The 144,179-nt window shown below is 46.5% G+C and overlaps 1 protein-coding gene across 1 annotated transcript; it reads left to right on the forward strand.

Moving 5' to 3' along the window:
* The first annotated feature begins 23,372 nt into the window (after positions 1–23,372).
* On the forward strand, positions 23,373–104,938 carry LOC138249671 (TRPM8 channel-associated factor homolog). The gene is made up of 8 exons (XM_069203632.1): positions 23,373–23,556; positions 42,456–43,091; positions 67,352–68,289; positions 88,651–88,745; positions 90,021–90,234; positions 91,648–91,887; positions 98,615–98,952; positions 103,200–104,938. Exons 2-8 carry the CDS (start codon positions 42,475–42,477, stop codon positions 103,440–103,442), a joined length of 2,685 nt encoding a protein of 894 aa, XP_069059733.1. The 5' UTR covers positions 23,373–23,556; positions 42,456–42,474; the 3' UTR covers positions 103,443–104,938.
* Positions 104,939–144,179: the final 39,241 nt, after the last annotated feature.

Here is a 144,179-nt window from a genome sequence, read left to right on the forward strand (position 1 = left end):
TGGTCCTCTCAGTGTATTCACTTCTCTCCTTAACCCTTTCACGCACACCTTGGACTCTCAGTGTGTTCCGAGCCCTTCTTAACCCTTTCACGCACACCTGAGCCTCTCAGTGTATTTGGTCATCCTTAACCCTTTCACGCACACCTGGGCCTCTCAGTGTGTTCCTCCCCCTCCTTCACACTTTCAGCCACGCCTGGGCCTCTCAGAATATTCACTCACCTCCTCAATCCTATCACGCATGCCTGGGCCTCTCAGTGTGTTCACTTCTCCCTTAACCCTTTCACGCACACCTGGGACTCTGAGTGTATTCACTCCCGTCCTTAAACCTTTCATGCTCACCCAGGTCTCTCAGTGTGTTCCACCCCATTCTTAACCCTTTCATGCATGCCTGAGCCTTTAAGTGTGTTCACTCCCCTCCTTAACCCTTTCACGTCCACCTGGGCCTCTCAGTGAGTTCCGCTCCTCCTTAACCCTTTCATGCATGCCTGGTCCTCTCAGTGTATTCACTCCCCTCCTTAACCCTTTCACGCACACCTGGCCTCTCAGTGCATTCACTCCCCTCCTTAACCCTTTCACACACACCTGGGCTTCTCAGGGTGTTCCACCCCTCCTTACAACTTTCACCCACGCCTGGGCCTCTCAGTGTATTCACTCCCCTTCTTAACCCTTTCACACACACCTGGGCCTATCAGTGTATTCAATCCCCTCCTTAACCGTTTTACACACTTCCTTAAACATTTCATGCACTCCTGGGCTTCTCAGTGTATTCACTCCCCTCCTTAAGCCTTTCATTCACACCTGTGCCTGTCAGTGTATTCACTCCACTCCTTAATGCTTTCACCCACATCTTGGCCTCTCAGTGTATTCACTCCCCTCCTTAACCTTATCACGCAAGCCTATGCCTCTCAGTGTGTTCATTCACGCCTGCCTGGGCTTCTTAATGTATTCACTCTCCTCCTTAACTTTTTCACCCACACATGTGACTATCAGTGTATTCACTCCCCTCCTTAATGCTTTCACGCACACCTGGGCCTCTCAGTGTATTCACTCCCCCCCTTAACCCTTTTGCGCACACCTGGACCTCTCAGTGTATTCACTCCCCTCCTTAACCCTTAGATGCACACCTGGGCCTCTCAGTGTGTGCCGCTCCCTCCTTAACCCTTTCACACACACCTGAGCCTCTCACTATATTTGGTCTCCTTAACCGTTTAACACACACCTAGGCCTCTGTAGGAGGCTGGCCTGGCTTGTAGTGGGTACCAGAGGTACTTACACCTTGTGCCAGGTCCAGTTAAGCCCTTATTAGTGTAGAAGAGGTGTTTCTAGCAGCTTAGGCTGATAGAAGGTAGCTATGGCAAAGCAGCTTAGGCTGAACTAGGAGACATGTAAAGCTCCTACTATACCACTGGTGTCATAGGCACAATATCATAAGAAAACAGTACTTTATTTTTAGGATAATATGCCAAAAGTATCTCAGTGAGTACCCTCAGTATGAGGATAAGTTATATACACAAGATATATGTACCCAAACCAAAATTGTGCAGGTAATAGCAAGAAAAGTAATGCAAGCAGTGTAAAATTACAGTAGATTGCAATAGGAGCACATAGGTATAGGGGCAACACAAACCTTATACTCCAAAAGTGGAATGCGAACCACAAATGGACCCCAAACCTATGTGAGCTTGTAGAGGGTCACTGGGACTGTAAGAAAACAGTGAGGGTTAGAAAAATAGCCCACCCCAAGACCCTGAAAGGTAGGTGTAAAGTGCACCTACTACCCCCAGAGAGCACAGAAGTCGTGATAGGGGGATTCTGCAGGAAGAACAAACACCAGCAATGCAACAACAGTGGATTTCCCGACCTGAGTACCTGTAAGACAAGGGGACCAAGTCCAATAGTCGCGACAGTGTCAGGAGTGGGCAGGAGCCCAGGAAATGCCAGCTGAGGGTGCAAGGAAGCTGCCACCTATTGGAAGAAGCTTGGAGTTCTGCAAGAAAGAAGAGGACTAGGAACTTTTCCTTTGGAGGATGGATGTCCCACGTTGCGATGACGCTTGCAGAGGTGTTCCCATGCAGAAAGACCGCAAACAAGCCTTGCTAGCTGCAAGGGTCACGGTAGATGTTTTTGGGTGCTGCTGTGACCCAGTAGGGACCAGGATGTCGGTACTTGGAAGAGGGGACAGAGGGAGTGCCCAGCAAGCCAGGGAGCCCTCACAGAAGCAAGCAGCACCCGCAGAAGTACCTGAACAGGCACTTGGAAGAAGAGTGAACCGGAGTCCATGCAAAGTCACAAAAGGGAGTCCCACTACGCGGGAGGACAACTCAGAAGGTTGTGCACTGCAGGCTAGAGATTCAGGGACCCAGGCTTGGCTGTGCACAAAGCAAATCCTGGAAGAGTGCACAGGAGCCGGAGCAGCTGCATATCACGCGTTACCCAGCAATGCAGTCTAGTGTGTGGAGGCAAGGACTTACCTCCACCAATCTTGGACTGAAGAGTCACTGGACTGTGGGAGTCACTTGGACAGAGTTGCTGAGTTCCAGGGACCACGCTCGTCATGCTGAGAGGGGACCCAGAGGACCAGTGGTGCAGTCTTTTGGTACCTGCAGTTGCAGGGGGAAGATTCCGTCGACCCACAGGAGATTTCTTCAGAGCTCCTGGTGCAGAGAGGTGGCAGGCTACCCCTAGAGCATGCACCACCTGGAAACAGTCAAGAAAGACGGCAGGATGAGGCGATACAAGGTTTCTAGTAGTCGTCTTGCTACTTTGTTGCGGTTTTGCAGGCGTCCTGAGCAGTCAGCGGTCGATCCTTGGGTAGAAGGTGAAGAGGGAGATGCAGAGGAACTCTGATGAGCTCTTGCATTCGTTATCTAAAGAATTCCCCAAAGCAGAGACCCTAAATAGCCTGAAAAGGAGGTTTGGCTACCAAGGAAGGAGGATTGGCTACAAAGAGAGGTAAGAGCCTATCAGAAGGAACCTCTGACGTCACCTGCTGGCACTGGCCACTTAGAGCAGTCCAGTGTGCCACAGACACCTCTGTTTCCAAGATGGCAGAGGTCTTGGACACACTGGAGGAGCTCTGGGCACCTCCCCTGGGAGGTGCAAGGGAGTGGTCACTCCCCTTTCCTTTGTCCAGTTTCACGCCAGAGCAGGGCTGGGGGATCCCTGAACCGGTGTAGACTGGCTTATGCAGAGATGAGCACCATCTGTGCCCATGAAAGCATTTCCAGAGGCTGGGGGAGGCTACTCCTCCCCTGCCTTCACACCTATTTCCAAAGGGAGAGGGTGGTACACCCTCTCTCAGAGGAAGTCCTTTATTCTGCCTTCCTGGGCCAGGGCTGCCTTGACCCCAGGGGGGCAGAAACCTGTCTGAGGGGTTTGCAGCAGCTGCAGTGGAGACCCCGGAAAGGCAGTTTGGCAGTACCTGGGTTCTGTGCTAGAGACCCGGGGGATCATGGAATTGTCCCCCTAATGCCAGAATGGCATTGGGGTTACAATTTCATGATCTTAGACATGTTACATGACCATGTTCGGAGTTACCATTGTGATGCTGTACATAAGTAGTGACCTATGGACAGTGCACGCGTGTAATGGTGTCCCTGCACTCACAAAGTCGGGGGAATTTGCCCTGAACGATGTGGGGGCACCTTGGCTAGTGCAAGGGTGCCCACACACTAAGGGCCAGATGTAGCAAGATATGCTTTTGCGATTCTGAAATTGCGAGTCGGTGCGACTCGCAATTTCAGAATCGCAAAAGCATATGCAGAATGGTGTCTCAGACTCCTTCTGGGACTCGCTATGGGGTCGCAAAGACCCACCTCATCAATATTAATGAGGTGGGTCCCATTTTGCGACCCCATAGCGAGTCCCTGCACTCACACGGATGGTGGCCTGCTGAAGTCAGCAGACCTCCATGTCTGTAACTGCTTTTTAAATAAAGCCGTTTTTTTTTTTCATTTTGCAGCGTTAAAGGAAAACGCGTTGCAAAATGAAAAAAATACCGAAACCATTTGGTTTCGTTTTTTCAGAGTAGGCAGTGCTCCATTTGTCGACATTCATAAAGGGGAAGGGGTCCCATGGGGACCCCTTCCCTTTTGCGAATGAGTTACCACCAGTGTGACACTGGTGGTGACTGCGAGTTGCTTTGCGACCGCATTCGCGGTCACAAAGCAATTCTGAATTGCGATGCGAGTCACAAATAGGAAGGGAACACCCCTTCCTATTTGCGAGTTGCATTCCCAAATTGCGAGTCGGTACCGACTCGCAATTTGGGAATGAGCATCGTGTTAGGCTGTTTGCATGGCGCAAACTGCGATTTTCGCAGTTTGCACCATGCAAACGGCTACCTACATCTGGCCCTAAGTAACTTTGCACCCAACCTTCACCAGGTGAAGGTTAGACATATAGATGACTTATAAGTTACTTAAGTGCAGTGGTAAATGGCTTTGAAATAACGTGGACGTTATTTCATTCAGGCTGCACTGGCAGGCCTGTGTAAGAATTGTCAGAGCTCCCTATGGGTGGTAAAAGAAATGCTGCAGCCCATAGGGATCTCCTGGAACCCCAATACCCTGGGTACCTCAGTACCATATACTAGGGAATTATATGGGTGTACCAGTATGCCAATGTGAATTGGTAAATGTAGTCACTAGCCTGTTAGTGACAAATTTTGGAAAGCAGAGAGAGCATAACCACTGAGGTTCTGGTTAGCAGAGCCTCAGTGAGCCAGTTAGGCATCACACAGGGAACACATATAGGCCACAAACTTATGAGCACTGGGGTCCTGGCTAGCAAGGTCCCAGTGACACATACCAAACATACTGACAACATAGGGTTTTCACTATGAGCACTGGGCCCTGGCTATCAGAATCCCAGTGAGGCAGTGAAAACATCCTGACATATACTCACAAACAGGCCAAAAGTGGGGGTAACAAGGCTAGAAAGAGGCCACTTTCTCACATCCTCTCAGTGTGTTCCGCTACCTCCTTAACACTTTCACCCACGCCTGGGTCTCTCAGTGTATTCACTCCCCTCCTTAACCCTTTCACGCATGCCTGGGCCTCTCAGTGTGTTCACTCCCCCTTGACCCTTTCACACACGCCTGGGCTTCTCAGTGTATTCACTCCCCTCCTTACAGCTTTCATGCACACCTGGTCCTCTCAGTGTGTTCCACGCCCTACTTAACCCTTTCACGCACGCCTGAGTCTCTCAGTGTATTCACTCCCCTACTTAACCCTTTCACCTACACCTGGGTCTCTCAGTGTGTTCCGCCCCTCCTTAACCCTTTCATGCATGCCTGGGCCTTTCAGTGTATTCACTCCCCTACTTAACCCTTTCACGCACACCTGGGCCTCTCAGTGTATTCACTCCCATCCTTAACCCTTTCCCGCACACCTGGGTGCCTCAGTGTGTTCACTCCCATCCTTACAGTAGCCCTCTCACGAACAATCAGGACTATCAGTGTATTCACTCCCCTTCTTAACCTTTTCAGGCACACGTGGGCTTCGCACTGTGTTCCACCCCTTCCAAGCCCCTTTCACACATACCTGGGCCTCTCAGTGTGTTCACTCCCCTCCTTAACCCTTTCAAGCACACCTAGGCCTCTGAGTGTGTTCCGCCCCCTCCTTAGCCCTTTCACGCACACCTTAGCATTTCTGTGTATTTGATCTCCAGAACCTTTTCACGCACACCTGGGCCTCTCAATGTATTCCACCCCCTCCTTAACTCTTTCATGCACATCTGGACATATCAGTGTATTCACTCCCCTCCTTTAAACCTTTCACGCGCTCCTGTGCCTCTTAGTGTGTTCTGCCCCTCCTTAACCCTTTGATGCATGTCTGGGCCTCTCAGTGTATTCACTCCCCTCCTTAACCCTTTCATTCACACCTGGGCCTCTCAGTGTATTCACTCCCCTCCTTAACTCTTTCACACACACCTGGGCCTCTCAGTGTGTTCCACCCCTCCTTAACACGTTCACCCACGCCTGGGCCTCTCAGTGTATTCACTCCCCTTCTTAACCCTTTCATGCACACCTGGGCCTCTCAGTGTATTCACTCCCCTCCTTAACCCTTTCATGCGCACCTGGGCCTCTCAGTGTATTCACTCCAGTCCTTAACCCTTTCACACAAACCTGGACCTCTCAGTGTGTTCCGCCCCTCCTTAACACTTTCAGCCAAACCTGGGCCTCTCAGTGTATTCACTCCCCTCTTTAACCCTTTCACGCAGAGCTGGGTGCCTCAGTGTGTTCACTCCCCTCCTTTACCCTCTCACGCACAATCAGGACTATCAGTGTATTCACTCCCCTTCTTAACCCTTTCACGCACACCTAGGCTTCGCACTGTGTTCCAACCCCTCCTAGCCCCTTTCACACATACCTGGGCCTCTCAGTGTGTTCACTCCCCTCCTTAACCCTTTCAAGCACACCTGGGCCTCTGAGTGTGTTCCGACCCCTCTTTAACCCTTTCACGCACACCTTAGCCTCTCTGTGTATTTGATCTCCATAACCCTTTCACGCACACCTGGGACTCTCAATGCATTCCGCCCTCTCCTTAACCCTTTCATGCACACCTGGGCATATCAGTGTATTCACTCCCCTCCTTAACCCTTTCACGTACACCTGGGCCTCTTAGTGTGTTCCGCCCCTCCTTAACCCTTTCATGCATGTCTGGGCCGCTCAGTGTATTCACTCCCCTCCTTAACCCTTTCATGCACACCTGCGCCTCTCAGTGTATTCACTCCCCTCCTTAACCCTTTCACGTACACCTGGACCTCTTAGTGTGTTCCGCCCCTCCTTAACCCTTTCATGCATGTCTGGGCCTCTCAGTGTATTCACTCCCCTCCTTAACCCTTTCATGCACACCCGGGCCTCTCAGTGTATTCACTCCCCTCCTTAACCCTTTCACACACACCTGGGCCTCTCAGTTTGTTTCACCGCTCCTTAACACTTTCACCCACGCCTGGGCCTCTCAGTGTATTTACTTCCCTTCTTAACCCTTTCACGCAGACTTGGGCCTCTCAGTGTATTCACTCCCCTCCTTAACCCTTTCACGCACTTACTTAAACCTTTGATGCACGACTGGGCCTCTCAGTGCATTTACTCCCCTCCTTAACCGTTTCACGCACACATGACCCTATCGCTATGTTCACTCCCCACCTCAACCCTTTCACGCACACCTGGGCCTCTCAGTGTGTTCCGCCCCCTCCTTAACTCTATCACGCACACCTGGGACTATCAGTGTATTCACTCCCCTCCTTAATGCTTTCACACACACCTGGGCCTCTCAGTTTATTCACTTCCCCCCTTAACCCTTTCACGCACACCTGGGCCTCTCATTGTATTCACTCCCCTCCTTAACCGTTAGATTTACACCTGGGCCTCTCAGTGTGTGCTGTCCCCTCCTTAACCCTTTCACGTGCACCTGAGCATCTCACTGTATTTGGTTTCCTTAACCCTTTCACACACACCTGGGCCTCTCAGTGTGATCTGCTACTTCCTTAACACTTTCACCCACGCCTGGGCCTCTCAGTGTATTAATTCCCCTCCTTAACCCTTTCACGCACGCCTGGGCCTCTCAGTGTGTTCACTCCCCCTTAACCCTTTCACGTGCACTTGAGCATCTCACTGTATTTGGTTTCCTTAACCCTTTCACACACACCTGGGCCTCTCAGTGTGATCTGCTACTTCCTTAACACTTTCACCCACGCCTGGGCCTCTCAGTGTTTTAATTCCCCTCCTTAACCCTTTCACGCACGCCTGGGCCTCTCAGTGTGTTCACTCCCCCTTAACCCTTTCACGTGCACCTGAGCATCTCACTGTATTTGGTTTCCTTAACCCTTTCACACACACCTGGGCCTCTCAGTGTGATCTGCTACTTCCTTAACACTTTCACCCACGCCTGGGCCTCTCAGTGTATTAATTCCCCTCCTTAACCCTTTCACGCACGCCTGGGCCTCTCAGTGTGTTCACTCCCCCTTAACCCTTTCACGCACACCTTAGCCTCTCTGTGTATTTGATCTCCATAACCCTTTCACGCACACCTGGGACTCTCAATGCATTCCGCCCTCTCCTTAACCCTTTCATGCACACCTGGGCATATCAGTGTATTCACTCCCCTCCTTAACCCTTTCACGTACACCTGGGCCTCTTAGTGTGTTCCGCCCCTCCTTAACCCTTTCATGCATGTCTGGGCCGCTCAGTGTATTCACTCCCCTCCTTAACCCTTTCATGCACACCTGCGCCTCTCAGTGTATTCACTCCCCTCCTTAACCCTTTCACACACACCTGGGCCTCTCAGTGTGTTCTACCCCTCCTTAACACTTTCACCCACGTCTGGGCCTCTCAGTGTATTCACTCCCCTTCTTAACCCTTTCACGCACACCTGGGCCTCTAAGTGTATTCACTTCCCGCCTTAACCCTTTCACGCACACCTGGGCCTCTCAGTGTATTCACTCCAGTCCTTAACCCTTTCACACAAACCTTGACCTCTCAGTGTGTTCCGTCCCTCCTTAACACTTTCAGCCAAACCTGGGCCTCTCAGTGTATTCACTCCCCTCTTTAATCCTTTCACGCACACCTGGGTGCCTCAGTGTGTTCACTCCCCTCCTTAACCCTCTCATGCACAATCAGGACTATCAGTCTATTCACTCCCCTTCTTAACCCTTTCACGCACACCTGGGCTTCGCACTGTGTTACAACCCCTCCTAACCCCTTTCACACATACCTGGGTCTCTCAGTGTGTTCACTCCCCTCCTTAACCCTTTCAAGCACACCTGGGCCTCTGAGTGTGTTCCGCCCCCTCCTTAACCTGTTCACGCACACCTTAGCCTCTCTGTGTATTTGATCTCCATATCCCTTTCACGCACACCTGGGCCTCTCAATGTATTCCACCCTCTCCTTAACCCTTTCATGCACACCTGGGCATATCAGTGTATTCACTCCCCTCCTTAACCCTTTCACGCACACCTGGGCCTCTTAGTGTGTTCCGCCCCTCCTTAACCCTTTCATGCATGTCTGGGCCTCTCAGTGTATTCACTCCCCTCCTTAACCCTTTCATGCACACCCGGGCCTCTCAGTGTATTCACTCCCCTCCTTAACCCTTTCACACACACCTGGGCCTCTCAGTTTGTTTCACCGCTACTTAACACTTTCACCCACGCCTGGGCCTCTCAGTGTATTTACTTCCCTTCTTAACCCTTTCACGCAGACTTGGGCCTCTCAGTGTATTCACTCCCCTCCTTAACCCTTTCACGCACTTACTTAAACCTTTGATGCACGACTGGGCCTCTCAGTGCATTTACTCCCCTCCTTAACCGTTTCACGCACACATGACCCTATCGCTATGTTCACTCCCCACCTCAACCCTTTCACGCACACCTGGGCCTCTCAGTGTGTTCCACCCCCTCCTTAACTCTATCACGCACACCTGGGACTATCAGTGTATTCACTCCCCTCCTTAATGCTTTCACACACACCTGGGCCTCTCAGTTTATTCACTTCCCCCCTTAACCCTTTCACGCACACCTGGGCCTCTCAGTGTATTCACTCCCCTCCTTAACCGTTATATTTACACCTGGGCCTCTCAGTGTGTGCTGCCCCCTCCTTAACCCTTTCACGTGCACCTGAGCATCTCACTGTATTTGGTTTCCTTAACTCTTTCACACACACCTGGGCCTCTCAGTGTGATCTGCTACTTCCTTAACACTTTCACCCACGCCTGGGCCTCTCAGTGTATTAATTCCCCTCCTTAACCCTTTCACGCACGCCTGGGCCTCTCAGTGTGTTCACTCCCCCTTAACCCTTTCATGCACACCTGGGCCTGTCAGTGTATTCACTCCCCTCCTTAACCCTTTAATGCACACCTGGGCCTCTCAGTGTATTCACTCCAGTCCATAACCCTTTCACACAAACCTGGGCCTCTCAGTGTGTTCTGCCCCTCCTTAACACTTTCAGCCAAACCTGGGCCTCTCAGTGTATTCACTCCCCTCCTTAACCCTTTCATGCACACCCTGGTGCCTCAGTGTGTTCACTCACCTCCTTAACCTTCTCACGCACACCCAGGCCTATCAGTGTATTCACTCCCTTTCTTAACCCTTTTACACACACCTGGGCCTCACACTGTGTTCCACACCCTCCTTAACCCTTTCACATATACGTGGGCATCGCAGTGTGTTCACTCCCCCTTTAACCCTTTGAAGCACACCTGGGCCTCTGAGTGTGTTCCGCCCCCTCCTTAAGCCTTTCACGCACACCTAAGCCTCTCTGTGTATTTCATCTCCAGAACCCTTTCACGCACTCCTGGGCCTCTCAATGTATTCCGCTCCCTCCTTAAACCTTTCACGCACACCTGGGCCTCTCAATGAATTCACTCCCCTCCTTAACGCTTTCACACACCTCCTGAACCCTTTCATGCATGCCTGGGCCTCTCAGTGTATCCACTCCGCTCCTTAACCCTTTCACGCACACCTGCGCTATCAGTGTATTCAGTCCCCTCCTTAACCGTTTCACGCACACGTGGTCAGCTCAGTGTGTCCACTCCCCTCCTTAACCATTTCATGCACACCTGGGCCTCTCATTGTGTTCCGTCCCCTCCTTAACTCTTTCAAGCACACCTGGGACTATCAGTGTATTCACTCCCCTCCTTAACCCTTTGACGCACACCTGGGACTATCAGTGTATTCACTTCCCTACTTAATGCTTTCACGTACACCTGTACCTCTCAGTGTATTCCCTCCCCTCCTTAACCCTTTCACGCACGCATGGGCCTCTCAGTGTTTTCACTCCCCCTTAAACCTTTCATGCATGCCTGGGCCTCTCAGTGTGTTCCACCCCTTCCTTAACCTTTTCATGCACACCTGAGCCTCTCAGTGTGTTTACTCCCCTCCTTAACCCTTTCACGTACACCTGGGCCTTTCAGGTGTTTCCACCCATTCTTAACCCTTTCACCCATGCCTGGGCCTCTCAGTGTATTCACTTCCTTCCTTAACCTTTTCACACACACTTGGGCCTCTCAGTGTATTCACTCCCCTCCTTAACCTTTTCACGCACACCTGGGTCACTCAGTGGGTTCTCCCCCCTCCTTAACCCTTTCACGCACACCTGAGCCTCTCAGTGTATTTGGTCTCCTTAACCCTTTCATACAGACCTGGGCCACTCATTGTTTTCCGCCCGTCCTTAACACTTTCACCCATGCCTGGGCCTCTCAGTGTATTCACTCCCCTCCTCAACGCTTTCACGCATGCCTGGGCCTCTCAGTGTGTTCAATCCCCTCCTTAAACGTTTCATGCACACCCGGGTCTATCAGTGTGTTCTACCCCCTCCTTAACCCTTTCATGCACGCCTGAGCCTCTCAGTGTGTTCACTCCCCTCCTTAACCCTTTCACGTACACTTGGGCCTCTCAGTGTGTTCCACCCCTCCTTAACACTTTCACCCACGCCTGGGCCTCTCAGTGTATTCACTCCCCTTCTTAACACTTTCACGCACACCTGGGCCTCTCAGTGTATTCACTCCCCTGCTTAACCCTTTCACGCACACCTGGCCCTATCAGTTTATTCACTCCCCTCCTTTAGCCTTTCACACACTTCCTTAAACCTTTCATGAACGCCTGGGCCTCTCAGAGCATTCACTCCCCTCCCTAAACCTTTCATGCACACCTGTGCCTATCAGTGTATTCACTCCCCTCCTTAACCGTTTCACCCATACGTGGGCCTCTCAGTATGTTCACTCCTCTCCTCAACCCTTTCACGCACACCTGGGCCTCTCAGTGTGTTCACTCCCCCTCCTTAACCCTTAGATGCACACCTGGGCCTCTCAGTGTGTGCTGCCCCCTCCTTAACCCTTTCACGCACACCTGAGGCTCTCACTGTATTTGGTCTCCTTAACCCTTTCACGCACACCTGGATCTCTCAGTGTGTTCTGCTCTCTCCTTAACACTTTCACCCACGACTGGACCTCTCGGTGTATTTACTCCCCTCCTTAACCCTTTCACACACGCCTGGGTCTCTCAGTGTGTACACTCCCCCTTAACCCTTTCATATCCGCCTCTAAGTGTATTCACTCCCCTCCTGAACCCTTTAACACACACCTGGCCCTATCAGTGAATTCACTCCCCTCCTTAAGCCTTTCACGCACACCTGGCCCTATCAGTGTATTCACTCCCCTCCTTAAACCTTTCATGCACACCTGGGCCTCTCAGTGTGTTCCACTCACTCCTTAACCCTTTCACGCACGCCTGAAACTCTCAGTGTGTTCACTCCCCTCCTTAACTCTTTCACCTACACCTGGGACTATCAGTGTGTTCCGCCCCTCCTTAACCCTTTCATGCCTGCCTGGGCCTGTCAGTGTATTCACTCCCCTCCTTAACCCTTTAACACACACCTGGGCCTCTCAGTGTATTCACTCCAGTCCTTAACCCTTTCACACAAACCTGGGCCTCTCAGGGTGTTCTCCCCCTCCTTAACACTTTCAGCCAAACCTGGGCCTCTCAGTGTATTCACTCCCCTTCTTAACACTGTCACGCACACCTGGGCCTCTCAGTGTATTCACTCCCCTCCTTAACCCTTTCACACACTTCCTTAAACCTTTCATGAACGCCTGGCCCTTTCAGAGCATTCACTCCCCTCCTTGAACCTTTCATGCACACCTGTGCCTATCAGTGTATTCACTCCCCTCCTTAACCGTTTCACGCACACGTTGGCCTCTCAGTATGTTCACTCCCCTCCTCAACCCTTTCACTCACACCTGGGCCTCTCAGTGTGTTCACTCCCCTCCTTAACCCTTAGATGCACACCTGGGCCTCTCAGTGTGTGCTGCCCCCTCCTTCACCCTTTCACGCACACCTGAGGCTCTCACTGTATTTGGTCTCCTTAACCCTTTCACGCACACCTCGATCTCTCAGTGTGTTCTGCTCTCTCCTTAACACTTTCACCCACGACTGGACCTCTCAGTGTATTCACTCCTCTCCTTAACCCTTTCACGCACGCCTCGGCCTCTCAGTGTGTACACTCCCCCTTAACCCTTTCCTGTCCACCTCTAAGTGTATTCACTCCCCTCCTTAGCCCTTTAACACACACCTGGCCCTATCAGTGTATTCACTCCCCTACTTAAGCCTTTCACGCACACCTGGCCCTATCAGTGTATTCACTCCCCTCCTTAAACCTTTCATGCACACCTGGGCCTCTCAGTGTGTTCCACCCCCTCCTTAACCCTTTCACGCACTCCTGAAACTCTCAGTGTGTTCACTCCCCTCCTTAACCCTTTCACCTACACCTGGGACTATCAGTGTGTTCCGCCCCTCCTTAACCCTTTCATGCCTGCCTGGGCCTGTCAGTGTATTCACTCCCCTCCTTAACCCTTTAACGCACACCTGGGCCTCTCAGTGTATTCACTCCAGTCCTTAACCCTTTCACACAAACCTGGGCCTCTCAGGGTGTTCTACCTCTCCTTAACACTTTCAGCCAAACCTGGGCCTCTCAGTGTATTCACTCCCCTCCTTAACCATTTCATGCACACCCGGTGCCTCAGTGTGTTCACTCCCCTCCTTAACCCTCTCACGCGCACCCAGGCCTATCAGTGTATTCACTCCCTTTCTTAACCCTTTTACGCACACCTGGGCCTCGCACTGTGTTCCACCTCCTCCTTAATTAACCCTTTCACACACACCTGGGCCTCTCAGTGTGTTCACCCTTTCAAGCACACCTCCAAACTGGATTCCGCTCAGGAAGAAGCACTGAATCGGCACTCATAGCAATCTGGGATGATCTTAAAAACACAGTCGACCGAAATGGAGTTGCTGCACTACTTCTCTTGGACCTCTCGGCAGCCTTTGATACGGTTGACCATGACACCCTAACTCAAAGACTCCAGAAAGCCGGCATACAAGGGATTGCTCTCGACTGGATTACTTCTTATCTTCAAAAAAGATCCAATATCATCCACTCGCCCCCCCCTTCTCGTCCGAACCCTACCTCACAAAAGCAGGGGTCCCCCAAGGGTCAATCATCTCACCTTTGCTTTTCAACTTCTACATGATATCTTTACCAGAACTGATCAATGATTTCCATTTCACATGCTTCAACTATGCAGATGACACTCAAATACTACTTAAATTAGAATGCCCCAAAAACATTGAAAACTCAGAAATCTTCAGTTGCCTCAGAGCCGTTGATCAGTGGATGACCTGGAGCCATTTCAAACTAAATACCTCCAAAACAGAAATACTCATATGTGGTGACTGGAAAAATTATGACCCTCTGTGCGTCTGGCCTGACGATCTCGGACCACCTCCTCAATTATCCAAGGAAGTTAAAAACCTAGGAATCACCATGGATTCCAAGTTAACTATGAATGCCCAAGTGGACAAATTAGCAAAAACAAGCTTCATCACCTTGAAGACTTTACGACGCATCTTCCCCCACCTCGGATTTCCACACAAGGTGCAAGCTACTATCTCGCTTGTACTATCCAAACTGGATTATGCCAATGGCCTCTACCATGGATCATCTCTATCTGTTATGAAAAAACTACAACGTATCCAGAATTCCGCAGCCAGGCTACTATTACATGTAAAGCTGCAAGCCCACATCTCTCCGGCCTTAAGAGCACTACACTGGTTACCCGTTGTCAGAAGATGCACTTTCAAGCTGCTTTGTATCACCCACAAAGCTATACATGGAACAGGACCGCTTTTTATCAGAAACAAAATTACCAAATACATCCAACAAAGAAACCTCCGCTCAAGATTGGCACCCCGCCTTAGAACACCACCATACAAGAAAAAGACTATAGGTGGTACATCCTTCTCCGTTCAAGCAGCCAAACTATGGAATTCATTACCCCCAACTATAAGAGCCACAGATAAATTTCTTGTCTTCAGAAAACTACTCAAGAGTTGGCTCTTTCCTTCATAACCACCATATTCAAACAACTATGAACTGCATATGCTTATGTTGATAAATCTTTATTTCAGATTATGTGTATATTTCTAGGTATTTATAGTTTCTTTAGAAAATATGTATCGCTACTATGTCATAACAATAAAATACACACACACTCTTTAAACCTGTTTGACTAAGTATATTTTACCCATGGTTCTAATTATGTATTGTATGTGCATATGTGTGTGTATTCATGTGTGTGTGTATGTATATATATATATATATATATGTATGTATATATGTGTATATGTTGTTTATGTGCTCAGCATGTTCGTGGGTCATTGCATGGTTCCTGGGTGGGTTGTTTATACTAGATATCTATGAATTTCTGCTCTCATCTTATCACACTTATCTACCCATCATCATATGTCATGTCTCTATCAAACTATCCTCCATTCTCACTCTGACTCATCCCAAATCCTTTCTACTACTTTCATCTCCTAAATAACTCTGCCTAAGCTATTCCCTCCGCTTCCACATCTAACTTACCAAACCTCACTCTACTACCGTGACCTCCCACACAACCCTACTAAATTCTCCCGCATTTATCTCACCCTGCTACTATGCTCTCCCTAACCCTTCCACATACTCTTCCCTCCTCCACCCCTCTTTACTCATCCCAAACCTTTGGGTTGAGTAAATTAAGGATATACTCCCAATTAACACTTCTGGATCTCTTTCCTCCTCCACCCCTCCATTACTCCAGTCAATCTAACAAACTCTCATATCTGCGGCTCAAATTAACTCATAATAATACTAAAACTGTACTCATTACTTCCCAATACTAATCCATCCCTAATTCTTGTTGGGTTCCAGAGTAGCGTGCTACTCACCGAAAAGCGCTTCGACGCCTCGTCAGGGGTAGTAAGCGCTATATAAATACGATTACAATACAATACAATACAATACACACCTAGGCCTCTCAGTGTGTTCCACCCGCTCCTTAAGCCTTTAACGCACACCTAAGCCTCTCTGTGTATTTCATCTCCATAACCCTTTCACGCACTCCTGGGCCTCTCAATGTATTCTGCTCCCTCCTTAACCCTTTCACGCACACCTGGGCATATCAGTATATTCACTCCCCTTCTTAACCCTTTCATGCACGCCTGGGCCTCTCTGTGTATTCACTCCCCTCCTTAACCCTTTCACTCACACCGGGTGCCTAAGTGTGTTCACTCCACTCCTTAACCCTCTCACGCACACCCGGGACTATCAGTGTATTCACTCCCCTCCTTTGCCCTTTCACGCACTCCTGAGCCTCTCACTGTATTTACTCCCCTCTTTATCCCTATCACGCACTCCTGGGCCTCTCAGTATATTCACTCTCCTCCTTAACCCTTTCACACACACTGTGGCCTCTCTGTGTGTTCACTCCCCTCCTTAACCCTTTCATGCATGCCTGGGCCTCTCGGTGTAGTCACTTCCCTCCTTAACCCTTTCACGCACACCCGGGTGCCTCAGTGTGTTCTCTCCCCTCCTTAACCATTTCACGCACACCTGGCCCTACCAATCTATTCACTCCCCTCCTTAACCCTTTCACACACTCCCTTAACTCTTTCACGCACGCCTGGGCCTCTCAGTGTATTCACTCCCCTCCCTAACCCTTTCATGCACATCTGCGTCTATCAGTGTATTCACTTCCCTCCTTAATGCTTTCAAGTGCACCTGGGCCTCTCAGTGTATTCACTCCCCTCCTTAACCCTTGTATGCATTCTTGCACCTCTCAGTGTGTTCACTCCCCTCCTTAACCCTTTCACGCATGCCTGGGCTTGTCAGTGTATTCATTCCCCTCCTTAACTCTTTCATGCATCACCTGGGGCTATCTGTGTATTTATTCCCCTCCTTAATGCTTTTACACGCACCTGGGCCTCTCAGTGTATTCACTCCCCTCCTCAACCTTTCACGCACATCTGGGCCTCTGAGAGTATTCACTACCCTCCTTAACCCTTTGATGCACACCTGGGTCTCTTAGTGTGTTCCGCCCCTTCCTTAGCCGCTTCACGCACACCTGAGCCTCTCAGTGTATTTGGTCTCCTTAACCCTTTCACGCACACCTGGCCCTCTGAGAGCATTCACTCCCCTCCTTGAACCTTTCATGCACACCTGTGCCCATCAGTGTATTCACTCCCCTCCTTAACCGTTTCACGCACACGTTGGCCTCTCAGTATGTTCACTCCCCTCCTCAACCCTTTCACTCACACCTGGGCCTCTCAGTGTGTTCACTCCCCTCCTTAACCCTTAGATGCACACCTGGGCCTCTCAGTGTGTGCTGCTCCCTCCTTAACCCTTTCACGCACACCTGAGGCTCTCACTGTATTTGGTCTCCTTAACCCTTTCACGCACACCTCGATCTCTCAGTGTGTTCTGCTCTCTCCTTAACATTTTCACCCACGACTGGACCTCTCAGTGTATTCACTCCCCTCCTTAACCCTTTCACGCACGCCTCGGCCTCTCAGTGTGTACACTCCCCCTTAACCCTCTCCTGTCCGCCTCTAAGTGTATTCACTCCCCTCCTTAGCCCTTTAACACACACACGGCCCTATCAGTGTATTCACTCCCCTACTTAAGCCTTTCACGCACACCTGGCCCTATCAGTGTATTCACTCCCCTCCTTAAACCTTTCATGCACACCTGGGCCTCTCAGTGTGTTCCACCCCCTCCTTAACCCTTTCACGCACTCCTGAAACTCTCAGTGTATTCACTCCCCTCCTTAACCCTTTCACCTACACCTGGGACTATCAGTGTGTTCCGCCCCTCCTTAACCCTTTCATGCCTGCCTGGGCCTGTCAGTGTATTCACTCCCCTCCTTAACCCTTTAACGCACACCTGGGCCTCTCAGTGTATTCACTCCAGTCCTTAACCCTTTCACACAAACTTGGGCCTCTCAGGGTGTTCTCCCTCTCCTTAACACTTTCAGCCAAACCTGGGCCTCTCAGTGTATTCACTCCCCTCCTTAACCCTTTCATGCACACCTGGTGCCTCAGTGTGTTCACTCCCCTCCTTAACCCTCTCCCGCACACCCAGGCCTATCAGTGTATTCACTCCCTTTCTTAACCCTTTTACGCACACCTGGGCCTCGCACTGTGTTCCACCTCCTCCTTAATTAACCCTTTCACACACACCTGGGCCTCTCAGTGTGTTCACCCTTTCAAGCACACCTGGGCCTCTCAGTGTGTTCCACCCCCTCCTTAAGCCTTTCACGCACACCTAAGCCTCTCTGTGTATTTCATCTCCATAACCCTTTGACGCACTCCTGGGCCTCTCAATGTATTCTGCTCCCTCCTTAACCCTTTCACGCACACCTGGGCATATCAGTATATTCACTACCCTCCTTAACCCTTTCATGCACGCCTGGGCCTCTCTGTGTATTCACTCCCCTCCTTAACCTTTTCACGCACACCGGGTGCCTAAGTGTGTTCACTCCACTCCTTAACCCTCTCGCGCACACCCGGGCCTATCAGTGTATTCACTCCCCTCCTTTGCCCTTTCACGCACTCCTGAGCCTCTCACTGTATTTACTCCCCTCTTTATCCCTATCACGCACTCCTGGGCCTCTCAGTATATTCACTCCCCTCCTTAACCCTTTCACACACACTGTGGCCTCTCTGTGTGTTCACTCCCCTCCTTAACCCTTTCATGCATGCCTGGGCCTCTCGGTGTAGTCACTTCCCTCCTTAACCCTTTCACGCACACCCGGGTGCCTCAGTGTGTTCTCTCCCCTCCTTAACCCTTTCACGCACACCTGGCCCTACCAATCTATTCACTCCCCTCCTTAACCCTTTCACACACTCCCTTAACTCTTTCACGGACGCCTGGGCCTCTCAGTGTATTCACTCCCCTCCCTAACCCTTTCATGCACACCTGCGTCTATCAGTGTATTCACTCCCCTCCTTAACCGTTTCACGCACATCTCTGCCTCTCAGTGTGTTCACTCCCCTCCTTAACCCTTTCACCCACACGTGGGCCTCTCCGTGTGGTCCACTCCCTCCTTATCTCTTTAAAGCACACCTGTGACTATCAGTATATTCACTTCCCTCCTTAATACTTTCAAGTGCACCTGGGCCTCTCAGTGTACTCACTCCCCTCCTTAACCCTTGTATGCATTCCTGCACCTCTCAGTGTGTTCACTCCCTTCCTTAACCCTTTCACGCATGCCTGGCCTTGTCAGTGTATTCATTCCCCTCCTTAACTCTTTCATGCATCACCTGGGGCTATCTGTGTATTTATTCCCCTCCTTAATGCTTTTACACGCACCTGTGCCTCTCAGTTTATTCACTCCCCTCCTCAACCTTTCACGCACATCTGGGCCTCTGAGAGTATTCACTCCCCTCCTTAACCCTTTGATGCACACCTGGGTCTCTCAGTGTGTTCCGCCCCTTCCTTAACCGTTTCACGCACACCTGAGCCTCTCAGTGTATTTGGTCTCCTTATCCCTTTCACGCACACCTGGGCCTCTCAGCGTGTTCCGCTCCCTCCTTAACACTTTCACCCACGCCTGGGTCTCTCAGTGTATTTACTCCCCTCCTTAACCCTTTCACGCATGCCTGGGCCTCTCAGTGTGTTCACTCTCCCTTAACCCTTTCACGCATGCCTGGGCCTCTCAGTGTATTCACTCCCCTCCTTAACCCTTTCATGCACACCTGGGCTTTGGAGCAGACTGCGGTTGATCCGAGGTGAGAAGAGTCTGAAGTTGTTGCAGAGGATTCCTGAAGGAAACTTGGAAGCAGAATCTGAAGTGAACCCACAGGAGAGACCCTAAATAGCCCTGATATGGGGATTGGCTACCTTATCAGGTATGGACCTATCAGGAGGGGTCTCTGACGTCACCTGCTGGCACTGGCCACGCACAGCCCTCAAGAGTGACCCCACACCTTGTAAAGCAAGATGGCTGAAGTCTGGGACACACTGGAGGAGCTCTGGACACCATCCCTTGGGTGGCGATGTACAAGGGAGTGGTCACTCCCTTTTCCTTTGTCTAGTTTCCCAACAGAGCAGGGGAGAAGGGGTCCCTGAACTGGTGTAGACCGGTTTATGCAAGGAGGGCACCATACGTGCCCTTCAAAGCATTTCCAGAGGCTGGGGAGGCTACCCCTCCCCAGCCTGTAACACCTATTTCCAAAGGGAGAGGGTGTAACACCCTACTCTCAGAGGAAATGCTTTGTTTTGCCTTCCTGGGACTGGGCTGCCCAGACCCCAGGAGGGCAGAACCCTGTCTGTGAGGTGGCAGCAGCTGTAGCTGCAGTGCAAGCCTCAGAGAGCTGGTTTGACAGTACTGGGGGTACATGGTGGAGCCCTCAGGATGCATGGAATTGGCTCCCCGATACCAGATTTCGATTGGGGGGACAATTCCATGATCTTAGACATGTTAAATGGCCATATTCGGAGTTACCATTGTGAAGCTACATATAGGTATTGACCTACATGTAGTGCACGCGTGTAATGGTGTCCCGGCACTCACAAAGTCCGGGGAAATGGCCCTGAACTATGTGGGGGCACCTTTGCTAGTAACTTTGCACCTAACCTTCAGCAAGTGAAGGTTAGACATATAGGTGACTTATAAGTTACTTAAGTGCAGTGAAAATGGCTGTGAAATAGTGTGTGCACTATTTCACGCAGACTGCAATGGCAGTCCTGTGTAATGGTTTGTCTGAGCTCCCTATGGGTGGCTAAAGAAATGCTGCAGCCCATATAGATCTCCTGGGACCCCAATGCTGTGGGTACCTAGGTACCATATACTAGGGACTTATAAGGGGGGGTCCAGTGTGCCAATTAAAATTGGTCAATGGAGTCACTGGCCTACAGTGACAAATTTAAAAGCAGAGAGAGCATAAGCACTGAGGATCTGATTAGCAGAGCCTCAGTGACACAGTTAGTCACTTCACAGGCATACACATTAGGCCATAACTATGATCACAGGAGTCCTGGCTAGCAGGATCCCAGTGAGACTGGCAAAACACACTGACATATAGGTTTTTATCTACGACCACTGGGGTCCTGGCTAGCAGGATCCCAGTGACACAATAAAAACACACTGACACACACTCACAAACAGGTCAAAAGTGGGGGTAACCATGCTACAAAGAGGCTACTTTCTCACATGTATTCACTCCACTCCTTAACCCTTTGACGCACACCTGGGCCTCTCAGTGTGTTCCACCCCTCCTTAACACTTTCAAGCACGCCTGAGCCTCTCAGTGTATTCACTCCCCTCCTTAACCCTTTCACGCACACTCAGGTGCCTCAGTGTGTTCACTTAGCTCCTTAACACTCTCATGCACACCCGGGCCTATCAGTGTATTCACTCCCCTCCTTAACCCTTTCAGGCACTCATGGGCCCCTCAGTATATTCACTCCCCTCCTTAACCTTTTCACGCACACCGGGGCCTCTCAGTGTGTTCACTCCCATCCTTAACCCTTTCATGCACACCCGGGCCCAGCATTGTATTCACTCCCCTTCTTAAACCTTTCATGCACACTTGGGCATCTCAGTGTATTCACTCCCCTCCTTAACCCTTTCACGCACACCTGGCCCTATCAGTGTATTCACTCCCCTCTTTAACCCTTTCACACACTTCCTTAACTCTTTCACGCACACCTAGGCCTCTCAGTGTATTCACTCCCCTCCTCAACCCTATCATGCACACCTGTACCTATCAGTGTATTCACTCCCTTTCTTGACCGTTTCATGCACACATGGGCCTCTGAGTATGTTCACTCCCCTCCATAACCCTTTCACGCACACCTGGGCCTCTCAGTGTGTTCTGCCCCCTCCTTAACTCTTTCACACACACCTGGGCCTATCAGTGTGTTCACTCCACTCCTTAACCCTTTCAAGCACGCCTTGAGCTCTCAGTGTGTTCACTCCCTCCATAACTCTTTCATGAACGCCTTTAGCTCTCAGTGTATTCACTCCCCTCCTTAACCCTTTGACACATGCCTGGGCCTCTCAGTGTATTCACTCCCCTCCTTAACCCTTTCACGCATGCCTGGGCCTCTCAGTGTATTCACTCCCCTCCTTAACCCTTTGACGCACGCCTGGGGATCTCAGTGGGTTCACTCCCTCCTTAACCCTTTCACTCACACTTGGGCCTATCAGTGTGTTCTGTGTTCCGCCCCTCTTTATCCCTTTCACGCACGCCCGGGGCTCTGAGTGTGTTCACTTCCTTCCTTAACCGTTTCACGCACGCTTTGGGCTCTCAGTGTGTTCACTCCCTCCTTAACTCTTTCATGTACGCCTTGGGCTCTCAGTGTATTCACTCCCCTCCTTAACCCTTTCACGCATGCCTGGGCCTCTCAGTGTATTCACTCCCCTCCTTAACCCTTTCACGCACGCCTGGGGATCTCAGTGTGTTCACTCGCTCCTTAACCCTTTCATGCACACCTGGGCTTCAAGGGGCCCTCAGGGTCTGCATCTTAGACCTGATGCAGTCCCTGCGAAACATGGCAGTGTCTGTGTGCTCCAAGGGGACTGGTGCTTACCTGCCATAAATACAAGACCCCCAGAAGTCAGAGGTTACCCTGGTGTGTTTATCAGGGTCAGCTATTGCCTGTAGCAAACACAAATACATGTTGTGTCGCAAAGCTTGCAAAATACCCATAAAGCGTGTGTTTAGTAGCTCGTAACTGGTCTGATTAGCAAAGCTGGAGCACTTTTTATTAGTTTCCGGCTCTAATGGGGGCCTTTTACTGAGGTGTTCTGGGGTTATTCTTGTCCCAGGCTGACCCTGCTGTTTATCACCCCAGGTTCAAACTCTAGTACAGTCGCCCTTAGGAGAGAGAGCGCCTTCCACTGAGCGCCAACACCTCCTGCCTCCTCTGAATTAACTTTTGATCAGTTTGAGGTAGGAGCCTTTTCTGCGGAATTCGCAGAATACGCAGCAGATGATGGATCGTGGGGTCGCTGCAGGGCCTGTGCGAGGCCGGGTTTCCTCTTTTCTTGTTTCTGGGAGCAGCGGTGCTCTGTGGAGGGCCCGTGTGGTGATGCCGCCAGGCTCCGAGTGTCACTTGTTGTCTCTCCCTCATGTTCAAGAACAGACGGAGTTTAGCAGTCACACCCATCCAGGTGCACATTTCTGGGGCGGGGGGTGGTAAGAAGAGGCTGCGCCGGGGCTTGGGGGTCAGGACAGGGGCTGTGGGGCGAGAAAAAACAAGTTCTCCACTCGCCCAGTTTCGGAGGAACAGCCTCCAGCCAAATAAGGTGCAATCCGCCCCCACCCACCAGATACCACCTCAGCCCCTTAAAGCTGCCCAGCTCCACCCCCCACTGTCCAGCATTGCACTCCGGGCAGCGCCACCCCCCACTGTCCAGAACTACCCTCCCAGCAGCTCCACCCCCACTGTCCAGCATTGCACTCCGGGCAGCGCCACCCCCACTGTCCAGCACTGCCCTACCAGCAGCTCCACCCCCACTGTCCAGAACTACCCTCCCAGCAGCTCCACCCCCACTGTCCAGCATTGCTCTCCGGGCAGCGCCACCCCACTGTCCAGCACTGCACTCCGCGCAGCTGACACTCTCTCCCTGCTGGCTCCGTAGCGCCTCTGCACGCTTCACAGCGCTATCCGCTGCACTCCTTCCTCAGCCTGCCCAGCACTGCACACCTGGCAGTTCACGCTCCAAAGCCCAAGAGGTGAGTCTGAGGAGACGCAGACCGAGGGGGGGCCAGGAGTGGCCTGAAGCCCTGCCTGCTGGCACCAGGTGCTACTTCTGCACACCTAAGTGGACTTAACCAGAAGAGGCTCCAGCCCTAGTTTGTGCACTGTCCGGCCTGCAGACACAAGGGGGAGAGACGCAAGGCCGACCGACCTTACCGGTCATCCCAACGAGGCTGGAAGGCTGGGTGCTTAGCGCTGCTTTTATATCTGGGGGCGCGGTTTTGTATCAGCCAGCAATTATATAACCACTGCAGAGTTCATTGTATATTCAACAGTTTTCAGGCATCAATAAAAGTGCCAACGTAACTCTGGTGATTAATGGATCTGCTACAGAGAGAGATTAGGCTTTCTTTTGTGGAGGTTTTGACTTATCTAAGGTAGCGCAGAGGGTTAATATAACTGCTGCAAAGAACCTACTGTGCAGATCACAGAACAGTTTTTACGTGCAATGCTCAGTGGCATGCTGCTGGTGTCACAGAGATCATTTTGTTACTGTGCAGTTCGTAAGTTACAATCACAATCTAGCACAGTGAGCTATGAACTGCCATCAAGGAGCTGCATGAAAACTGCAAGGCACAGGTTAGGAAGTTAAGTTTTCTCCCCAGTCTGATTCTCCTAATTTTGCTAAAAAGGTTTTCTTTGGGTAGAAACCAATTAATAGTAAACTCAACCCTAACCACTGTGCTATGTTATGAATCCCGAGTTTATGCTTCCCCAGACCAAGCACTCTTAAAAATGCCACCAGTATGGAAAACACGTGAATTCTGCAAATTATAGTCCCTTTTGCCTGTAATAGTTTCTATACACTGATTTACACATGTATGATTCATTGTCTCCGCATGTGCGTGTGCCGTAAAGTGCTCCGACACCCTACTCTGGTAAGAGAGGTGCTATAAAACAAATGAAATACATGTGGGGGTGAGCCCTATTGTACAGGTCAGGCTGGCTCGCTATGTACCCTACGGGGGCTGGTCTGACAAGAATTGCCAGGGCTGCTTCACGTTCCCAGTCCGGCCCGAGGAGGTGTGTGTGATTGTGTGCATGTGTGTGTACCACACCTCCGTGTGTGCAGACACTGGGAGGGGATTTCTGTGCCAGATATGTGACTCCCAGTATGTGTTGACACAGGAAGTGGATTTGCCCCCTACCGCAGTGTGTGCAGACACAGGGAAGGTGTGTGTGTGCCAGGTGGGATGGGTGGTGCTACCCAAGTGCAAGCAGACTTATGGATAGGGTTTTGGTGCCAGGCTTGCAACCCCCACTGTGTGCAGATGCAGGGGTGGGGTTTCAGTGCCAGAAATCTGACCCCTGTGTGTGCAGCAGGCCATGAAGAAGAATGGGTGGGCCCTAAAGATCAGCAGTTTTGTCCAGAGTCCGCCAGGTGTCTAAGAGCTGGGCCTCAGCATGTTGGACACTCTTGTAAGGATGTGAGCTACATTCCATTGCTGGTTCAGCCTTCTAGTTTTAACTGTGGATGTCTAGAGGTTCAAACCTATGGGCTTGATCTCTTCTGCTGTCTCCACTTCACACTCCTTTCTCTCTGTCTCTCCATCCTCTTTCTTGACTTTACACTCCTTTGTGTCCACCTCACCCTGTTATCTGTCTTACCTCACCCCCTACTCCCAATTCACTCTATTTACTTATCCAGCTCTCTTTCTAACTTGTGCACATGTTTCCTGGCTGAGCCCTTCTCTTTCCTCTCTTCACCCATATATTTCTCTCACCTCACCCTTCTCTATTTCTGCCTTATCACTCTTCCACTCTCCACTGACCTCACCCAGCTCTCACTGGGGTTCAACGTACTGTCGCTTCACTACACCCTGCCATTTCCACCGTACCCTTCTCTCGCCACCTCCCCTTCTCTCCCTCTTTCTCAATCATCTCTCTCCCTTGCCCTCTTCTGACTCTCGCTCACCCTCCCCTGACGCTCCAACTCGCCCTCCTTCTCCCCCACTCACCATCCTCCTTTTTTCTCACTATCCTCCCTCCTGCCACAGAGTCTTGCTATTACCTTTCAGTCTCTCTGCTTCACCTCCCCTCTTCACCTCCCCCCTCTTCACCACACCCTCTCTTCACCTCCCCCTCTTCACTCCCCCTCTCTTCACCTCACCCCTCTTCACCACACCCTCTCTTCTCCCCCCTCTCTTCACGCCCCTCTCTTCACCTCCCCCCTCTTCACCTTCCCTCTCTGTGCCTCCCCCTTTCTTCGCCTCCCCCTCTCTTCACCTCTCCCTCTCTTCACCTCCCCCTCTCTTCACCACACCCTCTCTTCGCCTCTCCTCTCTCTTCGCCTCCCCCCTCTCTTCACCTCCCCCCTCTCTTCACCTCCCCTCTCTTCACCTCCCCTCTCTTCACCACACCCTCTCTTCACCTCCCCCTCTTCGCCTTTCATCTTTTCGCCACACCCTCTCTTCGCCTCCCACCTCTTCACCACACCCTCTCTTCACCTCTCCCCTCTTCACCACACCCTCTCTTCGCCTCCCCCCTCTCTTCACCTCACCCTCTCTTCACCTCACCCTCTCTTCACCACACCCTCTCTTCACCTCCCCTCTCTTCACCTCCCCCTCTTCGCTCCCCCTCTTCACCACACCCTCTCTTCACCTCCCCCCTCTTCACCACACCCTCTCTTCACCTCCCCCTCTTCGCCCCCCTCTCTTCACCTCCCACCTCTTCATCACACCCTCTCTTCGCCTCCCACCTCTCTTCGCCTCCCCCCTCTCTTCACCTCCCCCTCTCTTCACCTCCCCCCTCTCTTCACCTCACCCTCTCTTCACCTCACCCTCTCTTCACCTCCCCTCTCTTCACCACACCCTCTCTTCACCTCCCCCTCTTCGCTCCCCCTCTTCACCCCCCTCTCTTCACCTCCCCCCTCTTCACCACACCCTCTCTTCACCTCCCCCTCTTCGCCCCCCCTCTCTTCACCTCCCACCTCTTCATCACACCCTCTCTTCGCCTCCCACCTCTCTTCGCCTCCCCCCTCTCTTCACCTCCCCCTCTCTTCACCTCCCCCTCTCTTTACCTCACCCTCTCTTCACCTCCCCCTCTCTTCACCTCACCCTCCCTTCACCTCCCCCTCTCTTCGCCTCCCCCTCTCTTCGCCTCCCCCTCTCTTCACCTCCCCTCTCTTCACCTCTCCTCTCTTCACCTCCCCCTCTCTTCACCTCCCCCTCTCTTCGCCTCCCCCTCTCTTCACCTCCCCCTCTCTTCGCCTCCCCCCTCTCTTCACCTCCCCTTCTCTTCGCCTCCCCCTCTCTTTACCTCCCCCTCTCTTTACCTCCACCTCTCTTCGCCTCCCCCTCTCTTCACCTCCCCCTCTCTTCACCTCCCGCTCTCTTCACCTCACCCTCTCTTCACCTCCCCTCTCTTCACCTCCACCCTCTTTCCCCCCTCTCTTCACCTCACCCTCTCTTCACCTCCCCCTCTCTTCACCTCCCCTCTCTTCACCCCCCCTTCACCTCCCCCTCTCTTCACCTCCCCCCTCTTCACCTCCCCTCTCTTCACCCCCCCTTCACCTCCCCCTCTCTTCACCTCCCCCTCTCTTCACCTCTCCTCTCTTCACCTCCCCCTCTCTTCACCTCCCCCTCTCTTCGCCTCCCCCTCTCTTCACCTCCCCCTCTCTTCGCCTCCCCCTCTCTTCACCTCCCCTTCTCTTTGCCTCCCCCTCTCTTTACCTCCCCCTCTCTTCACCTCCCCCCTCTCTTCACCTCCCCCTCTCTTCACCTCACCCTCTCTTCACCTCCCCCTCTCTTCACCTCCACCCTCTTTCCCCCTCTCTTCACCTCACCCTCTCTTCGCCTCCCCCTCTCTTCACCTCCCCCTCTCTTCACCTCCCCCTCTCTTCACCTCCCCCTCTCTTCACCCCCTCTCTTCGCCTCCCCCTCTCTTCACCTCCCCTCTCTTCACCTCTCCTCTCTTCACCTCCCCCTCTCTTCACCTCCCCCTCTCTTCGCCTCCCCCTCTCTTCACCTCCCCCTCTCTTCGCCTCCCCCCTCTCTTCACCTCCCCTTCTCTTCGCCTCCCCCTCTCTTTACCTCCCCCTCTCTTTACCTCCACCTCTCTTCGCCTCCCCCTCTCTTCACCTCCCCCTCTCTTCACCTCCCGCTCTCTTCACCTCACCCTCTCTTCACCTCCCCTCTCTTCACCTCCACCCTCTTTCCCCCCTCTCTTCACTCACCCTCTCTTCACCTCCCCCTCTCTTCACCTCCCCTCTCTTCACCCCCCCTTCACCTCCCCCTCTCTTCACCTCCCCCCTCTTCACCTCCCCTCTCTTCACCCCCCTTCACCTCCCTCTCTCTTCACCTCCCCCTCTCTTCACCTCTCCTCTCTTCACCTCCCCCTCTCTTCACCTCCCCCTCTCTTCGCCTCCCCCTCTCTTCACCTCCCCCTCTCTTCGCCTCCCCCTCTCTTCACCTCCCCTTCTCTTTGCCTCCCCCTCTCTTTACCTCCCCCTCTCTTCACCTCACCCCTCTCTTCACCTCCCCCTCTCTTCACCTCACCCTCTCTTCACCTCCCCCTCTCTTCACCTCCACCCTCTTTCCCCCTCTCTTCACCTCACCCTCTCTTCGCCTCCCCCTCTCTTCACCTCCCCCTCTCTTCACCTCCCCCTCTCTTCACCTCCCCCTCTCTTCACCCCCTCTCTTCACCTCCCCCTCTCTTCGCCTCCCCCTCTCTTCACCTCCCCCTCTCTTCGCCTCCCCCCTCTGTTCACCTCCCCCTCTCTTCACCTCACCCTCTCTTCACCACACCCTCTCTTCACCTCCCCCTCTTCGCCCCCCTCTTCACCCCCCTCTCTTCACCTCACCCTCTCTTCACCACACCCTCTCTTCACCTCCCACTCTTCGCCCCCCCTCTACACCCCCTCTCTTCACCTTCCCCGTCTTCACCTCCCCCTCTCTTCACCTCCCCCTCTCTTCATCCCCCCCTCTCTTCACCTCACCCTCTCTTCACCTCCCCCTCTCTTCACCTCACCCTCTCTTCACCTCCTCCTCTCTTCAGCTCCACCCTCTTTCCCCCTCTCTTCACCTCACTCTCTCTTCACCTCCCCCTCTCTTCACCTCCCCTCTCTTCACCCCCCCTTATCCTCCCCCTCTCTTCACCTCCCCCCTCTTCAACTCCCCTCTCTTCACCCCCCTTCACCTCCCCCTCTCTTCACCTCTCCTCTCTTCACCTCCCCCTCTCTTCACCTCCCCCTCTCTTCGCCTCCCCCTCTCTTCACCTCCCCCTCTCTTCGCCTCCCCCATCTCTTCACCTCACCCTCTCTTCACCACACCCTCTCTTCACCTCCCCCTCTTCGCCCCTCCCTTCACCCCTCTCTTCACCTCCCCCCTCTTCACCACACCCTCTCTTCACCTCCCCCCTTCGACCCCCTCTCTTCACCTCCCACCTCTTCATCACACCCTCTCTTCGCCTCCCCCTCTCTTTGCCTCTCCCTCTCTTCACCTCCCCCATTTCGCCTCCCCCTCTCTTCACCTCCCCCTCCTCACCTCCCCCTCTCTTCGCCTCCCCCTCTCTTCACCTCCCCCTCTCTTCACCTCCCCTCTCTTTGCCTCCCCCTCTCTTCACCTCCCCCTCTCTTCACCTCCCCCCTCTCTTCGCCTCCCCCTTTCTTCGCCTCCCCCTCTCTATTCACCTCCCCCTCTCTTCACCTCCCCCTCTCTTCACCTCCCCCTCTCTTTACCTCCCCCTCTCTTCGCCTCCCCCCTCTCTTCACCTCTGCCCTTTCTTCACCTCCCCCTCTCTTTGCCTCCCCCCTCTCTTTACCTCCCCCCTCCTCACCTTCCCCTCTCTTTGCCTCCCCCTCTCTTTGCCTCCCCCTATCTTCACCTCCCCCCTTTACCTCACCCTCTCTTCACCTCTCCCTCTCTTCTCCTCCACCGTCTCTTCACCTTCCCCCTCTTCACCTCCCCCTCTCTTCACCTCACCCCTCTGCACCTCCACCCCTTCACCTCCCCCTCTCTTCACCTCCCCCTCTCTTCACCTCCCCCCTCTCTTCACCTCCCCCCTATCTTCGCCTCTCCCCTCTTCACCTCACCCTTCTCTCTCTCAACCATACCCTGGACTCTCCACCTCACCTCTCAGTCATTTGTGCAGATTGTATCTTAAAGGGAACAAAGAGGGCACGTGCAGCTCACGTAAGTGCTTCAGAATTGAACTTGCTCACCTAAACACTCACCCTCTCTTCACCTCCCCCTCTCTTCACCTCCCCCTCTCTTCACCTCCACCCTCTTTCCCCCCTCTCTACACCTCACCCTCTCTTCACCTCCCCCTCTCTTCACCTCCCCTCTCTTCACCCCCCTTCACCTCCCCCTCTCTTCACCTCCCACCTCTTCACCTCCCCTCTCTTCACCCCCCCTTCACCTCCCCCTCTCTTCACCTCCCCCTCTCTTCACCTCCCCCTCTCTTCACCTCTCCTCTCTTCACCTCTCCTCTCTTCACCTCACCCTCTCTTCGCCTCCCCCTCTCTTCACCTCCCCCTCTCTTCACCTCCCCCCTCTCTTCGCCTCCCCCTTTCTTTGCCTCCTCCTCTCTATTCACCTCCCCCTCTCTTCACCTCCCCCTCTCTTCACCTCCCCCTCTCTTTACCTCCCCCTCTCTTTGCCTCCCCCATCTCTTCACCTCTGCCCTTTCTTCACCTCCCCCTCTCTTTGCCTCCCCCTCTCTTTACCTCCCCCCTCTTCACCTCCCCCTCTCTTTGCCTCCCCCTCTCTTTGCCTCCCCCCTATCTTCACCTCCCCCCTTTACCTCACCCTCTCTTCACCTCTCCCTCTCTTCTCCTCCACCGTCTCTTCACCTTCCCCCTCTTCACCTCCCCCTCTCTTCACCTCACCCCTCTGCACCTCCACCCCTTCACCTCCCCCTCTCTTCACCTCCCCCTCTCTTCACCTCCCCCCTCTCTTCACCTCCCCCTATCTTCGCCTCTCCCCTCTTCACCTCACCCTTCTCTCTCTCAACCATACCCTGGACTCTCCACCTCACCTCTCAGTCATTTGTGCAGATTGTATCTTAAAGGGAACAAAGAGGGCACGTGCAGCTCGCGTAAGTGCCTCAGAATTGAACTTGCTCACCTAAACACTGACTGTCATACTTCCATTCCCATCACTCCCTCTTCACCCATCACCCTCCTGGTCCATCAATCTCCCCTCCCTCTTGCTGTGCCACAATTCTCCAGTCTCTTCACTCTGCTCCTCTGCCCCCACCACTTACCACTTGATCTGTGACCACCTTCCTTTCTCATCATCCTCATCCTTCACAAGCGTCACCTCCACCTTCACCCTTCTCTACTCCTCTTCCTTTCCTCATCTCTTACCGCTGCGACTCAGTGCATGCTTACCCATGCCCCTATTTGCATCATTCATTTTGCTCATCTCTACTATGCCCTGTCGATCCTACTTCCTTAGGCTCCTTTCTCACCCCTTCAGCCACCTCCTCTTTACCTTCTGGACTTTTTGATGCTCCTCAGTCCCTACTCCTCACCAATCAATCCTCCACCATTTTAATTTCTTCCCTTTTCATTGCTTCTTCTCTCTTGTATCATCCACCTGTTTCCTTATCATTCTTTTGGCTTATCCTTCCTTTTTTAGCCTGCTCGACTTTTCTATCCTCTAATCAACATCCATCTCTCATCTCAGTACCCATCGCCTTTTCCTCTCCTGATTCTAGCATCTTTAGTCATGTTTGTCACCAATCGGAGCAATTGGCGGATGAGGTGGCCATCATCGTTGTGATAGAGTAACCCCGCCGCCAAAATCTATATCAGTCCCTTAGCCTTTAGCTAATATTATTAGTGTTATAAGAGAGCTATGCACCCCACCTTTCAAATCCCCCGAAACTTCACATTTATTTGAAGCTTAAATAAATGTGTTGTTTATCCAGATCAGAGACTCTCAGTAGTTCAGAGTTTTTATAATGATGGTAGGACACCAAAGTTTTTTTTTCCTATAGTGCTTGCTGTCTGTAGGAAAGCTGATTATCATTTGTGATAGGTGACTGCCAACCCCAATGAATAATAAAACTTCTTCTTAGAGTGGACCCTCAAAGTCATTACATTACCATGATCAACCCCCTGGTAACAATGTCAGAGAGCAGCCAGGTTTAACTTAGGGAAATGTGTAAAGTATTTATGCAGTATTAAAACAGTAATACAGTCAAAACAGCAAGTAAAAAAAATCCCACCTTGAATTAGAAAATTAGAGTAAAATGCATTAAACAAAATGGCACCAAAAATTGACAAAAAATTTACGAAAAGAACTAGAAATTTGTGTTTTTACAGTCTTAGGTGAAAATAGCACCAAAAATCACAAAGCCAATGGTCTCTAGACTGGGACCTAGGCACAATTTTAGGCAAACTGCTACTGTATGGAGGTCAGGTCAGACACATCAAGTAGATCGGTCCTGGTGAAAGTCTGGAAGTCGAAAAGTTAAATAAATGTTTGCAAACCTCATTTCAGAAAGAGGCTTTGTCACTTTTTGGGAAGTAAAATCCTCTTTGTGCATGCTGAAATGGTAGATGCTGGCATGGAACCGAATCTCAGACGCCTGAAGCAGTTTAGCCATGTTGACGCTCTAAAGCCATTCAGGTTTCCTTCTGAAATATTTTTAAGTCCCAACTCAGAATGGGAGTTAGATTTTTAGGAGATGTGGAGATCTCTGTGGGCGAAGAAGATGAAATTCAGGGTGACACTGTAAAGTGTTTGTTGAATACTAGCCGCAGTGAATCCTGCTGAAGCTCTAGAGGAAACATTTTCAGAAGTTTCCAAACTCTTTTGGTTCCCAAATAACCCCAGGAGTACACTTCTAAGGCTCCAAGGTCCTCAGGGGAAGACACTTACAGAGTCCTACTGTGCCAAGCAGAGACCAACAGCAAAGTTCAGTCAAGGTCCACTTGCCGCTGGTCAGCCAGACATTCAGGGAAAAGGCCTCATGCAGCATGTTGTGTCCCTGTAGCCAAACAGAAGGCCATCCACTGTCTCCTGGAGTCCACTTTTTTGTACTGGTACAAGAAGGACCAGCTCTAGTCCTTCATGGCTCTTCTAAGATCTCAGACAGCAGGTCTGGTCCTCCCCTGATCATTCACAGGGCCTCTTCTGATCTTCCTCAGACCAAAATAGTCCCCTGAGGAGAGTGCTTTGGTTAGCACTAACTAGTCGGTGGGATGGCGCCAGGGTGCAGTAGAAGTTGTCAGGCCCCGGCCTACCTATTTTTTTTAGGTCGAGTGTAGCAGTGTGCAAGAGCTGCTTTTCGACGTGTTGTCATCTATCTGTGGTCTTTAAACACGCCAACCTCACTCCTATCACTTTAATTTGTTCCTGAGCTTGCCTTTCAAAAATCCCTTTGTGTTGTTGGTAAATGCTTTACGTTTGTCCTGCCTTGAGGCTGGTTTGTTACCGCCCTGGAGACTGACCCTGTTGCAAGGCTTATTGCACGATCACCCAAATACTTTAGTGTGGGCGAACTACTTGTCTCTTTCGTATCTACCCTTTACATCGCAATACCATGGCGTTGTACCACACTCTTTTCAAACAATGTTTTTCTGAGGATGATGTTTTTATTACTGGGGTGCACTGACTCTTTTTTTTACTAAGCATTTTGTTGACTTGCTCAGATGATGATTGCCTGCATTTAAAGCGTATTTCATACACAAGTTTATTTCTTTTGCCAATGAATGATTTCAAAAACATATTCTTTGGTTTCAGCACATTTCTTTTAAATAATGTTTGCCTGCTGAAGATAACCGCAATTTTATATATTTCAAAGTGCCCACATGCGCAATAATGAAAAAAACTATTTGCCTAAGGTCGCACCATTTCAGAGGGGGGAGGTGAGATTTATCAAGGTTTTCTGGTGTCACTTTGTACAAATCAGCCAGCAAATGGGGAGGAATTTGTCTTTTTAGGTCGAGCATTCAAGACCTCTTATATATACCTTAGTATCTACTTCTATACTTCTTTGTGGGGGTCTCTACTTTTTCACTGGTTTGTTTCAGTGTCCTTAAAAAAATCCTTGTTTGCTAGTGGTCAATCCTTGCTCTTTGTCCCACCTTTTCCACAGTTGTACACTCCCCTGGAACATGGCCCTAGCACTTGTACCCTTCCACCTGTGCCTATGTAGCATGTGCTTAGGGATTACAATCTGTTTCTGTTAACAAGGCTCTAGTATGTTACTTATTTTCATCTGCAGTCATGTGTGACTTTGCTTATTCCATTCCTTACTCTCCCTTGCGCATTTTCTGTTCTTGGATTGCAAATGCTTGTTCCTTTTGTCTGTCTCTGCGAGCTCACGGCGGCGCTTTGAACCGGCCACTTATGTCAACTGTTTTACTTTTTATTTTCGGTTTGTGTGGCAAGAAAACGCTAATAGCTCTAACTGGAGCAAACGTGAGACCTATTGCAGTTCAAATGCTTGTTTCTTTGATTATTGCTGGTGCCTGTTTGCAGTGAGTTCAGTTAATCTTCCAGTGTCTACAGACTGAGAAATGCAGCATCAGGATCACTGCTCCGGGCTTCCCCCACAAACAGGCTGGTGAAGAATGGAAGTCACCCAGCGCGTGCTATAATCCAACAGAGAGTAAACAATGCGGCCTGCTGCAGAGCCCTCCACAGGAGACATCCTGCAGTCTTGTCTCTGCAGAAGGGTCGCCAATGTATTGTAATTTTATCAGGTTTTTCTTTTCAGTGGAAGCAGCATCCTCAGGAATGCAGCAGCGCATGGAAGTCATTTTTGTTCTGGGACAGAGAAATAATTCACAGGCCTTCTGCAGGCCGCTATCTCCTGTAAAACTGCTCCTTGCGCACCCCTCGCCCCCACCCTCTCTCCTCCGCACATAAATCACACAAGACTTTCCCTGACCTGGCCACATCTGCAGGCAGATATTATCTTTTATTGAACACAGTCCTTAACTGGCATTATTCCATACTCATACTAAATATTGGCTGTTTATAACCCGTCAGCACATTATAAATAAAGAACGGGGGCGGCATCTGGCAGTGAGAGAGGCCTGAACTTCTGATGGGGCTGCAGTTCCACATTTGGACCAGCACGAACATACCCAGACAAGGCGACTGCTGCACATACCATACTGGGATGGGCTTGTGTGCGCTTGTGAGTATCTGAACTGCAACTGGCAATAGCTCATTCTCGCACCTTGCCACCAAAACGTGGAATACTCTTCCCACCCACCTGCACCAGACCAAAGACCTCCTTACCTTCAGGAAACCTCTCAAGACCTGGCTGTTCGAGCAGTAGCAGCACCTCCCCCCACCTTCTTCCCCCTCCTCCTCAGTACCTTGAGACCCTCACGGGTGAGTAATGCACGTTACAAATTCCTGATCGAATGGAAATGCGAGCCCTTAGTCAGTCTGCCCCACGGTTGGAGATAATCTGAAGATCACGTTTGAAAATTTAACTAGACCAATCATCTTGCCCGGGAGTGGATAAGAAGGAAACTCAGGTTTAAGAGGGGCTTGCCTACCACCATTATTGGAAAAGCTTGAAGTTTTCAATATCCTGTCTGACCACAATTGAAGGAGAAAGAATAACCCAGCAGAGCAGACTCTCTCCTTCCCCATCCTTGGCCCCCCCTTTCCTTCCACCACCCTGTCCACGTTGCACTCCTCTGTCCCTACCTCAAACAATTTATGAAACGACTCCATTTGCATTGACATTAGTTTAGATATAATTTTGAACAGCTGCACAGTGATTTATTACAGAAAGCATTCAAGGCAAGGCTTTGTTTACTAAACACACAAATATTGTTCTCAGCTGTTCCTGGACCTCATAGCAAACCCTGCACAACACCAGCCTCTACTCACAATGGTAATTTATGATGCTGTTGGGACACAGTCCTCTCTGCGTGGTCACAGAGGCAGCATAGACCCTTCAATCCCCAAAGTGACTGAACATCCACTGACTTAAACAAGAACAGTTACTATCAAGTTGTCTCCCATGGAAAGGGGTTGAGAACAAACAATAAACTAAAATAAAAAGCTAAAGTAACAAGAAAACCAAATCAGGAGCACATCTGTTACTTCTGGAGGAAACAAGCTAGAGATCATCAGGATCATTGTATTCCCTATTCTGTATCTAAAATAAGCTGTGTACATGTGGTTAGCACCTGCATGCAGCACTTGCTGTTTGTGTGGTTTGCTGATGCTTTATGTGAGATTCTGTGCGTGGCAATGCCTGTAGTCCGGGATGACGTATTCTTCTGCTGTAACACTGTACATATATTTACCAGCAATTAGCGCAATAATGATCGAGAGGTGATTAACACAAGCGGAAATCCAAAATGGCTACCGACAGTTGTTGAAGTCTTGCGAGACTTGGTGCCATCACAAGCCACTGCAGGACCACCCAGTGTGAGCAGATATAGCTCAACTGTGTCTCACAGGCTGCAATGATACCTCCCCCAGAAGTACCTAAAGGAACACATTGTAAGGGAAAAAACTGCATAGTGGAAGACTCTAACACCGCAAAGACATGTACTGTCTGTGCCACCGCCTAATAACGCACCATTTTCCCCTGAGTGTCAGTCTTGATGTGCCGCAAACTTATCCAGGGGGGAAGGGAAATAAAAAAGCCCCCAAACTCCTGGAATAAAATGCCCAACACTTGGGGCTTCCTGTTGATAGGAGTCACTTCACCACCTCTGGGACTATTCCTGGTAATGTGGCAACTTATGCTGGCATGTTCCAATCCCATCATCATGGTCAATGAATACTTCAAACTAAGAAATCAGCAGGCCTCTCAACAAGTTTTTTTATCAATTGTTTATTTTGGTCCAATAAGTTTTTTGTAGCGATTAAGGCAGCACTGTCCCTTGGTGATTACCTTTTCCTACCAACCGATCTCTGAGCTATCCAGGCATAATAACACACAATTGATTCGCACTGGGTGAATTAGAGGTATAACATTCAAAATAAACATCTGAAGGCTTTGTTCATTAAATTGTCTAATGATACTCAAGAGATTGCATGGAGACCAGGGCATATGAATGGTGATTCAGTCTCCTTCTCCTGGGCCTGGATTCAGTTGCAGGGGTAGGAGCGCATTAGGTTGGTAACAGGAAAGGTCACTAGAACCATCGCTTCCATCACAAGGGACAGGAGCACCTATTGGGTTGGTTTGGGGTACACATTCTCGGTCTCACACTCTGTTCAGCAGGTGGTCTCAGTCTATCCTGGATAATAGTGAAACTTCACAGTGGACCACTCCAAAAGTCCAGTTCAGGAGTTTGAGGAGCTGATTGAGGTGGTAGATGAGATGTTGCTGTGTCAGCCTCTAGTCTTATCCTTGCACTTGCCAAACCATTACCAGTGGTGCTGCTGCTTACTATTGTGCCACTTACTGTGCCAGCCTGTGTACAACCTGTTTGTGCTGTTCCTCCTTGCACCCCATAAGCCTGGTCATCGTATGTTGCTGATTCATTAGTGTAACCAATGGAGCATCCTGGTACTTTCCACTGGACTACGAAAGATCACATGTCTAAAACATCCTCCTCACTGCCCTCGATCTCCTCCTGAAAATTGCTAGCCATTTGGGCCTAAATGTATGAAGGAAGTGGTGCAGTGAGGGGGCAATCTTGCCTTCTGTTACTCATGTGACCAACTTCAGGTCTAAACTTAAACTTCAGGTCTAAAGTTAGACTTCAAGCCTTAATTCAGACTCCTGGTTGTAGGACCCCCACCTGAGATTCCTGTTGGTGTGTCACTGCTTCCTCATGGCAATTCATGAATTCCAACCATTGTCCTGGAGTGGTTTTCATTTCAGTGTTCTGTAACCTTCTTTCAAGGTTGTTTGGGCAATCAGTTTCAAAGCTGTCTTCTTCAGGAAGGATTGCACTTTTATCAACATTGTTTCACTGAACCCAATTCTCTATAAACCTACATATGCATCTACCATAGTGGTGGTACACAATCTGGTTGGTTGTCTCTTAAGGTTGGCCTATGCTGTTTAAATTCTTCAGCTCCCATTTTTCTTAGCACACCTACTCTCCTGTTCAAGGAAAATGTCCTGGTAGTCTTCCACGGATCACCATGCACGTGACCTGCACAATGATGCAAGTGCCATTTTGTTTGACCTTTGATTGACCAATCTAAGATGACAAACACCACTTACATCGGTCAATAAAAAATACATTTGAGTACACTAAACCACTTTCATCGAGGTCCGGCAAAACTTTGTGGCCTAGTCCTCCAAAAAATAAATAATTATTATGTTATAAAATAGTACCGCATGGTGGGGTTGGGGAGAAATGGAGAAGCAAGTGGAAATACAGATTAGGGTAGGGGAGCAATGTGGAGCGGGGGTGAGGGTAATAAATAAAAAATGAAGCCAGGTAAGAATTAGCAACGTGTGGGCGACAGCAAAACAGAGCATTGGGGAGAGAGAAGAAGCACATGGAAGTGTGCAACACAGAGCGCACAGGTGGGGAGAAGCAAAAGAAAGAGAGAGCTGGAAAACACATGCACTCTGATGAACTGCTTAGCGAAAAAAAAGTTGTTCCCAAAAGTGAGCAGCGAATGGCCTGTCAAGAGTATGGTAAACAGGTTACGATTCAAGGAAGAGACCAACACAAAATGGACAAGAAAATCCACTGAATAAGAAGCAAGGAAATATGAGTGATAATAAAGGCGACCAATGGTAAGCAGTGAGTTGGCTGGAAGCCCAAGTAGGTTCTTGGTAAGCTCACAACAGGCCTTTTTCAACCAGAGTGCTTGCACTGTATGGTAAGCTCGACCTACACATTGACATCCAGTCACTCACATGAGGGGGGTCATGCAGTGGTCCTTTTGTCCTTTTGTTCCCCACCCCGTCTGGCCATAATGTTAGAGATGTCCTTCCACTGTGTGAACAGCTTTCACCTAATTTGAAGAGGTCATGGTGCATCAATGGTTTAGAACCCAAATTTCATTCACAAATTATTGATCCATTCCCTTGCAAATCACTAAGTCAAAGGGGAACCACCTATCAAGCCCCTTCCTCTGAGCACATCTCAACTCAAGGGGTTGCAAATGGAACTTTGTTTGAATGTGTGATATTTATGTAATTTGCTTTTGTGTAATTATACAAAAATACTGTAGATTGCAGATAATTACAAGAAATGCAAATCCATCATTTCTTTCTATATTGTAGCGTGTAATGCATCCATATACCAATTGTTTAACTGAGGTGCCCACAGTCAGTACAGTCTGCTCCTCCATTACTGGGACCTCGGGTGCAGTTCCATCAGTGCACCGCAGTTCACACACTCCAAGCCCTCAGCAGTGCCAGGAACCCCACACATGCTGTCTGCTAGAGCACCTCAGTTCTTGCATGTGTGTCATATTGCAGCAGCTGGGACCTCTTTCCAAAGCAGTTGTTACGAGGATCATGTGGTGATGTAAATACGTTTAATAGAGTGAGTCATAGGAGGTATTTTTCTGAAGTCACTAATTTTCCTTAAGGTTTAAATCGAGTAACTCTGCAGCCTGCTGTTTGGTCCCGCAGAGATCGCCTCTCTCCCCTCATTCTGTTTAACATTCATTCAAACCCTCTCTGAGCTGACTAGGGGCCTGATTGAGAGTTTGGTGTTACTCAGTCACAAACGTGACAGATATCCCGTCCGCCTTATTACGATCGCCATAGGTTATAATGAGATCGTAATGCAGCCGACAGGATATCTCTCTCATTTGTGGCGGAGTATCCCCCTCCGCCTAGCTCTAAATCAGGCCCAGATCTTTCAGAGGCATGGCATTGTCCCATGAGGATGACACACAACTTCAGGCTGGACAGACAGACTCTGCATTAAAGCCACCAGACTAAGGGGGTCATTAGGAATTTGACAGATGGAAACATCCAACTGCCAAACTCCCGATGAGTAGACCGCCTCAGTGCTGGTGGTCTCCCCACTGGCCTCATTACAACTTTCCCTCTGGGCTGACTGGCAGAAACCAAGGTTTCTGCCAGTCAGCCCAGAGGGAATGGTGTAGCAGCATTGTTCCCAGCTCATAATAGAGCTGGTAGAAATGCTGCAGCATGCAGGGGGCACCCGTACCCTTCAAATGCACACTGTCTGCACAGTAGACAGTGCACATTTCAAGGGTGCTGGGCAGGGGGACCAGTGCACTGCCCATCCCATTGGTATGGGCAGTGCAGCCCCCCCATTGCCCCTGCACTTGTTCTCTGCGGAGAACAAGGTTGCAATCAGCATGGCGGCACTGATTTTAGCATCGCCGTGGGTGATTACAACCATGACTGTCATCATCCCATCGGGATCACTGATCCTGGAAGAGACGTCAGTCCTTTGGCAGTCTGACTGCCTGGCAAACTCTTAATTTGACAGTTGGACCCTCAAAACCGCGGCGGTCGGGACCGCCACCGCGAGTCTGGCACTCTAGTGACCGCCAGACTTGTGATAAGACCCTAAGTGCCAGTTCCAGCCCAATTGCTGGCAACAGGCTATTCTTTGGATCGCATGGAGTGGAACTACTTTGGGTCCTTATCACCTATGCAGACACTTTATAAGGCATAAGCAAAGTGGGCTCTTGCCCAGGGCCCCATCCTTTCAGGGGGCCCCATGATAGATCCGGCTCTGTTCTCCACACAGTCTTGCCCCGAGGACCTTGCATGATTTTTTAACATAAATTGTTTTAAATATCATTTCCTTTATTTTAATTTTAATACAAGTGATGTGTGGGAGTATATTACAGACATTTTGCAGACAATGTTTTTTTATTGGAAGAGTTCATACATCCTGCAAATCAAAATTTGCATTGAACCAACACATCAAAAAATAAGGCAATGTTCAATTACCATCAAGTGAATCTGCAACCAGTAAATCATTTTGTATTGCACATTTCCCACAACCTCAACCTTCTGTCTTGACATATTCAATGAATCAATGCATCATGATATTAGGCAGTGTTCAAATGCCACATTTCTCAGAACCTCAAATTTCTGCCTAAAGATTGTACACTTCTGTGTAATTTTACCTCTATAAGCACAAGATGGCCAGCTTCAACCACCATATCTCATTGCCTCACATAATCGCAGAAATTTGTTATGCGAACCAGATTTTAACGCATATCGATGCTCTAACTACTTAGTACTTAACATTTTGGCCCTCCATTGTTGGTCTTTCAGGTCACTGCTGATCGCCAATTTTGAAGAATTATTGATCGAGCTATTACAACATTAATAATAACTTTTTCCACAAAGATGAAATCTCAACATCGGCAGAATATCCCAATACTGCTATGTGGGCATATATTGGCTGGATCAACCCTAAAATGTCAAAACATTACTCCTGGATCCCTGCCCAAAAATGGGTTATTTTGCAGACAAATGTTGTTTATTTTTTAACAACATGCAACAACCATAGAAAAGCTCCTTTTAGATCTAAACAGGACCTTGCATATGAGAAATGGCAGTCAGTGGCAGATATTATTTGCAGTAATATTAGTGAGCTGCTGCGGTGTTGCAATATTAAAAAACACATATCAATATCCCTGAATGTTAGATGTGTAATCACATTTAGAATTTGGACGAGCGTGCCTGGGCACTGTCAGTGACCTGCCCAAAGAGGGCATGAAAAGCTGATATTGGAACATAAATTCAAAGCTTCTGCCCCAAAATCCTTTGACAACTCTAAATGCAAAAAATATGCACATATGCCAACTGTTGTAGGCTGTTCGAAAAGTGACAGACACCCTTAGAGCCAATCCCTGAAGGGGGCTCACCTAAACAAAGTGACAGCTTAAGGGGGCTGAATCAGAACCCTATGTGTATTTTGTCTACTGTATGTTGTGTGTTGTGCTGACTTGAGATCTTGTGAAGAGATAAAGTTGTCTGTATTCAGCTGGACAAACCAAAAATATGTTATGGCCCAGTCCTGGGATACCTCTATGAAGTCACTCTTGCTCTTATTAAGTCTTGTCATTGATTGGTTGATTGAATCATTCATTCATTCGTGCCCAAGATGTGTAAGGTCTGCTTTTTTATGCATAATAATATGTACACACATTTTTTTCAGTGTTCTGCAACAGGCATGGCTTTATATAACATTATTTTTGTTTTCAGCACAGAAAAAAGAAGAAGGGAGTTTTTAAATGTATTTTATGTTTTGTTGAATAATTTGCATTTCACATAGCATACCCTCTTGTTAGAAGTGTGCAGATGCTGCAGGAGCAGTGCCAAGGGTGCCAAAGGGCACACCTGCCACCTCTGGCAGTCCCTAATAGCCATGTTTGGGCTGCATGTGTCTGTGATGAGGTCTGCCTTGTGTGGGAGGCTGTGGCCTTCTAACCTTAGGGCACGTACAGTGATAGACCCAGACCCTCCTCTTAAGGTGGGCAGACCGTTGCAGACTGTCGGCAGACTATAGGTGGTACTCATCAATAGCAAGAGCCTGGGAACTTTGCTGCACCAGGACATTTATCACCCCTGGGAGCTTTCTAAAGTAGAATCCCTTCCCCTACCCTGACAGATGCAGAGGGTAGACCATTAGCGGAAGATTGACCAACTGCAAACATCTCGGCTACAGATAAGGAAACCTGCTTGGGGTTCAGTACCAAACATTGATGGTGCTGACATTGTTGTGGTTTAGAGTAAAGTGGGAAATTTCCAATGCAAGATACAGGTTACATAAAAAACAAACATTCCTATGCATCTCTCAGCGCTGAAGTTGATGTTATCAGAACATTTCCCCACAAATCTACCACAAAAATAGTGGTTGTTAATGTTCCACCAGAAGGTACAGATTTTCTTTCACGATGCAAGGAGGAGTAATACATTTTCAAACACATTCCTTTAATACATAGTTTATATAGCCAAAGAACAGCACATTTGTCTTATTTGAAGATGTTTACTGTTAATTCTGTTTTTGTTTATATATTTTCAGGAACAAGAACCACTTTGAAATGTCCCTCAGAGAATCTTTCGGAGCCTTGACTCAAGGTGTTGACACTTTGGACTTTACAGGAAGTGCCATTCCTTGTGAGCTGCTCCTGATCGGGGATAAAGCCTTCCCTGTGGTCGTGAGTGACTCTGGCCAAGTTCTCATCGCAGCTTCTCAGTACGGGAAGGGTCGGATTGTGGCCATCGCTCATGAGACCTATCTCTATAGCCCAAAGTTCTCACAGTTCCTCCTCAACGCTGTCCGTTGGCTGAAACCATCAGCAGATGCTTTGGTTGGCATCCAGTCTAACCTTGACTCCCTGGTGAAGACCTTCTCTGATAAAGACATCAAGGTGCAGTCCACTGGTGTGTTTCAGGATTCCTTTGGTGTGTATTGCATGGATGCCTATAATGCCAGTCAGAAGAAAGAGCTCATTGCATTTGTGAAGAAGGGAGGTGGCCTTCTCATTGCTGGTCAAGCCTGGCATTGGGCCTACAAACACAGCACAGAAAATGTCTGCTTTCAATTTCCTGGAAACCAAGTGATCAATGTGTCCGGCATCTATTTCACATCCAACTATGGAGATAGGGGAGTTTTCTCAATCTCCAAAGAAGTCCCGATTTGCCCATTGCTTGTCCGGTGAGTGAAAACAAGATCAAACTTAAATTGTGGTGACTGATATCGAATCAGAAAAACCTACATACATACATAGGGTACCAACTCAGTATGTGAAAAGAACACCCAAAACACATCCCTTCCAAATACTGAATCAGAATCTATTTCAAAACCTATTTTAGCGAGTTGGAAAAGGTATTAGATAAGAAAAAAGGTTTTTGCACTCTAAAACTCTGATTTACTGATTTGGAGGGTTCGCAAATGTTAAAACCCTTCGTACAAATGTATAAAATAAAACAAGCATTTGCAATGCAACGGGTCTTGCATTACGTCGAGTTAGAGCTGTTAGTGGTGTAAACTCCTCACTGAACTTTTCTTGCCAAATTAAATGAAGAAAGAAAAAGCGTGATCACGCTGTGTAAAACACAGCGCGATCCGCTGCGAAATAAAGAGAAAAAGTAGTCCAGAAATCATACGGAAAACATGAAACCTCGTATGTTTCCATTAGTTTACCGGTGCTCCCGAGGAGGGCTAACCACTGGAACAGGCACGACGTATGCATGCCTTTTACAAATGAAAACAAGCCGATTTTAAAAGGCAAGCCCACAAACCAATGAAAGTGACTGTTGTAACATGGGCGTGGTTAAAATCCCCCTAAAGTAGTGGTCTTCAAACTGGAGGGGGGGCACTTAGGGGGGCCTCAAGTGATCCCAGGGGGGAGCCAGACTCTGGCCAAAAGAAGCATTGTACAGATAACAGGCCTTTGTTTTAAGCAGAAGTATGTTATTGCATTTTTAAAAAGGTAACAGTACTTAACTGCAATTTTTAAATATGTCCAGACATGTTTAAACATTGCCATCTTTATAATATAATTGTGAAAAATTCTGAGGGGGGCCCAATGATTTTTTTTTTCAACTGGGTGGGCGTGGCATTAAAAAGTTTGGAGACCACTGCCCTAAAGGGAGATTAGAAGAGAAACGGCGAACTTTGCGCTCGCTCCTAAAAATACTGGCACTCTGTATACGTGGAGGAGTCTTGGGACACTTGACTCGTGAATGATTAAAATGATGTTGGTATGTGTGAGGTGTGACAGGAGGTTCAAATGTAGAAGCGAGACTGATAGAGGTGGGGAAGTGGCAGTGCATGGATATCATTTGGGGGTCACCAGAGGTCACCAGAGGTCACAGCTACGACTTCTGGCTTTCCCCTTTGTGACACCTGGTTTCAGAGGTGGTAAAATCAGAGCCAGGAACGTGGTGACAAGTTACTTTAAAGCCAATTTATTTACACTATTAGTAAATAATAATATATTATTCACTATAAATGTAATAAAGGTGTTGCCCCAGGATCTGGAACAAAACCTGCCCAGGCAGCTGAGGTAAGTGAAGAACAATGTGTGGGTGCTTTTGAGTCATAGTGTGATTGTGTGAGTGTGACAATGTCATATTTTTGAGCTTGTGAATCTGTGAGCATGTAGTAGTGAAATAACTGAGAGTCACTGACAGGTAGCAAGTAAGAATGAGTGCGACTGGATATCAGTAATTGACTATGAGTGGGGCAGAGTGAGTGACAATGAATGAGCAAGAGGAAGAATGGCTTCAAGTAAATGAAAGTGGCTGATTGAGAATGAATAATAATGAACATGAAGAAGTGTTGGAGAGTGAGTAAGAATGAGTGAGAGTGAAGGGCTAATGAGTAAGTGAAACTTAGTGAGAATGAGTGCAAACTGAATAGGAGTGAGTATAAATGAAAGAGAACCTGAGTAAGTGTGAACAAGAGTGTAAGTAAATGCAAGTGAGAGTGAGTGAAAGAATGAATGAGAGTGAGTGAGATTGTGGGACAGAGAATAATATAGGCGCAAGTGAATGAGTAAGTATGAGTCAGTCAAAAAGAATGAGCAGGAGTAAATGGGGAAGAATGAGTGGGTGATAGTGTATGAGTGTAAGAGTGAGAATGAATAAGTGCTTGTGAGTGTGAGTGAGTTGGAGTAGGACTGAATGTGAATGAGTGATGTTCGACCTGGAACTTTTTATAGGGGCATGCCCCAGACATTTTGCCTTCCTCCTCCTAATTGTTTTGAGCCTTTTTGCTGATGTTATGACTCTGGTCACTTTTTCACTGCTGATCAGTACTAAAGTGCACGTGCTCGCCCTTTTACACTTGGTATGATTGGCTTATACCAGAATGAGTGAAAGAATGAATGAGAGTGAGTGAGATTGTGGGACAGAGAATAATATAGGCGCAAGTGAATGAGTAAGTATGAGTCAGTCAAAAAGAATGAGCAGGAGTAAATGGGGAAGAATGAGTGGGTGATAGTGTATGAGTGTAAGAGTGAGAATGAATAAGTGCTTGTGAGTGTGAGTGAGTTGGAGTAGGACTGAATGTGAATGAGTGATGTTCGACCTGGCACTTTTTATAGGGGCATGCCCCAGACGTCTTGCCTTCCTCCTCCTAATTGTTTTGAGCCTTTTTGCTGATGTTATGTCTCTGGTCACTTTTTCACTGCTGATCAGTACTAAAGTGCAGGTGCTCTCCCTTTTACACTTGGTATGATTGGCTTATACCAGAATGGCACATTTAACTTACCTGAAAGTCCCTTGTACAGTGCTATCTCTATATCCAGGGCCTGGAAATTAAATGCTAATTGTGGGCCGGCAGCACTGCTTGCGCCACCCACATCAGTAGCTTTTCAAACCTGTCTCAGGCCTGCTAGCGCAGGGCCTGCGTGTGTAGTCTACTGCTACAGGGACCTGGCATCTAAATGTACTTACCAGGCCCAGAACTCCCATTTTACTACATGTAAGTCACCCCTAAGGTAGGCCCTATCTACCCTGCCTTAAATCTAGGAGGTATTGTCTGACTTATGAGGGGTAGCGTAGGCATGTTTGGTATGGTTGTAATGGTAGTGAGAAATGCTGCTTACTGGTGTAGGTTTTTTGATTACCATTATAGAAATGCCACTTCTAGAAAGTGAGTATTTTGTCTGTGCTTATGACTGGTGTTTTGCAGCTTGACTCCAATCCACGTCTGGGCAGAATGACACCTGGGCTTTGTGCATACTTTTCAGACAGCCTGTAAACAGGGAGGGTGGAGGTGTCACAGCGCTGCGTCTACATATTGAATGGTCTTCCTGGGCTGGGAAAAGAGGAGGTGGGGCACACCTGCATTTGTAAAGGCTGTGCCCTGGCCTCACACAAAGGGTGTGTTTACTCCCAACTAATGTCTGGAGCCTGTGCTGGAGGAGAGAGGGGACACTCCTGGAACCAGTTGTAACTTGTTGGAAATTATTCTCCCGCTCTTTAAAATTGCTTTGCAAAACTGAGTATAGTACAGGGGCTTTCTCCCACAATTATTGGACATTAATGGACTACTGAAGAGGACACCAAATGCTGCTGGAAGGACTCACCAGGCACCGCCTTGGACTGTGGCTGCTGTGCTGACCTGTGACCGGCTGGATCATTAGGAGTATCTGCCACTGTCTGCAACTCTTGTTCTGGCCTGTTGTTGCGCCTTGCAGCCCTGTGCTCCCCCTTTCTGTCTTCAGGGGCTGGGTGCTGAGGCCCCTGTTCCCCTGCACCATTCCCTGCATCGAAGGAGTGCAGGAAGAGCATTTTTGCCTTATCCTCCTGAAGCACTGGGAGAGAGCTCTGCTTAAGTCATCCCAGCACATGAAGAGCACTTGGCAGTGCCACCTTTGTCCCCCGCAGGCACAGGAAAGTGCCCCGTGCCATTGCGCGGTCACCTACCCCCTCCCACTCGGACGTGGGAGAGAATTTGAGGCCGGCAAGTTGGCATGGACAAACGTGCTTCCAAACAGTGACCCGGGGCACAGGAACACTTTGTGGAGCAACCCAGGGGCACCAACAGACATCCTTTTTAGGAGCCTGGGACTGCCGCAGGTGGGCCGCCGAGGAGAAGGAAGCCGGCTCCCCCACAGAGGGGGTCAGAGAGCGGACTGGCCCGCACCATCCTAGTGCAGAGGTAGGAGGCCCAGGAAGGCTTCCACCGCACAACCTGACGGAGGATCCCAGGAGACCGCAGTGGTGCTGTGAGGATGCGGACGGCTGCCGGTTGGAATCCCGCTGCTGGAAGAGACCCCAAGAGGTCTCCCCTTGTGGTAGGCAGGTGTGGGCTTGCTTGTGGTGGTTTCTCCCCCGCCTGATTTTTGGAAATCACGGGGACCTTGATCAGTGGGGGCTGTGTCTAGCAGGACAGGTAGAGGCCTCAACAGAGGCCCCATCCCACCGAGGGCCCACCAGTGCCTTCAGTACGAGGAGCACAGGAGCTCCGGTGTTCCACCAATGAATCTGGGCTTACTGGCCCTGCTATGCCGTAAGTGGCGTGCCTTTAGCGTCATTCCTTCGCACTGTTGATAAGATGCTCATTCTGACCTACGCCTATCCAACAATGTGCTCTCATGACTTGCCATGTATTTTCTAATGTTCCTTTTATGGGCATTTACAAGTACATGTTTTGCATTGCATGCATTTTTGACAAGGGCCTTTCAGGGAATGTTTCACCCTGTGCGCATTTATAGTGATACCTAGGCATCCTTATAGTATGCTTATTGGGATGTGTATTCTTGTAACAACGACAACCTGACTGCTGCTTATGTTGCAGGACAACCCATATCCCATGTGTTTTATTATGACTACTTTTGGCTTTCACAGAGTAATAGTACCCAAGTAATATTCTGACAACTGCTTGTGTAGCAGGGTATTACTAACATGTTGTGTTTGGTCTAGTGATGTGTTGTGCAATACAATTTATTTTTATATAACTTGGTGTTGTGTTTCCTTTGTGGTGTGGGTAGTGCATCATGTGTGTTGAGTGTTTTGTGCAAAGACTTTACACATTGCCTCTGGGATAAGCCTGACTGCTCGTGCCAAGCTACCAAGTGGGTGAGCAGGGGTTATTTTGGGTGTGTAACTCCCTCGTCCTGACTAGAGTGGGTGGGTTCTGCCTGTCTAAGGTGCATACCCTAGCCAACCGAAAACCCCTTTTCTAACAAGCGAAAAGGAGAGAGATTGTTTGTGAGTGCAAGCGAGTGAGAGTGAATGAATGCAGGTGAGTGTGATTGAATGGTGCTGGCATACCTGAGGAAACTCTTGGCATGGGGGCACCTTTAGAAAAATGTAGGTAGCACATTTGAGGTATTCATTTTCATATGGGAGTACGAGCAAGGCATTTAAGGGAACCATGACAAAATGTTGGCCTTGACAAACAAGGTAATTTTTGACAAAAGGATCACTAATGGTATATGCAAGGCTGTAATAACAAACTTCGGCATGAGCATATTGAATGTAATTCTTGGCATAAGGGACACCAATTAGAAAATACTGAGCCTAGCACAGAGGGGGCATTTTTTGATGAGTGAAGGCAAACATAGCACATTTTGAAAAAAAAATATTGAATCAGCTATTGGTGATATGTCAGGTTGATTTGGCCTGGCATATCATAAAAAGACTTCAATATTTCATGAGTGGCCTTTCAGAGCTTATAGATCGTTATCAAATTTATGTGAAAATTGTGCTTCAAAATGCACTAATTGACCCAATTTTTTCAAAATGTTCTTTGTGGGAGAACCCCCATTTGAATCCCACTAGATGACGGCTATGTCATTTGCTTCCCTTATTCACCACAATTTATAAGTTTGCCCCACCCCTTTAAAAGATCATGTCAGCACTCTATAATACCTGTTGTCTAAAACAGATATTTATCTATTTTGGAATGTCAATATTGTCACTCATTATGGGTTAAAGTAATGTGACTTTAATCCCAGGAGATTTGGGGTCATAATTCATAAGATGTCAGTTTCTGTGATGTCATTAAGGTCAAATTGTATAGGATATCAAATTGATGGAAACGCAGAGCTTGTTGCGGGTCCCTGGGATATTGCAAGATCATTGCTTCCAAGTGTTAGCTCCTCTTTCCTCCCTGGCCTCAAATTCTGTTGACTGTTCTCACATAGGGTTCCATCTATTGTTGCACCTGCATTCTAGCCCTGGATCGATGGGCCCAATTGAGTCAGTCAATGTACTGTCTCAAGGTCAGTATTTCTTCTGGTCAATGCTGACAGACCCATCCCTCTTTGGCTGTTCCTCAAAACTAAGGGGTCAGGAGAAGAAGGGTTATGCAATCTAAATCTAATCATGGGTTTAGGAGACGCACCAGATCTCAGCTCCATAGCAATAAGACCATCTATTAGTCTCTTATCCCTCACTGTCAGTGCGATAGCGTTGTCTCTCCCCTTACCTCCTGACAACCTTTCTACTTTCACGATGTCTGAACGAATAAATAATAAACATTGCCACTTATGCCCAATCCAGTGGGTGAGTTTCTTTTTAAGGGAGTCCCCATCTTCCCCACCTGATTGATGCAATTTCAGCACATTTGTTAAAGAGACTCTGGCCCTCATTGCAACGTCGGTGGCTTCACAGAAGTCCGACGAAGCTGCGGGGTCAGTATACAGCCAGTGCTGGGGGTATTTCTGGCTCCCTATTTGGACTTTTCCGCTGGGCCAGCAGACGGTAACAGGAAAAGTCACATCAACATTGCTGCCGGCTCATAATAGAGCCGGCAGCAATGCTGATGTGCAGCGGGTGCAGTAGCACCCGTCACCCATTTCACTGCCCGAAATTTGGGAAGTAAAATGCGCGATGGGGCTGTGGCATGGGCAGCATAGGGGCCCCCTAGGGGCACCCCAAATCCCCCTTACCACCAGCCTTTCCATGGCAGTGTTTACCGCCATGCTGGCGGTCGGGGACTCATAATCCCCAGGGCAGCGGTGCGAAAGCCTGGCGGTATAGTGGAGGGGCTGGCGGTATGGCTGTGGCTATTGTGCCACGGTCATAATAGCAGGCAGAACACCGTCAGCCTGTTGGCGGTGTTACCGCCAGCCGCCAGGGTCGTAATGAGGCCCTACATCTTCTTGGGGTACCTTAAACTTCTCTCAGAATATTGCATGTTTACAGAGCTAGTTGTCCTCCTGTCATGGGGTATAATATGTGCTTTAGCTGGATACCTTGCTTGTATCTCTAGCAGCCAAGATTTAAAACGGCCCTCACAAAAGGTTGTACGAACTTCCTTATGGGATGTTTATATCTGGAGATCAATACAATCATTTGGCCTGCTGTTGCAATTATTGTCCGTTTCTCTATGCCCGTGTGATATATAAGTAGCATTGCACTGCTTGGAATTTTGATTGAACTGTGCAATGGGTTGTGGGGGAATTGAGCATCTGCCTAATAAATGCTCGGGCTGGGTGAGTTTCCTTTTATATGCGCCTATCTATTGATTCCCTTTCCCTCCCTGTCCTTGGTATAGACCAGCAGAGTTTCTACCAGACACCCTAACTCCTTAACCTCTTGTGTTAAATTACCAATGATCTCATGTAGGTTTACTTTGTCCCGCATTTTACATTTCAGGCAGCTGTCCTGGTCTTGATGTCATGATACTGTTCCCTCCTTAGTCAATTGTATTACAGGGCCATATTGGGAGTAAGTATCTATAATATTTTTGTCAGGCGCATTGTTTGACACGTCCTCCTACAGAACAGTATACCTGTTGGAGCAGATTATGTAGCACCCTGGTGCTGCACCCTTCTCTTCAATACTTTAGCTTTGACTTGGGGGCTGGCGTGGGGCCTGTGCAGATTTGTCTTTATCTCTTATCTCTTTCTGTTATAATATCGGGACTTTGGTGGATTGATTGCCCAACAGCATCCCCCTTCCCATCGGTGACTTTTGCCATGGGTGGCCCTATCATTTTTGTATAGAAGGACTTGGGGGGTCATTTTGACCTCGGCGGTCTTTTGTCAAGACCGCCGAGGGACCGCCGTGCTGAAGACCGCCAGTGGTGGCGGTTTTCCGCTCGGCGTATTATGACTGTTGCTCCACCTCCACCGCCACGTCAACAGAACACCGCCCACCAAATCACGTCCTGTGATTCGGCGTGGCGTTGTTCTGTTGACAGTGTGGTGTCGGCGGAGCAGCCCCCATGGATCCCGTCCCCTCCGGGAGGATCAACAAACCAGGTAAGTTGATCGTCCGTTAGGGGAGGGGGGGTGTTGTGTGTTGTGTGCGTGCATGGGGGTGTGCGTGTGTGTATGTAGAGGGGGTGTGTGAGTGCGTGTATGCTTGCAGGGGTGTTGTGTGTTTGGGAATGAGTGCGTGTATGTCTGTAGGTATGTCTGTATGGATGTGTGCATGTATGTTTGAATGTGTATGTGCGTGTCTGACTGTGTGTGTGGCTGTTGGCATGTATGTCAGTGTGTGTGCGTGTATGTGTGTTGGTGGTGCCTGCGTGAGTGTCGGGTGTGTATGAGTGATGTGATGTTGGGGGTAGGGGTGGGGAGGGGGGTCCTGCCACCTTTGGGGGGTGGCAGGGGTGGTGGGGGGTGTAGGGGAGGGAGTCAGGGTGGGGGTGGGGGAGACCCCTATCAGTGCCAGAGGAGGAATTCCCTGGCACTGATAGTGCTTACGGCCATGGATTTCATGGCGGTTCCAAACTGCATGAAATCCATGGCGGTCAGCCGGGTCCAAATACCGCCGGCGGTATAGTGACGACTGCCGGGCTGGAGACCCAGGTCTCCAGCCCAGCGGTTGTCTCCGCCCTGGCGGGCGGAACACAGAAGAGGCAGATGACCATGGCGGTAACCGCCATGGTCATAATTGCAAAAATTTGACCGCCAGCCTGTTGGCGGTCTTACCGCCGCTTCTCAGCCGTCCGCCAGGGTCGTAATGACCCCCTTGATCTTTTTATCAGGTGCTTCCTATGATTTGGACTTGGCACACAGCAAGGATTCAGCCTCTTCTATTAGGACATCAATCTCGGAAATGGTACAATTTTCCCCTGCATTTCTTATTTTCTTGGGGATTTTCTCCTTAGCCAGGGAAAGTTCAGCCGCTTTATGTTTCCCCACAATCTGTCATTTTAATGAACTTTGGTCCCAAGCTACTCAACCCCTGTTATTAGTGCTGTTTCTCAAGGGGGAACCTACTCCTTATTTACTGGTATTTCCCTGTTATCGTCCCCAAGAAAGATAATTAGCACCACCTAATAGGGTCTCACAAACAATGTTACACAGTTGATTTACTAGGTGGTGAACTACTTGCCCAGACACATTTAAGCCCCTAAATACCTTATTTGTAATAACAAAGGCCATGACAACCAGCAGTGGGTTTAGAATCAAAAATGAAAGAGAGCGGGCCCAGGCCAGCCTCCTCTGGGCTTCGACAGACATGGACAGGCCCGCCCTTAGCCCGGGCTTTGCCCGGGTACAGCCCGAGTTCATCCGCACTGCGGGGGAAGAGCCAGCGCTATAAGTGCAATGAGACACCTCCTCCCTCACACAGGTGGAATCAATGTGGCAGGTAGAGGAAGCAGCAGGGCACCCTGGGACAGGTTGTCCCACCAGGGCAGCAGTCTCAGGCAGGGAAGCAGGCACAATAACCCTGGGGCAGACAGTCTCACCAGGGTAAATGAATTGCCCCTCGCAATGGCCCCAAATTTGTTGAGGGTTATGGCACCATTGTTGTCCCCTTAACTTAGCTGACATCCAAGAAAAAGCCCAAAATGTTGATCTGGACATAGGCAGTTCAGACAGCCTTTGACAACACTTATACTCAAGGCACCTGAGTTCTCTAAGCAATTTGTTGTGTAAACGGATGCTTCCCTGCCAACATGGAATAGGAGGGGTCTTGGCACAGCTGAATAAGGAGGGCCTAGGTGAGCAGTAGCTTTCATTAGTAGGAGGTTACTTCCACAGGAACAGAGGTGGAGTGCCATTGAGAGGGAAGCTTTTGCTGTGGTCTGGGCAGAAGTTGAGAACATACCTTTGTGGCACTCACTTCCTGGTTCAGACTGAGTATAGACCCCTCTGATGGCTCATGCAGGTGAGGGGTGGGAATCCCAAACTGTTGAGGTTGTCCATCTCCCTACATGGAATGGACTTTATGGTGGAACATCCCCTGGGGTCAGATGATGCCAATGCTAATGATCTCTCCAGGTTCTTCTGCCTTAGTGAAGAGAACTACCAAGGGGTTGGGTGTCTCTCCCCACTTACAGCTGGGGGAATGCATGTTTAACCTGACAACCTTAGAGTCATCTTCCCCCCAACTGTTTGCCTATCTCCTTCACTTTTCTGACCTTGTTTGTGATGGTTTTAGGACTCTGTGCACTTTACCACCACAAACAAGTTCTAAAGTGCTTGTGCATTCTCCACTAAACATGGTAACATTGTCCCCATCTGGAATACTTAATTTGCTTCTACTTTCCTACTATGATACACCACATGTGCCCAGGCCACCGAGTTAGTGCTACTTGTGGCCACGCAGCATTGATTGTGCCACCCACTTCAGTAGCCCTTTAACCATGTCTCACACCTGCCTTTGGAGAGCCTGTTTGTACAGTTTCACACGACCATGTCGACCTGCCAAAATAACCCTTTTGCCAGGTCCAAACCTTCCCTTTTTTTATATACAAGTCATCCCTAAGGTAGGCCCTGGACAACCCAGAGGGCAGACTGCAATATATTTAAAAGGCAGGACATGTACTTTTAAGTTAAACATGTCCTGATAGTGAAAATCCCCCAAAGTCGTGTTCACTACTGCAAGGCCTATCTCTCCCATTAGATAACATTTGGACCACCTTATTCCAATTTAAGAGTGTAATTCACAGTCTGGAAAAAAAAAACATTTTGAGTTTGTTGTCTCTGGAATCACAATTTAAAATCACAACTTATGGTGAAGTTGATTTTAAATTGCAATTCAGAAAATGCCACTTGTAGAAATTTGTCATATTCCTACTTTAGCCATTTGGTGTCTACTTTCTGTCTCTGATCATTTGTCTGAGATGTGTGAAAGCTGGGCTTTGTGTATTGCCCCTAGATATCTACACACAATGGGAGCTTAGGTGTGTCTTGAAGGGAAGGAAGAGCTGGACCAAACCTCACTTACATCTGATTAGGCTGTGTCCTGTCCTCACTCAAAGGGCTACATATTCCTTGAGTCTGGAGCCAGGGTTGGAAGGTCAGGACCTCTGTGCACTTTAAAGACCTATATTTGAAGTCTCCCTCACTTCAAGGGCCCAACTGGTTGTAAGTACTGGACCTCTGACACCACCAATTCAGTACACTTCTGGAGCTGTGACTATTCTGCCAGGAAGAAGGACTGCTGTGCTGCTGAAGGACTGCTACTCTGATGGACTTCTCCTTTGCTGGTGTCAATTCTCGCTCCCCTGCCTGGGTGAGAAGGACTGGACCTGTATCACTTGAAAGTAGAGTTACTCCAAGCGTTAGCAGGGCTGGGGTCCTGATCTGAACTTTTGGGGACATAAGACTTCCAACTAACCTGCTTCTACACCTGGACTCTGCCAGTGGTGAGTCTGTCCTGCAAAGTGGTGCCACTCCAGTCCTGGACCCTTGGAAGTGGGCCTAAAGTGTTTGCTCCAGTGCAACCAACGCATCATCTGCGTGGGCAGAACTGATGCATCACCACTGTTTTGTGGAACAGAACTGCCACATCATCTTCTTAACCAACACTCTAGTGCTTTCTTCATTGCAAGGTCCCCGCATCTCTGGCAATGGCAGCCTTCGTGATGACACCGACGCTCCGCATCACAGCCTCATCAGACTCGCCATATCACCTTGACACAGTTGGAACCTGCACCCAAACTCCATTGCATCTTGGCACCGACGCATCACCATCACTGGGTCGGGAACATCAATACATCTCTTAGAATGCGTGGGGAAAACCAACACATCTCCTAGGCAGCAAGGCTCAGAAAATACAACATGTGTTTGCTGCCAGTATTAAGGTACTTTGATTCAATTGGCTGAACGAGGTCCCTGTAGCTGGCCCATGCTCCATCGTGGTCGCCTGCACTGTTGACTTGTTCCCAACTCGGCATAGCCAGATAGCCCTGATTAGCGCATTTTGCTTCTAAGCGCTATTTTACAGTTTATTCTTTAACCCCTTGGGTGCCCTTGATGTAACGGTTATGTCCTTGTTTGCACCGCTCGGGGCCGAGGACGTAACCGTTACGTCCAGCTACCGCCCTCGGGGAAAGCGCTAGCGCTCCACCCATGGGCCTGGCACCCCCCACCCCTGGGCAGGGATGGAATGGGAATCGCTTCCTCTTCCAACTCCACCCCGGACCCCTAGTGGCTTCTGATGTCAGCGCACAATCGTGCGCTGACCTCATCACAGGCTGCCCCACCGCGCTGGAAGCTCAGCTTCTTTCCTCTCCTTTCATGTCCCTCTCTGCATTTCTGGATCGGGCAGCAGAAATGCCCACTAGACACCAGGGAATGTGTTTTTTTTGTCTATGTATAAGGGGAGCAGGTCCTAGGGAGAGGGCCACTCCCCAGGCAGGCAAATTATTTTTAAGCCTTTTCTGCCCCCCCCGGGAGCATATCGGCCTATTATATAATTAGGCTAATCTGCCCCGGGGGGGGGTGAAAGCCCTATACACAAGGAATTTTGTTTTTGTTTACTTTATGTTTTACACGTGGGTAGCAACCCCTTAGGCAAGGGTCGTTCCCCTTGGGGGGCAAGTTTGTTTTAGGCCATTTCTACCCTCCTTGGGGGCAGATCGGCCTATTGTAATTAGGCCGATCTGCTCCCAGGGGGCAGAAACCACTACAATCCAGGGATTTTTATTTTTTTTGTGTCAATTTCACGCAAGGGGAGCAACCCCTTAGGCAAGGGTCGTTCCCCTGGGGGGCAAATTTATTTTAGGCCATTTCTGCCCCCCTTGGGGCAGACCAGACTATTTTTATGAGGCCGATCTGCCCCCAAGGCAGAAAGCCTACCAGAAACCAGGGAAGATTTTGTTTGGATCCAGGGATTGGTGTGTGTGTGTGTTTTCTTTGGGGGTGCAGCTCCTTCGGCAAGGGTCGCTCCCTATGGGGGCACATTACTGTTGGCCATATCTGGCCCCCTTGGGGGCAGATCAGACTATTTTTGGAAGGCCCATCTGCCCAAGGGGGGCAGAAAGCCTACCAGAAACCAGGGAAGATTTGTTTCAAAATAAGAGGGGAGCAACCCCTTAGGCAAGGGTCGTTCCCCTGGGGGGCAAATTTATTTTAGGCCATTTCTGCCCCCCTTGGGGCAGACCAGACTATTTTTATGAGGCCGATCTGCCCCCAAGGCAGAAAGCCTACCAGAAAACAGGGAAGATTTTGTTTGGATCCAGGGATTGGTGTGTGTGTATGTGTGTGTTTTCTTTGGGGGTGCAGCTCCTTCGGCAAGGGTCGCTCCCTATGGGGGCACATTACTGTTGGCCATATCTGGCCCCCTTGGGGGCAGATCAGACTATTTTTGGAAGGCCCATCTGCCCAAGGGGGCAGAAAGCCTACCAGAAACCAGGGAAGATTTTTTTCAAAATAAGAGGGTGAGGGTATGGCCATACCCCTACCCCAAATAAATGGGGCCAAAGTTGTTCTGCCCACTGGTGGGCAGATGGGGCAATTACCCCTGATCCACACCCCGGGGGAGGAGGGGGGCATAAAGCCTACTAGATACCAGGGAATTAACAAAAAAAAGAAATAGTGTAGTGATAATTGCCAACCAGTATGGCCATGGTTATGCCCTCACTCCAACTGAAGGGGTAACAGTCATTCAACTCTCCCCCGCACACTAAAACATCTTATCCCACGGCAAGCAAGAGGACATTTGATTGTTTTTGGTTTTAGTTTTACATTTGGGCCATGAGAGCTTGGCTAATTCTCAAAATTGTCCCACTTGGCCACTTGGAATGGTGAGGGATGCACTTTTTGGACTTTGGGACGCTGCCATGTAGAAAAATCCACAAGACCTAGAAACATCTGAAAACTAAATATCTGGATGAGTCCAGGGTGGTATGCATCACATGCACCCCACACCATTTTCTTACCCACAATGCCCTGCAAACCTCCAACTTTGTTGGAAAACACACTTTTCCCACATTTTTATGATGGAACCTTCCGGAATCTGCAGGAATCAAAAAAATTCCTACCACCCAGCATTGTCTCATCAATACCGATACAAATTCTGCCCCACTTGTCAGCGTAAAAATTATTTTTTTCTAACTGCCCTTTTGGACCTGCTCTAGTTCCCCCTCAATTCGACATGTTTTTGGCTCTTCCCTGTCACAGGCACTTCACCCACCTACACAAGTGAGGTATCATTTTTACCGGGAAACTGAGGGGAATGTTGGGTGGTAGGACATTTTTCCCAGTGCAGTGATCCCACACAGAAATGTGGAAAGAGTGTGATTTTTTTTTACCTAAATTCGAGATTTGCTGAGGATTCTGGGTAAGAAAACACTGGGTGATCCACGCAAGTCACACCTCCCTGGACTCCCTCGGGTGTCTAGTTTTCAGAAATGTCTGGGTTTGGTAGGTTTCCCTATATGGCTGCTGAGCCCAGGACCAAAAACGAAGGTGCCCCCCTGCAAAAACAGGTAGTTTTGTATTTGATAATTTTGCTGTGTCCAGATAGTGTTTTGGTTTTTTTTTTTGTGGGCACTAGGCCTGTCCACACAAGTGAGGTACCAATTTTATCAGTAGACTTGTGGGAACGCTCGGTGCAAGGAAATTTGTGGCTCCTCTCAGATTCCAGGAATTTCTGTCACTGAAATGTGTGGAACAAGTATTTTTTTGGAACAATTTTGAGGTTTGCAAAGGATTCTGGGTAACAGAAGGTGGTGAGAGCCTACAAGTCACACCATCCTGGATTTCCTTTGGTGTCTAATGTTAAAAAATGCACAGGTTTGGTAGGTTTCCCTAGGTGCCGGCTGCGCTAGAGGGCAAAATCCACAGCTAGGCACTTTGCAAGAAACAGCTCTGTTTTCTTTGGGAAAATGTGTTGTGTCCACGTTGTGTTTTGGGGGTATATCTTTTCGCGGGCTCTAGGCCTACCCACACAAGTGAGGTACCATTTTTATTGGGAGACTTTGTGGAATGCTGGGTGGAAGGAAATTTGTGGCTACTCTCAGATTCCAGAACTTTCTGTCACTGAAATGTGAGGAAAAAGTGTTTTTTGGCCGAGTTTTGAGGTTTGCAAAGGATTCTGGGTAACAGAACCTGGTGAGAGCCCCACAATTCACCTCATCCTGGATTCCCCTACGTGTCTAGTTTTAGAAAATGCAGAGGTTTGGTAGGTTTTCCTAAGAGCTAGAGAGCAAAATCCACAGCTAGGCACTTTTTCCAAAAAACACATCAGTTTTCAATGTAAAAATGTGATGTGTCCATGTTGCGTTTCCTGTCGCGGGCATTAGGCCTACCCACACAAGTGAGGTACCATTTTTATCGGGAGACTTGGGGGAACACAAAATAGAAGACAAAGGGTTATTGCCCCTTGTCTTTCTCTACATTTTTTCCTTCCAAATGTAAGACAGTGTGTAAAAAAGACATCTATTTGAGAAATGCCCTGTAATTCACATGCTAGTATGGGGACCCCAGAATTCAGAGACGTGCAAATAACCACTGATTTGCAACACCTTATCTTGTGGCCATTTTGTAAATATGAAGGATTTCTTGATACCTATTCTTCACTCTTTATATTTCACCATATGAATTGATGTATACCCGGTATAGAATGAAAACTCATTGCAAGGTGCAGCTCATTTATTTGCTCTGGGTACCCAGGGTTCTTGATGAACCTACAAGCCCTATATATCCCCGCATCCAGAAGAGTCCAGCAGACGTAGTGGTATATTGCTTTTATAAATCTGACATTGGAGGAAAAAGTTACAGAGTAAAACGTGGAGAGAAAATGCTGTTTTTTCACCTCAAGTTCAATATCTTTTTAGTTTTGCTGTTCTTCTCTGTAGGAAAACCTTGTAGGATCTACACAAATGACTCCTTTCTGAATTCAGCATTTTGTTTGCTTTTCAGAAATGTTTAGCTTTCTGGGATCCAGAATTGGTTTCACACACATTTCTGTCACTAACTGGAAGGAGGCTAAAAACACAAAAAACAATAGTAAAAATGGAGTATGTCCCAGTAAAATGCCAAAATTGTGTTGAAAAATTTGGTTTTATGATTCAAGTCTGCCTGGTCCTGAAAGCTGGGAAACTGGTGATTGTAGCACCAGAAACCCTTTGCTGATGCCTTTGTCAGGTGAAAGACCACAAGACTTCTTCTGCAGCCCTTTTTCCCATCTTTTTGAAAAAAAAATGAAAGTTTCACTGTGTTTTGGCCAATTCTGTGGTCTCCTAGAGGGCTAACCACAAATTCTGGATACCCCTAAAATCCCTAGGATGTTGGACAAAAAGGACGCAAATTTGGCATGGGTAGCTTTGAAAAAGTTAGGAGGGCCTAAGCGCGAACTGCTCCAAATAGCCAAAAAAAGGTCTGGCATCTGAGGGGGAAAAGGCCTGGCAGCGAAGGGGTTAAAAATTCATAACTCAAGTTCTGGATTTATTTTGTGTGGTGTGTTCACTGTTTTTACTGTTTACAGTGTTGCACAAATATGTTGCACACTGCCTTTAAGTTAAACCTGGCTGCTCTGTGCTAAGCTAGCAGAGGGTGACAAAGGTTAATTTAGGGCTTGCCTGACACAACCTGGCTAGGTCTGTGGTTGCTGTTTGACTAAGGTTCATCCCCAGGCAAACAGAAACTCAATTTCTAACAGTCTGGCAGTAAACAAGTGATGTCCTGTGCCACCTGAAGCCAGTGGCAGAAAGTGTTGCCTTGTAAAGAGCAGGCAATGTCACAATTATCTGCTTTTTCTGGTCGGTAAACGGTGGCAATAGGCATAACGTAGAAGAGGTGGGATCTCTGTTCCATGTTTTAGAAAGAGAGCCCAAGCACTTTGTCATTGGTTAGCAGTGATAAAGTGCACAGAGTCCTAAAAAAATGAATTCAGAAATAGCATGGCTAAAAGCAAAACGTTTGGTGGTGACTCCCCACAGAGGGCCAAGTTCAACAAAGCCCATGTGGAATGAGTCTGGGGTTATATACAAATTCTCCACACATTCCATAATCAGACAAATGGGTTTGTTTAAAGGTTGAACAAAACCCTAATGGGTATGATTATGGGCCTACCAGAACCAAAGAGGTGTAAGTGGGACACCCTCTTTTACTGGTGGCTGGTGATAGGCATCAATGGTGGAGCAGATAAATCAGTTGTTTCGACCCACATTATGAATACCTTTAGGGTCAACAGCAAAGCTCTCCATCATGGCTCGTTATAAACAGTGTTTATAATGGACCATGACTGAGAGCTCTGGAGTTAGGGCTGAAGGTAGTGCAAGTTTCTCACTGTGCCTGTCAGTGGGTCATAACATTTAAAATAAAATAGGTACTTTTCCGTTGCCTCGCCTCCTGTCCTCTTCTCTTCGGTGTTCCTTAGTCCTGTTGGGGCATGTGATTTCGGAGCCAACAGCCGTACCCACTCCAGACATTGTTATCATGCTGCTGATAATGTTTAGCAGCAGGCAAGATGCACCAGGATTGGTTGGAGCATTCAAGCTCGATGCTCCCTCAGTCACTGGGGGCGTGTGCCTGCTCTACGCAGCTGTCTAAGACAGCTTGGGTTAGAGAGGTTTAAAGTGCACATGTCTTGCTGGCTGACATGCTCACAATAAACGTAAGTGCCCAACACTCCTCCCTGATGCTGCCACTCAGCAGCAATGGCCCACTCTTCACTTGTGAGTAGTGAAAAATAAAATGGTAATAAGTTACCTTTATCACCATTTTATTTTTCAACTCTGCAGCATTTTATTTATTAGGTCAACACTCCTGCACCATAATAGAGGAGCAGCAGCTGCCCTCTAGCTATGCCTTCTTTGTTTCTTACAAGGAAGTGCCTTCGAAGGAAGTGGGGATAACTGTTTGGTCACCATGACTATGTGTGGAGACCTCTCAGTCTTGTATTGGAGGGCTAGGAGTAAGCTCTCAGGAAGCCTCCTCAGGATGTGTTGTTTGGGCAAAATATTGGGCAAAATATTGAGTTTAAAAGAGCAAAAATATCAGAAAAAATATTGTGTTTGAAAAATATCATGCCATAAAATATTGCTGTCAAGAATATTTTTTTTGTTAGTGCCTAATATTGTTTTCGAGAATATTGTTGTTTTTAAAACAGGTTTCAGTAACATGGTTGTAAGAATTATCATTTTGTGTTTCATAATAATTCTTTGGTGTTGGTATTGTTGGTATTATTATTGTTAATTTTATAAACTATAGTTTGTAATTTGAAGTGTTTTAATCATTTCTTTAAATGCCATTAGTATTTTATAGTGTCGTAGCTGGTTGTTGGGTTTGTAGGGGAATGGAGTGGGTTGTTAATTAATATAGATACGTTTTAGCTTTTAATATTCATTTTTTTCAGTGAATATTATTGATGACATTTTTTATAATTGTTATATTATATTTTGAATTTAGAATTGTAACTTAGTTTTATGATTATTAGAAGTAAATTTATATTTTATTAGCACATTATTGGTTTTGTAGGGGTTCAGGGTGGGAAGTTCATTCAGTTGTACATAATTAAAATTTGTTGTTAATTAATTTTCAATTGTTAATGTAATTTATTTTTAATTATTTAAATAGCTTGTAGGGATTTATTTAAGTTACATTTAGCTTTGGGTTGATGGGTTTGTATGGGAATAGTGTGGGAAATTAAATATAATTTAATGTATTTTAAATGTAACCATTTTTTGCTAATTAAATAATATTTGATTATTAATTATGTAAATTAACAATTTGTTTAATTATTGTGTATTTGCACTGTTTTATTTCTATTAACATATAATTTATGCTGATATGTTTATTACACATCTATTTTTTTCAATACTGTGTTTTAGGTGAGTAAGTTGGTAAGAAAATAATTATACAACTTTTATATTGATACTTATATGTAATTAATTGCTAATAATGTATATTTTTATATTTCTTGTTTTAAATAAAATAATTTAATGATACTTATTTGTTACATTTTGTTTGTGGAGTGATATTTATTTACATTTTATTTTTTATTTTAATTATTAATTGGAATGAAATAACTCATGATGTCATAATTTTGTTATTTTATTGGTCATTAGGGAAGTTGATATTATCATATGTAATTTTATTTTTTGCCTTTCTTTCTTTTTCAATGTATACAGAAAGTGATGTTTGGTTGCTAGCCGTACCTTGATTTTCCGATGTGTATCACTGACCATAAAAAACTGGACACCCTGCAACAAATAACACCAGTTATTGTGAAAACAAAAGGGTGGGACAATATTCACAGAGAATGGGTAAAATGAAACAACTCTGAGGAACATCATAAAAGGCATAGAAAAAGATAATATGGAGAGTCCCTTGTCTGGAAACATTATCACAGGGGCAGTTGATTGGATCATTTGACCAACAATTAATAATAGGAAAACTAACAAGTCAATGGAATATGTTGATCCCGAAGGGAGTTGACAGAAACCTTTGCTTGCAGTTTTAAACAAAACTAAGATATGGTTCTAAACTATTAGTGAAAAGAAACATTTGGTTCTTAATAACACTAGGCTTAACAGTTTCCTGTGACAGCCTTCAATTTTCAAATAAAAATAGATATTGTGTCTCATTATGAGTTCAGTGAACGGGATAACCAGTCCGCCGAACTTCCCAAGGGGAGGTCGCTGTCATGCAAGCTACCTTCCCTCCGGGCCCATTACGACATTCCCACTTGCCTGACGGACGGAAACCAAGATTTCTGCCCAGCAGGAAAGTGTCAGCAACATTGTCTCCGGCTCGTAATCAAACCGGCATCAATTCTGCCGCCGCAGTGAGCACCCTCCCCCACACAATGCTCACTGTCTGCACTGCAGACACTGAGGATTGTGAGGGTGCTGGACAGCGGGACCCCCTGCACTGTCCATGCCAACTGTATGGGCAGTGCAGGGGTCAGCATGGGGCCCCCTGCACAGGCTCTCTGCCAACCTTTTCATGGCAGTAAAACCACCATGAAAAGGCTGGCAGAGAACCAGGTCGTAATCAGCAGGGTGGCGCAGCATGCAGCTCTGGCTGATTCCGACCTGCACCCGCCATCAACCCGTCGGGATCACCGATTACGAGTGTGGCAGTCTACAGGCTGCCATATTACACCAGGAAACCACAATCTCTACCAGGATACATGATCCCAGCAGCCTGGCGGTGGCAGAGATCATAATCTGCCAGGGCAGTGCTGCATGCACCCCTTGCCTGCGGATTGCGACCTTGTTCTCTGCCAGCCTTTTCATGGAAGTTACACTGCCATGAAAAGGTTGGCAGACAACAGGTGCAGGGGGCCCCCTTGCCCAGCACCAAGCACTAAGCAGACCGTGAACATTGCGATGATGCTGGTGCACCCTGCTGGCTACAGCATTGCCACCGGCTCGATTATGAGCCAGAGACAATGCTGTAGCATGTTTCCCGCTAGGACGGTGGGTGGGAAACTCCTAATACCTCCGGCAGGGATGCCGCCACAAAGCGGTGCCCACGCTGTTGAGAGTGTGGTGGACGGGCTTTCTCATCCACCAAACTCGAAATGAGGCCCAATATTTGGATAATCGATATTTTTGAGATAATATTTTTGTCAAAGATATTGTTTGCCACAACATTGTGTCATTGAACCCAGGATGTAGTGAGCTACATGTTGTCACTCAGGTTTCAGGTGAAGCACACTGACAACAAGGAAGCCAGTCGGGAACAATTCACTGGTATTACCAGTAAGCCACTCTGATGGAGTCCCAACGTGACCAAACAGTGTCAGTTATGGAACTTGTAGAGCCCTGGGCCTTAAAGGTCCAGTGAACAGGGACCTATGAGGTCAAGGAGCAAAAGGGTGCGGTCACCTACTATCCTCCAATTTGACTGATTGGATTGTTGTGGTTCTGGTATTATATTATTTATTAAAATATACTCTATTTTATCAATTCTTTTGAGATTTTTCGTGTGTTATGCTTTCACCATGTTACTATTTGAGTGCTATGTGAATACGCTACACATTGCCTCTATGTTTAGCCAGACTGTATTTTGGCAAGATACCAGAGGGTTAAGCACAGGTTAATTTAGTGACTTTTGTGGTTTACCCTAACAAGGACTGTGTTTTTTTTTTAAATTAGTTTTTAATTATTATTTCAACAGTGAAAAAAGAAAAAATATAATTGTATTCCCGGATTGCATGATTCTACAGTTATTTTCATGTTCCAGTGCTAATTCCTCATTTGTCATTGCGTTCATAGCGGTGTAATCACCATTTATACATTTAGCTAAAATATTTGGAAGCATTGCGTATATGGTAAATACAATAAAGAATTATAACATAAAAGATAATTGAAAAAGGACTAAAGATAGAGAGAAAGGAAAGGGGAGATGAGGTCGAGCTCGAGAAGACTGTACGCAGGGGGGGTAAGGAGGGCGCTACCCACACCACCCGTCGACAGAGCCCTTACAGTACCTGGAGCAGTGCAAAATATGTTCTCATAGTGGTTTCGGAATGGGACAAACAAGGGCGGCTCAGTGATCGCACATGTTCAGGGGAGTGCGCAGGAGGAATGGAGGTGCAGGCGGGGTGGGGCCGCAATGATAGGGAAACAGGAGGCCGTCCCCGGCAATCGACGCGCTTGTGTACTTTCCCTCCTTTGATTTAGTTTATTGTTCAAGAGCATCTGTATCTCATTGTGCCCCTTATCTCGTGTTCCTGCTGTATCTATTGTTTCAATTATTCCTTACTGAATTGCTTTGCTACTGCGTTTTCTGGGGTAGCTAACTGTGCCAACATTGCACGTATGTTCTGTGAGTTGCTAGATGTTGCCTATCGGTTTCATTTATTCAGGGGGGTCGTTTATCATCTTTGCTTTCCAAGCTTATCACAAGGGAGTTCTAGGTTTCCACGCCCTTGACCTGGACCCCTTTTTCCTGTAGTGATTGGAGTGTTTGTGCTTCTGCTTTTGCCCAGCGTAACAGCTCGACTTGCCACTGATAGGTGCTCAGCGCGCTAGGAGCTTTCCAATGCATAGCTATCAGACGTCTATACAGCACTAGTGCTAATGCTATGTATCTATGTGTCTGCTTCCGTCTTTTGGATCTTACGCCGATTCCTAGTAGGCATAGCTCCAGGTTGGGGGACAATGGAGTATCCGTCGACTCCGTTAACAAAGTTGTTATATCATTCCATGTATGTAGAATTGGAGGGCATTCCCATGTCATGTGGAAAAAGGTGGCTTCTGTGACTCCGTGCGTGCTGCGGGAGCGTTTCTGAGAGTACCTGATCCCATCTATTTTTTGCTAGTTCCTGCCCATGTTCAGTATGTGTTGTCAGGATTCTATATATTCTCGAAACATTTATTGGGGCGACTACATTATCTACTAGATCGTGTAGTATAGGAGCCGTTTTTGGTTCACTATTACCACAATTTCAGATTGAACGTGCTAAGTGTCGTGCTGCGCCAAACGCTATGAAGCTTCCTTGTCCCAGGTTATGAGCATTGGCCAATGCCTCATATGTTAGGAGGTGCCCTTCGCCGTAAATATCACCCACTGTTTGTATGCCCTTCTCGGGCCATGTGATCAGGCCTACCTTTGCTGCTATCTTTTCAATTTTCGGAATGGCCAGTAGTGGGATCTTAGGGGAATACTGTGGCTTCTTGTCCCCAGCTAGTACAAATTGGCCCCAGACCCAGTAAGCTGTATTTAGTAAAATGTTTTGTGTATGCGATGAGCCATTTCGGCTCATCAGATAATATAGTATGTTAGTATAACCTAAGTCCGTAAGTACCGTCTGTGTTTCTTCGCTCATAGGATTTCCGAGCCATTTAAACACCCATTACAACTGGGCCGATGCATAATATAGTTCAAATCGTGGTGCCCCTAGACCTCCTAGTGTAAGTGGTAGATGTATTTTCGTTAGCGCCTCACGCCGGCGACCGTTGCCCCATATTAAGTCTGTTAGTATGCTATTCAGTGGTTTGAAAATGGAGGTGGGAAGTACCAGTAGAAGCGCCATAAAGAAGTACAGTAGACGCGGTAATATTATCATCTTTGCTATGGCCACTCTTCCCATGGGAGAAAGTGGGAGCGAACACCGGAAAGATAAAGAGCCCCTAACGGATCTAATCACTTGTCCCAGGTTGCCATCTTTGAGGTCCTGGGGGTCGTGATACACATTTATTGCTAAATATTTAAGGTCCCGCACAGCTTCAAATTCAGCTCGGCCCGCCAGATGGAACAACGCGGCGGACCAAACTTGGGTGAACGCAGGGGGAAGGCTCGGTCCAATTAACCGCCGTGCCGGGGGTACGGGTGGGCAGAGACCTGGGAGGTCCGCGCCCGGTAGCGATCACATCGTTAACCTACTCCACCGGCGCCCGCGGTCCAGGCCTCTCCAGCACAGGTGCAGGCCGCACTGTACTCCTGTGGCCGCAGGCGCGCGATTCCAGCACCCTCACTTGTGTTTTCCGTCATCCGGAGCACCCCTATCACGTAAAGGGGCCCCCACTCGTCGCAGGCGCGGATGCAGGGCACCACAGGGAACAGGATAACTGCCGATTTCGGTGGGCCGTGAGCGGAGGTCTTTGTTCAAGCGTCCGCTGCGGTCACCATCTTAGCCACGCCCCAACAAGGACTGTGTTTATTGCTTGAGTGAGGCTTCCACCCTCCTCAACTAATCACATTATTTTTTACAATTGTCTTGTTTTACTTTATTGCGTGCTGGCAGAGGATTGTACTGTTGTTTTTCCTTAGTGAAGGCTCTCAAATGAATGTCTTGTTGCTTTCTCTAAGTGCATGCTTAGATGATTGTCATGTTGCTTTCCTTTATTGCACAATCTCAAGTGATTGTCATGTTGTTTTCTCTCACTGCTTGTTGTTTGCCCTTACTGCATGCTCTCCGATGATTGTTGTGTTGTTTTCCCCCAGTGTACTCTCTCAAGTGATTGTCTTGTCATTTTCCCTTAGTACTTGTTTTCTCTTAGTGAATGATCTCAAATGATTGCATGTTTTTTCTCCTTAGTACACTCTCTCAGGTGATTGTCATGTTGTTTTTTCTCAATGCTTGTTTTATCCTTATTTCATGCTCCCAGATGATTGTCATGCACTCTCTCAAGTGATTGTCCTGTTGTTGTCTCTTAGTGCTTATTGTATTCTCTAACTGCACTCTCTCAAATGATCGTCATGCTGTTTTCCCTTAGTGCACTCGCTCAAGTGATAGTCTTTTTTGTTTTCTCTTAGTGCCTGCTGTTTTCCCTTAGTGCACTCGCTCAAGTGATTGTCTTTTTGTTTTCTCTCAGTGCTTGCCTTTTTTCCTTAGTCCACACTCTTAAGTGATTGTCTTGTTTTCTAGACATGGAATTGACTTCATCCAAGATTTAAGAAGCCTTCTAGCTGGAGTCACGGGCCTGAACATTGAAAATGAAGGAGTGCCCTCCCAGCTCCTGGTCCATGGGTTACTGGCCTTCCCTGTTGGACTTGATGATTCTCAACAGGTATTTCTGGCTGCTGCATACTATGGGAAAGGGCGAGTTGTTGTTGCAACACATGAGGGACAACTAAACACACCTTACCTTAAAACATTTTTACTCAATGCCATCTCCTGGCTGGATGGAGGGAGGCAGGGGAAGATTGGCATTGAAAGCAGCTTGAATGGGCTCCATGATCTTCTCAATGAAAACCAAGTGGCAAGTGGAATTTCTGACCTGATCCCAAGTCTTAGCGTCTACTGCTGCCAGTCTTACAGTGATAGTGAGGTGCAGAAAATCCACGAGTTTGTGGCTGAAGGTGGGGGCTTGCTAATCGGAGGCCAAGCCTGGTGGTGGGCCTCGCAGCATCCAGGCCAATATGCTGCAGCAGAATATCCCGGCAATAAAATACTGAATACATTTGGAATCTCTATCCTGGGCAAATCCCTCAAGGCTGGTACTTACAAACCTATGAAGCCTGAAGATGTGACACAGGTGTACCACTTTCGTAGAGCTCTTTCCAGGTTCCTGCAAGATAACAGTGGGAAGGATACAGTGCCATCTCCATCACTTTGGCTGCAAAAACTGGGACAAGACTGTACTGAATTTGTGAAACTGTCATCAGAAGGTTCTTCGGCAGTCTCCTCTATTCACCAAATGTTGAAGGATCTGCTCCATCACACTAAGGTCCCAACAGTGAGTAAAGACAAGCCTATTCAAAACAACTCGAATGAGTATGTTCTGATCCAGTTGGCGACATCTCTTCATGATCGATACCCTGATTTGTCTGATGTTATCCTGACCATCGATGCCAAGAATGAAGGTATGCAGGTCCTGACTGGTATGGCAAAGCTGTCCTTGCAAATTTTGTCAGGCCAGACCCCATAGGGTGCATAGCGAGTGCGGTGAGCAACCCTGGCTGCTTGGAATGGTTCTCACCCTCCCCCATGAAAAGTGGGGAAAAAATGTCACAAATGGTGCATTCTTCAACACATTTTCATTATATATTCAATTGAATGTGTTTTTAAAGCATAGTAAATGATGACCATTCAGAGTACCAGGATAAGGCAATCTTTATTGGGGCGCTTCAGTGATTCCCTCACCATCATCCTCTAACAATGTCCCTTATCTCTCTATAGCCCCTCTCTCTCTTGTATTTAATTTGTTTTATAGCTCCTCTCCAACCAGTGTAGGGTGTCAGAGCACCTTACTTCACACACAGATACACAGACAATGGATCATACATTTAGAAATCAGGGTATAGAAAATGTTGCATACTGCAAAGGGGACTGCAAGGTGTGTGATTCACATGTCATCCACACTGGTGGCATTTTTAAGAGTGCTTGGTCTGGGGAAGCATAAACTCAGTAGTCAGAATGTAACACAGTGGCTAGGGTTGACTTTACTAATAAGAATGTGTTCCTGCCCAAACAAACCCTTCCTAGAAAAATTAGTATAATGAAAGACTGGGAAAAAACATAATTTTCTAAGCTGTACGATGTAGTTTGCATTCAGCTCTTAGATGGCAGCTCATATCTCACTGTGCTAAATCATGATTGTAACTTATAAACTGTACACTAACAAAGGGATCTATGTGCCAAAAGCAGTAACCCACTGAGCTATGTACATAAAATACTGTTCTGTGATCTGCATAGTACATGTTCTTTGCTGCAGGCATAATAACTTTCTGTGCTACCTTAGATGAGTCTAAACTGCCCCAAGACAAAACTTCAGTCTCGCTCCAGCAGGTATATTAATCATCAAAGTTATCTTGGCACTTTTGTTCTTGCTTGAAAGTTGTTGGATATACAAAGAACTCTGCAGTGCTTTTAAAACTGCTGCACTGTTTCAAAACCACACCCCAGTAATAAAAGAAGCCCTCCCCACCTTCCCAGCATTTTGGGGAAACGCCAGATGCCTGGTACGGCCAGTCCAGCCTTGAAGGTGCAGACAAATTGGTTGTATCATTGTCATATAACTGACTGGTTATTGTTGTGTAACAAGATGGTTGTTTAGGATTTAAAATGTATAGGAAAATAGACAATTCCACTGACATACTGGGCATGGGATCTTATTTAGAACTTGGCAGATTGGATAAACTGCCATAAATTGGTGGTGTGTCTTTCCTTTGCATCAAATTCCATCTGCCTTATGTAAAGTTTTTTGAGATAGTGGATGGATATCTGACATCTGCCAGCCACCTCTGACATGTACCAGCACCTTCACCAATGGTAAAACATGTCTTCTGATGGATGGAACTATTTAGAGTGCATTTGTCTGCTACTATCAGCATGCAGGCAATACTCAACAGCTGTTATAAATGAGGAAAATACAGATTGATCTAGCATCCACACACACATGCAAAACGTCCCTGCAGCTGCGACATCCAGGACGTTTTGCAGAAAATGCTGTCAACCAAACAGCTCCTGAAATTCAAATTTAAGGGAAGCTCATAGCAAAGTAGTTTTTTGATTTAATGCTTTAATTTCAAAGTAAAATTTTCCTGATAATAGTTTTGACTGTGCAGGTGTAACATTATGATGTACAAGTAAATGTTTTTGATACTCTTATCATTTTCAAAGAAACTATAGTATAATGTACTTGTAATAAGGCAGAAGGGCCAACCTTCATGTTTGTGGCAGAGTACTCGTCTGCCAACCTCTAAATCAAGCTCTAAGGCCCATATATATACCTTTTGAGCGTCAAAAGGTATAGCGCCGCATTGCGTCATTCCAGAGCTCCAGTCGGGTGCCACATTTATGGAATCCCACAAGCCAGTGCAAAGGGTGAGCTAGCGTAAAACAAAATGACGTTAGCCGGGTGGGGGTGGCGGTATGGGACGAGGGGGGTTTGCAACAAAAAATGACGCTAGGCTGGTTAGAGGCAAAAAAAAAAACTTTAACCAGCCTAGCGTCATTTTCTGATGCAGAAACATCCATACCACATGACTCCTGTCTTATGGAAGACAGGAGTCATGCCCACCACCCCAGTGGGCAGCACAGAGGACAAGGATCCCCTGGGCATGGCCATTGCACCCAATACCATGTAGGGGGGCCCATCTTAGGGCCCCAATGGCACTTCAAAAAAGTTTCAAAAATACTTACCCCTACTTACTCTACTTACCTGGGATGGGGTCCTCCATCCTCCGGTGTCCTTCTACTGGGGCTTGGAAATGGGTCCACAGGTCCCCTAAAGCCTGGTCTGATCCAGGTTTTAAATAATGGTGCAAAACAAGCTTTGCACATTATTTGGAAACTCCTCCCACCCGTGCATCATTTTAGCACAGGTGGATAAATATGGGGATATGGGGATAGCACCATTTTTTAGATGGAAACGCCTACCTTGCATCTCATTGAAACAAGGTCGGTTCACACATCCAAAATATGGTGCAAACTCCAATATTTTGGTGTGTCTAACGTCAAAATATAAATTTGGAGTTATGTTTGTGCCACATTTGTGTTAAATAAAATGACAAAAATGCAGCGCAAAAAAGTATTAATATGGGCCTAAGGCCCTCATTACAACATTGGCGGTATTGACCGCCTACCGCCACGGCGACGGCAGCCAACATACCGTCGCCGTGGCTATCAGCCGGCCACCCGCATTCTGACCGTAGGTGGAATACCATTGACGGTCATTGCGGCAGACGGCGGTAAGGTGGTGCTGCTGTCAGTAGCATCGCCACACCAGCAAAACACCGCCTACTGTATCATGAGCAATGATACAACCTGGAGGTGTTTTGCTTGTGGATGCTGCTGTTTGCAGCAGCGCCGCGTCCCGTCTCCTGCCGGAGGACCCCCTGCAAGCAGGTAAGTCAGGATCTCTGACAGGAGAGGGAGTGGGGGTGTTGTGTGTGTGTGTGTGGGGGGTATTGTGTGTGTGTGTGTAGAGTGTGTCTGTTTTTGTATGCATGCATGAGGGTGTGAGTTGCGTTGAATGAGTGCGTGAATGACTGAATGTGAGTGTATGTGTATGTTATGTGTTGTGAATGCGTGTGTGCGACAATGTTGGTGTGTGTTGCGGTGTGTGGGTATGTATGTGTGCATGGATGTGTGTGTGTATGAGTGTGTATGTGTGGGCGTGGCGGTGTGTAAATGTGCGGGGGCAGGAGAGGGAGGGGGAGGGTGGTAGAGGACTCTGGGGAGGGGGGCAGGAAGACCCCTATCAGTCCCAGGGAAGGAATTCCCTGGCACTGATAGTGCCTACCGCCATGGTTTTCGTGGCAGTACGATTGCCATGAAAACCATGGCAGTAGGGGAGGTCATAATCCCGAGGGTGGGTTTGTGGCGGCCGCCTGGCTGGAGACCGAAGTCTCCAGCCCAGTGTCTGTTACCACCTTGGCGGATGGAGTGGTACCTTTGGGAAAAGGTACCGCCAGCCTGTTGGCAGTACCTTTCCCCAAATTATCGCCGACCGCCAGGGTCGTAATGAGGGCCTAAATGTTTTAGTGGAAACACATAAAACTTGCTATATGTATAATATCCATACTTTTTGAATGTAGGGAATATAATAAAATATGTGAGAAAAGTGGTTTATTATATGGTGTGATTGTGAGACCTCACTGTTTAATAAACTCATAAATCTATCTTTGGTCCAGTCAGGCACGTTTATAAAACCTTAGCTCAAACCTGGGTAGCTGTGGCTTTGAGTAGTCATGCCTTAACAAAGGAAAAAGTGCAAAGAATTTAGAAGTACCAAAACAATTCAATGAGAAGGAAACATGACATAAAAGTAATTGGACACCAATTTATAAAACTGTGGGCCTAATTTAAAGTTTGGTGGATGGGGTCACTACACCACAAACATGACGGATATCCTATCCACCGTATTATAATTTGATTATATCCTATGGAAATCGTAATATGGCGGCGGAAGAGACATCCGTCACAATTGTGGCAGAGCAACTCATCCGCCAAACTCTAAACCAGGTCCTATATCTTATTTTTATATGACTGTTTAGACACCAAAAGGAGTATTATCCACCATGAGATTAAATTATTAAGCAAATCGTAAACCGCAGCTTTTCACTCTAATTGCAAACAAGCATTGACAACTACCACAATTAGTAGTTACTAGGAAAATTTTACTAAACTTTTATAAAGTTGTGGATGTGTATTCTGGCCCACTTTGGGCAATCTAGACTAGCAGGGAGTGAGTCATAGGGATCAATAAGGCTTGGAAGGACTGTTATATTGCAGTCAAAACAGTCTGTAACCCAGTTCCAAGCTCTGTGGACAAACTGCCTTAGACTTCAATGTACTGATCCTGATGCTAGGGACACAGGATTCTGAAGGTGCTGCAGGATGGTGATCCAATAAGGAGGGGGTGGTCTTCCTGGGGCTACTGTTCGATCCATGGGGTCAGGGTTGGAGGAATTTCGCCACAGGAATTGGTGTCCCTCTACTTAACACAAACTGTTAGAAAACATAGTGGATCATAATACCAGTCAATGTTAATCAACACAACCAAAATTAATCTTGTTCATAGTAACAGCTATGTTTCCAATTATGACTTTTAAGCAAACCAACACAGTCATTGTGTCCCCATGTATGACGTCACAATTCCATTGTTTAACTCATTGAACAATTCATATTGGCGTCATTGTTATTACAGTGGGGATATCATCATGATCACAGGACAAACACATGCATTCTAATCTCTGCTAGTTGCTTACGAACATTATCTTTCACCCAAGTGGCTACACCTTACCTATTTTAGAGTACTAAAGGTCTGGGTGCATAATATAAGGAACAGGGGTTCCTTGTCATAAAAGATGCAATATAGTTTACGCATAGACATACAATGAAGTCTATGTATATTATTGATCTAAAAAGATGTTTATTTAATAAGAAATCTTTTGAAAAAAATTTTTGGAGAGAAAAGTCTTAACATGGGGAAACTAAGATGACTTGAGGAACTTTCAGCACATACAGTAAAGAGAAAAAGTAAAAACATATGTTATTAATATTCACGCATACTCATACAAAAAACTATTGTAAATCATTAAGGGGGTCATTCTGACCCTGGCGGTCATGGACCGCCAGGGCCAACGACCGCGGGAGCACCGCCAACAGGCTGGCGGTGCTCCCATGGGCATTCTGACCGCGGCGGTACAGCCGCGGTCAGAAACGGAAAACCGGCGGTTTCCCGCCGGTTTCCCGCCGGTTTTCCCCTGCAGGCAGCGCCGCCATGGGGATTCCGACCCCCTTACTGCAGGCCTGGTTCTGGCGGTTTTGACCGCCAGATCCTGGCTGGTGGTAACGGGTGTCGTGGGGCCCCTGGGGGCCCACTAAGATTTTCAGTGTCTGCACCCGTCGCACCCTTCCCACTCCGCCGGCTCCATTCGGAGCCGTATTCCTCGTGGGAAGGGGTTTCCCGCTGGGCGGGCGGGCGGCCTTCTGGCGGTCACCCGCCCGCCCAGCAGGAAACTCAGAATAACCGCGGCGGTCTTTTGACCGCGCAGCGGTATTCTGGAGGTTCCAGCCAGGCCGGCGGCTTCCGCCACCGGCCGGGGTCAGAATGACCCCCTAAATGAGTTAGTGTAGAACATTGTCAACGTTTCGATCCTATAGAGCAATGTGCGTGAGATCGTCATCAGGGCTCAACAAGGGTGCCTGAATAATATCCGTGAAGGTACAAGTCACTGGTTCAAAAATCTACTGTCAACATTCAAGGAAAAGGGAAAATACAGTGGCACACGAGTGGTAAAAGTCCACCAAGCCTGTGTGAAACACAGAACACAAACCAGAGTGACCAATGCAGTATGTCCTATGTTGAATAAAGATGAGGACTCGTAACAAGGGAAAGCCAGTACCTATGGCCCAGACTGCTTAACCGATAACACATGTGCGAGAATTATCAGTGTCACCAGTGAAAGGTCCAGTGAAGCAATGTGTGCCCGTCCCATGAATCCGAGTCTAGAATCATGCATGAACCATGTTATTTGTTAAGCTGTCTGTCTCGCAGAGGCGAGGTGCACTTTCACCACTCGTGGGCCGCGATATTTTACACATAGACGTCATTGTATGTCTATGCATAAACTACTTTGCATCTTTTATGATAAGGGACCCCTTTCCTTATAATATACTTAGACCCCAGGTGCCTTGTATATCCTTGGATTTCCCTTGTTTCTTTGAAACAAAGATCTGGGTGCAAACATATTATTTAGACATTGGAAACAAAGATGATAACCATGATAATTTTTAATTCTAACATGATATTGCAAGAATGATGTAAGTCCTCTGGAAACTAGAATCATGAATAAAATGTGAAAAGGATATTAGACAGTGAAGTTATTTAATTAGTGTAACTACAGAAAAACTGCAGATTACTCATCAATATTGTGTCACGGTGAGAATTGAGATCCAAGATGTATCTGCTTTCTAACAACCTCAGAAGTTCTTCATGATTCTCACCTCTATCCTATAATTCAACCCTGTCACTGCTGAAAAATCGCAAGAAGTCATGATTCTGATCATGCACGCTTTTGTAATGTCTAGTTATTACATAATTCACATCAGCTCTTTTTAATACCGGCTCAAATGTGTTACAGAATTCTTTACATACAGGGAAGATAGTGCTGCCCACACACATCTTATCACCTGGACTTTTCAGTATATATATATATAATAATAATAACTTGAGGCACAAGTGTAGTGTATTTCTTTCTATCTGTGGGTAAGACATATGACTAAGTATTAGTGCTCATGTTGCAGGCCTTGTATCTAATTCACTCAAAAAAGCATTTTCCCAATTTAAGCAAGTTATTACTAGAATTCATCTTCAGATAAGAGATAAGAAAAGTTGTTAAAGTTATCTTAAATCAACATTCCACAATTACGTACCATGAGTCAAAATTCCTACAGGATAAACTTGTTTCCAGTTATCTGAAGAAGAATTCCAGTACCTTCTGGCATACATTGAGAAAAGGCTCAAACGTAGTTACAAATGAATAGGGGCCTGCGCCCCACCTCTATTGGGCCTAAGGGACCCCATCCACCAGGGCCAAATAATTACAAAAAGGGGAGGTAGGATGCACACTCCCTCCCAGTGCTGGTATCTGTCCTGGGGACCCTAACCGACAGTTAAATACAAGACAGTGACCCAGTGTCCCTAACCCCGGGACACCGTGGTTCCCTGTCCAGGAGAGTGTGGGCAATCTCGGACTGCTCTCTCCTGGACTGAGAACTCCACTTTCCTTCCACCCAGTGGGAGCAGTTAAAAACAGCTGCTCCTGCCAGGGGCCTGATTAGGATCTCTACAGCAAATCCAATGCAGCGGGGTTGTCGTATGAAGATGTTTCCAACAGGCTCACCGGCAGAAACAGCGCTTCAGCAGGCAGCCTGGTGGAAACAGTACAGCAGCATTGGCCTTGGCTCCCTTAGGGAGCCGAGGGCAATGCTTTTGCCACAAACACCCTCTGAATGAGCACTGTTGGAACAGTGAACATTCTGAGGGGGCTGGCAGGGGGGGGCCCGGCACTGCCTTTCCACCAGCCTTTTCATGGCAGGGACGCCACCATGAAAAGTCTGGTGGAAAGTGAAGCAGTGATCAGCAAAGCAGTGCCGAACTCGGCACCGCCGTGGCTAACCATGACTTCGACCGTCACCCCCTGGTGGTGGCGGTGGTGTTCTGGTGGTGTGACCACCAGGATAATAATCCAGTGTTTGGACTGCCAGGAATTTGGCGGTCCGTGGACTGCCTAACTCATAATGAGGCCCAAAGTTCTGGATCCTGCCAGAACCAAATAAGTTGCTGGCTGGGGAGCTGGCTGGGCCAGTGGGGGCACTGGGGCTCCTCTCGAAGCCTCCAATGTACTACTTTGTGTGTGTTCACATCCAGAGGCCCATTGAAAGCAATGGGAGCTTCCTTTTAGCGCCTGCTCTGAGCAGGCATTAAATGTGCCAAGAAAAATGGAGCAAGGAGATCTTAGATTTCCTTGCACCATTTGTTTGGCCCCCTTTACATACATTATGCCTGATGCAGGCATAATGTAGTGCAAAGCGTTACAAAGTGGCGCAATGCATGCATTGCGCCAAGTTGTAAATATGGTGCAGCATTTTTTACCTACTAACACCACATTAGTGCTCTTAAATATGACCTAAGTCTCCTGGGTCATTAAATCCATTACCCGAGGAGAACTTATCATATTTTTAAAGCATTCCTAGCTGGACATCTATGCTCTTTAACTGGCATGCAAGGCTATCTTCAGGTTACCTTAATGATTTTATTTTCTGGCCCAAAAAATGTTAAAGAGTGACAGACAAGGTTTAAAAAAAAATATATATATATATATAACACTTTCATAATAATTAATATTAATAAACATTGCATTTTGTGGATTGTTGAAATATACATTTGATTAAAAATATTAGTAATTTTTGGGAAAAAATGATAGATTTGAGATTTCGTCGGTGATGTCATAAATGAATGTCATAGAAAATGTCACGAGTGATGCAATATCGGCAGTCATAAGCTGTGCATGACGGTGGCACTAGTTATTGTTAGCTCTACTAACTATAACTGGTGAATTTGGTGTTTTTTTTAGTTCAAAACTTTCATGTTTCACTGATATACTCACACAACTATAATGTACTTTAACATTTGTTTTTTTTTCAGTGAATATCTACGGTTCTTTCAAACAAAAAAGCAGATCTTTTTATCACACCTAACTACAGTGTACTTTTTACCATTTTTCAGTGAATTTCTATTTTGTTTTTAACATAAAACAATATTTTATTACGTATGTAAAACCAACCCCATGCTGAGCACAGCCTTTGGCCAGGCCCTATAGCAAACAACCCACAAGCAGCCAGACTCATGCTGCACACGGTCTTCGGCCATGTACAGCAAGGTGTTGACAAAAGGGCCTGGCCTGTGGCCAACCCACCTGGAGGCAGGTATCCACACGCTACGCATGACCTTTTGCCATGCATTGTGTGGAGTTAGCCGCAGGACCTGTAATGCAACCAGCCCCTGCTTCCCACTCCCTTCAGTCATCCAACCCCATGCTGCAAACAGGCTCTGGCCAGGCGCAGAGGAGGGTTGGTCTGCCACCAGGGCCTGTGGCCAAAGCCATAGCACCCTGCCAACCACAAACCACATACAGCCTTTGGGATGAGCAGCTTAGGTTTTGGTCTTGAGGCTCCAGAGACCCCAGTTCTTGGGGCCAGGACTTATATATTAAGGTGAGGGGGGCATGCAGCCTCCTCCCTGATCATTAATTGGCCCTGGAGCCAAACAAGTAAACAGGGGAGGAGGGTGTGAATCCCCCCTCCCAGAACCTTAATAAGGCCTAAGACCATACCCGAGGGCCAAATATAATATAAAAAGGGGAGGCATTTAGTCAAAGGGGTGCAAAGTAAAAAGAGGAATAGGTCCCAAAATACTCTTTAAATCCAATGCATTATACAGAGACTTTTGTATTACACATAGAGCAAAACAGCTGAACAGATTGTAAATCTTAACAGCAATGTACATAATGGTAGAACATTCTTTTAGCTATTGCAAGTGATGTTATGAAGTGGTTATGAAGTTATAAGGGCCAACAACTGATATCTTGTAGGTCAGTACAACTAAAAGTAGAAAGGAAGTCCAAAAAAATAAACTAGACTGCATATGTAAATTTTCAGATTTACTACATGAACAACTGAAAGACCCATTTATGATAACATGCTAATGGAAACCTATAAACAAATGTAGTGAATAGAATACATTTTAATCTTTACCTTTACTTTACATTCTGTCTGGCTCACAAAATAAAATTGGCCCAACAAGCCGAACTAAAACCATCTTTCATATGCACTCCTACGCAGCCAAAAGAAAAAATGACCAAGCAGTGAGCCACACTAGCTACTATTTGGACGACATGATAATTTTCTACTAGGAAAGCATCATAATCTCAATTTAGATAACAATAATAATGACTGCCTTTCATTCATCTTGGCCTTCATATGTAGCACAATCCTACTAAAATTAGCAAGGAAGCCCCCAAAATAAACTGGACTGCCTATGTAAAGTTTCAGAAGTACTACATGAGCAACCGAAAGACCCATTTATGGTCACATGCAAATGGAAACCTATAAGCAAATGCATACTGAATAGAATACCTCTTAATCTACATATATTTTCTTTGCATGGTGCCTGGCTCACAAAATAAATAAAACGGTGCCCAACAAGCCAAACAAAAAGGCATCTTCCTCATGTGCTCCTGGGCAGCAAAATTAACAAGCATTTGCAATGCAACAGGTCTCTTTAATTAGTGTGTTGTCTCCTATTTATAAAGGAAAAACTGAATGTTATTTTCCTTTTTATGACAAGGATGTGTTCAGTTCTCTCCATATCTCCCACACAACTGGATAAAGTGATTTTGTCCCCACATATGCACAAAGGGTGTTACATCGCACACTGAGTACCTTCGGAGGAACCTTTAGAAAACATCTGGGATAGGTTTTTCATGTCAATCCGCAATCACCCACATAAGACACGGAAGATTGTATTTTGAATACTGTGTGCTTGAACATACCAAGATAGACACTGCTGAAGCATACCAGTATTAAAGCAATTTTTCACTCTGCAAACTTTACATTAAAAAGTCCTGTAATTATGGTATTATTGGAAGCTACGCTGATTCAAAGAGTATTCCGTTGTGCAAACATTTTGCTTTCAGTGTAGTACGCTTTTAAATTTAAAATGAACCATTTTTTAAGCATGTCCCAAAGGCTCCATTAATAATTCTGTGGCTTCGTCAGTTTATCAATGAGGTATACCTTAACCTTCCTAAAAGTCGTGAATATTAGTCACCCTACAGCATTTTCCACCGATGCTGTATTAATTTCATTGGAACCAAATACTAGAAAGATTTAAGATTTCTTCCAAGCACCTATTAAAAGAGAGGGCTAGTCTAATGGCGTACTTCAAACACCAAGAACTAAGACAAGTGCCTGCGCGTGGCACACAGCAGCACACATCACACATCAGCGGGATGGCTACGTCTCGTTCTGAATTAACACAGACCTCTCTCTCCTTCTTTAACGTAAACAGGCGAAAGCCTTGTTAACCCCCAAAAATGTGACTTTCAGCAACAAGAGATGTAATGAGAAAAAAGAAACATGCTGGTGCACAATAAATCCCATACAATGGAGGCTTTGTTTTAAAAGGGCTGCTAAATACACGCAAACTTGAACAATGCAAGGTAAAGTTCACGAGGAATGAAGTCCGAAAGCAATTAAGGTTTGCGGATTTAGGATTTAAAAAAAAAAACACAGCCCAACGTGTGCATAATGTCACTGTTAAAACGGAACAAAAGCTAACATTCCTAAAACACTAAAACACATGCTTGGTTGATAACAACCTAAATAAGCGAAAGCCTTGTTAACCCCAAAACTTGCACACAGAACATAACAAAAGCGCTCGACTTCTGCCAAGCCAGATCGGGCTCGTAAATTAGAGAAAAAAAACTCCACGAGCCCGATGGAAAACAGCGAGCCTCGCATGTTTTTTGTACTTGGTCGCTGCGCTCGAGGAGGGCCAGCCACCGGAAAAGGCCTGACGTATGCGTGCCTTGGACTAATGAAAGCAAGCAGATTTAATTAGGGAAGCCCACGAACCAATAAAAAACACTGACGTGAAGTTGACAGGGCTCCGAGCCCTTTTCTAAATACAAAAGAGTCTCGCTGCGATGCGCATGTGCTAGCGCATGCAACGCAGGCTCGACCCTAAAAAGGGAGCTAGCAGTGAGCTACCCAAACTACTATATGGAGGGCATGAAGATTGGCCATTAGGAAAAAAGATAATAATCTTAATTGATATAACAACATTTATTGGCTTTCCTTCACTTTGGGGTTCATATGTGGAACAATCCTACTAAAAGTAGAAAGGAAGCCCAAAAAATAAACTGGACTTCAAATGTCAATTTACAGAATAACAACATGGTCAACTAAAAGACACACTTATGGTCACAATATTTTGTAAATCAGTAAAACAACGCTTAACAAATAACATAACAAAATAAATAAATCACAGTAGATCTGATTGCCACTGTGCAATTATAGTCAGTATTGCCAAAGATAGGAATTCCTCAACTATTAGCTCTCTAACAACTTTTCACCCGTTTGACGAATCACCACAGACTTTCCAGATCTATAGCATTTTCTACATTTGGAGATGATGTAAATTTTTGTGGTGAATCCTTAAGGGGGTGCAAAGATAAAAAGTCGGGTCTCAAAATTCATTTTCTCACCAATTCATTTTCCATAAACTATTGTATTTGACGTAGCACAAAATCAGCTGAATGGATTTACATGAACTATGCAAATGGTGCAAAGATTATGCATTTTGGGTACTGCAGTTACGTAGGGTGAGTATTTTTTAAGTTATAAGGTATTTAACCTTAGTGATTTCATGGAATTTCACAAACGTTTGTGAAACTATTGTACATGGTAATAAACTTATTTAAAAATATATATTAAAAAAATGTACTTCCCTACCTAATACCACTTTAATAAAGTGATAGTATGTAGGTTTCTACTACGTACGTATATCTAAGATATCTAAGGGCCTAGTAGTGAACACAGTCAAAGTGTAGTAAAAACAATATGGCTGCATTTTCATTCTCTAAAAATAGCCATTACCCAATTATGTACTGGCTTGTCATTGCCATGTACCACAGTATACAGCAAAGTTATCACAATATACCATACCCCAAAATATAACTAAGGCCTATCTGTATTATTGGACTTCAGTCCCCCTGCGTCACCTATGGTGTCACATGGGCAACCTAATACTTCATTCAAATTTACAAAGCAGTGCAAGGCTACCTTGCGTGGCCTTGAGTTGATTGGTAAATCTGGAGAAACACAAGGCAGCACAATTCAATGTTTTGCATTACTATGCACACCATAATCTATATTGCTGCTAAATTTCACATACATCCAAATGCCACGCTACTGTAGCCACTCCACTATATGTTTTTGCATTCTACGCCACTCCACTCTACGATATTACAGAGTATGCACCGCCACTGTATGCCATTTCACTCTAAGCTCTTATACTGTTATCACCTCCACACTTGTTTACATCACTTTACTTTATGCCACTCCACTGGATGCCTCTCCACTATACATTATTCCACTCTACTCCACTTTGCCTTACGCCACTCCAATGTATTGTATTCCACTGTTTGCCACTACACTTTACTCCACTGCAATGCATGAAACTCCACTGTAAGCCACTTCATTCTACGCTATTCAACCAGACGCCACCCCAATGAATGCCACTCCACTGTATGCTATTACACTGTACCCCACGCCACAGTAGGCCACTTCAGTCTAATCCACTCCATTATATGTCACTCTGTTGAAGTAAGCCTCAGCAAGGCCTTCTAATGCAAGGGGTTCACCTTTCTCTGCACAAAGTCCTCAGACCATGTAGGAAGAAGTTGGCACAGAAACTGAAATAAAAGACAAAAGTTTATTAACCTCATGAGGTGGTACTACAGTTCAAACAGTACCCTTCGGTAATGTTTGAAGTAGCACACTGAACTGAGAGAGCATGGTCCTTTTATACCCACGCAGGGGCTAAAAGGAGGTGGTACAAATATAGAAGCAAGACTTCTATACATATAAAGTAATGTGGAAATGTACATTCGACAGGTAGGAGGAGCTAACAATTTTCAAGGACTAAAAGCTGCAGACCTTACTGAGCATGTGCGAAAGTGGGAGATGCTAAATATAACTTGTCACTAGGCAGATTTTCAAGAGTAGTTAACAGAAAGTTAGGACAGAGCACATGGTGAGCACATGGCAGCATGTGGCAGAGAAAATGGCTGCCACGAATACAAAATGGATTCCGCAAAATGTTCACAATAGTTACAAATACAAGATGTCTTCTGCTAATGCTTAATCTAATCGCTGCTAAACTGCAACAGACGACCCTTTCAGCATTAGCTGAAGACATTAGTCTTTCTGGGATAATCTAAATATTCATCTTGTATATTTATGCTCATCATTTCAGCTATTTCTTTTTCTAACATATGTTGTGCTTTCATTTCTGTAATATTTCTTTTGGTAGGCATACAAGCAGTAATACACATGGAGCAGAACATTGGACCACACTGAATACAGATACAGCATGTGAAAAATATTGCAATCATTACACACAGGATAGTCAGTAGTTTCCAGCCCCAGGCGGAAACAAGGCGGCTGTATTTTTCCGCGGGTCAGGTAATGCTGTTTTAAGTGCCATTATATCTGCCATATTCCAAGGAGTATACACCAATTATAAATAAAATAACCCTTAGCATCAACAGAAGTTTTATCATCACTTGTACCTGATCCTTTAGCAGGAACATACAAAGGCGCAGCCTCCCGCATTGGTTTCGCGTGAACTATCATAATCGTATCTGTTCCAAAGATGGAAGCTTGCACCCCGCCGGTCTGAGATGTCCGTGCAACTACGTCCACGGCCCTTTTCTCCTCTCGCAAACGGTCTGCTGCAACACATAATTTCACCAAACGCCTGATTGCATCAGCCACCTGGGAGAAGACAAAAAGACCATCACGCATTTGCTTATGATCAGCTGCTACATCATAGGGCTCTAACTCATCAGAATATTTCCAAAATAGTTCAATAACTTTTGTGCCAAATGCCTCAGTAAAATATAGCTGCTCCTTTTTCATCCACCCTTTCATGTTATCTAAAAGTTCAGAAGCAGAGACAACGCTATGAATTGTTTTATGAGCAATAGATCTAAGCTCAGACGCACGGTCAGCAGGCAACATAGAGCGACTGTCCCGCATCTTCTGTTGCTCCGAACTGGAGACCTTAGCTAACTCATGAGGTGCAGAAGGAACGACATATGGAGGTGGAGTGCGATCTAATAACAATAAATCATCATGTGGTTTATTAAGGATAGGATAGAGAGGATGCCTAACGGTGTATTGGCCAGTTACCTGTAATTTACGTTCTTTCTCTTCTAGCTCCTTTAAGTCATTTATTTCTTTCTTTCTCATTTCCAATGCTTTCACATATACATTCTTCCGCTGCTCTTTCTCAAGCAAGCCTTGCTCACGCTTCACTCGTCCACGCACTTCTTTCTCCCACATTCGTACACAATCAAACATATCTTGCCTAGACTTTCGCTTACACATACATTGTTCCACATACTCAATCTTTCGCAAATCAAATGACCCATGCATAGGCCAATAAAACTCAGGATCCGCACACGTGTATTTATTCCATAATGTGCTGTACATTATAGAAGAAAGACCATATTTAACATACATATCTCTATTAGGCGTCCCCTCTGGGGGTGCCGGTTGCGATTCTTCCAGTCTCAAATTGGTACCATTACAAAAGCAACACATCCTTCGAAGTGTGCTAAAAACAGGCATGCCAAAAATAGTGCAGAATATGCAATATTATAATCAAACACGCAGGGGCTAAAAGGAGGTGGTACAATTATAGAAGCAAGACTTCTATACATATAAGGTCATGCCGAAATGTACAGTCGACAGGTAGGAGGAGCTAACAATTTTCAAGGACTAACAGCTGAAACCTTACTGAGCATTTGCGAAAGTGGGAGATGCTAAATATAACTTGTCACTAGGCAGATTTTCAAGAGTAGTTAACAGAAAGGTAGGACAGAGCACATGGTGAGTACATGGCAGCATGTGGCAGAGAAAATGGCTGCCATGAATACAAAATGGATTCCACAAAATGTTCTTAATAGTTACAAATACAAGATGTCTTCTGCTAATGCTTAATCTAATCGCTGCTAAACTACAACAACTCCACTGTGTGTTACGCCACTATACACTATTGCACTCTGTGCCTCTCCACTCTACAACACTCTGCTCTATGCCAGTCCACTCTCTGCTATTACACTGTATGCAACTCCGCTCTATGCCTCTTCAATGTACAACACTCCACTGTCTCTCACTCCACCATATGCTACTCCAGTATATGCTATTCCACTCTACACCATTCCACTGTATACTACTCACCTCCATGCTATTCCATTGTATGGCACGCTACTGTATGCTACTCCACTCTACCAGTATACACCACTTCACTGTATGCCATTGCACTATACACTACTCCATTATATGATATTCCAGTCTATGCCACTCTACTGTACATCACTACACTCTACAGTGCTCCATTACATGCTACTCCACTCTGTGCCACTCCAGTGTACACAACTCCACTTTACACCACTCCATTCTATGCTAGTTCATTGGACACCACTCCACTTTATGCCACTCCTCTGTATACTATTCCACTCTACTCCGCTCCACTGTACATCACTCTAGTCTATACCACACCACTGTATGTCACTCCACTCTATGCTATTCTACTCTCTGCTACTCCACTCTCCGCTAATCTACTCAATGCCACTCCACTGTACTCCATTCTGATATTCCACTGGCCACTAATCCACTCTACACTATTACACACTGTATGTAACTTCGATCTTGTATGGTATTCCACTCTACCGCACACCCCTGAACACTGCGCCACTGTATGCTATTACATTCTACCCCACTCCAGAATGTGCCACTCCAGTCTACACCACTTCACTGTATGCCACTCCACTGTGCTCTACTGCACTACACACTATTAGACGTTATGCCAGTCCACTGTAAGCTACTACACCATGCCCTATTACACTCTACAACACTCCTGCCTATACTTCTCCACTCTATGCTATTTCACTTCATGCCACTCCACTGTACAGGACTCCATCCTATGCCACTCCAGTGAATTCTCCTCATGTCTACATAACTGCACTCTACAAAGCTGTATTACATTCCATGCCACTCTAGTAGGTTCCACCCCACTCTATCCCTGGACACTCCACTGTCCAAAATTTGCACTCCACTCTATGTTGTGCGCTCTTTTGTATAACACTCTACTCCACTCAGTGACAGGTTCCAACACTGTGCGGGCCAGCAGCAGATCTTTCCACTCTACTGTCAGAGATGCCAGTCCAATTTATAACAGTTTTGTCTACTCTGTGCTATGCCATTTCGATGTATGCCATCCCACACTACGATAATCCACTGTACCCTTACTCCACATCACTCGGCTCGATGGTGTTCCACTCAATGCCACTTCACCCTTCTATTTTCCACTGTACAGCATTCCAGTGTATGCTATGTCACTGTATGCTACTCTACTCTACTATAATCCACTCTACACCACTACAGTGTACATCACTCCACTCTATGCCGCTTCATTGTATGACACTCTCCTTCATTACATATAGCCCCACCCCATATAAGTCTACCACACTTCATGGAACTATACAACATTCTACTCTACCTTATCCCCATATACTCCACTGTACAACTCTATACTCCACACTGTGTCCATTTACACCAATGTATTGCACCCTATTTCACTATAGACTACTATTCTATAAAACAGCAATCCTCTCTGCTGTACGTGACCCCACGCCAATGTATACCAGTTTACTACCTATGCTATGCCAGTACACTCCACTCCATGCTTCTCTACAACACACCAATACACCGTATTATACTTCACTCCACAGTAGGTTACACCACTCACCTTAACACTACTCCACCATATAAGACTTTACCTCACTCTACGCTACTATACAACAATTCACTCTACACAGCTCCACTGTTGTACTCTAGGCAACTCCACTCTAAAATACTCTGCTTGATTGTATGCAACTCTTTGACACTTTATTCCTGTCTATACCTCTTCACTCCACTGTACAACTCTGGACTGTACTGTATGCCACTGTACAACACTCTACTCCACTCTACAATAATCTAGTCTGCTATACAACACTTTAATTGCATCTTTGTATATCACTGCATCCCGCTTTAATCCACAATTCTATGACACAGTATTCCATTCTACTCCATTATGCGCCAGTCCACTCTATACCACTCTGTCACTGTTCTCTATAACAGTTCAAGCCTATCCACAATAGCACACTCTACAGCACCATACTGTATACCAATCCATTCTACAAACTCAACTATCCTGTATGCCACACTACTCTACTGTAGTCTACATCATTTTTGAGTACTGTACTTCATCCCACTATACTGTATTGTACAACAAGGTACTCAAATTTATGACACTTTACTCAACTGTGTGCTACGTTCCTCCGCTCTGCTGCCTGGCACTATAGTCTGAAATGCCACTCCATTCTATCACACTTTACTCAACTCTGCACTACTTTACTCTGGTGTACACAACTCTACTCTACTACACTCTACTACACGTTATCCCACTCTGCGCCAATGCACTGTACTCTGCTCTATGGCACTCCACTATCCATCACTCTACAACACTATACCACACTCTATGCCATTCTGAGTCACTCTACTCCACTCTATGCCACTCTACCATACTCCATTCTATTGAAGTAGACTTTGCAACACTCTCTTCCGCTGTACTATACAACACTCCTCATAACAACTCTCCACTTGCAACAATGGACTCTATGACTTGAAACACATTTTTAATAAACACATTAAAAAACACTGAAATCCAATGAAAAAAGAGTAAGTTAAAACTTAGTTATAGTTAGGAACACATATTTTCCCTATACAAAGCACATTTAAAATGCACAAACTTGAAACGTTTTAGTTATAACTTTCATTTACGGTTTATCCACTGCCTTCAAATATTATTAGCAGCGGACTTCGTTACATACTCTTTTCAGCTTGCTAACCAGGCAAAAATAACCATAAATCGCCACTCCACCATGCACTGTGATGTGACAAATACTGTCATTTAAGACCAACCACAAGGTAATCCCTCATTCCGAGCTCATGTGCAAAGCACAGGTTCAGCAAACTATTGAATAATGACAATCCTCTCCTACGGCCATGCTTGGAAGGATCCAGGAGCCTTAGGATGCCTTTCTAATAAAGTAATTCTGTGGGTCTGCAGCAGCCCTGGCAGATTCCCAACAGCTACTGAAATCTTGTTGATGCATCGTCCCTCCTTGTGGCACCACAGCAAGAGCTTGGGCCAATCTTAACCTGCTGTTGCTGCCTTGGAATCACTGAGATGTGAAAATATGCATATTATTACTCTATTGACCTTTATCCATTGTTGGGAAGATTTCCTGCAATATTGTCCTCTTGAAGTTTACTGTCCTGACCTATTTTTCCACTGTTCATAAGATGCAAATGAGTCTTAAAGTTGTGTGCTATTTTAGTGTACTAACCTGAACCATGAATCACGGATTGTGGAGATTTTCCACTTTCTTCCTCATGAGGCAGATACTTCCTCCAACAGCAGAGGAAAGTGATCTTTGTTCATGTTACTTTTTGGATTCTGATGATCTGGGGTTTTGATATCAAATCTGCATAGGTTCCTTAGCTAAGGATTGCTAAGGGTCTCTGGTCCCAGGAATTTCGCAGCCAGGTTGCTGCTATCAGAGAAGGTATCATGTGCTACTTAGTTGGTGCGGCAGAGTATTTTGGGTTGACTGTTGATCCACATATAGCCTGGTAGTGAGCTACATCCAAAAACATAGACCACATTGTAGAAGACTTGTCGTAAGAGTCCCCTGAAAACCAAACCGCAGATGTTAGCACAAGAAAATAAGAGAGAGGATACCACATGACAGGTGCACCAGAGAGTTCAGATTGTATGGCCACAACATGCCAAAATTGACCACCATTATGCCAGGGCCAACCTCAAAGTAGGAGGGTTGACCATTGCACCATAGAGTCCCTACAATATCCCAGGAATTACCACCATTGCACCACAGTCTGCATTATACCAGGCATGGACACAGCACATCAGTCCACACATGTGTGCATGCACGTTTGCACCAGTATGTATTCAAATACAAACCAAGATCTTTTGCAAGATTTATAACTCTGGCTACATCTCCTGTGCATTACTCATAGTCCACTACTCCCACTCCTGTCTCCTAAATCTTACTACTTCACAAGCTGTGGCTCTGTGATTGACAGCAAAGAGCATTTAACACAGCCAGTAACAATCCAGTTTGCATATGGTGCTCACATCCCTATCAGCAATGCACACACAGCGTTGCTCACTCTAAAATACTGAACCTTGGCATGAATGTCAGTTTGCCTTGATCCACTAATCATGAATCTATAATCCTCATTCAGTGTGCGGTATTACACATTTTATAGCAATGTTGTCTCAATTCTTGCAGGATCCACAGCTTGGAGAAGCACAGGCCTTTACCTCTACCCTCTGCAGAATGCAACCATTTTATTTCCACCAGCTGCCATCAGAGCAGACCTGCAGGTAAGACACCTATTATAATGGAATGAAATGTTTTCACATTTTTATCTGTTCCGTTATATCTATCAAGAATATATTTTGTCATAAATGGGGTTAAAAAAATTATGAACAATGAGGAATTTTGTGGCTAGGTTACATCACTGCTGTAAACATATTGCATTGAGATGAGGGCCCAAGATTTATTTAGCTGCATAAAGCCCAGCAGAGTTACCATACTGTGTGCCCTGCTTCGTGCACCCCATTAAAGTCTATTCATGTGCAAAAATTAACATTAACTGAACATTCTTGCTAAAGATTTGCTTCCACTCTAGTATAATATGTATGTGGTCTGCTGCATCCCCATTCATGTCAATTCATTCACACAGGAAGCATGCTCCCTTCCCACAAAATAACAAAGCCTCCTCACCCAAAATACACTTACATGGAGCTAACAGTATATCTGTGGTCTGCGGTACCTCAACTTATTTTAGTTCATACACGAGGGAAGTACGTCCCATTTCCACAAAATAATGGACATTCTTCTCCAAAGACACACTTCAACACTTCTATAGTATGTGTTGTCTTCTGTATCCACAATCATGTCAGTGGATGCACGCTCTACTGCCACACAATGACTGAACCTCCTCACCAAAGATGTGCCTCCCCGCTATGTGTGGTCTTCTGTATCACCATTATTGCACATTGGAAGCACACTCCATTCCCATACAATATCTCAGACTCCTTGCTAAAGTAAGTGTGTGGTCCGCTGTACCCCTACGCTTGTCAGTTCATACACAAGGGACACATACCCCATTTCCATACAATAAAACATCCTCCTTGCTAAATGTCTTCTTCCAAGCTATTATAGCATGCATGCAGTATGCTTTAACTCTGCTCATGGCAATTCATGCACAGGGGAAGTACACCTCATTCCCATTCAATAATTTAACATCCTCACCAAAGATGTGCTTCCACACTTCTATAATATGTGTGTGGCTTGCTGTACTCCCATTTATACACAAGGGGAGAAACACCTCATTCCCACAATATAACAGACTTATCTCTCCAAACTTGCTCTGTCATGCTCTCTGTACCATATGTGTGGTCTGCTGGAGCCCCACTCATGTTAACTGATGAAATTATATCCACATGATATTCTTCAGCAATGGCAGCATTTCCTTGTAGAGTCAATCCATGCGACCATGCTCTGTGTGGCCCGCTGTTGGCCACTTTTGTTGATTGATGTCATTTGTAACCATGCCCCATTCCCACATGCTGATTCCACCTCCTTACCTCCAGGTGCAGATTGGATGTCATTCAGATGACCTAAGCAATAAGGAGGAGCTCTTTCGCCCACCAGTAGTAATCAAGATCTACAAGGTTAAGAGTGAGGAGATGACCATCTCTAACCTGTGGGGCGGCCTCATCTATATCCTGGTGCCTACCGGATGCCAGCTTGGGCCTGTGCAAATCACCATACGAGGGGCTGTGTGTGCACCTTTCTATAAACATGGTGGGTAGACTGTGCTTTTAAAACTGAGGGGTGTTGAATAAAAGATATAGGGGGTCATTACAACCTCGGCGGTCTTTTCACAAGACCGCCGAGGGACCGCCGTGCTGAAGACCACCAGTGGTGGCAGTTTTCCGCTCGGTGTATCATGACTGTTGGGAGCTCTACGTTTTTCGACGGAGAGCCGCCAACAGCCTTGGTGACAGGCGGCGGGGAAGTGGAGGTTGCTCCACCTCCACCGCCACACCAACAGAACACCGCCCAGCGAATCACGTCCTGTGATTCTGTGCGGCGGTGTTCTGTTGGCGGTGTGGTGTCGGCGGAGCTGCCCCATGGCTCCCGTCCCCTCCCAGAGGATCAACGGAACAGGTAAGTCGATCGTCCGTTAGGGGAGGGGGGGGTTGTGTGTTGTGTGCGTGCATGGGGGTGTGCGTGGGTGTATGTAGAGGGGGTGTGTGAGTGCGTGTATGCTTGCGGGGTGGTGCGTGTTTTGGGAATGAGTGTGTGTATGTCTGTAGGTATGTCTGTATGGATGTGCACGTGTATGTTTGAATGTGGGTGTGCGTGTCTGACTGTGTGTGTGGCTGTTGGCATGTATGTCGGTGTGTGCGTGTATGTGTGTTGGTGGTGCCTGCGTGCGTGTCGGGTGTGTATGTGTCAGGTAATGTCGGGGGTCGGGGTGGGGAGGGGGGTCCTGCCACCCTTGGTGGGTTTGCAGGGGTGGTGGGGGGTGTAGGAGAGGGAGTCGGGGTGGGGGTAGGGTGTGGGGGAGACCCTTGTCAATGCCAGGGAAGGAATTCCCTGGCACTGATAGTGCTTACCGCCATGGATTTCATGGCGGTTCCTACCGCTGGAAATCCACGGCAGTAAGCCGGGTCAAAATACCGGCGGCGGTATTGTCACAGCCGCCGGGCTGGAGACCCAGGTCTCCATCCCAGCGGTCGTCTCTACCCTGGCGGGCGATACGGAGAAGCGGCGGATGACCATGGCGGTAACTGCCATGGTCATAATTCCCCAAAAAAGACCGCCAGCCCGTTGGCAGTCTTACCGCCGCTTTAACACCGTCCGCCAGGGTTGTAATGACCCCCATAGTTTTTGTTCTCAGTCTATTATTCAATAATTAATTAATGGTACATGGTTACTTTATAAGTTTCCAGAAATGTATGGAAAAAAGTGATATCCTACATGCAAAGGAATCAATGTGAGCAAATTGAAGTATTTCTCAGTTGTTTTCCTTTGCATAACTTCTTTACTTCTTTGGACATGTGATTGTTCTGTTTTAATTGAAAATTCTTCCCACAAGCCTGTCATCCCACTCAGGAGTAAAAGTGGGAGGGGAGATCACCTTGTGTAGAGTGCCTGGTGTTTATGTTCAATCCAGGTTTACAAGTGCCATTATCTTTGATTCTGCTGCAGGTGAAACCACTGAGTCTGCATGGCGTAACACAGTCCGGAACTACTCTGCCCCTTTGGCAGAGTTTGCCACGGAGAACATCATCCTCACCGTCCCTGCAGCGAACGCCCGCCTTGTGGAGAATCCCGGTGCCCTGATGTCCACGTGGGACCACATGATGACAGCGGTTGCAGAACTGGCTTCCATCTCTTTCCACTTCTCAAGACCAGAGAGAATTGTTGCTGGTGTACAAATATCGAATGGCAAGTATTGCAGCCTGGCACTTACTGACAGACGGCACCAATGGTAGGGTAAGGTAATGCCACACAAGAGGGCCAGTTTAGTGTTCACTCACAGTGCACATTGACTACTTGATTGAGCACATTCTTTGTTTTTCCTGCAGACCCTAACATTCTCTGATTCAAAGTTGATTTGGTAAATAATTATTAGAAAGGCAGTATTACAGATTCATGTGATTTAAGTTGAAAAGGGAACTGAACTAAAAAGCTCACGAAAGCAGGTATTCATTCCAGCTCCGGATATCAGGTATTCATTCCAGGTCACAAGATCAGGCATTAATTTCTCCTCAACAGAGTAGGAGGATTCACTAGTTTGGGAGGTTTGCAAGACTAAATTCATTTGGAAAATGAACAATTCCTTGAAACTAAAGAATACAGTAATATCTACAATTCTCATGATAACTATCTTTAGGGAAATAAAAATTAGTATTTGGCCTTGTAGCTTGGATTAAGTATTCACACAGATCTTCTCCTTCATACAGCACACAAGTCTCTTAGTTTCATATACACATCTACTCTTTAAGTTTCACAAACTGAGTTACCATCCTTATTTTTCCGGTCTCTTGTATTTTGTGCAGAGCCTTACATCTAGCCCCATGGCCCCTGGTTCTCAGCACCCTCTGAACCTACCACTCTCTGTAACATCTTTAAATATGTAATAAGTATTCCACTATCAAATAGGTTGCCCCACAAATGGACGTCAAAACTTCGAGGTGCTGGGATATTGCCCACAGGACATAATCAGTCCAAAGGCCCTGAGAAGCAACCCTAAATAAACAGCTTCCTCTACTTCTGGTGGACATTTAGTGAATTATGTCTATGTCTGTGCTACACAGAGCTTTGGAGAATTTCTCCTTATGCTAACAATTGAAAGCCCTAAGAGTTTATGGGACAGATGTGTCACTGATGTTCATTCTTTAGGTTTCATTAGATCATTCAAGAGTCTAAGCTGTAATGCAATCAGACATATAGGCTCTCATTATGACTATGGTCTTTTTTAGCAAGAACGCCAAAGCCGCGGGTGCCATTCACGAGTACTGCTAGATTTTTGCCACACTTTCTGGCAGAAGTCGTGCTGGCGGGCGGAGGTGCTCTGGCAGTTCCCCCACCGGCCCCACCCTGACAGTAGAACTCCACCAAACGTATTATGGGCAATAATTTGGCCTGCCGGTGTCCTGCTGGCGGGGCGCTGGTGGCGGTGAAAGTGCCCCTTCCCGTTCCCTGCCAGGTGACTTTCTCCCCAGACCAGGTAAGGAGAAAATCTGACAGGGGAGGGGGGCGGTGGGGTGGGGGGTGTTGTGTGTGCGTGTGTGAGTGTGTGGTGTCTGCATGTGTGTATAAATGTGTGTATGCATGTGTGTATGCGACTGTGAGTGTTGTGGTGAATGCATGTTTATCTGCATGTGAGTATGCATGTTTGGATGGTTGTGAGTATGGGTGGTTGAAGGCGTGTATGAGTGCAGAGGTGAATGCGTGTATGTAAGTGTAGGTGAATGGATGTGTGCGTGTGGGGGTCTGTGTCCATGTATGAGGGAATGGTGGGATGGGAGGTGGAGAGCGCTGGGTCTGGAGGGGGGTTGGGGGTGCTGTGGCTAGAGGGGGGTGGGGGTGGTGGGGCACTTTGGCTGGATGGGGAGGGCGTCTAGTGCTTGCTGGGGGGGGGAGTTGTCTACCAGTAACAGGGAAGAAATTCCCTATCACCGGTAGCCTTTCCACCATGGTTTTCGTGGTGGTGCTACTGCCGTGGAAACCATGGTGGGAAGACAGCTCCTAATACTGCCGGCAGTCTTCTGTGGACCGCCGGGTCAGAGATGCTCATCTCCGGCCCAGCAACTCCAACCGCCTTGGCGGTATGAGTGGAGATGTGTCGGTCTGCACCACCAGCCTGTTGACCGTCAAAAGACCGCCAGGGTCATAATGAGGGCCATAGTTTGAAACTTTGTTCATGTGAGCATCAGATTGGCACATCTTCTTGACGTGTAAAAAGGCCAGTGTCATGCTTCCCATTCTATCATATTGGGAACTTAGGGCCAGATGTAGGTAACGTTTTGTATGGCGCAAACTGCGAAATTTGCAGTTTGCACCATTCAAAACGTGCATCGCGATGCACATTCCCATTTTGTGAGTCGGTACCGACTCGCAAAATGGGAATGCGACTCGCATATAGGAAGAGGTGTTCCCCTTCCTATTTGCGATTAAAGATTTCTTCTTAGTGACAGAGTTTGCCTTCTGAAAAAACTCCTTTTTGTCTGGGTTCTGGTCCCAGGTTTCTAGCAAACCTAGTGCTTTAATGCAGTTATTTAAGTGATGACCCCAGGTGCTTTTATCATTGTGTCGCTGTTGCTCCTCAATTTCCATCCAACATAGGTAGTTTAGTGTACCAGTCTCAGCTGCACGCAACCTCCAGCATAGTTTAATGAAGGCACATCTACTCTGAAATTCATAGTTTTTCAGACCCAATTCTAAACGAACCTGAGCTGGAGATGCTGGTCGTGGGATCCGAAAAACTGTTTTGTAGGCCTTCGTGAGTGTATGAAGGGCAGCTCAGTTTTTGTTTTAGAACTTTAAAACCATTGGTCAATGAGAGGGCTTTTGCTTGAGCGACAGCAAGCTGCGGCTTGAAAGTCAAGAGGCAGTCCATAGTGAATCCCAAGTACTTATATGTGGGTGCAACCTCCACCCGGGCTCCGTTTATGAACCATGAAGCCGATTTAAACTGCCTGTCAACCAGGCGGACAGCCTTAGTTTTGCTCAAATTCAATTCTAGGCCTTGCATTGTTATGTATGTATAAAATGCACCTATGCTATGCTGTAGCCCAACAGGTGTTTGGCTGAGTAGAACTATGTCGTCTGCGTACTGTAGCCATGCAATTCCTTTCTTGGACAATACTGGCGGGTGGTTATTTACGGGAGCTAGAGCCTCGGCTAGGTCTGCAAGATATAAGTTGAACAGCGTGGGAGCCAATACACACCCTTGTTTAAGTCCTTTTGCTGTTAATATTCTGTTGGTGAGGTGGCTGCCCTCTTCAATTTTTACTTGCACCCAAGTACCTGTGTACAGGTCCATCATTGTGCTAAGAAGGCTGCATGGTAAGCCCCACCCTTTCAGTTTCTCCCATAGGCGGGTTCTTGGTACGCAATCAAAAGCTGCCTTTAGATCAATAAAGCATGCAAGTAGCCTTTTTTTCTTAAGCCTGGCTTTGTTTCCCAGCAGGGTGAGGGTTGCCAGGTTGGTGGAAGCACCCATACCAGCTCTGAAACCTGTCTGGCATTGTGGAATTAACTGTCTGTCATGAATCCATTCTGCTAGTTGTTACAGTAGGCAGGATGCGTATAGTTTTGCTTCCACGTCTATCAATGCTATTAGCCTGTAGTTTGAGGGATTTGTGGGGTTACCTGCTTTGTATATACGGTGAATAATACTGCCTTTCCATGCATATGGGAGACCCGTAGTGCCCCGGAGGTCGTTAAAAAGCAGTGCCAAATAATACACCCAGAATGAAGGGTCTCCTCTAAACATGACATTTGGAAATAACGTTCTGGCCAACCGCCTCTTCCATTTTTAGTTTCTTGATAAGGCTTGTCAGCATTTCTATGTCAGTGGTCATTAGTGCATGCTTTCCTTCATTTCCGTTTAGAGTTCAGTCTGTTTGCGTTGTCACTCTGAAGCCAAAATTAATCTTGCTTAAGTCATTGCCTATCTGTGAGGCCTCCTCCTTCACATGGTACTCTGGGGGTGGGAACATTGTCTGTACGTGGGCTTCCCATGTGGCTGCATCGATACCTGCATTTGTGTGTCAATTTTGTCCCTTAGTTAGTCCTTTTATTAGTTACCAGAACTTTTTGTTATTTTTCTGTTTGTTGGACATGAGCAGCTTGGTCCACAGATCCTCGTGATAACTCTGTTTTGCCATCCAGCAGTTTTTCTTATAATTGGCTCTTAATTCAGAAAGCCTTGTGTCATCAGATTTCCTCCCCCAGTGTACGTCCTTTAGGATTTTTTTTGATTCTCTAGAGACTTGATTTTTCAGATTGCGCAATGTCCTGTTGAACCATGACTTTTCTTCTTTGCAACTCTTGACTTTGTTTTTTGACTCTATGACCGAAATTGGGAGACGTTTTTTGATGAAAAATGTAATTATTAAAGAATCACACAAGTGCAGCTGAGCGATCACTCGTTCTCCTTGGGGGTGGTATTCTAGTTCCTGGGTTCTTAGTGATTCTTTGAGCTCTTTATTTGTGCCTGCACTGCGGTACACTTCTTCCATTACTTTGTCGAGGCCCGGCCCCTTCCATTTTAGTTTTTTTGTATCATAAGTCACTGGGGCTGAAATTATGATATTGGCAGTGGGGAGCCAATTCCATTCATTCCGGATCTTAATAAGTTGTGGAAAGTGGTCACTCTCTGTGCGTTGTTGGATCCTATATGCTGAAACCAGTGGCAGTGCGGTTTCGTTTATTAATGTAAAGTCGATGTTAGATTTTTTTGTGCCACTTGAAAAGGTTACTTGTGCGGATGAGGTGTCCTCAGGGAGAGACGTCAGGCAGCGCAAACCCAGGATTTCAAGCTTTGTATATGTGCATGTTCCGTTAGGGTGTTTTGTGCTGCCTTTTCTCAAATCAAGTTTGAAATCGCCAGACAAAATGAGGATTGCGTCCTTATTTTGTTTCTGCAGCATTTTTAGAATACTGGTCAATGTTTCCACTGTTTTGGATTTTGTTAAGGTGCACGTATACGTTGATCAATAGTAAAGTTCTGTTGTTGCCTGATGGCACCCGATGATCCAATTTTATTGATAGCAGCCAGTCAATTCCCAGGTCGATCTGTTGGATCACCCAGTTGATTTTTGTGGAGCAATACATTGAGAGGCCCCCCTCGGGTTGTCCATGTTTTTGAGGTTGTTTTGCAGAGACGTCTATCCCAGAATAACCCGAAATTTATATCAGCTCCATGAACAATGTTTCCTGCAACATGATGATTTCAAACTGCTGAAGGAAATTCAGAGCCGCCCTGTCGGTAACGAGATTTTTTAAACCGTGAGTTTTCTAGGAGCAAATATGGATATATTCTGGGTTTTCGTCAGGACCATTTTTAATTGTTGTCATTTAAATTTTGCCTTCCAGCCTGTTTGACTGTTGAGGGAGTGCCAATGAAGATCTGTTGGTGCATGCCAGGATGGAACGTGCTTTGGTGCTTTACAATTGTAATGTGGTCCCAACTGCTTAGGGAGGTTTCTACTCCCACCGCCCCTTTTAAGATTGAGCAGCCCTTCTTTTGTTGTGATACCAGAAGGTTAGGATATCTGGGCGGTTCAAATTTTTTCAGGACGATGCCCCATGCGCTAAACTTATCTTGATGAGCTAGAATTTGGTCAATAATGGCGGACGTGGCCCAGGACGTCAGAGTTGCCTCTTTATCTTTATTGTTTGGATGTGTAGTGAACTCCACCATTATCAATTCTGTCGTTGAAATGTGAGCCAGGGGCAAAATTGCATTTATTAACTTCAGTATGGTGCCTCTATTTAGAATGTCAAAAGCCCCCTTCGAATTATAGCAAGGAATGAAAAGTAATTTATTTTCCTCTGAGGCCGTATTGTCCTGCGTTATCTGGTGTCCTGGGATTCTTTTTTGTGCTGCGCTGTTTGTGCAAACATCTGACCAAGGACCATTTTTCTAATCTTCTTTCCAAATGCTGTTTGTATGTACAATCTTCAATCTGTGATTGTTTGCTTTAGCCTCTATGACCCAAAATAAACTTCTTTGAGCTGAAGTTTATATGCACGACCGATCTCTGTAGAATAGGTTCTTCCTCAGGCTCACCCAAGAATGCGGTGCATCCAGTTCTCAGTATGACCACCTGTTGCTCTGTTGTTGACATGGTGTAGACCAGGCTTTTCCAATGACTAGCTCATGGGCTACTGGTAGGTCTCGAGCAGCCTATAAGTAGCTCCCTTATGTGCAGACTGGCCTGCTAAAACCTTTGGTTGGTTGAATTCATATAAGTATACTAAAATTAAAAGCAGTGCATTGGAGATGAAAACATGTGCATTCTCAGAACTCATTAGCTGATGTTTGATTTTCCAAAATATATTTAAAGATTATATATCAATGATAAATCATGTGTCATTAGAGTGAAATATTAATAATATTACCTTGGTGCCAAAGGCATTACAACTGTGACTGTTATGGATTACCCATGTAGAAATATTGCACATTGACAGCCCCAACCTCCACCTGGTCAGGTGAAAAAACCCTTCTGCCTGATTCGACTATTTATTCCACATTATTTACCTGCTTTGTTACAAGTCTGTCTGCCAAACCTCAATGCAGCCCTACAGTCTGTGTGATTTTACTGTGTTTACTTTGAGGGTGGTCAGTCATTAGGTTAGTCACATTTGTTACAATGTGTGCACCCTCCACCACCGTGTGTGTGTTCAGCTACAGCTACTGTATCAAAGAGATCACACTGAGCCCAATAAGCCCAAACATGCCTTATACTGTTAAAGCAGGAGAAAGTGATGGGAAGGTGGGACTGCAGGTATCATCTCTCACTTCTGACAGCAAAATCTGGTCTCTCTGCAGACTCTTAAAAAAACACAGCAACCTCAGACTATTGTACAAGCTTAAAAGAAGCTGTTGTTCATGCACAGTGTTTGTGTGGCCTTTGATTCCCCTGTCTTCTCATTGCAGGGTGGATGCACTCTGGCTATCCTGTTATGTGTCATTTGCAATCAGTAAAAGACCTCATAGACCTGGAGCACATTAAAAGTGTTGGAACATGGGGTCCCCTCCATGAGTTGGGGCACAATCAGCAATGCTGGGGCTGGAATATCACACCTAATGCTACAGAGGCCACTTGCAATCTCTGGTCTGTCTACGTGAGTGAAAAGGTGTTGGGGATCCCAAGGAGCAAAGCTCACGAGTCCCTTCAGCCAGAAATCCGAAAGGAAGCCATCACGAAGTACATCAAGAACGGTGCCAAGCTGGAGGACTGGACTGTCTGGACGGCTCTGGAGACATATCTGCAGGTGAGCTTTGGGGAGAAATAAGAGGCATAGTATGGTGACAGTAGTCTGTTGGCATGCCTGTAAAGTGCAGAATTAACATAGTTATATATCATCAAGTCTTCTTCTTGGTGAACTTATACATTCATAACATTCCTCACACTGCCACCTCAACCATAGTTCATCATCTAAAAAAGGTTACTTTAATCAGTGACTTGTGCCAAATATGATCTTCGATCCTAAACACACAGACACAGTTCTTCCCCTCAGAAATTGAACAGATCACTCAGGGAATGAACTAAACATGGAACCTATTCAACATTTTATCAGAAGAGATAGTATAGAATGACCCAATTGTCTCAGATCAGTATTGTGAAAATGTGATGCCCTTCTTTATGAATAATATTCTTAAGATCTGAGTAGTGATATCAGATAATATGAAATTACCATCTTTTACTTGGGTAGATTCTTCTCAGATCCTATCTTTACTATATTTTGCAATTTTAAGACCAGAACAACCTAGTAGAGCTGCTGTCCTACTAGGAGCCACAAACATCTTAACTAGGTATTGTACAGCCAACAGAGTAAAGGTTCACTTTTCCGTGCTTGACCTGAAGATGACTCTGTTACTGAAAAAAATATAAGCGAACCCAATGGATCCAGCAATTTACAGACCTGTCTTTAATCCCCACTCCCATTCTTAGTAAGATTATAGAAGGGTTCTTTTCATGACAAATGCAAGAAATCCTACAATATAGCATGGCATGATAGATTGCTCATGCTCATACAAGAGAGACGGAGGAAAACTATTCATCTACGATCCTTCCTAGATGTGTGTCACTAAGAAATTAGTAATTGAGAACTGCGACTGTGCTTCTGGTCCCTTCCTGTTCATTGACTGTATAGTGTTGACTTGCGTGATACAGATGCACCCTTTGATTGATTGCAAGCGTTCTGCTGCATATTTATCAATTTCACAATAGACTATTACCTTATGCTGTTATGGAGTCCTGGCCTCATGTCCAAACCAAATAAGTCCTGTCATCTCCTATTTGAGGATGCAGTCGCCAGTAAGACACCCATGCTTACTATAGATGCCACCTCTGGTAACAACCCTGAGATTACATTTTAAATGTTACTGAAGGAACCTACATCTATCAAGACCATTATGGGTTCTATTGTTAAAGAGACAGCGTCCACAGCAACCAAACAGAGGTCAATAAGAGCAGATCCTGCATGCTTCTGAATGAGATTGGATTCTATTGACAGCAACAGACCACCTGGACCAATGTCAGAAGGCCTGAACCTAGGCCAAGACTTCCTGGAGAATTTTATAGAATCAACAAGTCCCATTTCACTACCAGATATTCAAGCAGAAGAGAGGGATAGCATCCAAACTCATTCTCTAATACCATTGGAATGAGGGAAAGATACCCACTCACATCTTCCCCATTCTTCCTAGCACTCAAACCTATGGTGACAGCCATTAGACATAATATGAACATGCAGGGAGCAAAGAGTCAATACAACAGCAGGATGTTCTAAACATTTATCTTATGCCGATGATATTTTGCTTACCCCGGGAAATTCTGGGTCATCACTACTCTCCCTGATTCTCAAATTTTCCTTATTTTCAGATATGAAATAAATTGGGAAAATAATGATTTCCTACTCCTATCCAGAGGTACAATGAAAGTGACAGTAGAAGCCTAGGACTTTTGTTGCTTATCATGAAAGCTAAAATGCTCCCAGTGAATAAGGGCATAGATGGAATGGTGACAGACAACATGAAACCTCTTATAACCGAGAATGACTATGCCAAGTTGCCTTCACTGTAATTATTCCTAGTGGGTTGAGTCCAAGTAATTAAACTTGTAGAGGCAGCAAAGCATAACTGTCTGTTGAGCGTGAACAAGGGAATAAGAGTGTTTGTACAGGACATGAGGCCCAGACTCAAAATCCCTAAGTTGCATTCTGCCATCCCATCCAGACACCTCTGATTACCTGACTTGTGTGTATTCCATCTATTACATCAGCTAGCAAAATTACTCCAGTGCCCTTGTTTATCGTAATTCTCGGATGTGGGGTAGAATTGAACAGAAATATGTTGAAGACTTGTCATACTATGTCACACGATATACACAAGCTTCCAATAGTTATTTCAACTTATCTTGAACACTCAGGGTCCTGAGGGAGTCATGGGCAGTAGCTCACAGGAAATTAAAGACATGCAAAATTGTAGATGTTGGTGAATCACTCTGGAATAATTCTGATTTAAGTATAGGTGGTACTTCTCTATATTGTGCTGCGTGGTCATCTGATTGGATAAATATAGTTGAGATTCTGGTGGGTGTAGATACACTAAAGTGCTTTGCATGGTGAATTTGGGTTGTTTGTGGTTCAGAAATGGAGGCACAAAGAAATATTGCTCTGCATCAGAAGCAGAACTGCCACTAGTCCTCTCCCACTTCCAGATTCCCCCTATATTGACATCCTTGAATGAGTGGGACAAAGACAGGAGGGTGGTGTTGGATTTATAAAGTATGCTCTTTCCCCATGTACCCTTGACCATCCGCTTGTGACTTCAGACTTTATTGAAAGGTACAGTTGATGGTGGAGCATGTGGAAAAGAACAGTAGGACAGGGCACTGCTATAAGAGACACCCAACGGAGCATTGAGGGAGGAGAGTCTCAAAATCACCTGTTTTATTGTGTTACACTAGTGGTCCTGGATTTCCAACAGACTATACAAAGCCAGACTATATTATATTGGATTATTAGTTGAGAAGGGTAGGAACCCACCTCAAAAATATTCACAATACTTGTCAAGGTGAACCACTAAAATCTTAAAGATACCTGATCTCGACCCCCAGGCAGCTGTGGCACAGAGCAGATAGGCATAACTTGGAGGCAAAGTGTAAAGTACTTATGTAGTACCAAAACAGTAACAAAGTCAAAACACATCACAAGAAAATTTGCAAACCAATTTAGAAAAAAATGGAGAACATTTAATATATAAAATGAAATCAAGATGACAAATATCCAGTCAGTAGAACCAGGGTTAAAACGTTTTGAAGGTAAAAATAGCTCCACAAAGCATTTAGTGCCAACCGTGGTCATCTGGTTGTGCTTGACCGGGGCAAGGGTGAAAGCTAAGGTTAACCTTGATGGAGTGTGGGTTGGATGGAGGGGCCAGGTTTGTTCCGATCAGAGGTTTTACCTTCTGACTTAGTCTCATTAATCGCAGTCAGATCCCTTTGATGGCCACCAATAACATCGCTCATGAATATTGATGAGGTAGGTTGGACTGCGATCCACTATGATTCTAAATCAGGTAACCTGACCTATTTGTACACTTTTCTCAAAAATACGGGTTGCAATTGGCAGCCACTATTTTGTGACCAGTGGTTCCTACAGTTGACTCAGTATTTTGAAATCAGCAGAAGGGGCAGATATTGTTTTAACCACTGCCAGAGCTAACTGAGTCCCCTTCCATACTATTAAAATTGGTGTACTACTACATGCAATCTTTGCGTATGTCAAGGGGTACAGAAAGAGCTGGCAAGTTCTTTAGGACACCAGTGGAAATATCACACAATGTGCCCTGCGAGCGTAACTGGTGTGTGTGTATCCGCTTTGTGCACTTCCAGGGAACTTTAGTATTATAGAGGGGGCCACTTGTGCGGTTCCTTCTGTAATACTGATAGCACTGTAGTGGCAGCAGTATCTCAAGAGGGGATTGTGCGCTTCTGTTTAAAGGTACACCTTAGTGCAATCATGAACAGTGCGGCCAATACATAATATGGCCCCAGAAGGAAAGATATTCACGGTGTTCTGGAAAGGTTCTTGCCCAATGGGGCATTGTTATGTGAGCCATCATTCACGAGTTTATAATGTGCATATGCCAGCTCAAGTTATTCATTAGTCCAAGATCCGAGTGCTATGGCAAGAACAATATATCATTCTAGATGAGGCTGAAGAGGCTTGACAGCTTAATCTCCTGTAAACTTACAGCTGTTGGGCCACGTCACCAAATACCTTCCTATCTGGACGTTCCCTCTTTGCCTCTATGTTTCATGTAGATACTCTCTGTTTCTTTTCACCCCTTTACACATGTTAAATTGACAATTGCCTTTGCATCACCCAACTCTACATAGCTTTCTGCTGCTTTTTATCTAGGTTTAAGTTCTAGAACTACCTCACATACACACAGCACTGAGTGACGAGTTAGGGCATTCAGATTCACACACTGCATTTCTCTTCTCCTCCAGCTGCAAGAAGGCTTTGACTGGGCACCCTTCATCCAGCTCTTCTCTGACTACCAGAAAATCACTAACATCGTAAACGAAAACACCTACAAGATGAACCTCTGGGCAGAATTGTTCTCAAAACAAGTAAAGACAAATTTGGTGCCGTTCTTCAAGATGTGGGGCTGGCCGATCGAAGACAGTACCACCAAAAAACTGTCTTCACTGCCTGAGTGGAAGGAGAACCCAATGAAGAACTTTGTATGAGGGCGGCGATTATGGAAACATGGGCCATCCTCACAATATGCAGCATGTGAACATGGTTTTCTCACATCTTCTTCAAAGCATGAATCATAATCCGCTTGATTGCATAAATTCTGATCATGTGGATATGTAATGTTATATCTGTTTTGTGAAATACCATCTTTATCATGGGTGCTTGAGACAGGAGTGTCCAAGTTAATATCTACTATGTTTGTAACCAGGGCTTCAAAGTGTGGAGGCCACCATATGATAGATGCAGTCTTTGTATGCACAGTGCTAGCTCAATGTAATTCCTTTGTGTGCACTAGTTTGCTTTTTGGGCCAAAAGATATCTCAACAGATCTAGAACAAGCCTCCAAGGTTTACAACTAACACAAGGTTAATATTCCTCTCCACTGAAAACCTGTGTTGCTTGTACAAGACTCAGTGGGCAACACAGAGAAACCTAGTAGAATAACTATTGTTCATGCCCTAAGAATTAGGATTCAAAATCTATAATCACTCTTTAACACCACAAGCCACCCCTCCCCCCCAAACTGGAAAGAAGAGTGACAGTTCAGTATCCATTCTTTTGTGATAATCAAATTAACATTCTTTTTGGGGAAAAAGGCACCAAGAGATATTCCAAGTCTCTTCAAGTACATGACCCAACAGGCTGTCATGATTCCCCCCAGCGGCAGAGGCAACAAATAGTGTATAGTGAGAACATATATCCATAGAGCTGTTCTTGCCTCCTAATGTTGATCATGTTGTGACGTGTACTAGGCGACATCTAATTTATGGTGGGTACAGACATATATACATCTGCACTTCCCTCTTGTGTTGCTCACATCACGAAGTATACTAAGCAGCACATAGTGTACAATAGGTATATCCATACATACAGGTGTTATTCCTGTGACCTGGTCTAGACTGCGTGTAGTATATATCTGGTGCATATATAAAGCTGTTCTTCCTTGTAGGACTTCTCATATATTGATATGGGTTGTACAGTACATATCGTACACGAAGTGTGCCATTGGATTTCTATTTTATTCTTGTGTTTTGGCTATAGTTGAATTTATATTTACTGTGTGGCTAACAATGCATTTAAAGTTTAAGAATTATTTGTCATCCTGCGTTGTCATTTCATAGCTGATGTATTGTTTATGAATGTGTAATATTGCTAAATTCATATTGCCAGGTTTAGAGGGAGGTCCTTTACAGAGGAGACGTAAGACCCTCAGCTAGAGGGACGTACCTTCTTTAGTACATGTTTGGTCCTTAGGTGCAGCTTCATATCTATACCTCCTATCAGAGCTTCATCCTCCCTCCAGCAGTCCCCTCCCCAAGCTTCCACCTAGCAGACATGCAGTATCATTCAATTACATTATCATTCTCGGTCACCATTCCAGATACCAGATGACATGCACAGGGAACTGGGGCACACAAGATGATGTAGATGTTCTATGGGTGCTTAATGGATCTTAACATATAAAATAAATAATTCATTGATTGATTCTCATGGTCATGAGTTGTTCCTTTCTTGAGCTACATTCCCTTTCAGCCTGTGACACGGTTATCCTCCCCTGTGGTTATTCCAAACAGTTTGATGTATTGTTGCCAATGTAACACCTAGCTGGGTATACCAAATGGAAAATCTAATTTACAAATAAAGAGAGCAGTTAGAAAAGGTCAGTGTTTCATCTGAAACTTTAATGGCCATGTTGTTTGAAAATTTTTCTAGGAATGTGAAATTACAGAGAGGTTCTTTGGCTCTCCTCTTCCAGAAGAGCTCTCTTACTCTGGACTCAATGGAGCAAGGGCCTATCTCTTTCACTCAGAGCAGGGCTGTCCCTCCCACTGAAAGAAGCAAGACTCTGCATCAGATCCCTTTCAGGGACTGCAGGGCAGGCAATGTCTACTGGACCTCAATCATGTGAATTGAGATTGTTTGCCGCCGATGTCCCAGGAACGTCATACTGTGACTCTGCAAACAAAATACAGCACACATAGAAAGAGGAAAAAACAGGGAAAAATGACTATATGTCTCCCCGTTGTGTCACTCTTATACCACTCCTGAGGTGGTGTAGGAATCTGACGCATTCCCAGACTTGCAAATCTGGGAATGTGTCTGATTCCTTCGGGTTCCATGGGTGTTGTGTGGGAACACCCCAAACAACACTCATGCAATGCCCCTTTCACGCAGTGTTATGCGTGAAAGGGGTCAATATTTACAGGTCCATGAAAAGCCACAAGAGGTGGCTTTGCATGCCCTTGTAAATATGGGCTGGCACGCTGCGCCACCAGAGCATTAAAAAAAAGGATGATCTGGTGGCTCATTGTGCCGCTAGGGCCTCGTAAATGAGGCCCAAAGTACTTTTGGTCTAGGTTTACTTTTGTGAATTAAGCCCATCATCCGGTTACTGACAGGAACTGCAATACTGTGATTGCATGATTGCTGAAGGCCCTGTTGGACTGCAATTATGCCAGTGTTTACTATGAGTAAAGTTAGATTTTGGGTCTAAACTTAGACTTTTGGTCTACACTTAGACTTTTGCTCTAAGTTTACCTTTGCAAATCAGGCCCGGAGATTCTGGAGGAGAGGTACAGGCACCAGGGCTTTCCAGAATCCGTCTCAGGGAGTCTGCTTTTTCCTGGGTATCCCATAACCACAGTGGATGTGCTGGACTTTGCCTTTTCCTGAACACTCCTTCTGCAGGGCCAGGCAGGCTCCTTCCCACTCTCAGCAGCCAGACCAGCTTCTAGGCTCTCCAGGGCAGGCACACAGCTCTTCTAGCAAGAGATTCAGGCTTCAGGGTATGCTCCTTCACATATGAGAGACTGGCAGACATTAGTCTTGGTTGCACAGCACCCCTATTAATACTCTGCAGAGCCAGGGAGTAGCCAGAAAATTGAAATACCCTCACTTTCAACCAAAGCTCTTATGGCACCAGGCAAGTAAAACGTTATTGCTACCCTTACCAGAAGAGCACTCTTGTCTCTTCTATCCATGCATTTATCCATTCATCCATCCATTCACCCTCTAATATCCACTTTCACCTTTACATTCTGTATTCCATTAATTCTTTCATCCATCATTCCATCATTCAATCTTTCACCATTCCAACTGTCTGTCCATCCATATCCAAACCTATTCATCCATCTCAAACCTGTCCATCAAACCTATTCATCTATTATCTATCCACCTTTTTAATCTTACATCCCTCCATCCACCCTTCACTCTTCCATCCATCCTTTACACATACATTAATCCTTTTGCTCATCATCCACTCTTTCACTTAATCCATCCACCCATTCGCTCCATCCATCCTTACACTCAGTCACCCTTCCACCCATCCATCTATCACTCATCTATCCTTCCATTTACCCTTTCACTCACTCATCCATTCCTCCTTTCTCTCAGCCATCCATCTATCCTTTCACCTATCCATCCATTCACCCGTTCACCCAGCCTGACCATCTGCTGGGGAAAATTCCAGAAGTTTCTTCTCACTACAGCCTTTGTGCAGAGTGATGCTCCTCACAACAGGGATGTCTCCAGTACGGAGAACCCGAAAAAGAGGCACACAGAAGAGTAGACTACCTGCACATCAGCCCTACAAAAAAGAAATTACGAAATGACAAAAAGGCAGGCCTCACCAACATATTTCCTCTCCTTTCCCAACAGAGTCTGCAGTCCCACTCCTCACCCTGCCATCCACCAAATAGTAGTTCTCAAGAAGACTAATCAGAATGTCATTGCTAATCAAAAGGTTTCATATAATATCTAAAGGAGCTGTGACTCGACTTCCCTCACTTCAGGGACCACAGCCAAGCATCAGAGAAAACTCCAGCGCATCCAGAATACCGCCGCACGTCTCATTCTCAACCTCCCACACCACAAGCACATCTCCCCCCCACACAACATCACTGACCCTTGTCTTTCCGTCAAATGTAACTGGTCGGAGGAAGACTCTCTGGTCCTGCTCCACGGCTAATGAAGAAGTCTAGCAAGCTCGGTGCCAGTAAGACTGAGGTGGTACTATTTGTAAAGCATCACCTGAAGGCAAGAGCTTTTTGGCCTCTACAGATGGACTCTGCTCACCTTCTGATGGGGCAGACTCCATCCTCCTGAGGATTTGTCGCTGATGCTTAAGATACCTGCCGTGGTATCCTACTGATTCCTCTGCCAAATCAGATCCACCCACTCCTTGTCAGCAGTTTTGGGACCCAATAATCGGAGCCAGCAAGCAGTCCAGATTGCACTATGAGAATATCTCTTGTCTAGGGTTCCCAGAAAACATGATTAAGAAACGCCTCTTGTAAGAAGTTGGCTCTGTATATACTATCTCAAAGTGAGAGATAGTGTGCACAGAGTCCAAGGGTTCCCCTTAGAGGTTGATAGAGGTGAAAATAGATAATACTAATGCTCTATTTTGTGGAAGTGTGGTCTAGCAGTAGGCTCAGAGGGTAGTGTTAAGCATTTGTTGCACGCACACAGGCAATAAATGAACACGCATTCAAAGACTTACTCCAGGCCAATAGGGTTTTATATAAAAATATATTTTTTAAATTTATTTTTAGAACCACAAGATTCAAATTCAAGGTAAGTACATAAAATGCAAGGTACTTCACACAGGTAAGTATAGAACTTTGATTTAAAACAGTAGTACACACAGTTTTTGTTAAAATGGCAAATAGCTATTTTAAAAGTGGACACTGCAAAAATCAACAGTTCCTGGGGGAGGTAAGTATTGGTTAGTTCCTCAGGTAAGTTAAACACTTACACAGTCCTTCTCCTGGGCATAGGTAGCCCACTGTTGCGGTTTCAAGGCAACCCCAAAGCCACTGCCCTAGCAACACAGGGCCGGTCAGATGCAGAGGTCAAAGGAGGGCCCAAAACACATAGGCGCCTAAGGAGAACATGGGTGCTCTGGTCTGCATACAGGAAAGGACCTGTTTTCGGGTAGCAGATGTGGGGGGTTTTGTAGAGCATGGGGGGGTCGCAAACAGGCACACAAAACACACCTGCAGCGGCACAGGGGTGGCCGGGTGCAGTGTGCAAAGTAGGTGTCAGGTTTGCTGTAAAAGTCAATGGAGAGACCCGGTGGTCACTCTAGCGATGCAGGCAGGGCACAGGGGGGCTGCTCGTGCCGGCCACTGACTGGGCAATGATGAGGGCCGCCTGCTGGTTACTGCTGTACCAGTGGTTGGTTCCTCTCAGTCCCAGGGGCTGCGGGTGCAGTGCTGTTTCCGGGTGTCGGGTTCCTTGTTACCGGACGGTCGCAGTCAGGGAGAGCCTTCGGGTCCTCTATGCAGGCGTCCCTGTGGAGGTGCAGGGAGGTCGGCCAAGGGTACCCACGTCGCCATAGTCGCCTGGGAGTCCCCTCTGCGGTGTTGGTTCCCCTGAACTCGAGCCAGGGCATTGGGTGCAGAGTGTGAAGTCTCACGCTTCCGGTGGGAAGAGAGCGTTCTTTGAAAGTTGTTTCTTTATTGCAAAGTCATTGCAGATTTTGAATAGTGCCGCTGTTCTCTGGAGTTTCTTGGTCCTTTAGGTTCAGGGCAGTCCTCTGAGTCCTCAGTGGTCGCTGGTACCCGTCGGATGCGTCGCTGTGCAGGTTTTTTGAGTCTAGAGACAGGCCGGTAGGGCTGGGGCCAAGTCAGTTGGTGTCTCTGTCGTCTCTGCGGGGCTTTCAGGTCAGCAGTCCTTCTTCTTGTTGTGGGTTGCAGGAATCTGATTTTCTGAGTTCAGGGCTGCCCCTTAATACTAAATTTAGGGGTGTGTTTAGGTCTGGGGGGCAGTAGCCAATGGCTACTGTCCTGGAGGGTGGCTACAACCTCTGCGTGCCTCCTCCCAGAGGGGAGGGAGCACATCCCTATTTCTATTGGGGGAATCCTCCAAACTCAAGATGGAGTATTTCTAAAGGCAGGGGTCACCTCAGCTCAAGGCACCTTAGGCTCTGTCCTGACTGGTAACTCCTCCTTGTTTTCCTCATTATCTCCTCCAGCCTTTCCTGCCAAAAGTGGGGGCAGTGGCCTGAGGGGAGGGCATCTCCACTAGCTGGGATGCCCTGGGGTGCTGTAGCAAAAGGCATGAGCATTTGAGCCTCACCGCCAGGTGTTACAGTTCCTGTAGGGGGAGGTGAGAAGCACCTCCACCCAGTGCAGGCTTTGTTCCTGGGCACAGAGTGACAAAGGCACTCACCCCATGTGGCCAGAAACTCGTCTGGTTATGACAGGCTGGCAGAAACTAGTCGGCCTAGCACTAGGAGTCGGATGTCTATTCAGGGGGCATCTCTAAGATTCCCTCTGGGTGTATTTTACAATACATCCCACACTGGCATCAGTGTGCATTTAATTGTGCTGAGAAGTTTGATACCAAACTTCCCAGATTTCAGTGCAGCCATTATGGAACTAATGGCTACAGGGAAGTAACAGAAATTAAAAAAATAGAAAGAGGGGAACAAAGGGAGAAGAAAATTCAAGAGAAAGAGCAGTTAGATACAAAGATCTGAAGGGGCAGAAAGAAAAAAGAAATGAAACAAAAAATAGTAAATGGCTAGACCTCGAATTGCTTCAATAAATATATAAAAAAGAGAAAAAAAAAAAAAAAAGGAAAAGGGAAAAAGAAAAAAATGTTTTTTTTTTTTTGGGGGGGGGGGGGAATTTCTCCCCGTTTGGACTAGTGGGGTTGATTTGTTTGCCATTATTTATTTAGGGGGTATTTTTCTCCCAAATGTTTTTTTTTTTTTGTTGGTTTGAACCTGTTTTTTTCTCAATGTAAAGTGATGTAAGAGTATATTTGTATATTTGTTCTATGCCTCCTTTCCAAGGAAAAATAATTAAAAAAAAAAAAAATTAAGTGGGAGACACTTCTAGGCCTTTCTATATCTGGTTCAGGAAATTTCCCCCCTTTCCCTGCCCAGCTCCAATGGGTCTGGGTGACAATAAGCTGGTATGAAGTTCTTTGTGAATGAGCTGGGGGTAGCCCCGTTGAAATGTAAGTGGAGCAAGTTGTTTATTGTCTGGGCCCAATATGCATTCCTGATGAGAGAGCAACTAACAGGCCCAGGTGGCTGGAAAATACTAGAAGACTTCAGAACGTTGAGACATAAACATGCCAACTTTCTAAAAGTGGCATTTTCAAAGTTGTAATCTGAAATCTGACTTTACAAATAAAGAAGATTTCCAATTACAATTTGAGTCAAAACATCATATTTCAAATTTTTCTCAATCAACAGGTATCACTTATTAGATGTAATAAGGAAACTTAATGTGATATATGGGAGAAGTAGGCCTTACAGTACTGAACAATTAATTTAGGGGTTTTTCACTATCAGGAGATATAAAACCTAAAAACAGATGGACTGCTTTTTAAATACAATGCACCCTCTCCCATGAGCTGTTTAGGGCCTATTTTAGGTGTGGTTTCTATAAGATTTAGGACTGGCAAAGGGTTTACTTTGCTAGGTCCGACTGTCAGTTTAATCCTGCACTACAAGCTACAATGCGGGTTCAAAGCATATTTTATAAGACTACTGTTAGTGGATGGCACAATGAATGCTGCTGTCCACAATTAGCATTTAATTGAGAAGCCCTAGGTACATGTGGTACCATATATGGGGGTCTTACAAGTAAGTTAAATGCACTAATCAGGTGTAAGCAGATTGGACCATACTTTACGGGAAGAACACAAACACTTTAGCACTGGTTAGCTGTGAGCTTCAGAAAACAGGAAGTGTGAAAGGCAAAAGGTTTGTGATTGACAGTTTGGAGAGGGCAAAGTCCAACATGACACCCCTTTAGCAAAGAGTCAAGATAGACTTATCAAGACATTGTTGGGATTCCCGCTTAGGTGATAGCACATGAACAATATGTCTCTTTTGCAGTGGCACTTGTTAGTTCTGTGCCCTTCTGAACTCAGCTGGTTCCCTCTGTCAGCACTCTACTGAGCCACTGCACGGACCCATGGATAACCCTCCTCCTCACCTGTAGACCCCATCTGTGAAGCTCCTAACCTTATTTTGCTCACAGATTGACAGGCTAATTACCGTGCATATTACATTACTCATGACATCTTTGATAACATCATTAATACTATCAATGTAATATTTGCAATAAAGTTACTGAGGAGAAAACTGTGCATGGCGAGGGTGTGAATTATAGTACTCCCTAAACCCCTCTCACCCACTCCATCGCCCATGGCTATGGGTCAGGTGGTATAGGTTATAGTACCGCAGCTCACCTGGTTAAACCACAGCAGGTTGGTGCTGACTTTACTTACACCACAGGCACATATAAGAACCATAACCTTCAAAATTAGCTGGAGTTTTTCCAGCATAAAAATTGCCCTATAAGCAATTCAGCAAAGAGCAGTTAACTTTGGTGCAACCTGTCAGGTCTCCTATCCTGTCAATGCTCCCTCCAGGCCTATGGCAGCATTTCTTTCTTCCACATTGATGAGAAGATAAGCCTTATAGTAAGCTCCATACAGCTACAAAGTTTCCTCCCCAGGCTCCTGCACCATGTCCCACCCGCACCCCAATCAGGCTCAAATCATAACACAACAGGCAAGCTGCTGTCCGGCATAGCTGCTAAGTCACTCAGCCACGCAGCACTGCCAGTTAGGATTGTATTTAATAGCCAGAAGCTTGCTGCATTCTGGGATAGTTTTCAAAAAGGAAACTGCATGCAATAGTGTGTTACATGCTTCCAGCTCACATCCCAGGGCAACAATCCAGTTAGTCCTTTATGGGGAAATAGGACGAGAATGACCTTCAGGAAAAGGATATGTGAAATTTAATAAAATTTTCAGGATCAAAGGCTATGATGAGAAGTGCTTGGAACAAGTGGAAAATAGAGACTTGAAATTACGGAGGAAACAAACTTTGACACAAGGTATAAGGAAGGTGGATAGAGGAGGTGGTGGTCAAGTTGCCTTTATAACTAATTACAATATGCACAGTAGGCACATCTACAATGCACTGAGAAAACATTAGCATTTCCTTAATGGTCTAACAATGCCCAATGGAATCATATCCTGTAAGCCTAAAGCTAGATGTCGGAGGGAAGCCACATTAAGAGATTAGTTATGTCCAAGCTATGAGAGAAAGGTTGGATTGGGGCACATGGACAGTAATGTGATTCCTGAGAAGCTGAAGGGCTTTTATGTTTGTGGCAATGACAAAACATAACAAAGCATGACATAACATAACATTTGTCCCTTATATAATAGATTTCCCAATTAAATTGTGTGATATATAAATTCTATAGGGTGGAATTTTACATTATTCAAGATACATAAGAGGATAGGCCTTTTGCTTTATGATGAGGTGCGAGTGGTAAAGAAATCCCATCAGTTTACAATCATGGCGCCACCCCTTTTCACCATCGTAAGTCCTCTTTCTATTATTTTCTATTTTTTATTCCTTCACCTTTTTATTCAATGATGTTATGATTACCAATATATACTTACTGTACATATTGGTTAAGTACAGTAAACCAAGGTACTGAAAGTGATTTGCTAAGGCAGTAAGGTCCTTAAATGTAAAGTGTTTTGAGTTTATTGATTTGTCACTTTTTGTATAAATATGGTGGCTGTCTCTCCATTAAGAAATCCCTTCTTTATCTTGGTTGTGGACAGTAGTATGACAATCAGATTATAATTTATAGAAAGTTCCTTCATTATGTTTGTTGTAGATGGTAGTCTGACATCTTTACCATTTATAAATAGTCACAATGTGGCGTACTAACAAAACATCGATAGTATGCTACCTAACCTATCACTATACAAGATGATGGACTTAAAGAGACATATTGAAAGGGTAAGGTTAAAAATTAAATGGGATGTATTTAAGCTTTAGCCGTACACCTTGTACCCTTTCATTCAGATACCTGGCATTTTATTCATTTGATTATTTCCACAAAAGCTTCATTTTAGTGGAGATGTTTTTATAATTTAATCAGTAGTCCTTTCACGCAGAATTCTGTTATTCATTTCTCTGCACGGCATTTTTACTCTGAGCTTCACTCAAGGCTGAACGTGATAAATTTACAAGTTATTGGTGGCACAAAGCGTTCATCATGTTCCCAACTCTTAAACACAGAAATACATGTGTTGTTACGTCAGGGCAGTTTTCTTAGAGCACCAGATTTCTTTTTTTAAAATACCTCACTGCCCCTTACACGATAAAGGGGAATTCCAGCCAGTTGCCATTGAATGCAGCTCATCGTCCTTGTAGTTTCTGCTGAGACCTGACACCTTCTCTGCCTCCATGTGAGAGAACTACCAGTACACCAACAGACCTCTTTTTTGTACCTACAAATGCAGGTATAGGGGATAAGTTCCTTCTGGGGGACATGATGGGCAGATTAGAGCTTACACTGCCATGCTCTTGTATAGAATATTAATAGTGCAGGTAGGGATTCTAGAACCATTATTGTGACAGTATGATGGGACTTTTTCTATGTTTCACTTTCCTTGTCACTGCTTTGCTTTTATTGTGTTTTATCATCCTTATAATTGCAGTACATGCCTTTTTACATAGAATGTAGTTGATTCAATAAAACCTATTGAACCTAGCCCTGCTTCTGTTTGTCTTTGCATGTGTGAGACATTTGTGATAGAGAGTAAGGGGTGAGATCTGTTCCACCACGGTTTTCCCTGAGTAATCTAGATGTAATGTGAAGGGCTGACACAAATAGCCCTTACTCTTGGGTACTGGTAAAGTTGCTGCTGGCTGGCCAACAGGGTTAGACCAGCATCTGTTATGTGGCATGGCGCAGGATCAAACTTAGTTCCCCGTACATGGTGGTGTTGCTATCCAAATCCAGCAGTCTCATTACTATAACGGTAGACTATATATATATATATATATATATATAGCGGGCCATATTTATACTTTTTGACGCAAAACTGCGCTAACGCAGTTTTGCGTCAAAAAAATTAGCGCCGGCTAACGCCATTTTGAAGCGCCGTGCGGGCGTCAAATTTATACTTTGACGTACGGCGGCGCAACCAACAGGTGGGAGTCATTATTTCGTGACGCACACAGCGTTGTTCTGTCGTAAAGGAAACCAACGTAAAGGCGACGCACATCACTGTGGGCCGATTTACGACAGCGCAATCCGGAAAGCGCTGTTTTTTTCACGCTATTGCGTTACATTTTCGCGCGAAAACTGCCCTTTCAGCAGAGGAGAGCCAAAATGGATCCCAGATGCCACAACAGACCCCAGGAGGATGACAGCAGACTAGGAACCAGCCAGGAGGATCCATACAGGAACCAGGAAATTTTTAGAAAAAAAAGAAAGTGTCGCTTCAGTGAAGAGGAGCAGGAAATCCTGGTGAAAGAGGTGACGGAACACCAGCACCAACTTTTCATCTCATCTAAATTGCCACTCAGTAGGAGAGAGGCCATATGGAAACAAATAGTGGACAAGATCAACAGTGTGGCAGAAGAACGCCGCACAGTCAATGAGTGTAAGAAACGCTGGCATGACTGCAAACGTAGGACGAAAGAGAAAATGGCCAGGAACAGGAAGGCAGCAATGCAGACTGGAGGGGGGAGTCCAGCACAACAGGAGGCCCTGGACCACATGGAGGAGATGGTCGCAGCCGTCATCCCGGAGGAGATCGTCACAGCGATTCAAGGACAGGACAGCGCAGACTACCACGACACAACGCACATGCAGGGTAAGTTGCATGGGGATTTAAAATACAATAATGGGGACTGTAAGCAGGGGGGGGGATACCTACTACACAATGCATGTAAGTCTGCACATATATGAACTGGCATGGGTAAAGGGGCACGGCAGGGGGGCATGCCCAGCACAGACAGAAGCTGGGGCACGACAAAATACAGCAACAACAACAGTCCCATGGGGCCATACTGTAATTACAACAATAGAGCCAAGGGAAAGCAGCGACAGGTGGGAAGGCCACTACCTCAAACTCACATCCAGGCACTTGTCTTGCATAATCTATCCTACATCAACTAGGTCCCTATCAGTAATCCAGTAGCCAAAACAACAACTGCAATGTAACTGCCACAACAGTTGACTATAACACCTCTCATCTCTGTGCAGCTATTGTACCAAATGGCAGGAACCTCCCCATGGAACATACATACCTAAATTAGTGGGTGAGGATGACATCCGCAACTATTCATAGAAATAAGACAAAGGTACCAGTACACTCAAATGCAGAATGTCCATACCTGACCCATACATAAGCCCAAGTAAACAGCAATAGGAGCCACACAGCACTAAGACATACACATGCTGCATACGTCAGGGTCCCTCACGTGCCTGGCTAACAAGGCTACATCACTAATGTCATACTGCTCAGACAACAACATTGAGGAGGGGACACAGGCAACTGGTCACTGAAACACACCTGCAAACTCTGACAAACAAATAGGACATTCATACGATAAACAGTCCAATCCAATAAGACACACATGACCCAACATCATCTTCACACATCAACACTGTTTACATCCATTCCACATCCTAACATTGACATGCATAGGTAATGCCACGTAACATGTACAGTTCATGCAATGTGAATAAAAAGTGTATGGGGCAGGTCCTGAGAGGCAAGTGTGCTGGCAGGGCAGTCACAACACCCACAGTCAGTTAAAGTGTATTGTGGCAAGTGTAACGTATACTTTGCGCATAAGCCTCAGGCTGGAGGCCTTTGTGCATCTTACCCTGAATGTACTTATACTCATTTGCTCACATCTAAGAGCCTCAGAGCACTTTGCAATAAATGATTCTCATTGCCCTTCCTATCAGTTAATGTAGCAAATAGCCAGTCCTAAGGTGTTGTCAATTAGTCAAATCACACTGTTTTGCCTACTGCTGCACTGGAGTTTGCCAGAACATATTCACTCTGTGCCCCAGTCAAAGATACAGTCTGGTACGTTGCTGATAGATGTGGTATGGGTTAAGGTCTGGCATTCCTGCGTAGGGAAACTTTGTCATCATGATGACATATGACTTATAAAATCACTTCCTTGTCCCAAGATATGCAAGAGGGAGTTTCCAAACAGAGAAACACAACTAGATGCTGCCTGCCTTGCTGCTGATGCACAACCAGATCACAGGCCATTCCTCTGATATGAGGGATGATGTCTCCCCTGTGATTCAGACAGGCAAGCTCCAAACTTAACATGCTGTGCTATACATAGAACAAGCAGAGGGAGAGTAGAAACTGTTAGGCACCATGATAGCTGTGTACTAATGTATTACTCTCCTGCGGACTATTTAAATTCTAACAGTGTGTATTGTTTGGGTTATTGTGGCTCACACCTAAATTTCTACAACTCACTTGTACAATGAAACCTCATATTAAACAAATACTGTCTTTGTCATTTGTGTATGGGAACATACCGGAAAAGAGAGAATTGTGTAGGATCTGAGTGACCACAACTTCTCTGAGAAGTTCCAAAGATGTCATGCGCTGGGATGTCTAAACATTCCTTTGATGTGGGAGAGCAGAGGCACTGCTAGTTAGTCTGAGCAAAATGAAATATCAGGGTGACAGAGTTATTTACAAGTGGGTCAGACTTAGTCCCCCACACCATTAGCTATCCTGCTGCCTAGAAAGCCAGTAATCACATGTAGGATAATGAGAGCCCACCCAACAAAATGTCCCTCCATAACAATAGTTAAACACCGAGGGAGGAGTAGGACAAAAACACACCTATTCCTAAATAATTACAAAGCAACACCTAGAGGCGATCTGGCAGACATGTCTGATAGCTTCATATCATACATGTGACACACAGGTGGGCCATAGGCCTACAACAATGCCCTATGACGGACAGCAGATACCAAGACAAACACAGAGCACAAAGTTAAGGCATCCAAAGGCTTGTATCTTAGTGCAAAATTGTCACAACACATACACACTAATTGTACCCTGTTTCATTGCAGAGGAACACGGATCTCCTGCCGATATGCCTGTCCATGAGTTCCCTGATGACATGGATGACGAGCCCATAAACCTCCCATTGAAATGGTCCTAGAAAGCCTCCAAACCCCACCTTCAGTCACAAGGAGGAGCACAGAAGAAGCAGCCACCACAGGAGAACCACCCGCCACCCCAATTGTAAGACCTGCCAGCTCAAACACAGCTGAGGACTCTGACGACACTGGCACCAGCTTCGAAAGAACTATCGTTGGGGTACAGCGGGAGCTGGCCATGGAGGTGCGGGTGGGGATGCAAACTATGGCAGCCAGCCTTGAGGGGGTGCGTTCGTGCATGATGTCAACTGCTGATCAGGCAGCAGCAATGCAAGACCGAACATCGCTCTTGCAGGAACTTTTAAAAACACAGAAGGACATCTGCACAGCTGTCATCCAGTTGACACAACAACTCCAACTGCAAGCCAGTCAACGTGTGCACGAATGCAACATAGAACCCCTCAGGGCCGACCTGGCTGCCTGCCATCGTGATGTGGCTGCCATTCTGAAAAACCAGCAGGCCCTCCTTGCTGCAGTACTGCCCTTCATAACTCGACAGGGAGCAGCCCCCGGGATGTCTGCCTCCATGTCTTCTAACACTGAGGTGTGTGTTGCCCCTTCACAACCAACAACAACAAGGACACACCAGGCAACACACACATCAGAAGAAGAAGACATGGAACAGATAACATTCACACGCAAGAGTACCCGGAAGCCCTAGTCCCTGCACCATGGCCTACTCTGACCAAGGTCCTACGTTTTGACAAATGCCAGTCTCACAACAACTTCACTCAATGACTGTTTGCCAATCCACTGTATGACTTGTCCCCATTGCCAGTGAATATCTCTCTCCTACTATTTGGCAAATCCTGTCCCTCTGCACTGTCTGTGACATCACCCCAGCATGTCAGGAGCATCATCCACACCCCTTCAGTAGGATCACCATGTAAAAATGCACCAGAACGGACTCAGCTAACATGGTGAATGGACATTTTGCAATACACCACCTAAAAATAAATATCACCTGCACACCTATTGTGTCTCTGTGTTATTTCACACTTCAACTGTGCAGTACCAAACTCCAAAGTGGCTGTGTGGCAACCATGTCGATTCTATATACTACTGTCCTGATTTCATGTATACTGAAACATCTGTGCAGTGGCCAGGATTGCATCATAGCCTTACTATACTGAGGAAAATAACTGATGAAGGGACTAAGCACACACAATCATGCTGTGTTGGACAGAATGATGCACCATCTATAGCTATTCTAGACAACTAATGGTGGCTGAGAAATGTAGGCACCATGCAATACTTAAATAAGACATAATGCTGTCAAAATGTAAGGAATCATTAACACATTACACTGCATCAATCACCCTTACGGAGTATACTTCCATGAAGGAAAGTCATGCTGAATCAGTACACACATGATGTAGGTCAGCAATGACAGCAACAAGACAAGAGTGTGAACAATTCCTCATCTACAAAGATCTCCCTGAACTTCACACTGCTGTCCGACCTATCTATTTACCCACAATAACAAGTCTGGAAGCACTCTTTGTGAAGTAGGATACCTACCGAAACAAACCCTTGATGATCAATGCACACTACCAATGGTGGGTCTCCCACATGGTGGATACTTACCAAGTTAGCACACGGGTAGCTGGCATGTTAAACCTCAATATCCTGGGGATAGCGAGCATAGGACACAAATGTCATACTAAAACATTCTGCTACACTGATGTCAAGGCCATGATAATGTAGCACCTAATGCATCATGTAAAGGGTTGACTAAATTTTTATTTCAATGAAATAATAAAAGAGGCAGCTAAGGGAAAGGTAAACCTACACTAATCTAACCTGACTACTACTAACCCACAACTGTCCCTAACTAACCTAAGCTAAACTTACTCTACACATGTAACGAAACGATCTAAACATCAACCCCCCACCCACCATTATGAGACAAGACACATGCAGGACAACACTTACTAACCTACACACATACTATACTATCCTAAACAAACATATATATTTTTTTTAATTTTTTGAAATTTCTTTTTTATTTTTTTTATATTTTTATATATTTTTTTTAAAACAGGAATCCCAACATTGCCCCCCACCCACCCACACAAAAATATAAGATAGTAAGAATAAGGACCCCCCACCCTCTTCCCTAACACTAACTAATCTAATTACCTATACTTATCCTATAACTAATCCCCAAAACCCAACTAACAGTATAAAAGAGGAAAGAGGTGAGAGGGGAGGGGTAAAAGTTCAGGAGGGCAAAAGTACTACAGATTTGCCCTCCGTAGTGTGCGCCTGATGGAGCGGACCTTCTTTTTCACATAACTCATATCCTCCCTCAGGCTGTCCACTTTTTTAACCAACTTGTCCAATTTTCTCGACAATGCCAGGAAGGCAGCTGGGTAGACAGGAGGGTCTGTGCTGGTTTGCGTGCCGGCGGAGGTAGATGTTGTGGCATGAGTTGTGTGGCCACGGGACAGTCCTGCTACCACCACACGGCTGGGTCCAGGTCTGGAGGAAGATGCTTGGTCCATTGCTGCAGATGTTGATGGGTGCACTTGGGCAGACCTGGTGGATGTGGTGTCGGTGGTTGGTGGTGGCACTGTAGGGGGAGCCTGTGGTGTCGCCCACCATGCCCCGGAGGCCCGATCTGAGTGGTACTTGCGGGCCATCCTCCGATACCCACACTGCACCTGCAGGATGTGCCTGTATCATATCGCACGGCGCTCAAAATGGTTGCTATCTGCGGCACTCAGGTTTGCAGCTGTGAAGAGAAAAGGCAAATATTTAGCTTTGGATTTGCATTGGGTGGAATAGCACAATGGGTTATTTGTCCATTACTAGAAATGTATTGGTTGCAGCAATTGTCACAACATAGTTCACGGAAAGGCTCAGAGGAAGTACATGTCAAACATGCATACATAAGGGCATGTCACACCTAGCATATCCATGTCTCTACATGATGGATGACATCACCCTAAACTACTCATCCAAATCATACCTAAGGCATTTGACATCATGGCAGCAGCTCTTCCGCATACTCACTTCACTACATATGTCATTCTATGTGATAACAATCACACTCCTCACTCAATGCCATTTGGAATTAGTTGTGTGCTAAGATTGAACCCATGGGCCATAAACAAATGTCAACACTAGGGGCCAGATGTAGGAATTTTGAAAATGCAACTAGCAATTTGCAATGCAGAACGGTGTCTCTGACACCGTCTGCGAGTCGCTATGGGGTCGCTAAGACCCACCTCATGAACATCAATGATGTGGGTTCCAAGTTGCGCCACCTTAGCGACTATGGGCACTCACGGGGATGGAGGCCTGCTGGGAACAGCAGACCTCCATGGACGTGACTGCTTTTAAATAAAGCAGGTTATTTTTCCCCAAGTGTAGGCCATTTACCTGAAATGAAAATGAGCTGGAATTAGTAAAAAATCACAACAACTTAAATCTTGGTTTATTTCACGGTAATTAGTGGTCCCTTAGACCACTGGCTGTTTTGTACAGGATTATTTTGGTCCACTCACAAAGGTGAAGGGTTACAATGGGGACCCCTTCCAGTTAGCAAGTGGGTTACCATCCACTTCAAGTGGATGATAACTGCGACTCACTTTGCAACCACGTACTCGGTTGCAAATGGGATTGCCTCCAACTGTGAGTTGCCATTAGGTCTGGAAAACCCCTTTATATTTTGCATCTTGAAAAGCATTTGGTAATATGTTCATGATCACCAAATACATTTCGGAATAGGAAACAGACGTTTGCAACTCACAAACAGAAATTTATGACATTTACAACTTGTAAACAGTTTGCTACATCTGGCCCTAGGTACTAACTCAAGTCACAAAAGGTGTCAAGTACGTGTAACATACTGGTTGCTACAGTCCTAGGTACCCTGTTTCACAGTAACATCCCAGTCTTTGTGGGTGGTGTGGGAAGAACAACCAACAATCCCATGTTCAATGCACACCCAGGAGTGTATAGAAAGTTCAACAAGTATGTGCCTTCACACACAACACCTATGAAGGGCTAGCAACACGTTGTAGTCAGCCAAACATTGTCACATCCCAGGTCCACACATGTCAAAATGATATGACTTAGGCCAACATGACATACTATCAGTGAGGCATGTTTTACAACACACACAGAGGAGGTAGAACACCCATTCTCATGATTCAACAGAACACCTAGGCCATTGCACTCAAGTCACACACACTTCTAGTTCACCTTGTGGAAGTACATGCCCCCGGAAGATCCGACCTACAGTGTACACAGTCCATCCTCAACTAGGAAGAAGCACTTGTCATCAAAGCCATGTGCCTAAGCTATCTGGGAGACTGTCAGTCTGATATGCAGACTCAGTTCATGGCAAGTCCCTGACCAAGTCTAACATTGACCAGTGTATTCCAAATGAGTCATCCCATTCCCCATTGCCGCCCAACTGGAATGACCAACAGCCCCTCAATCTGAGAGATGGCTAGTTATTGCTTTACAGAAACATAAGTCCTATTTGATATCACACTATAACAACAATGCCAATGAACGGCCAGTGCATCAAATCATGGATTCTCTTGAACACACAGTAATCCATCATGCTTCATTACCAAACAATGAAAATAGCACTCAGGCGACACTCACTGTAGGTATCGGGGTCGTCAAAATGTGCCACCTCTCCCACGGTGTACGGGGCTGGTCCACCTGTAAAGCATGAAAGGAAGAATATACTCAGACTGGGTGAACTGACAAATAAATTCAGTTACAATGACACTGTGTGAATATGACATGGTAATGATAGACTTTCCCACATGCTCATACTGCATGGATAACTTTGTATGCAACATTATCATTGGATGAGTCTCCTGCTACAGTTACACACCCTACTACACACATGCAGTGGCCAGGACAGTCAGGTGTCATCCAAGTTAACCCTCCATTAGTACGCCCCAACAATAATGTTATCCATACATTTCAGCATGTGCATCCCAAGAGACATCCCAATACTGGTTCCATGAGGACTGCATGACCACTCACAATCAAACAGGCTAGGTGGACATGTTCAACACACAGCAACCACACACAACATATCTAACTTCATGTGACGTGAAGGCAACACACATGTATAGCATCATCATGGGTTTCTAATTTTCTGTCTAGCTATGGCGTCTGCATATGTAGGTATGTTGTTGCTACATGACTTACTCACTGGCCATAATGACCAGTAGAGTACAAATAGAGCCGTTAACGTGTTGCTTGTCTGACACAAATGCAACACTACATTACATACAGCTACAGGCATCTGGTATGTGTTGCAAAAATGAGCCATCGGACTGCTAGCATTGGTCTTCATACACATTCTGCAACAAATACACATTAGGGCACATATGTATACCTTTGTAGCACATCATTTGCATCATTTTGTGACGCAGAGAGGGGACTATATAGCAAAATACAAATAGATGTTGCAATTTGCTGCTGTTATTGCGTGAAAATGTGTTGCAAAAATGGGGATATATGTATATAAACATGGGCCTAGGTTTCCCTAGCATTACACACAGTCAGCTACTTATTTAGCAGATTGGTTAACAATCATCACATGTTCCCACACAGATTTCTAATATTCCCATGTAATTGATTTGTACTCACCAACATGGCCACCAATCCTGAGTCCCAGGTGGTCCAGCAGGTCCTGTTCCCTGGTGATCAGATCTGCCCAGCGGTGCTTCAATTGATGGACATTTCGCATGCTCCCGTAGACCCGGACCAGGTGATGGCGCACCTTCTCCCAACGGATTTTCCTAGCCTCCGTGTGATACCCCTGTATCACACGGCCCCCAGCCTCCAGCATCAGTGGGAGGAAATGGCTAACTAGCCATATGAATCCCCCCAATTCATCTTCACCCATCCTGGACAGGCGAGGCCTACCTGACATATTGACAGCTACAAAAAGAGACAAATGAAATAAGAAAGTAAAAGTGGGAAATGGGGAAAGGTAGAGGTGTGAAAGAAAAGGAAAAAGGAGAAAAATAGCCCAACTAACCCCCCAAACTATGCTATCCACAACAGACTCCCACAGACAATACAAACAATCACAGGAATAGACAAAACAAGACTAAACAGACTGAGACAATGTTATACAACAAGAATTGAATCACAAAAAGACAAAATACAAGGGACACAGGACACTAAAGCAGTAAAACACAGGACAACACCTTTCACACAACCACACAGTCTAGATAAATCTGAGACTGCAAAGTGAAAGTGAAAGTTAACTCCCAGTACAGATTTTGTAAACAGGATATCCTATTACATCACTTCCTGCATAAAATGGCAGCTGTTTTTATTTTCCCGTTATGCGTCATATTTTCATGCATACACAATTGTGCGTCATTTTTTTTGACGCATTACATTGCACATGATGCTGAGTCAAAAAATATGATATGAATATTAATAATTTTTAATGTACATGAGATGACCAACATATTGTCCATGTTGCGTCAATTTTACCACGCATACATCATGGGCGTCATTTTTTTTCCACGTACAGTAGTGCACATGATGCTGAGTCAAAAAATATGATATGAATATTAATCATTTTTAATGTACATGAGATGACCAACATATTGTCCATGTTGCGTCAATTTTACCACGCATACATCATGGGCGTCATTTTTTTTCCACGTACAGTAGTGCACATGATGCTGAGTCAAATAAATTTATGATGTAAATTATACTTTGATGGCTAAATATGTGACACTTTTGGATACATTTCTATTTGACTCTGCATTCTGTGCACTCATGTACGTGAACAAATTATGACGCACATGCTGTATGCTTCGAATTTTTAGCAAATTTGTCCTTATGTCTTCATGTTTTTAACTTTGGAAAGGTGATTTGTCATGGTCAAACGGTGCTATGTGATACACATTTGTGTTTGGAAATGACACATGTCCGTTGTTGTATGTATAGAAGGCATTCACACTGTAATGTTTTGGATACGTTAACTAATGTATTGACCATATTTGTCAACATATTTTGGGTAATTGCTGATGGCTATTTTGAAATGATGGATGGGATACCATGATGTATTCCTTCTCCAAAATGTGTCCACAATTATGATGGTGATGCTTTTATCTGTAGTCCTAACAGGGAGTGCAATAGTCACTTACAGTTTTTATGGGGCTAACCATGTCCCATTATGATTTTGTGTTTCAGAATTGTGTTGGACTTTTGACATGTAGCCCACACATGTGCCTTATGTATGTGTTTAGTTCACAAGTACAAGATACTTGTATGTTTTGGGGGCGGTAGAGGTGGACTTAGGCCCCCTGCACCCTAGGATTTGACCATCCAGAATAGCTACTGTATCCATGGAGTATATTTATTATATCATGGCAAACCTGCAGCAGCAGGCTAATGTAAGGCCATATGGTATGAATGACTGTTGACCACTCATTCATCTCATTAGCCCATTTGACGTTTGCAGTTATGATGACTTGGAGCAAACTTGCATACCTTTTTCCAATGACTATGTTTGCAAGACTCTCAGCGTTCCCGATGTGATAATAAGAATACATTTGTTGTTGTCTGTGTCCCTTTCTGCATAAACTGGTTTAGTGGCATGTTACATTCTTCCTGCTAGGTTCAAACTGGGACACAACTGTGATGGTCATCTTTCAAATATTAGGTTGATTGTATGACATATGTGTACATGTGTGTTGGAATGTGGATCCACTATCACCTGTGTGGGTGTATGTTGTCACTGTGACTTCAAGGTCTCCTCCTGAGTTAGTGGCAGCTGATGTTGTTCCAATTGTGTATTGCTCCTATCACACACTTGAGAGAAGCCATTGATGACATGGTCACGTACACATGGATGGTCCCATCCTGTCTCTGAACACGTGTGATGTGACTTTCAAATGATCTCAAATTTTGGGCTAGATGAGAGACTGTTTCAGGTGTTTGGATCCGGCATGTGTAATTGCCACATTTGTACTCCTGTTGGCCTCTGTGTATGGTAATGTATAATGTCACATCCTACCCTCTGTGCATACATTTGTGATGTTTATTTTTGGGGTGATGAATGTTATAGCATTCTTGCTCAATGAGACGACATTCTTCTTCAGCAATTTCAAACTAAAGGTGGTCAGAAATGCATAGGCCAAAGCATGATGTGGTGTTTGTTATCTGTATTTATTTACAAGTGTGGAATACAAGTTATTATAATAAATTAAGAAAAACAATTATTGACCAGCTGTTGGCGCCTACGCACTCCTGCTGCTGTGTTAGGTTGTTCCCCCTCCTGTTGCAGGCGAGCATCCTCCTCTTCATCATCCTCAGGCATGTCTGGGTCCAGGTCAAGAAGGGGAATATTCCTTTTTACACAAATATTGTGCAATATGGCACAAGTGAGGATGATCTTACAGACCATCTCTGGGGAATAGAGTAGGCTACCGCCAGTGATGTCAAGGCAGCGGAACCTTGACTTTAGGATCCCAAAGGTCCGCTCCACAATGCTCCGTGTCCTCTTGTGGGCGTCATTGTATGCCCGCTCAGCAGCAGTATTTGGGTTCCCATATGGTGTCATTATCCAAGGCTGGATGCCATACCCCTGATCAGCTGAAAGAGAAACACAGAATGGTATCAATTAGCTGTAGGAGGCACTGTTGTACGTAACTTTGATGGCAGTAGTCGTGTTGTGTTGTCTGTGACTCTTTTGTGTACTAATGTGACAACCTATGGTTGTTGGTGAAAACTTTTGCATTGAGTTTTTTTCCTTGGCTGAGCAAGTGTTTGTTGGCTAACTGTTTGTCAGCAGGATGTCTTGGTTTCTCCTGTACAGTGTGCCCTCCCTTGCATTGTGACTTGTGATACAGGTGTCCGTGTGTCCTCACTGGGGGTGTGATGATAGTTCCATGCAGAGTTGAAACATGAATGTGTATTAGAAACGTTCATATGAACATACCCAGGCCATCCCATACCTTTAAACTTATGCATTGTATTAGTGTACAGGTTATTGTGAGACTTCCAATTTGCAAGGTGACATTTAGGCAACCACAGTCATTAATGTCTTCACACTAAGCTGTAGAGTAAATTCCAATGTGTGACAGGTTCAATGGTGACTTCAGAAACATGGCTAGTGATGTGAGTACCTCAGTGTGTTCCTGGCTAGGTGTTGCTATTGTGGTGTATGTGTTGTTTATCCTAGAGGGTTTCTGAGCAGTGTGTATATGACTTTGTTTTTTGTCCTTACCAACAAGTAGTCCATTGCCATACCGTCCATCCTGGAAGTGTTGGTTGATGGTAGAATGACGGAAGATGAATGCGTCATGTACACTCCCAGGATATTTAGCCACAATGTTGCTGATCAGTCCTTGGTGATCGACTATGGCCTGCACGTTGATTGAATGTGTGTGTTTCCTGTTGCGGTAGAGGTGTTCAGTCGCAGCAGGTGGCACAAGGCGTACGTGTGTGCAGTCGATTGCACCAAGGACGTGCGGGAAGCCACTGATGGCGTAGAACCCCTGTTTAGTTTCCTGCTGCTTCTGCAGTGTGTTAGGGAAGCAGATGTGGCGGGGTGTCAGGCGAATGATGGCATCCAGTACTTTTGGCAGGAATGCGGAGAAAGATGGTTGTGATATTCCACCAACCAGGGCACCAGTTGTCTGAAACGAGCCACTTGCCAGCAGGTGAAGTATGGCAAGCAGCTTTGTTTCTGTTGGGATAGTGCGGGGAGTCACTAAAGTGGGGGCCAACTGCTGTTCAATATTTGTCAGCAGCTGCTGAATGGCCTGCCAGTTCAACCGGTACCTTTGGATGATGTCTCGTTCCCTGAGGCCATGCAGGGTTGTTCTTGGGCGGAATATCCTCTCCTGCCTTCTGCGCTGTCTTTGGGGTCCCTGCTGTTGTTGTTGTTGCTGCTGTTGTTGCTGCAGGGCTCTGCGTCTACGTGCACGCTGAAGAAAAATCACCTCCATGTCTCCCTGTTGCTGCTCTGCTGCTCTGCTGCTCTGTTGTTTGTTCTGTGTGTTCTGCCCTAACCCAGGCGTTAAAATCTCACGTTATTCGTGCTTTGCGTCATTTTTTGCGCCGCCTGCCGCGCGGGAGTCATTTTTGCCCGGAAGCATAAATACGACGCACCGCTGTGTGCGTCGGTTTTTGGACGAGAACGCCTACCCTGCATATCATTAATGCAGGGCGGGGTGCCGCTTCCAGAAACTGACGCACATAGCGCCATTTTCCTTGTGCGCCGACTCGGGCGTCAGGGATTAAATATGGGGCAACGTTTGCGCTGAATGTGCATCAAAATTTTTGACGCACATTCGGCGCAAACGGAGTATAAATATGCCCCTAAATATGGGGCAACGTTTGCGCTGAATGTGCGTCAACATTTTTGCCGCACATTCGGCGCAAACGGAGTATAAATATGCCCCTTAGTATTTATATGTGTGTGTATATATATATATATATATATATGCAGTGCTCTATATTTGAACTTGTATTTTGTGAGCTAAACGATTTGAAATGTTTTATATCTATCAATATATGTGATGTATGATGAATATTTCAGTGTGGATATAATGAACACTTAAAATGTGAAATCACCAATAGGATTGCCTTGAGTTAGGGTTGTGTGTTAGTGATATTAAGTTAATATCAGACGGTTATTCCGATTGTATTGTAAGCAATGAATTGCATCAAGAAGAATGTCAATTTGCAAGGAATAGCTATAATAGTTTATAAACTTACATGTGAAAAGGCGGTAGTGATTGATAAGACTTTGGCCCTCATTCTGACCCTGGCGGTCAAAGACCGCCAGGGCGGAGGACCGCGGGAGCACCGCCGACAGGCCGGCGGTGCTCCAATGGGGATTCCGACCGCGGCGGTAAAGCCGCGGTCGGACCGGCACCACTGGCGGGCTCCCGCCAGTGTACCGCCGCCCCATTGAATCCTCCACGGCAGCTTGCTGCACCGCCGCGGGGATTCCGACCCCCCCTACCGCCATCCAGATCCCGGCGGTCTGACCGCCGGGATCCGGATGGCGGTAGGGGGGGTCGCGGGGCCCCTGGGGACCCCTGCAGTGCCCATGCCACTGGCATGGGCATTGCAGGGGCCCCCGTAAGAGGGCCCCTACATGTATTTCACGGTCTGCTGCGCAGACAGTGAAATACTCCGCCGGCTCGATTCCGAGCCGGCTTCATCGTGGAAGCCTCTTTCCCGCTGGGCTGGCGGGCGGTCTGAAGGCGACCGCCCGCCAGCCCAGCGGGAAAGTCAGAATTACCGCCGCGGTCTTTCGACCGCGGAACGGTAACCTGACGGCAGGACTTTGGCGGGCGGCCTCCGCCGCCCGCCAAGGTCAGAATGAGGGCCTTTGTCTCCTTTATCGGTATTGTTACTGGTATTAAGATATTGCTGATTTTAATTTGTATATATATTGTTTTTAATTGTATAAATATATTAAATGTTCACTTATGCATATTTGTGTAGCCCTAAAGAAGTCCAGAGTGAATAAAATGTGTTGACTTTGGCTAAAGATGAATTTGAAACTTCAATAAGAAGATTGAAAAATAAAGAATGGATTATGAGTCACATTTGGGACAATTTTGCTTCTTTTCTATATAAGGATTAATGTTGGATACCACTCGTTACGTGATTTATGGCTGTTTCAGATTATTACTATATATATAGGAAACTCTTTGATTTGAGAGCTGAGTAATATTGCATTGGATCTTGGAATCAGGAATTTATTTCCTGTTAGGGAGTATGTGGTGACTGGTCTTACATACGTGTGCACTCTCTTTCATTTTGTGTGACTACTTATTTTTCTTTTTCTTCTATGGTAATAGGGGATAGTAATAGCTGTGTTTTTTTGTGTTGCCTCAGTCACTGACTGTAAATCATTTTCTTTTCTTGCTTCAGTTGAACAAACAGTGTGATCCCTTCAATTAATTTAATTAACTGTCACCCTTCCCCTTCATGAGAGATTTGACAGCGCCTTGAACTACATCAGTCTATGACATGCGCTGTATAAAACCCTCTCTTGTAGGTGAGCTTCCTATAGGAGTCAGATGGCGCCTGATGTGTCACTTGGTTCATAACTTGCATCATCGTGAGGGAGGGCGGTGGCATGAATGTTTCTAAGTTCACCTTAAGAAATTACCACTTCTGGAAAATTACTCTCAGTTCAGCCACATAAACTAATGTGCTAAAGTAAAATGCACCCATGTTAGAAGGAAAATCTTTTAGAAACGTGAAACTTGCTTGTTCTGTGTATACATGATATCGTTTGCATGATTTACTTCCCAAATATTTTGATGACTCAGCTCGTGCATCAGCTCTTAGAGCCCAGACTAACCCCACTGGTTCAGGTCTGCCTCGGCTCTCGATGCTAATTTGCTGGCTCACCCACCTCTATGGTTTGGATGACGTCCTGCCTAGCACTGATTGCTCAGATAGATCTAATGCTGGTAACCCTGGGGCCACCGCTCCCTGTGAGAGCGGCTGCATATCTGAAATTCCAAAGGTCCTTCTGAAGAAAATCAATTTCCTAAGAAGTTGTTCAAGTTGTTTTTTTACCTACAAACGCAGGTGTAGGGGATAAGTTCCTTCTGGGGGACATGATGGGCAGATTAGAACTTAAACTGCCATGCTCTTGTATAGAATATTAATAGTGCAGGTAGAGATTCTAGAACCATTATTGTGACATTATGATGGGACTTTTGCCATGTTTCACGTTCCTTGTCACTGCTTTGCTTTTATTGTGTTTAATCATCCTTATAATTGCAGTACATGCCTTTTTACATAGAATGTAGTTGATTCAATAAAACATATTGAACCTAGCCCTGCTTCTGTTTGTCTTTGCATGTGTGAGACATTTGTGATAGAGAGAAAGGGGTAAGATCTGTTCCACCACAGTTTTCCCTGAGTAATCTAGATGTAATGTGAAGGGCTGACACAAATAGCCCTTACTCTTGGGTACTGGTGAAGTTGCTGCTAGCTGGCCAACAGGGTTAGGCCGGCAGCTGTTATGTGGCATGGCGCAGGATCAAACTTAGTTCCCCGTACATGGTGGTGTTGCTGCCCAAATCCAGCAGTCTCATTACTATAACGGGAGACTATATACATATATATATATATATATATATATATATATATATATATATATATATATATAAGACATACATAGAAGACAACAGTGAGTACTGCACCTACGACATAGGGGAGGGGGAGACAAAAATGCATATCCAAACATTACAGTAACAACCCCCAACCCCCCGGAAGAATGCAAAGACAAAAGGAAATGAGTGGAACCATTGTAATATAGCAAAATACAGTAACCAAATAAATACATATATATATATATATACACATTAAACAAAATAAACACCATGATTAGTAGTGCAGGTAATGCACCATTCATTGTCCGTGGACCACTGGGCCCAAAATGCATCGGCGAGGCCCACACTAGATGCCTGATCAAAATAGAGAGATCACTGCAGGGGCATCAGATAGAAATGCAACAGGCACCTCAGGGGGAATGGAAGGGGGGGCACCTCATCCGGATGAGTGCACCACGCCAGATCTACGAGGGGTCTCAATGCCCATTGATGTATCCTGGGGAGTGCAAAGCCACAGTCTTTCAAGTCTCTACAGTGGGTGGTTTGCCCACTGTACCATCCTGGGGAGTGCAAAGCCACAGTCTCTCAAGTCTCTACAGTGGGTGGGTTGCCCACTGTACCATCCTGGGGAGTGCAAAGCCACAGTCTCTCAAGTGGATAACAGTCTCCACAGGTTCTGGAGGGGGACTGGTGCCCAGAGTGCTTCATCCTGTGAAGGACAGAGGTAGTGGCTGCATGTCTCCACTGGTTCTGAAGGGGGACGGGTGCCCAGAGTGCTTCATCCTGTGAAGGACAGAGGTAGTGGATGCATGTCTCCACTGGTTCTGGAAGGGGACTGGTGCCCAGAGTGCATCACTCACCCTGTGACGGTCCCAATTGTGTCACTGCCCCTGCCGTCCATGGGCTAGCGAGGCTTGAATTGGCGGTCTTTGCCCTGTTCAGCGGAGTTTGCCATGGCGGTCTTTGCCCTATTCAGCGGTGCTTGAGTTTGCAGTTCCTGACCTGTTCAGCGGTGCTTGCCCTGTTCAGCAGTGCTTGCCATGGCGGTCTTTGCCCTGTTCAGCGGTGCTTGAGTTTGCAGTTTCTGACCTGTTCAGCGGTGCTTGCCCTGTTCAGCGGTGCTTGCCATGGCGGTCTTTGCCCTGTTCCGCGGTGCTTGAGTTTGCAGTTTATGACCTGTTCAGCAGTGCTTGCCCTGTTCAGCGGTGCTTGCCCTGTTCAGTGGAGCTTGCCATGGCGGTCCTTCATTGCCAGCTGGGCTGGGGCTGGCGGTCCTTCATTGGGCAGCTGGGCTGGGGCTGCCGGGGCCCTCCTGGGCAGCTGGGCTGTGGCTGGCGGTGGCCTCCTGGGCACTGACTCTGGCGGTGGCCTCCTGGCCAGTGACGATCAGGCTGCCCTCCTGGGCACTGACTCTGGTGGTGGCTTCCTGGCCAGTGACAATCGGGCTGCCCTCCTGGGCACTGACTCTGGAGGTGGCCTCCTGGCCAGTGACGATTGGGCTGGCGGTGGCCTCCTGGGCAGTGGGGATGATGGCGGTCTTCTCCGGCATGCTGCTCCACCCAGACTTTGGCGATTTCTTCTGCCCCTTCCCCACCTTGGGAGGAGTCACAGCTGAGTTGACACTCCCCCCGGGACCCTTGTGAGCGGCTTTGCTGGCTGGAGTCTTCACCCTCTCCCGCCGGGCACTGTCCAACTTCTGGTGCTTCACAGGGGGGGGACTGGCTGTGCTGTGGCTCAGTGTCACACTGGCTTCCCTGGTGCCCAGTGCACCCCACATACCAGTGGTTGTAGGAGGTGTACGTTTGGTGACTTTGGGTGAAGGTGATTGCACTGGAGGCTGCCGTGAGGTGGATGGCTGTTGGGTGGGTGTGTGCCTGCATTTGTGTACTTTGGGAGGGGGCGTCACAGACACACTGGGAGAGGACACAGGGGACGTGTAAATGGTAGTAGGGGTGGTGAGTGCACATGAGCGGGTGTGGCGGGGGGTGTGCTGGTGCGGGACGTAGTGGCTGTAGTGGTAGTGCATGCAGGTGAGAGTGTAGACGAGACTGGGAGGGAGGATGGAGAGGACGAGGAGGGGGACACAGTGGAGGCAGTGGATGCTGCTGTGTCTGTATGTGTGTGATGCTTGCGTGAGTGCCTGTGGGATGTGTGGTGCTTATGTTTGCCTGAGCTTCCCTTGTGTGGTGAGGTGTGTGCATTCTGGTCTGATGGTGTGCTTGGGATAGGCTGGGGTACAGGAGATTGGGTCTGGGTGGAGGAAGTTGGAGGGGGGAGGCTAGACACAGGGATAATGGCTGCCATCAGTGCTGAGGCCAGAGTTTGCAGGGTTCGATGAAGGGCAGCCTGACGAGAATGAATGCCCTCCAGGAATGCATTTGTGTGTTGCAATTCCCTTTCTACACCCTGGATGGCATTCAAAATGGTAGACTGCCCAACAGTGAGTGACCTGAGGAGGTCAATGGCCTCCTCACTGAGGGCAGCAATGGTGACAGGAGCAGGGGCTGAGGTGCCTGGGGCAAAGGTGATGCCCACCCTCCTGGGTGAGCGGGCACGGGGCGAAGGCTGAGGGGCTGCTGGGAGGGCAGTGCTGGTAGGGGGGGTGGCGGCTGTATCTGTAGAAGTGGGGGGCACAGATTTTGCCGCCACCACAAGGGAGCTCCCATCGGAGGGCGAGTCCGTGTCGCTGGTTGCAGATCCTGTGACCGCCGTGAAGCTCCTCTCGCCCTCCGTCCCACTGGTGTATTCCGAGTCCGTGGTGTGGGCCTTCTTGGCCATGTGGGATGCAGCTCCCTCGTGCTCCTGTGCCACTGTACCTCCGCCTGATGATGCTGATGCACACAAGAACAGGGAGACCACAAAAAGTGGGGGACGACAGAAGAAAGACAGGTTGAGTGCATGGCTTACCGCCACCGTTGGCGGACAATACAGACACAGCAGCCCCCTGTACTACGCCGCGCTGATGTGCTCTACAGATGCAATTCCTGGGATATGGCCTACATGGCTATGGTCGACATCAGCACACATTGATGACACAGGGGCATGTATACCTGTACTTGGCACTCTAAAGAGGTGGGGTGGGGTGCCACATGGCCTGCATTACGGAGGGGCCTAGCCTATGGAACTCGCCCTGGCCTAGGGAAACCCACAGCCCTCCTCCCCTACCCAGACACCTTCACTGCACGCAAAGTCCGCTGAATTATGTTGTACTCACCCCCTTGTGTCTGCTGTGATGCCCTCAACCACCCATCCAACTCAGGGTAGGCCACCACCAGGATCCAGAACATCAGGGGGGTCATGGTTCGACGGGCACCCCTCCACGTTGGGAGGCAATCCCCAGCTGAGCCTCTGCCGTCTTCGTGCTCCAGTGGCAAATGTACTCCCATCTTTTACGGCAGTGGGTGCTCCGTCTGTGGTGGACCCCCAGGGTCCAGACGTCCTTGGCGATGGCACGCCAAATATCCTTCTGCTGGTGGGCGCTGACCTACATGAAATGTACAGGGGAAGAAGAGAAGTCATTAGCAACCGCACCGTCGAAGTGAGTGGCCCACATCCCTAGCCTTGCCATGTGGCACATGCATTCACAGTCCTTCATGAACACAGAACTGTGCCCCCTTCCTTCTTACAACCAGTCCTCTCCACACAGGCATAGCCCATACAACATGCTCCCTGTGTACTTACCTGTTGGTCTGGAGGACCGCAGAGTAGCGTGTACTGGGGGAGGACCCCATCCACGAGCTTCTCCAACTCCTCTGCAGTGAAGGCAGGGGCCCTTTCCCCAGACACACGAGCCATTGTCTCTTCCAGACCGAGGTCACAGCAGCACTTGCAGTGTAGGTCCTCTCCTGTTGAAAATCAGGTATCGGGTGATTGAACAGCTAGAAAATGGCGGTCACGTCTGCGGCCGTCACGTCCGCGGCGGTGCGTACCATCACCGCCGGCGTACATCGTCAATGGCTCCTGGGACCCATAGGGTGCAATGTTAACCAATGCAGCATTGCGCCACGGTCTTCGACCGCCTACTGCGACGGTGTACAACGCCAGCGTAGTTACCTCACATCCCATTGTCCCACATTAGAGGTCAGGCAGCCGCCATTTCAGGGGCCCACATGGCCTAATTACCAACTGCGTCACACAGACCTAGGCCTTGTCGCACAACACAAATACAGGCCAGATTCTGTGTATGAATGGTGTTCTGTGTAGACTGTGGGTACATACCTCCAAGTTGTTTGACTCTGTGGTCGCTGTTGTCCTTCCTAGGCACCGTCCGCTGGGACATGAGAGGAGATGGCAGAATCCTCCGGTGTACCGACCGCTGGTGGACCTGTTTACAATGGAGGAGCGACATTTGATCATCACCTACAGGTTTGACTGTGCCACAATCCAGGAACTGTGTACCCAGAGTTGGAGCCAGACCTGATGTCAGCAATCCGCCATCCCACAGGGATCCCCCCTCAAGTGCAGGTGCTATCAGTGCTCCATTTCCTTGCAAGTGGGTCATTTCAAACAACAGTGGCCATGGCATCAGGGATGTCCCAGCCTATGTTTTCCAACATGTTGTCCAGAGTGTTGTCTGCCCTGCTGAAACACATGCAGAGCTACATCGTTTTCCCTCAGGTGGAGGATTTGCCTACAGTGAAAGGTGACTTCTATGCCCTTGGACATATCCCCAACATCCTAGGTGCCATTGATGGGACCCTTGTAGCTCTGGTCCCCCCCCACAGGAGTGAACAGGTGTACAGGAACCAGAAGAGTTATCATTCGATGAATGTACAGATGGTATGTTTGGCAGACCAGTACATCTCCCAGGTAAATGCTATGTTCCCTGGCTCTGTGCATGACGCCTACATCCTGTGGAATAGCAGCATCCCTTATGTGATGGGTCAACTCCAGAGGCACCGGGTGTGGCTATTAGGGGACTCTGGTTACCCCAACCTGTCATGGCTACTGACCCCAGTGTGGAATCCTAGGACCAGGGCAGAGGAGCGCTACAATGAGGCCCATGGGCGGACTAGGAGGGTGATCGAACGCACCTTCGGCCTCCTGAAGGCCAGGTTCAGGTGCCTCCATATGACAGGTGGTTCCCTATTCTACTCACCAAGGAAGGTGTGCCAGATCATCGTGGCCTGCTGTATGCTTCACAATTTGGCTTTGCGACAACAGGTGCCTTTTCTGCAGGAGGATGGTCCAGATGACGGTGTTGTGGCAGCTGTGGAGCCTGTGGACAGTGATGAGGAGGAAGCAGAAGAAGAAGACATTGACAACAGGGACTCAGTTATCCAGCAATATTTCCAGTGACACACAGGTGAGAATACATTCCTGCCTAATACAAGTACTTTCACACTTCTACCTCTATCCTGTCTGTCGATTTCAACCAGTATATGGTAACTGAGTTGTACATTTCCATTACGGTTTCACAGGTGTGGTTTCCAACGTGTGTTATCTGCTTAGATTCCTCATGGACTTGAGATGTGTGACATAGGTATGTTGACATTACATTTGAGAACGCATTTTGTCACTGTCATTGCTAATACACATTTTCAAAATCACAGACTGACTCCAGATTGTTTTGTGCTTCAAGGGTGTTTATTGCAGTGCTAAATATTGGAGGGGGTTGTAAAATGGTGAGGGGTGATGGTGGAGAAATGTCCATGGCAGAGTCCAGTCTATTAGTCTCGCAGGTGCATTGCCCATATGGGCATAGGAAGTGGAGTTGGGGCAGTTTAATTATGGACGGGGTTACAAAGTGGGACAGTAGGATGACAATCAGGGTGGTCTCATTTCTTGGCGGGGGTCTTGGCCTCATGCTCTGTCTTGTTCCTGGATCTCAGGGACCGTTTGCGGGGTGGTTCTCCGTCTGCCGGGGGTGGGGTGCTGGTGTGGTGGTCCTGTGGCGGTGCCTCCTGTCCACTAGTGCCGGTGGAGGTGGTGGGCAGTTCATCGTCCATGCTAGTGTCAGGGGCCACTTGGAGTGCCACAGTGTCCCTCCTGGTGTTAAGTATCTCCTTCAGCACCCCTACGATTGTGCCCAGGGCGGTGCTGATGGTTCCGAGTTCCTCCCTGAAGCCCAAATACTGTTCCTCCTGCAGGCGCTGGGTCTCCTGAAACTTGGCCAGTACCGTTGCCATCGTCTCCTGGGAGTGGTGGTAGGCTCCCATGATGGAGGAGAGGGCCTCGTGGAGAGTAGGTTCCATAGGCCTTTCCGCCCCCTGTCGCACAGCAGCCCTCCCAGTTCCCCTGTGGTCCTGTGCCTCCGTCCCCTGGACCGTGTGCCCACTACCACTGCCCCCAGGTCCCTGTTGTTTTTGGGGTGGTGGGTTATCCTGGGTTCCCTGTAGTGGTGGACACACAGCTGATTGACGTGTCCTGAGTATGGAGGTATGGGCCCGCTGGGTGGGTGCTGTGCTGGTGTTACCAGAGGGTGGAAGGTCTGTGGTGGCCTGTGACTGGGTGTGGGCAACCGTCTGTCCCGAGGCCCACGATGGTCCGGGCTGGTCATCTGGATCCAGTTGGACAGAGCTGCTGTCATCACTGTGGGCCTCTTCTGTGGGTGGGGTGGAGATGTCTGGACCCTCCTGTCTGGTGACGTTGGGTAGTGGTCCTGCAGGGGTGTAAAGGCATGATTATTGCATCTGTGTGTGTCATGGTGTGCAATGGGTGGGTGAGCGTGTACCCCAGCGCTAGCATTCCTGTGTGGGGGCTTGTGTGATGATGGTTGAGGGGGGGTGTTATGGGTATGTGCAGTGGGCATGCTTTAGTGATGGGTGTCCATGCTTTGTTGTGTCATGCAGGGCTTGGTGTTGGGATGGGTGGTTTGTGTTATTAGTACATTAGTGAGGAGTTGGAGTGATAGGGGAGGGGGCGAGGGTGGGGGTCTGTAATAGCATGCAGGTAGGGTGGAGGATATGATAGTTAAGATTTGACTTACCAGAGTCCATTCCTCCACCGACTCTTGCGAGGCCCTCAGGATGCAGAATAGTCAAGACCTGCTCCTCCCATGTTGTTAGTTGTGGGGGAGGGGGTGGGGGTCCGCTGCCAGTTCGCTGCACCGCGATGTTGTGTCTGGAGACCACGGAACGCACCTTACCCCGTAGGTCATTCCACCTCTTCCTAATGTTGTCCCTATTTCTTGGGTGCTGTCCCACTGCGTTGACCCTGTCGACTATTCTTCGCCATAGCTCCATCTTCCTAGCTATGGAGGTGTGCTGCACCTGTGATCCAAATAGCTGTGGATCTACCCGTACGATTTCCTCCACCATGACCCTGAGGTCCTCCTCCAAGAACCTGGGGTGTCTTTGCCGTGCCATGGGGTGGTGTAGGTGATGTGTGGGGTGGCGTATGTGGTGATAAGTGTGGTGATATGTAGTAGTGTGTGGTGTTTTGTGCGTGGAAGCAGTGTGGGTGATGGTGTTGAGTGCCTGTGGCTGCTAGTTTGTGGATGGTGGTGTCTCTCTCTGGCCTTCTTTCAGATTTTTTTGTCGTAGGGGTTTGTGGGTGATGTGGGTGTGTGTTTTATATAGTATTGAGTGTGTGGGAGTGGTGTGTGTATGTGTATCAGGTGTGTGTCTTTTGAATTGTCCAATGTGGTGGTGTTTTGGAGATGTGTGTGTATTTTGAGCGCGGCGGTGTGTACTGCCAATGGAATACCGCGGTTGAAAGACCGCCGCGTGGATTCGTGGGTCGTGATAGCATGGGCGTATTTCTGTTGGCGTGACGGTGTCGGTTTTGTTTTCGCCAGTTTATCACTGACCTTTGGTGTGGTGGACTTGTGTGGGTGTCGGAATTTTGTCGGATTTCGGGATGTGGGTCTTAATAGCTGTGGCAGATTTCCGCGGCCACGGCAGTGTGTTGGCGGTCTTCTGCACGGCGGTAAGCGGCTTATACCGCCAATATTGTAATGACCCCCCTTTGTCTCCTTTATTGGTATTGTTACTGGTATTAAAATATTGCTGATTTTAATTTGTATATATATTGTTTTTAATTGTATAAATATATTAAATGTTTACTTATGCATATTTGTGTAGCCCTAAAGTAGTCCAGAGTGAATAAAATGTGTTGACTTTGGCTAAAGATGAATTTGAAACTTCAATAAGAAGATTGAAAAATAAAGAATGGATTATGAGTAACATTTGGGACAATTTTGCTTCTTTTCTATATAAGGATTAATGTTGGATACCACTTGTTATGTGATTTATGGCTGTTTCAGATTATTACTACATATATTGGAAACTCTTTGATTTGAGAGCTGAGTAATATTGCATTGGATCTTGGAATCAGGAATTTATTTCCTGTTAGGGAGTATGTGGTGACTGGTCTTACATACGTGTGCACTCTCTTTCATTTTGTGTGACTACTTATTTTTCTTTTTCTTCTATGATAATAGGGGATAGTAATAGCTGTGTTTTTTTGTGTTGCCTCAGTCACTGACTGTGAATCATTTTCTTTTCTTGCTTCAGTTGAACAAACAGTGTGACCCCTTCAATTAATGTATTTAACTGTCACCCTTCCCCTTCATGAGAGATTTGACAGCGCCTTGAACTACATCAGTCTATGACCTGCGCTGTATAAAACCCTCTCTTGTAGGTGAGCTTCCTATAGGAGTCAGATGGCGCCTGATGTGTCACTTGGTTCATAACTTGCATCATCGTGAGGGAGGGCGGTGGCATGAATGTTTCTAAGTTCATTTTAAGAAATTACCACTTCTGGAAAATTAATCTCATTTCAGCCATATAAACTAATGTGCTGAAGTAAAATGCACCCATGTTAGAAGGAAAATATTTTAGAAACGTGAAACTTGCTTGTTCTGTGTATACATGATATCGTTTGCATGATTTACTTCCCAAATATTTTGATGACTCGGCTTGTGCATCAGCTCTTAGAGCCCAGACTAACCCCTCCGGTTCAGGTCTGGCTCGGCTCTCCTTTCCTAATTTGCTGGCTCACCCACCTCTATGGTTTGGATGACGTCCTGCCTAGCACTGATTGCTCAGATAGATCTTATGCTGGTAACCCTGGGGCCACCGCTCCCTGTGAGGGCGGCTGCATATCTGAAATTCCAAAGGTCCTTCTGAAGAAAATCTATTTCCTAAGAAGTTGTTCAATGTGCAAAACTGACTAATTGCTCTGTGATAGCATCCTGTTATCACACACACACAGACATTGATGCCCGTATTTATTCTTTTTTTTCGCCGCATTTGCGTCGTTTTTTGACGCAAAAACGGCGCAAACTTGCAAAATACCACTGTATTTTGTAGGTTTGCGCCGTTTTGCGTCAAAAAGCGGCGCAAATGCGGTGCTAAAAAAAGTATAAATACGGGCCTGTATGTTTGTGTAAGGATGGGTCCAGATATGACAGTGTATAAATGTAATAACTTCAGACACACTGGCAACAACTTTACTTCTCGACACAGAAGGTGTGGGTCAGTACCACTCTCTGTAGTAAAAAAAGTTTTTTTCTAGTCTTATTTATGGGATGCAAAAGCAGACATGCAGTTGGATGGTCAAGCCAAATACTAAAGTGTGTAGTACATTTGATATTTACTTTTTAGAGATATTATTGCACCAAGTGAACATTTCTTACTGGTGTGATTGCCTCTGTGGTATTTGCATGTAGTGGAAGTTGTAGATTTTAGGGGAAAAACTCATGCTCTGAAGTGTAAATTTAAAGTGTGTGTGTGTCATTTTGTAAAGATTCCACATTTGATTAGGTTACCTGTTGTTTGCAAGCCACTCACTAGATAATGTTTTCTATCAGGAGTGTTGAGTTTGCAAACCCATTGCAAGCATTCTACCACACCTGAGCCTTTTTCTCTGACCTCAGCTGCAATCTTGCCCTAAGGTAACTTTAACTCACACCCTTGTCATGCACAATTTTTTATGAATAATTTTACAACAAATGTTACAGTGATATTATCTATGATGTTATGAAAGTTGCCATGAATGCTGTAATATCTGGGGTATTTAGCAATTTATGGTGAGGGTGCGAGTTATAGTTAACTTAGGGCACGAATTATAGCTACTGGAAATAACTCTATAACAGTTGAATTTCTATGGTTTTTGCATGTTTAAAATGTGAGCCTAACTATATTGTTCCTGTAATCTTTGGTTTTCTAAGTGAATTTCAATGTTTTTTAAATTCTATTTCATACCTATTATGCCCCTTCCTCATAAGTAGGTATGTGAGTTGCAGTATGGGTGGAACTCTTTATATATATAACTGGGCATAAGGGTTAGCCAGTGCTCATCTAAGTCAGTGAAACTTTGAAGGACACGTCTCACCTTTTAATTACATAGCACTATGCTCCATGCCCTACCTACAGCCTGAATGAGGAGTGGCTTTTTCTGTAGTAAATGCTCAGTTTAACACTTTTGAAGCAGGTGTTCTAGCGGCAAGTCTGTTTTTTTTTAAATTCTGTTTCCTAACTCTAACATCCCTGTAACCTTTGTTAATCCAACCACTGCCACCCATGGCTCTGCCGCCAACCTCTATAACCACCCAGCCCCCCACTGCACATGGCCTTTAGTGGGGGATGGCCACAGGGCCTGCCTTTCCGGGTGTGAGAATAGGTGTGAGAGGGTGTCTCTAGGTGTGAGAGTGGGTGTGAGAGTGTCTGTCTGGATGTGAGAGTGGATGTGAGAGGATCTATGTTGGTGTGAGAGTGAGTATGAGAGTATCTGGATGTGAGTGTAGGTGTGAGAGGGTGTCTCTGTGTAGGAGGCTGGCCTGGCATATAGTGGGTACCCGATGGTACTTATACCTTGTGCCAGGTCCAGTTGTCCCTTATTAGTAGATTAGTAGTCCTCTAGCAGCTTAGGCTGATAGAGGTAGATATAGCAGAGCAGCTACGTCTGAACTAGGAGACATGCAAAGCTCCTACTATACCACTTATATCATATCACTATATCATAAGAATCACAATACTCAGAGATACTAAAAATAAAGGTACTTTATTTTAGTGACAATGTGCCAAAAATATCCCAGAGGATATACACCCTTAGGAGGTAAGTAAAATACACAAAATATACACACAAACCAAAATCAGGTAAGTAAACAGTTAGAAAAGTAGTGCAAACAATGTAGAATACAATAAGATGCAATAGGCCTAGGGGCAACACAAACCATATACTAAGAAAGTGGAATGCAAACCACTTAGGGACCCCTGGCCTAGTGTAGAGTGTAGAAGGCCACTGGGAGTGTCAGAAAACACTAAGGGTGGCCAAGATACCCCACCCCAAGACCCTGAAAAGTAGGAGTAAAGTGACCCTACTTCCCCAGAAAACACACTAAAGTCGTGATGGGAGATTCTGCAAAGACCGCAACTGACTGCAAAGCACTGAAGATGGATTCCTGGACCTGAGGACCTATAAAGGAAGGGGACCAAGTCCAAGAGTCACAAAAGTATCCAGGGAGGCAGGAGCCCACTAAACCCCGGATGAAGGAGCAAAATGGCTGCCTCCGGGTGGAAGAAGCTGAAGATTCTGCAACAACGGAAGATGCCAGGAACTTCTCCTTCGCACAGAAGATGTCCCACAGAGTGCTGGAGGATGCATAGTTGTTTCTTTGGAGACAGACTACAAATAAGCCTTGCAAGCTGTAAAGGTTGTGGTTGGAAAAAAAGGGTGATGCCCGGGCCCAGGAAGGACCAGGAGGTCGCCACTTGGATGAAGAGACAGAGGGGGCCCTCAGCAATACAGAGAGCCCACACACAAGAAGGCAGCACCCACAGAAGTACTTGAACACGGGTTCAAGAAAACTGAGCACAGCGGTCGTCTCAACACTACAAAGGAAGGTCCCACGAAGCGGGTGGTCAGCTCAGCGAGTTGAGCAATGCAGGATGGAGTGCTGGGGACCTGGGCTGTGCACAAAGGATTCCTTGCAAAAGTGCACAGAAGCCCTAGCAGCTCTAGCAGTAACACCCTCTCTCAGAGGAATTTCTTTGTTCTGCCTTCCTGGAACTGGGCTGCCCAGACCCCTGGAGGGCAGAAGCCTGTCTGTGGGTTGGCAGCAGTGGTAGCTGCAGTGAAAACCCCAGAGAGATGGTTTGGCAGTACCCGGGGTCCATGCTGGAGCCCCGGGGATGTATGGGATTGGCACCCCAATACCAGATTTGGCATGGGGGGACAATTCCATGATCTTAGACATGTTACATGGACAAATTCGGAGTTACCATTGTGAAGCTACATATAGGTATTGACCTATATGTAGTGCACATGTGTAATGGTGTCCCTGCACTCACAAAGTCCGGGGATATTGCCCTGAACAATATGGGGGCACCTTGGCTAGTGATAGGGTGCCCTCACACTTAGTAACTTTGCACCTAACCTTCACCAAGTGAGGGTTAGACATGTAGGTGACTTAAGTGCAGTGTGAAATGGCTGTGAAATAACGTGGATGTTATTTCACTCAGGCTGCAGTGGCAGTCCTGTGTAAGAATTGTCTGAGCTCCCTATGGGTGGCAAAAGAAATGCTGCAGCCCATAGGGATCTCCTTGAACCCCAGTACCCTGGGTACCTAGGTACGATATACTAAGGAATTATAAGGGTGTTCCAGTGTGCCAATTAGAATTGGTGAAAATGGTCACTAGCCTGCAGTGACAATTTTAAAGCAGAGAGAGCATAAGTACTGAGGTTCTGGTTAGCAGAGCCTCAGTGACACAGTTAGGCACCACACAGGGAACACACATTCAGGCCTCAAACTATGAGCACTGGGGCCCTGGCTAGCAGGGTCCCAGTGAGACATATAAAACACACTGACAAATAGGGTTTTTACTATGAGCACTGGGGTCCTGGCTAGCAGGATCCCAGTGAGACAGTAAAAACACACTGACAGATACTCACAAACAGGCCAAAAATGGGGGGTAACAAGGCTAGACAGCGGCTACCTTCCTAAACTCATGCACCCACTCATAGACCCACTCAGACACTGACACACCCACTCACAGACCCACTCAGACACTGACACACCCACTCAAAGACCCATTCAGACCCTCAAGCACCCACTCACAAACCCACTCAGACCCTCACACATCCAGACAGACACTCTCACAGCCACAGACACCCTCTCATGCCTATTTGTACATGAAGAGAGACAGACTGTCCAGCTGTACATGGTGAAGGGTTGTGTGGTTATGGGGGTTGAGTGCAGGGGATGGCTGCATGCCAGTACCTGTGGCCAACCCCCGCAGCACACGACCAGAGGCTGTGCGCTGCACTAGTTTTGGTGGTTAACAGTACTTGCGCCAGTGGGGAAAAAAATAATAATATATATATATATATATATATATATCTATATATATATATATATATATACATATACATATATATAATATTCAATTTAAAAAAAAGGTTACAGGGATGTTATAGTTAGGCTCACATTTTAAACTTACCAAACCACTGATATTGTTATAGTTAGATTTATCTCAAGTAACTATAACTTGTGTCCTAAGGTAACTATAACTCATGCACCACCATGCACAGTTATCTGATCAATTGTTTTACTGCAGATTTTACAGTGACATTATCAATGATATTATCAAAGATATCATGAGTACTATAATTTGTGGGGTAATTAACAGTGCATGCATAGGACACGTTTCATAGTTACCTTAGGACATGGGGAATCAATTAAAAA

This window comes from Pleurodeles waltl, chromosome 8 (assembly GCF_031143425.1).
Source record: "Pleurodeles waltl isolate 20211129_DDA chromosome 8, aPleWal1.hap1.20221129, whole genome shotgun sequence".
Classification (NCBI taxonomy): Eukaryota; Metazoa; Chordata; class Amphibia; order Caudata; family Salamandridae; genus Pleurodeles; species Pleurodeles waltl.

Bases quoted from the DNA above. Each gene is read 5' to 3' on its own strand.
- LOC138249671 (XM_069203632.1), top strand. From the start codon at position 42,475: ATGTCCCTCAGAGAATCTTTCGGAGCCTTGACTCAAGGTGTTGACACT. The intron at 88,746-90,020 runs GTAAGACACCTA...CCTTACCTCCAG, and splicing joins CCATCAGAGCAGACCTGCAG to GTGCAGATTGGATGTCATTC. The intron at 90,235-91,647 runs GTGGGTAGACTG...ATTCTGCTGCAG, and splicing joins TGCACCTTTCTATAAACATG to GTGAAACCACTGAGTCTGCA.